The following is a 140,711-nucleotide window of genomic DNA, read 5'->3' as shown; positions in this document are numbered from 1 at the left end:
TGTGTCCACCTAAAACTAAACAAATAAATATATATGTATTTTTTAAATGTGTTTTTTTACTGACATACAAAAAAATAAACAAAAAATAACTCCCCAAATACAAATCAAATCCGATTTTATTTAAGAATTGCCTTAAAGTCTAAGAAAAGGAAAAACCCAGCAAAAACATATACCCCTCTAAAACTCAAAACACAACTGGCTTTTTCCCTATTCTAGAAATAATACAAATTCGTCATATTAAGAGGGAAAAACATAAGCAACAATAAAAGAGAAAGTGCTCAAAATTCTGTTCCCTTGAAACCCACTCTTAATGTCCTGGATGTGGCTTCTGGACCGAAAAGACAATCTACAGTCATGCCTTGCCATGCCCTGCCTGTCACCTCTGTGCCCTCACCTCCTCCCATGCCTCCTCTTGTTCCCTCTAATCCGACTCCTGAGTGTCCCCTGGATGAGACAGACATGGTCCTGCCTCAGGACCTTGGCACTTGCTGTTTCCTCTGCCTCTCCTGCTTCTTCCTTGATTCCTTCAAGTTCTACTCGGCGATCGCCTCCTCACCGCCCCCTCCCCTGACCATACTGTTTAAAAGGTCTCTTCTCCTCTCCACTTGATTCTCCACCATAATGTTTATCACTCCTTAATACATCTCTGTTATGCTTTTTGGCTCATTTTCTTTCTTCTGTCTCTTTCAGCACAGCGTCACCTACTCGGGGTGGGGTTTTGATTGTTCCGTTCACTGTTGAGCCTAACACAGTACCTGGCACACAGACGTGTGGAATGAAATGATTCATCATCTGGAAAGGGTTCAGAGCTGGCCTCTGTTGAACCTCCATCTCTTAACAGTGTGGAGTACACCTGGAGGGCTCCTTGGAGGCAGCTGCCTGGGAACCCAGGGCCTGTGGCTGCCAACTGACCCCAGGAGCAGCAGGAAGGGCTCCCGGCCGGCCGCGACCTGTGTCCGGAGCCCGCCTTCTCCAGCTGGGACAGTTCTGCCCCAGGAGCATTTGACCGTGGTCTGGAGACATTTTTGCTTGTCATGGTTTGAGGGAGGGGGTGTCCCTAGAGCCCAGGGAGCAGAGACCCAGGTGCTGCTAAACATTCAGCAGCGCACAGGGGACGGCGCCAGGAAGCCCACAGAGCTGAGGCTGAGAAGCTGCTCTGTAAAAGGGGACGACGGCGACGAGACTCATCTCCAAGGCTGACCTGGGGACCAAAGGAGCCCATGCACCAGACGTAGGAAGTCCCCCTAAGTGACAGCCATGCCTAGCAGAACCCCTGCCACAACCACGAGCCGGGCAGCTCCGGGCTGTGCAGTGCAGGGCTGCGTTCTCCAAACCGACCTGCGTCGCTGGCTGCTGGTGACTTCTGGGGCACCAGGAGCCGTGGGCTGATCACACTTTACCAAAACTTCCATTGTCACGGATTTGATTGAATGTGTGTCCCTATTGTGTGACTGTGAAGCCCAGCTCCTGCTGGAAGCCTGGCTGCCAGGGGTCTCTCCAGGTGTGGTGGGCTCCGAGACCACACGAGACTTGTGTGTCATCCACAAGGGACCAGGTAAAAGAGGACACTTCTAGGAAGTCGGGCGTGAACTCTCGGCTGGCTTCTGGTGTGTCCCCTGGGTGAAGTCTATCTGCTTTGGAATGTGCTGCATGATTTTTTTTTATTGTGTTTACAAATGACTTCCTTAAGTTGGACTGAGAAGAATTTTTTCAGCAAATACATATTAACTGCCTGCTTCATGCTGGGCCTGCTGGGCACAGAGTCAGTCTCCTCTCCTGAAGGAGGAGACCTGGGGACACACCTGGACATAGCCGGAGAGCTCTCTGGCCATTTGTTCTCTCAGCCATTCACTCATTAAGAAACATTTGGCTGGGAGCTGCAGTGCACGCCTGTAATCCCAGAGACCGGAGGCTGAGGCAGGAGGATCGCAAATACAAGGCCAGTCTGGGCAATTTAGGGAGGGAGAACTTGTCTCAGAATAAAAGTTAAAATGACGGTGGATGTCATCCAGCGGAGGACCACCCTGGCCTTAATCCCTAAAACAACAAAATAATGCTAAGTGCCAGTAGGTGAGAAACACTTTCCTAATAATGTCACCAAATTAAAGCCTTTGTCTTCACAATCCTCCTGCAAGGGAGGTCCCATGAGCCCCACTTGGCAGATGAAAAACTGGGGGTCAGAGGGTGGAGCCCCTGGTTCAAGATCACACTTTCAGGGACAGGTAGGGCCGGGCCCAAGCCCCCCACTTGCTCCTCCCTCTGCCAGCTCCTCGCTGTCCCCCACTGAACCCAGAAAGCTCTCAACCCTTCTCCAAGAGCCCACACGGGCGCCTGGCAGAGCCCGGCCCTGGGAGCTGCGAAACGGGTATTTCACTAAGCTCTTTAGACTTGTGCGGATCCACCCTTGAGAGATACCTAAACGCCAGCCTCCCATGACAGCAGGAAAGCCCAGCCGCTCGGGGCTCTGGGGACGCTGGCCCGGTGCCAGCTGTCCCCAGTCCCAGGCACAGCCTCCTGGTTGTGGGGTGGAGGGCTGGCAAAGACGGAAAGGCGAGGGAGGGGTCGGCAAAGCGTCAGGAGAGGAGGCTGGAAACCTGGGACAGGGGACACTTTTGCCTCAGCGGAGGGACTGTGTTCTTGGCTGGTCTCATGGGAAACGTGTGGCTTCGGTCACAGACCTACCCCAGCCCCTCCTCGCTGAGGGGCCTCGGGCCTCTCTGACCCTCAGTCTCTGGTTTCTAAGGTGAGGATGCTAAGCCCCACCTCTGCAGACGAAGTGTCCCCATGTCCCACCGGACTTGACACACGGCGGCCAGGATTGTGGAAAGTGTGGCACAGGTGACTCCCGAGCCCGGCTCTGTGTGTGGCAGATGTCACCAGGAGATCACAGAACCTCCCCAGCTTCTCACCCACCAAACCCAGTCACGCTTCTGACGCCTGCTGGGGACAGAGTCCCAGGCCGCTCCCCCAGTGGACCAGAGTTGACTGTGTCCAGGTGACCTAGTACAAAGCGGGTGACTTAAAGTGAGCATTTGATGACATCTCGTGATTCTGTGGGTCAGGAATTCAGGCAGCACCGGCTGGCCCATTCTTTGGCTCTGTGTGGCTTGGGCCGAGGCTGCTTGGTGGCAGGCGGCGGGCTGCTGGACGCGTCTAAATGGCCCACAGCTTCATTCGCAGGACGGACGTCTTGGGGCCAGCTGGGCCCCCTCCGTCCCCTTGAGGCCCACCAGCCAGGTAGCCGCTTCTCACACAGCGGCTCGAGCCTCCAAGGGACAGGAAGTGGAGCTGCCGTGTCTCCAAGCTGGAGCCAGGACCTGGCCTGTCACTTGTGCCATATTCCATGGGTCAAAGCCATCCCAGCTGCACCCCCTGGGGCTGATGGGGGCTCATCAAACTCTGAAGCCATCTTTAATCAGGCAAAGGAGGGGGAGCAAGTACACCCTTAAACAGCCACTGGACCCTGGGCATTGTCCCCTCTCCCTGGCACCCACGGTCCCCATCTGTGTTTATTCAGAACCTTCTTGGTGCCGTGCTCTGGGGGATACGGACCTAGGCAGAACCTGTCCCCCTCCAGGAGATCCTGGTGGCTCTGGGAAAACGAGACGCATTCTGCAGGGAGCTCATCCGCCGGCCAAGAGGCTGAGCCCAGGGAGAGATGGACTCCAGCCTTCCGCATGGGGACGGGCGGGGGCAGGTGACATCTGGCTGCAGAGGAGAGATGGACAATCAAGGGAGCTGGATCAGGCACCCCTGTGGTCTTCACCGGGTGCCCACTATGTGCCAGGCGCTGTCTTTGGCCCCAGGGAATGGCAGAGGGCTGGGCAGAGTCCCTGGCCTGGGAGGCTGGCCGCTGGGCCGGTGTGAGCAGGTGAGGGGTGAGCGACAAGGGCAGGTTCTGGATCTTGATAAACCCCGAGGACGACAGAGAGCCATAAAGGCACAGAGGGCCACCCAGGCCGGGCAGGACAGGGACGCAGGGGGACTCACTGAGGGGGGGTGGCTGGGGACCCAGGTGGGCATCCCCAAGGGCCAAGGTGTGAGGCGGCAGTGGTCACAGCTCTGTCTGAGGGGGGCCAGCGGGGGACAAGTGGAGCCTGCAGGGCCAGGGCAGGTGGAGCCCCAGGGAGGAGCGTGTGGAGTGACCTTCAGCAGACGCCTGCGGCCCAGCCCGGCTCCACGTCCCCGTCACTTCTGACCTGCTGTGCTGTCCACCCTTGCCCCCGCACGGTCCTTCTGCACTTGGCAGCCAGGGAGGCATTTGAAGAATGTGAATGGGACTGTAGGACCGCACCGGCCGGACCTTTCCACTGGCTCATGGTCACACCAGCAGTAAAAACAACTCTCCTCAGGGTGGCCTCAGGTCCCATCTGCTCCGGCCCCCGCCCGCCTCTCCTTCTCCATCAGGCCCCATGGCAGCCCTGCTCCTAGGCACCAGGCGCTGGGCCTCTGCATCACCCATCTCCTCTCCCGGGAATGCCCTCCCCCCGGAACTTCCCATGGCTCCCTCCTTCCCTTCATTCAGGTCTCGAATGTCCTCCTCGGGCCCTCTCTGACCACTTCTGTCAATCACCCCCTGTCCTTTTCCCGCTGTTGAAGAAGGTTTCTTGATAACATCTCATATTCTGAAATGATTGATTTCGTTTCAATCTTCCTCCTGTAGAATGCCAGCTCGCTGCCCTCCAGAATCGAGGCTCTCTCATTTGCCGCTGGGTCCTCAGCGCTGAGGACAGCGGCCACCCACCGCAGGTGCGCAGCACGATTTGTTCCCTGGGTTCATGACCCCCAGGGGGTCACCAAGAGCAAGTGCTGGCACACAGGCCCTCGTTAATGCCCATTTAAGCTGTTTCTGATTTTCCTCTTTGGTACCAGCGATTCTGTGGGATGGAGCTGCCTAGTGGAGATGCCTCAGATGCCCAGTGGGTCCCCCAGAAAATGCTCTCCTGGCAGTACACCAACAACGGAAATCTATCCCTCACGGTTCCAGAGACCCAGAAGTCCAAGACCAAGTTGCCGACAGACTCGGTGCCGGTGAGGGCTGCTTTCTGGTTCACAGGTGGCACCTTCTCCAGGCGCTCCCACGCGGTGCAAGGAGCCGGCACCTCTTTTCCAAAGGTACCTACCAATCCTAGTCATGAGGCTGGGACCTCGTGATCTAGTCACCTCCCCAAACTCCACCACCTAATATCTTCCTGTTGGTGGTCAGGTTGAGGACAGACTCTCTCGAATGGTTTCATCTGCCAACTACTCACTACCATCCACCAACCTCACCTCCTCCCCCCTCGCCACCTCCAGCACCTCCTCCAACACCATCACGACCTCCATCACGTTCTTCACTCACAAAAAGGGCAGTAAGCAGAGCGCTATCCATTTAAGAATAGCCCTGCCTAATAGAAAGGTACTATGAGCCACATGTATTTAAGAGTTTTTTTTGGGGGGAGGAGGTACCAGGAATTGAACTCAGGGGCACTCGACCACTGAGCCCCATCCCCAGCCCTATTTTGTATTTTATTTAGAGACAGGGTCCCACTGAGTTGCTTAGCACCTCACTGTTGCTGAGGCTGGCTTTGAACTCACGATCCTCCTGCCTCAGCCTCCCAAGTCACTGGGATTACAGGCGTGGGCCACCACCCCCAGCTTGATTCACTTTTAATACAATTATAAATCACTTAGATTGTCTGTGAATCTTATAAGGAAGTCCTAGGTCCTCATGCTGGGGACGGAACCCAGGGCCTCATACACGCCAGGGAAGTGCTGTACACTGAGCTGCTCCCAACCCAGGAGCTCTCTTAACGCATGATACAGCTGGTGGGGATGAAGCAGCGGCTCTGTGTGGTGTGGCTTGGCCAGTGTGAGCAGATCCAAGTTCTTATTGGGCAGCTGGCACAGGCTCGGAATATTGCTGCGTTCTAATTGGATGAACAGCTGGGGATCTGGACACTGACAGGTTCTGATTGGGTAACAGCTACAAAGTAGGAAATTGGAGAGCTCTGATTAGGTGACAAGCACAGATCCACCCAGTGCTGAGCTTTTATTGGATGGCCTGTACAGGAACAGCCCATGGCTAAATTCTGATTGGCTAACTGGACTTCTGTCCAGACATCCTAGAAGCAGTTCAGGAGGTGCCTGTGCAGAGCAGCCTGCTGCAGAGACCCATCTAACAGCCACCGGAAGCTCTTGCTGGGTATATTTCCTCATGATATGTTCCAGTTTTATTGGTCTGATGAATGATTTGCCATAGCTAGAAAAATTAATTTGAGAAACGACAAGTCCAAAACCCGTATTCCTAAAAAAAAGAAAAAAAAAAAGGTTGAAAATAACTGCCTGCCCCTTGCTGACAGGAGCTATCACTTGTGGGCCAATCAGTTACCACAGGACAGGTGTGGAACTTCACAGGCCTTACCTCACTTAATTCCCACAGCAATCCTGTGGGGTGAGCATCCTAGTTGTCCCCGTTTTACAGATGAGGAGACTGAAGTTCAGAGAGGGCCAGAGGCTTGCCCAGAGGCTAGAAAGCGTGTGTCTTGGAATCCTCGTTCAGATCGGCCTGATTTCTGATTTCTGAATCCGAGTTCTGATCTTTCCGCTAGGCCGATTTTCAGTTTGCAGATGAAACCAAAATGTGATCCTGGTCAGTCCCCAGCCCTCGGCTCCTCCACCCACACCCCCAGTGGGCAGAACAGATGTCATTGGGGGCTTATATTCAGCGCCCCTGCATCTAAAAGGCCAGCAAAATGCTCAAACCTCTACTCCTCGCTTGGTAAGAAGTTTGCATCCTAACCCCGCCCCCAGGGGCTCTCTCACCAACCTCCTTGACACCCAAGGTTCCAATCCCCAATTCTCAATTCTTCTAAGCTTCCCCAAAAGCCAGTGACTAAAGGGCAACACCTGGCCCTCTGGGGGACCTTGGCTGGTGCCATATGGCAGATTAGCTACTCTGTCACTCTGGGTGATGCAAGATCCATACTTGGCAGGCTGTGGAGAATCAGCTCCCCCACGGGACCTGGGCATCCTTCCTTCCTTCCCGTTTTAAGAATTTGCAGAGATCTGGCATGAAAGTCTGCTGTAGAACAAGCCCTCAATCCGTAGAAGTATGTGACGTTGTTTTAAGTCTAAGCTGGATCTGTCCTTTCCAGAATATTCTGTATCCCAGCATTTCTCAAAGATGCTCAATAGCACTCTATGAAAAAAAAAAAAGAGAAAGAAAGAAAGAAAACCTGAAGTCAAGTTCATCTGGGAAACTGCAAATGCTTGGATATCTACGATGTCCATTAACTCTTCAGGGATCCAGGAAGGTCTGCCACGAAGAAGTTGAATGAGCATCGGTGAAGCCCTAAATCCTGCGGTGCCAAAGCTCTTTGACCCCAGGGTTCCCTTGTGCTGGTGGGTCGGTTCTGGGCTGGGTAAACATGGATGGACGTCCTCCAAAAACATCTATTGCTAGCCAAATCCAAGACAGGGACATCAAGTAATGGTAGAGGCACGCACATGTGTGTGTGTGTGTGTGTGTGTGTGTGCGTGCACGCCTGTGTGAGGGTGTGTGTGTTTCACGTTTCACCTGCAAACTGGCTCCAGGGTGATTTCCAAGAGGGTCCCGAGCCCAGGGAGGAAGGGAGCTTCCGCTCTGCGTTTCCTGGGTGACTCTACCCGGCTTGGTCTCCCGCCCTCCCTTGAAAGGGGCTGGAAAGTGGTGACAGCCGCCGTGAGGGTGCGGTCAACCCGAGAAGGCTTCCTGGAGGGAGAGTGTGATGCCAGCTTAAGAGGAAGGTGGGGCCCGATGGCAACGCGGAGGTTGGGATGAAACGCCCCACCCGGGACACTTGGCACGGCCACCCCGTGCCTGTCAGTGCCAGCTGTTGGCTCTGCGCCCTGGCTTCTAGCTCCCCTGGCTCCCGGCTCCTCCCCCCCAGGTCTAGAACCATCTGCTGAGTCAGCCCAAAGCCTCCTGCTGAAAGGGAGAGGGTCGCCCTCTTGTGCAGGGCTGGCTTTAGGGTGGCTCCCTCCCTTGACAGCACTGGCCTCAAGGACACTGCGGCCCAGGGGGACCAGCCTGCAGCCCCGGGGACTTGGTTTGCTCAGTCCTGGGGCTGAAGCCGGGGCTCCGCGCTGCCTCCTACTACCTCAGGGAAGAGGCAGGAACCTGGCGCTCAGGGCGGAGGGGAGCCCCAGGCTGGGACCTGGCTGGGTTAGAGGCAGGACCCTCCTTTCTCGCCCCTACGAAGGCCCCAGAGCCAGGCCTGGGAGGGAGAGGGGAGCACAGCAGGTGAGTGGCAGGAGGTGGGAGAGGCCGGCCTGGCCGCTCCTCCACCCCGCCCAGGGGAGCGGCCAGGGTCCTCCCTCCCTCCCTGCCCCTCAGCTGACTGGGCAGGGCCCCAAGAGCACGCAGAGACCTGGAACCGAAACCGAGAGTGCTCACCTCCGGGACCCTCGCCTAGGCCAACCCCCAGCAAGCCCTGAACTACCCTGGAGCCTGCCCCGCCCAGGGCTGTGCCTCCCCGGAAGGGGGCCACTGTCCCCATCACAGAGCAATCAGTGGTAGAGGGAGAAGCCCATGGGCTAGGCCAGACAGGTTTACTGGGTACCTGTTCGTTTCTGGGCCTGAGTTTGGCTGGAGACACACAACAGAGACCCAAATCAGACTTGGCTTCGTACAGGCTGTGTGACCTTAGTCAAGTCACTCCACCTCTCTGAGCCTCAGCTGCCTCTTCTGTAACAGGGGTTCCTAACACTGGGGCCTGGGTTGCGTTGGGAGTTAACTCACCTAAGCCTTGTACTGTAGGGCTGTAGCACCCCGAAAAGAGTAAGTACATGATAAAGGGTGATTACTAAGGTGACAGACGCTGTGCTGGACAAAGGTCCTTTGGCAGAGGCCGGCTGGGCTCAGGTTTGCCCTCAGATGACTTCTAGATCTTCATCTCTGTGGCCCCAGGGGGACCTGCACCTTTTTGACCCGCAGTTCCCTCCCCTCTGCAAATGGGGAGTCAACTCTGGAGCCGGCTAATTCCCAGGATCAAATAAAAAGCAGACATCGGGCCCATGAGGCCGGGCCTCTCCCTGGGCGGGGTGTAGCTCAGGGGTCGAGCCTGTGCTTGGCGGGCGGGGGGCCGGCCCAGCCCCCCAAGGAAAGGACGGGGGAGTCTCCCGGGCACATTCAGGGAAGGCACCACCCTTCTGCTTCTCAAGCTTCAGGTCCCGACCCGTCACGAGTCTGAAAGCAAAGTAGTGGTCACAGCCGGCGTTTACAAAAATCAGCTAGAAAGGACGACAACATGGAGAGACAATCTCGGACCGGGGCTGGGGCTCAGCAGCAGAGCGCTGGCCTGGCCGAGTGAGGCCCGGGCTTCCATCCTCAGCACCACACAACAAGAAGTAAATAAAACAAGGGCCTCTGTCCAGCCATGAACACACCAGTAAATAGCACCCCGCAGTAGGACTTGTTTACTTCTTCTAATTTTTATTCCATTTAAATATCGGTGTGCATTTCCCTGGGTCACCATGCAAATGCACTCGCTGTGGACATGGGCACCTGGTGACAGGAGGAACACGGGCCTGCCACGGCTGGAGTGGGGTTAGAGTCCTGGTTCTGCCCCTCGCAGATGGACAGAGTCACGGCAAGTTATTGAGCACTCTGTGCCTGGGTTTCCTCATCTGTAAAAGGGGACAGAAATAACACCAACCTCATCAGGAGGATTAAATGACGTGCTTAGAACAGGGCCTGGCAGGGGTCCCCCGAGTGTTGGTCACAGCTGCCAGCCTCAGACTGAGGATGAAGGGAGGCCTCAGAGGAGGGAGGCTGCGATCCCCTCCCTGGTGGGCAGAGCTCTTCGACCTCCTCATTTTACAGATGAAAAAGACAAAGGCCCTGAACCAGGGTTGGCTTGTCCAGCCACCGAGGAAGACTGCGGCCTGGCGGTCAGTCACCCAGGTGAGGGGGCTGAAGTTCAGAGAGGGGGCAGGTTAGGGGGCTGCGGATGTAGCTCAGCGGCACGGAGCTTGCGATCGGCCGAGGTCCTGGGCTTGGTCCCCAGCTCTGCAGAAAAAGAATGTTCTGTGTGCCCCTCCCAAGGTGTCTCGGGATGGAGTCCAGGAGGCTGGTGACAGGCGCACCTTGGCTTCTTGTTTGTTATAATTATTCCACAGCTAACGTGTGTGGCTGTTTCGCGAAGGAAAAAAAGAGACGTTTCTATCAACATCAGAAAGAGCCACTGCCCACCTCGCCTGAGTCATGCGACATCTGCAGGCCAACCTGTGGGCTGACACCAGGCCACCTCCCCCCAAACCACCAGGGGTGTCACTGTGGTTTGGGGCACTGGGGCACCAGGAGGCTGCTTTTCATCTTCTTTTTCTTCTTTGTTCCCAGTGACAGTAGATGACCTGCTGGTGGCATTATTCTGTAAAACAAACATGCCAAGGATTGCAGATGTCACACACGGGAGGTTGGGCGGGCCTTAAGTCACGCTGGAGTTTACCAGGAGATAAGTCCTGGCGTCTCTCGTTGCCACAACCTGGGCTGAGAGTGGAGGCTGCCAAGGGCCGGGGAGAGGGTTCTCGAGGCTCTGGGTGGCAAACCAGGAGCGGGGTGAAGAGCAGGGTGCGCGGAAGGGGCCGTGGGAGACGGCAAGGAGGAGGCGTCCCCAGCTGAGTCCCCAGGTGACTGGCCCTCTGCCAGGGCTTTCCCTGGAAGAGAGAGAGATTGGGTCAAGGAAGGAATACCAAGGCTTAGAGGCCGAGGGAGCCCACGCTGAACCCTGGATGTGGAAGATGGACCCTTTTGAAAAGGCACAGGCTTCCTGGTGAGGCTGTGGACTCCCGGGACGCCCCAGAGGCCCAGAAGCCCATCTGCTGAGCCACCCTGGCCGCCTGTCCTCTCTCGTAGCACAGATAGAACCAACTAGGTCTCAGCGTGGGTGGCACTGCCTTCCCCCTCCCAAGGGAAGCTCCCTGAGGCCCAGCACGGAGTCCCCCTCCCTCTTGGTCTAGCCCAAGCCCAGTGCTGGGCTAGCCCAGTGCTGAGAACAGAAAGTGCGTAAGGAACATCAGTGGAGTGCCCGAGCCTGGAGCCCGGCGGGGTCTGATGGTGACAGGCCTGTGTCGGGGACCCGCATTTGGGTTTCCCTTTAGCTTGCCCGTGACCCCAGTGTGGGGGTCTACGGAACACGGACCTCTCTTTAGTTCTGTCCTCACAGCGGACAGCGAGTCACAGCCACCTCCAACTCCAGAGAGGAGGAATCGGGGGAAGACACCACTGAGTAGAGGAACAAGAGGCAGGACGCAGGGGCCAGCGTCCCAACAGGCACCACCTATTGAGGGAAGGTCGACCACACATGCCCGGTCACTGTGGGGAAACTGGCAGCAGCTGGCAGGATGGGGGGTCAGGTTGGCTGGATGCCTGGGGCCAGATCAGGTGGCTTGAGCTTATTAGCAGAAAGAGTGCAATCAAGAGCGGTGTCCAAGGACAGAGGGCCGAGACACTTGCTTGGGAGTCAGGGGTTCAGCTTATTGCACCAGGAAGGGGCCCAGAGGCTGCTACCAGGACACTCATCAGACACTGCGGCAGGAAAAACCGCCTCCCGCTCCCTGGATCTCAGCAGGCAATAGGGAAGTAAGGGCAACAGCACCTCCTGCTGGACACCCTCAGCATTACAATATCTATGTTGGAAAAGTCCAAAACAGCAAGGGAGATAAATTCTAGAATGTTCCATCTGGAATATCACGATTCAACAACTATTATTGCTGCTGTTGCTTTCTTTGATTAAACAATTAGAATATCCCCAGTGCTGTGCTAAGCACCTTTTTTGAATGATCTCATTTAATCTTTGCAACATCCCTATAACCATAATTCCTTTTTTTTTTAGATAAGGAAACTGAGACGGGGGGGGGGATTGTTTTTTGTCACGTCTCAAGTTGTTTGGTAGCAAAATTAGCTTTCTAGTCAATGTCTCTGACTCAAGATCCACAGTTTTAAGTACCTTCTTGGGCCTCCCTTTGGGTTACTTTCCTTCCTTGTGTGTCACTTTCTCAGGGCTAATGTCACAGCTGCCTAGTGGCCTTGTTACTTGTGCCCCTACCCTGACAGGCCCATCTCAGCCACAGTCATCCTTAGGCTTTCTCAGGATTTCAAAGCACTTTTGCCTAAGCTACTTACACACACACACACACACACACACACACACACACATACACACATATGTAAAGTGGGACAGAGGATTGTCACTCCCAGTTGTCAGATGATAAAATTGAGGCTCAGAAGAGTAATCGATTGACCACAGACACACAGCGTGGAGGCTGCAGCGCAGGCTGTCACCCCAGTGCTGCACATGCACTTCCTCTCCCCAACAAGTGCCTGATTCTCAGGCCCAGAGCTTCCTGTGGGCACATCCGAGGGTCCCCGGGAAAGCCTCAGGAGGTCAGGGCAGCAGAGAGCTGTCTTCTCTGCATTGGAGGGACCCCCAAAGCCGGATCGCCTGGTCCAACATCTCACAGCCTGGGTCACGTTCCTTCGGTGTGTGGCGCCCCCTGGCGTCCAGGCTTAGCAAATGCCGCTCGCTATCTAAGACTTCTTAGATGATGGGCGTTTCCAGTGATGGGGGCGGGGCGGGCTTTCTGACCACCTCTCCCAGGATCTCGCTGCCAGCCGGGCCCTTCAGCCCCTAGTGACCAGCGTGTGTCCAATAGGTAAGGACCACACTGCTCCTTTCAAAGCTTACCCATCCACCCCTTCTGGTGAAATTCAATTGGGTACAGACTTTCCGGACACAGTCCCCTTAAAAAATAAAATCAAGGCCTGTGGATGGGGCTATAGCTCAGTAGTTCAGCATCCCTGGGTTCAATCCTTAGTATCAAAAATCATATATATTTAGGGATGGTTTATGTCATTGTAACCATGGCCCCTTCACCTTCTGATGGTAGCTCTCATTGCTCTGAGGCTTATTTTTTTAAAAGAACACATGTTTTTTCTCTGTTCTCCCCTCTCCCCTCCCTAGCAAGTTAAGGGACACAGTGTTAATTTTCTCCCCTAGTTAATTGCCCTCAACACACCCACTACAGGAAGGAGCTGCCTGCTGAGGATCTGGGAAGTGAGTATCTCCCCAATCAATAAGTGAATCCTAACACACCATTGGAGTGTCCTAGGGCCCCCTGCCAGAGCCCACCTGGAATGTAACCCTTGAAGACTTCCTTTAAGCCCCCCATGTCCCTCCTGATGGGGAGAGTCACAGCCTCTGGGACAGGAGTCCCCTGTGTTTCTCCTTTGCTAGCAAAGCGATAAACCTTCTTTTCCCTTTTCCTCAAAACTGTGTCCTCGTTATTGGATTGGTACTGGTGACAAGGACCGAGTTTTTGGTTACAAATTTGGTGCCCAACGTGGGGCCCGAGAGCGCCAGAGCCCCTTTTTGTTCGGGGAGCTCCTGCCTGCCTCCCTGAGCAGTTCAGCTGCTCCACCCTGCTCTGCTTCGAGAAAAAGGAAACTGGACTCAGCAAAGTCGCAGCACCCTTGGCCACCTGGTAAGTCCCCCTGAGTGCGCACCGAGACCCTTGACTCCACACATCTTGTCCCTCTTCACAGGGACATCTCTGGGGCCACTGGGGTAAGAGCTCCGGTTCTGCAGGGGACTGGAGGACCCCAGGGCGTGACTCCCTTCGCTCTGCTCTAGGTTCTCATCTGTTTGTTGGCCTCGGGTTCAGGAATCCCCTCTGGTCCCCTGTCTCTGTGTATGTTTTGTATCTGTCACCGAGGTCCGCCCAGGGGCCCCTTGGGAAAAGTCCTGGCTGAATGGGCTACACATAGTTATGAGCCTGTGACTAAGAAAAAGAAGGTGTTTTATTGTGACACAGCCTGGCTGACGTCTGTGCTGGAGGGAAGGCGGCCCCTGTGTGGATCCTGCAGCTGGAGCTGTTTGTTGGGTCAGAGGTCGGATGTGCAGGCTGTCACGTGGCTACATAGCAAGGACTCTGAGGAAGGCACAGCCTCCTGTGCATGGGGACAGCAGAGAGTCCATGGAGAAAGCTGAGAAGATTTCATCAATCTACATAGAACGAACCCTTCCATCCTAATTGTCACTGCTGATTGCCCGGCCAGATGCCTGGCACCCCCTCTGGCCCCTACTGAGTGCCTCAGAGCCTCTCACTGGTGGCATCACAGGGCTATGACCTGGGGTCAGGGATGGTCTCACCCTCAAAAACCCGTCAGGGAAATTCTTTTGGCCCGAGAGCTCCTGTGGCTGGGGCAGGACAATTCCCACCAAGGCAAATACCCCTTTGGCATAAATCCATGGGGGTATCGCTGGGCATATAGTCCCTTCTCAACCTCCGACCTGATGAATTGAACCCAAATTCTTGGGAAGATTAGCAGAAAATGACTGAGTTGTTTACTACCATTTTTGCCACCTACCACCCACCCCACCTGGGCAAACGTACAGACCCTGCTTGGCTTATTCCTCACGGCTGATGAGCGCCAACTAGTGACGGATCAAACAAGGGAAGAAGCTCAAAGGCTTCCTGATGAGGATCCAAATCAGACTCCTGCCCCCACAGAAGCCATTCCTATTAGGGAACCCAACTGGGACCCAAGTGTGGCAGCAGACAACGCCATGATAAGTCATCACTGGAGATGTCTCTTGGTGGGACTCGGGATAGGAGTACCCCCAACAAGAAGCTTCAATAAGATTCAGGAGTTAGAACAAGCTCCGTAAAGACCCCTCTGAATTTCTAGAGCCGATTTCCCAAGCGTCCAGGAATGACAGATGCAGACCCAGAAGCCCCCGGAAGCCTCCGTATGGTGAATCTGACTTTCATTTGGCAAAGTGTCCCGGGCATGAGGAGAAGACGATGGGCGATGGGCATGAACCCCTCACAGCTGACTGATGTCGCTTTTAAGGCTGACAATTCCCAGGAGGAACAGAGACAGACGTCAGCGCGTTTGATTGGCAGCCCCTGCGAAGGCGCATTAGGGGGTCCACAGGAAAGCAAAAGGACCGGCGCCCTCCATGGAGGCAGATCAGTGTGCCTGCTGCGAGGAGGAAGGACACTGGGGACAACCTTGTCCATGGATGGCCTCCCGAATCCAAGGCTCAGATGACGAGTGACAGGGCCCAGGGCTCCAGGCCTTGTTGGAGGCCTCTGTACCAAGAGCCCCCGAGGAGCCCTTACTGGACTGGCCAGGGACCTCCCAGGGGGGATCCCTGACGGCAGTGAGTATTTTTCTGGCTACACTTTATTGCCCTGGTGGGGAATTGGGGCCCATCATTGGGTCCTCCGAAATCTGTCCAAAACTTTGATCACTCGGGCCAATGAGACAGCCTGGTCCCTTTCAAATTTACAAATCTCTCTGAACTCCTTGGCCAAAGTACTTTTAGATAACCAGGTGACTCTCTGTGAGCAGGGCGAGGGGGAGTCTGTGCTCTAGCTGAGCATCCTGCTGGGTTCATTTGGACACTCTTCACAAGTGGAGGCTGGTATCGAAAAGATCAGGCAAACAAGCAAATAACCCCGGTTATTTTGCTGCAACTTTTTTCCTGATAATCCTTCCTCCTCTGAACTTTCTTCTTTCTGACTAGAGTTCCTGGGCTTCCATCAACACATGCCCTAACTGCTCTTGGTTCCACTGGGGTGCCTTCTTCCCTTAGTAATTTACTTAACACCCCTTCCATATTTTCGTCACAAAGACAATACAACATTTCAAGACAAAACAAGACACAAACATACTGTATCAATCTTCTCCATTTTCTCGAAATGGCCATTTTTCCTCTCGCCCTATCTAGGGACAAGCAGATTTGCTCCCGTCCTATCTAGGGTCGGGCAGCTTTTTTTTTCGTCACTTACCCCCGAGTGTCCCGGGGCTCCCCGTACAGGCCACCATCTGCCGCAGTCCGGCTGCAGCAAAATAACCGGGGGGTGATGAACAACTTGTGTACATTGATACAGCAGGAGTGGGAGCCGTTTATTGTAGGACAGGAGGGGTATATATACATTCCACACAGCTTATCTTAATTCACATAAACTAGATACAGCAGTCAACCAATAAGGAATCTCCACACTTAATGGCTCGCTGGTGTTACTTCACAAACCACTCCCTCTGGCAAAATGCCAGGCGCCATCTTGACTTGTTTACAGACTGTAACACTTTTTTGTTCCTGATTCTCCCTTTGCAACTAAACAACCAACGACAGGAAGGAAGAAGGCAACCAGTGAAACCCTCCCATCATAAAGACCCCCTTCATGGCGCATTCTCAGCAGGAAACAGCTTGGAGATTTCATGGCCCACTTTTCCATAGAAAAAAGGTAGAAATCGACGGGGGGGGGGGGGGAAATATAACCATGGTCCCCTTCACCTTCTCATGGTAGCCCTCATTGCTCTGAGGCTTAGTTTTTAAAAGAATGTGTTTTTTCTCTGTTCTCCCCTCTCCCCTCCCTAGCAAGTTTAGGGACACAGTGTTAATTTTCTCCCCTAGTTAATTGCCCTCAACACACCCACTACAGGAAGGAGCTGCCTGCTGAGGATCTGGGAAGTGAGTATCTCCCCAATCAATAAGTGAATCCTAACACACCATTGGAGTGTCCTAGGGCCCCCTACCAGAGCCTACCTGGAATGTAACCCTTGAAGACTTCCTTTAAGCCCCCCATGTCCCTCCTGATGGGGAGAGTCACAGCCTCTGGGACAGGAGTCCCCTGTGTTTCGGGGACAAAGACCAAGCTTTCAGTTACATCACTACAAAAATCATTATTAGAAAGACAGCGATAAACTGGGCAGGTGGTGCACACCTGTAATCCCACAGGCTCCGGCGGCTGAGGCAGGAGAAGGGCAAATTCAAAGCCAGCCTCAGCAGCTTCGCAAGGCTGTAAGCAACTTAGTGAGACCCTGTTTCGAAATTTAAAAAAGGGGAGGGGGAGCTACGGATGCAGCTCAGTGGTTAAGCACCCTGGTTTAATCCCCAGGACGAGAGGAAGGAAGGAAGGAAGGAAGGAAGGAAGGAAGGAAGGAAGGAAGGAAGGAAGGGAGGGAGGGAGGGAGGGAAGGAAGGAGAAGAAGAGAAATACAAACTAAAGCGAAGCAAGCGAGGAGATTCCCCGGAGGATGCAGTCCCCGTAGGCCCACAAAGACCAGCTGTAGACCCGAGCCCCCACCCCCACCCCGTGCAGGCAGTGCCTGAGCTCAGGTCCCCGCTGCCAGTTCCCACAAGCCCCGCTTTCCCAGAAGGAGCCAGCAGGCCTCTGGGCCCTGGGCCATCTGGGCACCTGCGGTGTCTGCCCCTGCACGCCTGCCCACCGCTGGCCAGCACACCTGGGAGTGCCTGGGGCCTTCCCAGGCCTGGAAGGAGCAGATAAGGTGTGACAGTGCCTGGCTGTTCTTAGGGAGAGGGGTTTTCCGATGAGAACGGCCCTCCCCCTTCTCTCCCATCCCCTCTGCACCAGCCTGGAGCCTGGAGGGGTGTCCCCGCCACACACACACTGCACAGCGGGCTACGGCTGAGAACCAGGGAGGAAGAGGCTAGCCAAGGCCAGGGGCCAAGGTGGGAAATCTCTTTGACTCCTCCCCAGGCTGCCACGGCCCCGAGTTCAATCCCAGCTCCACTGTTCCCACACAGTGTGCCCATCACCACCCTCACCACCCCCACTTTTAATTGAGGTGTGATTCACATACCTAACATTCACCTTTTCAAGTATAGTTTAAATATATTCACTTAACTTCCTGATTTGAGGACATTGTCATCACTCGGGAAAGACGCTCTATACCCAGTGTCCGTCACGCCCTGCCTGCTGCCCGCCCCCAGCCCCGGGCAGCCCCTGCCTTTCCTAGGCTTGCCCATTCTGGAGATTTCATACAAATTAAATCAAATAATATGTGGCCTTTCGTGGGTTGGTTTTGTTGTTTTTTGTTTTGTTTTGTTTTTGAGGTACTATTACCGAAAACCTTGTCCTTGTCCCCAGTGCCAATCCAATCACAAGCCCATGGTTTTGAGAAAAAGGGAACAAGAAGATTTATTGCTTTGCTAGCAAAGGAGAAACACAGGGGACTCCTGTCCCAAAGACTGTGACTCTGCCCTTCAGCAGGAACAGAGGGCTTTTAAAGATTCAAAGACTATGTTCCACCCATCCTCCGTTGGAGTTGTGATTCCATTGTTAATTAATCAGAGAGAGTCATTTCTGAGGTCTTCGTGCCATCCCCAAAAGTCTGGATCACTTTGTTCCTGTGGTGGGTGTGTGCTCAAGGACAGAGAAATCTGCCCAGGAGGGGAAAAAGGTGATCCTGTTTCCTCTGAGATCAGGGATGGGGAGAGACAGGGGAAGAGAAAGAACCACGTTGTGAGGATGGCCTTGGACCTGAGCCTAGCAACTCCATTTTAAAACTCCAGTTTGAAACCTGCAGTCTCACCAGGCTCACCTAAGGGAACCCTCCAGTGTGGCCCTCAGGCCCAAACAAGTCCCTTCTCCCCACCCTCATAAACCCTGAGTGAAGCCTCTGGCAGGCTGTCCTCCCCCCAGATAAGGGGGAGAGGTGGGAAGATCAGGGTGGGGCCACCAGGCCAGATGTTTTAACCCCAGGGTAAATGAGGACACTGAGAGACTTGGTGGCAGCTGATAAGGACTGAAAGGGGGGGTCAAAGGCCCCCAAATTTGGTATAAATAGTGGAGCCAATGAACAGACACTCAGCCAGCCGACACTGGTGCCCTCATGCTGAGAGCCTGGTGAGGACCTGGGCTGACATCCCAGCTCTTCTCATCGTTTGCTGATCCTCTGCGTCTTCCTCACGGGTCTCAAACTTTCCAGCCACATCTTGACCCTGGTGACAGCCGCAACTTCCCCCTAGGACCCTCTCCTCAGCCAGCCATCAGCTCCGCCCCAGGAGAAGCCTGCCTTGGTTCCTGACCTGATCACGGGGTCTGAGTGAGTGTGCATCTGCTGGACTAGAGCCTAAGGCTTGAGACTTTAGATCTGACACTTGAGCTTAGCGGGCAGAGGAAATGTCTGTCAAGAGTCTGTCATGATTAAGAGTGTTTGCAGGGCTTAGAATTCATCTAGAATTGTTTGCTGTGGATTGATTATGTCTACTGCAGTGCCTAGCATTAAGGATGGTCGTTTCCTTGATTAAGAACCTAGAGAGTGAAATTGTATTGAGTGATTTGAGTGAATAAAGCATTGGAAGGGGCAGAAGCACGTGGACATTCTTTATTTCTTCCCCTCGACTGCAAAAGTCACACCTCTTGCCAACGTGACCCATGTCCATTTTAAAAATAAGTTCCGTGGTAGAGCAGCAAGGCTGTATTCAGAGCATAAATTGGGCACTGTCTCAGTACTGGGGGTTGAACACGGGGAACACAAACACTGAACTCCATCCCCAGCCTTTTTAAATTTTTGTTCTGAGATAGGGTCTCACTAAGTTACTGAGGTTGGCCTCAAACTTGCTGTCCTCCTGCCTCAGCCTCCTGAGTTGCTGGAGTGCAGACGCGCACCACTGCACCTAGAAAGACGTGGCCCTTTGTAGTTGGCTTTTTTTCAGTCAACATAGTGTGCTCCAGTTTATCCAGGAGGTGGGGTCTATTAGAACCCCATTCCTTTTATGGCTGAAGAGTAACCCATCGTCTGTACCACACTTGTTTATCCACTTGACAATTGTGGAAGTTGGGTGGCTTCTATTTTGGGGATACATGCTTAATTCTGTTATGAACATTCGTGTCGTTTTTGAGTGGATGTGTATTTTCAAATCTCTCAAGAATACCCCTAAAAGTGGAATTGGGCCATGTGATGATTTTGTTTTGCCCCCTTCGGGAACTGCCAAATGTTTTCTACAGCAACGGTACAATCTTATGTTTCCGCCAGGTGTATTTCCTAACCCCTCTGGACCTAAGCTTCCCGTTGGTGAAGCCTCATGTATCGGGTATCTACCGTATAGACGTATAGACGGGCCACAAGATTTAAATGAGATCCTATCAGAAAGGCAGCTAGGGCAGTAGGAGCTCAATAAATCAAGTCAGGATCTGTAACCCTCTGGGCTTGTTCCTTTGGTCTCCTTCCAATCCAAATGGGCAGCTGCTCTTTATCCTTCCCTCTTGTTTACCTAGTTCTTGAATCTCCCTTGATGGATTGGATTAAGCTCACCACATGTCTCTGGAGAGGGTCTGAGGAGTTCCCAGAGGAAAGGGGAGGTTTCAGAACCAGCAGGGCTCTTGGCATACATGAAAAGAATCTCCGCAGGAGCCAGACAAAGGCCCAGACAGGTTTATTTAAGGAGTAGATACACATTCCAGGGAGAAAGCCAGCTGACAGGGGCTGGGGCTCCGATATTTATAGAAGGGCAGGATCAGGGGCCGGACTGGAGGTGGATCCAGGGAGGGGCTGCACGATTTCATGCCGGTTTTCCTTGTGCATGTGTTTCCCTCCTGTTACAAGGGCCTGGGTCAAGGGCATGGGCCAAGGGTGAGGGTCAAGGGCCAAGGTCAAGGTTGACAACTGTGCTTTCTGCATCCCAATGGCTGTGGTGTTTCCTTTAAGAGTCATTATTTCCCTCTCTTTATCCTGAATCCCTGTCTCAGAACACAATGCCTGCTGCCTAGGCCCAGGTGCACCCACGTGCACACATACACACACAATTTAATAGGGGCCAAACTAAACAGGTGAAATTCCCCTCACCCCCCATCCTGCTTGGTACATTAGAGCTAAAATCAAATACTACAGTGATTCTCCAAGTGTGGAACCCAGACTGGCAGCACCATCACTGCTAGAATCACCCAGGAACTGGTTAAAATGAACCCTCAGTCCCTGTCCCAGAAAAAAAAAAAAAATTGGAATCAAGGACTCTGGTAATGAGCTCCGGCAAATGCGGGTTTCAACACGCCCTACAGGTGCTTGGAATGCAAACTAAAGTTCCAAATTACAGATGAGAAAACTGAGGCCCAGAGAAAGGATATAACTTGCTCAAGGCCACAAAGAACAAGAGCCAGGGAACTGTGCACAACTGTGTGACCTTGGACAAGGCCCTCCCCTTCCTTTACTTCACTATCCCCATCTGTAAAATGGGGACGGCCGCCTCCGCCTGCCACCACAGCTTTCCCCATCTGCCCCCACAGCTCTCGAGGCAGCTGAGGGCTGGAGCCTGAGTTTCCTGCTTCCCACTCTGGTTCTCTTACTTCTGGAAGTTGACTCTCTGCACCATCTATGAGAAGGTTCTGGAAACTGTCAACATCCGAAAGGTGGACAGGGAGAGGAGGGTTTTGTTTGATTCTGAGACCCCCCGAAGGAAGAACTAGCTGAGCAGGGGAAGTTTCAGAGGTAGGTCTGTGTAAGGATGCCATTCCCAAGAAGAACTGCTCCAAGAGCATCAGCAGCCCCGAGATGCAGAGCCATCTGTCCACGGGGAGAGTCCCGGCAGCATCGGAGCCTGTCTTTCCCGGGGGAGAGGAGAGACTGGGAGGAAGCTGGTGTGATCTCCTGGAGATCTGCTCCCCTGCCACTCCTCAGGGAGGTGAGAGCTGTTTGTCTTCACAGCTTCTCTGTCCCCTGAGAAGGGCAAGGGCAGCCGCCCATACCTCAGACCACACTATTGGCTCAGGCAATAGAATGTGACCCAAGCCAGGCCAATCAGAATATTTCTCCGCCAGAGCATCTCACAGCCACATCCACCCTTGAACTTCCCAATCTGGTGAGCACCTGGGTTCCTCTTTGCTGAAGACTGTTCGGGGTTTCTCTCTTTGCAACTGACAAATTCTTACCAACCCCACATGAAAATAGGCCTGTCTCCTTCCAGCATGCCCTTCAAATAAGAGCAAGAAAAGCAAGAGTCAAAACAATAGCTTAAAGCCTTATAAAATATATACTCTCTTGGGGGAAAAGTGCCCAAGGGATATTCAGTTTCAACTCAGAGCCTAATGTTTTGAAATCCAGTTCCTCCGTGTCTTTTCAAACATTCATACTCTCCAGGGCAACTAAACCCTAAACTTGCTCCTTTCTTCTCCAAAAGCCCTAAAATCTCTTTACAAACCTACTCCCAGTTAGCTGTTACCTTTTCCTCCTCTCCTGCCTGTTCCAAAGTCTGTCACCCTAACGTTGCTGGACACTTTGTGGCCCAGCCATAATTCACACTCTTGTTTTTTTTTTTTAATATTATTTTAGTTGTAGAGGGACACACCATATCTTTGTTTATTTATTTATTTTTTTATGTGGTATTGAGGATCGAACCAGTGCCTCACACATGCTAGGCAAGCATTCAGCCACTGAGCTAAGGCCCCAGCCCCCATAATCCACACTCTTAGCCCTACATTTTTTTGCTTTTGGGTATCGAGGATTGAACTCAGGGGCACTCAACCACTGAGCCACAACCCCAGCCCTATTTTGTATTTTATTTAGAGACAGGGTCTCACTGAGTTGCTTAGCGCCTCGCCATTGTTGAGGCTGACTTTGAACTCGAAATCCTCCTGCCTCAGCCTCCCCAGCCCCAGGGATTACAGGCGGGCGCCACTGCACTTGGATTTTTTTTGTTCGTTTTGATTAGTTTAGTTTTGTGGTGCCAATGATGAAACCCGGGACCTTGCTGTGAAGACTCTACCACTGAGCTACCCCCAACCATTGCATGATCCTCTCATTCTCTCTGGAGGCAGGAGAGACAGCTACTGAATCCTTACACGGTAATATGGTTCTATTACAGAAATCAGACAAGAATCAGCAAACGGCACTTGAGAGTGAGAGAACTCAAACCCCATTTTAGCAGGTGGGCTCAGAAGAGATCAGACTCCAAATTCTGAGTGCTTGTCACCAGTTTCTCACAAAATTTTTAGGCTATCTGGTGCCATAAAATTTTCCAGTCTACAGGATATGTGGTCATGCAGGGGGTCTCTGGCGGGAAGCATGTTAACAGAAGTAGAGTGGGATAAGGGGAAGAACTGGCCTTTGATAAATCTCTAGTCTTGGACCAGAAGCCTCTGCAGGGGTGTTTACACTCCAAAGAAGAGCAGTTAGTTCCCTAGGGGTAGTTACTTACAATCCAAAAGCCAGGGTGGGTGATACGAATCAGGTTTCCTGAAGAAAGGCTGACTGGCAAGGAGAGGGGACTCTCGCTTTCCCAGGCACTAATTCTCAGGATTGTGTTCTTACAATTTATTGTACACCCAGGCCTGGTTCTCTCGTCCATTAGAGTTCTATTTCTCCAATGACACTCCCCCCCCCCCCCCCCCCGCCAATAGGATTCTCCTCCTGATGGTAGCCCTCATTGCTCTAAGGCTTATTTTCTTTTTCCCCCTCTGGTCTCCCCTCTCCCCTCCCTAGCAAGTGTAGGGACACAGTGTTAATGTTCTCCCCTAGTTAATTGCCCTCAACACACCCACTAAAGGAAGGAGCTGCCTGCTGAGGATTGGAAGTGAGTATCTCCCCAATCAATAAGTGAATCCTAACACACCATCGGGGTGCCCTGGGGCCCCCTACCAGAGCCCACCTGGAATGTAACCCTTGAAGAGTTCCTCTAAAGCCCCCATGTCCCTCCTGATGGGGAGAGTCACACCTTTGGGACAGGAGTCCCCTGTGTTTCTTCTTTGCTAGCAAAGCAATAAACCTTCTTTTCCCTTTTTCTCAAAACCCTGTCTTCATTATTAAATTGGCATTCAATGGCATTGGGGACAGGGACCGAGCTTTTGGTTACAAATTTGCTGAGGATGGGAGGGAACTTTCTGAGACTGACTGCTGGAAAGTCAGGCGACAGGCGAGCGTGTCTCATGTCTCGGGTCGAACCAGAGGAGCTATTCCTGTGAGAGTCAAGGGAGGGACGGAGGGACTCCCCGCAGCTGCTGAAGCCCTCCCACCTTCCTTCCCTGCACTGTAAGGGTCGCTCCATCTTGGTCTATTTTGAAAAAAGGGAACCTGAATGCAGAATTTAGCCATTTGGTAAGCTCCCCCAGGGTGATTGATTCTACTTTTCTGGTTCCCTAGTGGGAACGGCTGGTCCCCTTATGGGGACATCTGTGGTGCCACTGGTGTGCAAGTCACAGTTAATTGGGAGTTGGGAACTTGGGGGGATTTCCCCCCTATCTGGTCTGTTTTAAAGGTTCCCCTCTGTTTGGGATCCTCTCTAGTTTCTGTCTCTATGCTTTTTGTTTGTGTCTCTTTCTGGCCCTTTAAGACATGGGCAAGACTGTGTTGATGGGTCCCATAGATTGTTTCTTGGGAAAGAACTTGGCTGAATGGGCCACCTACAGATGTAAGTGTGTCTAAGAAAAAAATGATATTTTACTGCAGCAATGTGGTCTTTGAATGGTTTTCTGAATTATTACACAATCTTGCAGTTGGGAGTTGGTCTGTCAGAGATAAAATAAGTGGAAGATTCTGTATGTACAGGCATGTATGCCACTACATAATAAGGAGTCGAACAGTCAAAAACTAAGTTGGATGCAAAAAGTTCCTCCCTCTAATGTGTGAGCATAGCAGGATACCCAAGAAAGATTGAAAAAAAATCTTTTTTTTTTTTTTCCTTTGAACCCAGTGCTTCTCAGCCTGGCCCCAGGCAGCTGCAAATCAACCTGCTGAGGGTCAGGAAAAAACTCAGGAAAGCTGCCTGGTCTCTAGAGAAATGGGCCAAGAGGACCTGGCCTCTACTCTGCTTCCCAGCCACTCTTTGCCCATAAGGATAGAACTGGAGCTTCAGAACAGGGCTCAGTTTGCCACTTCTGCAGACAAAGGAAATCCATGTGCACTGAGGCCTCACTGATTTTCTTTCTGGGCTCTTGTCTCATGGGTTCAAAGAATGAAATCCACGGATGATGGCAAAGACAAAAAAAATTTTAAAAAAATAAATTAGCTTTGAATGAGAGGAAAAAAAGATAAAACTTCCTGTGATATTAGGGGGAAACTGGTAGAAACTTTTCCACTTAAGTATACTAGCGTGGGGACTCAAAGGATAAAGCACTGATAGAGTCCATGCTGGGCAGACACCAAAAGCATTGGAACTAACTGTTGGAATCTGGGCCTCTGCGTTGCCCTGAGTATTCTCAGGGGTGCTGGACATGTTTTATGTTCTCTACTCTCTCACATTTCTATTAAGATATAATAAAGTAACTGAAGTTCCCGAAGGAGTGTACATTTTGTGACTTTTAAGTGGAGAAAGCAGGGTGGTGGCCTTGTTTTGGGTAACTCCAAGTCCGTGTTATTTCCATTGTTTTTACTGTTTCTGAAACAGGAGGAAATTGCCTGCCGCGACTGGACACCTGCCTCCAGGAACCCAGAGACTCTGCCAGGTGCTCTTGGTTAACGCCTTTGAGACTGACTAAGAATTGCTCACTGATACAAGGTAGGGTAATAAGGGAAGTAAGCCATCTGAAGCTGTCATTGAAGACATTTTTTTTTTCCCTGCTCATTTCCAAATCCCATGTGCCACCTCAAATCTGCTTTTTTTTTTTTTAATGCAATGTTACTGAATTTAACTGAATTTCTGCCAAAGTCCCATTTCACCCATAGCTTACGTCCAGATTTCTCTACAACATCACACGGTCCTATTTATTCTAAACAAAGATGTCTGGAATAGTTCCAGTGATGTCTTTCCTGTTTTTCTGTTTGTGTATGCCACTTTGATAGATTTAAGCTTGCCATCCATGTTTCTACAAACCTATCATCTATTAACTACTTTTAGATTCTAGAGAATCCACCTTTTCATAGGATACATGTTAAAAAAACAAAAAAGGTAAGATTAAAAACAGGAGGAGGTAGAAGAAGAGGAAGAGAATTACAATAAGCAGATATACAACCAAGTTCTTGGAAGAATTATTGCTGAAAACATAATTATTATGCATTAACAGCAAACAGCTAGCACGAGTCAAAGGAAGCTGTATTCTCTAAGTACTTCAGAAAATGTGGTATTCATTTATCAATTCTTTTTTTTAATATTTATTTTTTAGTCATAGGTGAACACAATGTCTTTATTTTACTTTATGTGGTGCTGAGGATCGAACCCAGTGCCTCATGCATGCTAGGTGAGCGCTCTCCTCTGAGCCACAACCCCAGCCCTTATTTATAAATTCTTGATAGCTCTTTGTATAAAGCATGTAAAATAATTGTACAGCAATCCATTATCTGACTGAATAATCCTTTTTAAATTATTTTTTTAGTCGTAGATGACACAATACCTTCATTTATTTATTTATTTATTTTTATGTGGTGCAGGGGATCAAATCCAGTGCCTCGCGCATGCTGGACAAGTGCTCTACCACTGAGCCACCACCTTAGTCCCTGACTGAATATTGTTTAATTGTAGTTATAATATGTTTGAAATAATTTTCCCAAACCCTCAACATACTTCCATTCAAATATATGATCCACATTTAATGTAGCATTAAAAAGATTAAAATGGGTATAAAAAAAGTGAATGAGGCCTTTTAGTCCAAAAGGACCCTGAGAAAAGCAATCAAAACTGTTATCTTGGACTGGGGCTGTAGCTCAGTGGTAGGTCACTTGCCTCACAACTGTAAGCCACTGGGTTCGATCCTTAGCACCACATAAAAATAAATACATAAAAAGATATTGTGTCCATTTACAACTTAAAAAAATTAAAAAAAAAAAAAACTTGTTATCTTAACCAAGATTTTGTTTTGGGAGGAAATAACTTGCGGGCCAGCGGGGAGATAACCCTTAAGAGAGAGACATTAAAGGGGATTTATGCTGTCTTCTGGGCAGTTGTCTAAAATGTGGATTGAGACAGCTTTGCCAGATATCCTACTTTGCCTATTCTGCCTGATAAAAAACCCTCACTGATGAGTCCCAAGTTGTGCAAGGCTTGAGAGCTATAAAATATTAAAGTGTGATATCCATTGCTTTCTTAGGATTTTTCTTTGTTAGAAAAACAGATGACTTGCAATTTTGACCAAACTTGATTTTTCATGAATAACCTGAATATGTGTGACTAGAGATATGTATACAGCTCAAACTAAATATGTTTGAGCCTTATCTAAATGTTATGTAAAAGTTTATAAAATGAAAATGCATATAGGTTTATACATTGCATCTGCCATAAAAGGGCCACACTGCCATTTGAGAAACTGGCTTATCTCTCTCTGCTTTGACTAAGCCTAGTTCTGATCATTAACACTGTTCCCTAAATGTATAAAAGATTTAAGGCTCTCCTTGATTTTTGCTAATACTGCTAAACTCTGCCAGCCTGTAATTATCTGTGGATTCTGAATTTTACTATAAAAATTAAATCTAGTTGATTTAAAGACATATGTGTAATGGTTATGCTAAATATTAGTTCTTTGTATATTAAGTATACTCATGTTCTTCTGATATACAAGTTTTAAAATATAAAGCTCAGAAGACACTTTACCAATCTGGTGTTCTCTAAACTAAAGTTGTCTCTAATGATAACTTTAGACTTATAAAAATAGCTAATTTAATTGGGGATCTACGTCATTTAATGTTCTATAACTGGACCTGTTATCAATAAGATGTATATAAAATTTTATGTTATGGGGTAGAAATTTAAATGTATTTTTAAAAGATAACAAGAGCCTGATCTGTTTAAAGGTGGACATTGTAAAACATGAAAACATTTTGCCACTTTCCCACAAAAAAGGGTTAAAAGCTCTCTTAGCTTTTCTTTGATTCATATTTCAGATGTAATAATGTATTGTGTTATTTGTGAAGAGCCTCATCTTATCTGAGATAAGGCTTTGCCTCCCACCTTACTCCACCTTAGAATGTCTCCCAAATAGGCTAGACTTAGCTCCTTTAAAGTTGTGTTCAAAAGATTGATTTTTGTTGTAAAGATTACTGTGATCTCAAACAGGGGATATAGTATATAACTAAGTAAAGGTTCAAGAGTATAAAAGTTATTTTTCTTGGTTCATAGCTATTACACAAACTGAATGTTTAGGCTCTGTTAATTTCATTTTGTATTTTCCTTGTAAACTTTATAACTGTTGCCTGTTAGTGTTTTGCAGAGGTACTATATCTAAAAGGAGAAAAAAAAATGTAGGTTAATTTGAGAGAATAAGCAATCACCTACAGATAAATAGTGTATAATGCTGACTTCCAGTACTAATACTAACCCCAATTAAATGAAAGAGGTAACTATAAAATTATAGATATTGAAATTACAACCTGTTACTCCCTCTTCAAGACTGGTGAAACTGGCTTGCTGGGTGTTTAAAACCAGATCTGGGAAATGAATACCTCCCAAATTAACAAGTGAATCCTAACACACCTGGGACACCACCTCCCCACCCCCCCACCCCCAGAGCACACCTGGAATGTAACCCTTGAAGAGTTCCTTAAATCAAAACTACCCCCCACCTCCCTCATCCCCCATCCCCTAATCCCCCCCACACACCCCTCCCTCCTGATGTAGAGAGTCACAGCTTTTGGGACAGGAGTCCCCTCTGTTTCTCCTTTGCTAACAAAGTAATAAAGCTTCTTTTTCCTTTTTCTCAAAACCATGTCCTCATTATTAAATTGGCATTCATTGGCATTGGGGACAGTGACCAAGCTTTTGTGACAAACCCAGGGGCATTTTACCACTGAGCCACAACACTAGCCCTTTTTATTTTTTTATTTTGAGACAGGGTCTCACTAAGCTACTGAGGCTGGCCTCTAACTTGTGATCCTCCTGCCTCAGCCTCCCCAGTCACTGGGATTACAGGTGTGCATTGCCATGCCTGGCTTTACACATCATTCTTAAACATATTATTCTTTAGGTTAGTGGAAGATGGAAAAATTCCAACTATGCTTTCAGAAGAGGTCCTGGGGTCTTGTAAGTATGAGTCATATGAGAAGTTTAACTCTACCTAGTAAACATTCAGTGGCTATTAGGGCCCTTCTAAGAGCTAGAAGTAGCAGGGCTGAGTCATTTGGGGGACTATGGGATTGTGTTTGAATGAGCCCCAGACATTGAAGTTTTGCTTATGCACTGTTCATTGAGATTTGTTGTTTGTTTATTTGTTTATGTGGTGCTGCAGATTGAGGTCAGGGCCTTGCACATACTAGCCAAGTGCTCTGCCACTGAGCTACCGCTCCAACCTTCACTGAGCAACTACTATGTGCCAGCCCTTAAGTCACTGAGGATATATCCAGGAAGAAGGATAATAAATGTACAAAACAACTTATTTCTATGAAATTGTGATTGCATACCACCAAAGAGACTGCTATGCTTAGAATGTGTCCCCTAAAATCATGTTGGAGACAAATCCTCAATGCATCATCACCATTGGGAGGTGGGCCCTAAAGGAGATGTGTAGATCACGAGGGCTGAGCCTCATACATGGATTAATCTGCTGTGGAAAACACTTCTGGAGTGGGCTATCTCTCTCCTGCTTGTTTCCATGTGAGGACAAGATGCTTCTTCCCTCCAGAGGATGCAGAGTTCAAGAGGCCATCTTGGAAACAGAGCAGGGGCCCTAATCTTTTGGCACATTGACCTTGGACTCTCCAGCCTCCAGAACTGTAAGAAATAAATTTAAAAAAAAAATTTTTTTTGGTACCAGGGATTGAATCCAGGGGCACTCAACCATTGAGAGCCACATCCCCGGCCCTATTTTGTATTTTATTTAGAGACAGGGTCTCACTGAGTTGCTCAGCAACTCACTCTTGCTGAGGCTGGCTTTGAACTTGCGGTCCTCCTGCCTCAGCCTCCTGAGCAGCTGGGATTACAGGCATGTGTCACCCTACCCAGCCGAGAAATAAATTTCTGTTGTTCATAAACTACTTAGTCTGTGGCGTTCCATGATAACAGCACAAAGGGGACTAAATCAGAAAGACACATGGGGATTGGAAGCAAACCAAAGCCAAGGTTAAGGAAGTAACAGACCTGAGGCTGAAGCAGTAGATTGTGATGGCCAAACCAGAGCCGGCTGTGAAATGAAATTATAAAAACGTTATGGTAAGAAACCAAGGCCTAGAAAGGGTCAGCTCCCCTCCCCTCCTCAGCCTTTCTCAGGAGGCCTAATGAACCATGGGTCCCAGCTTCTGCATGGTAAGTAACTGCCTAGGAGTCCGACTACTCCTTCTTGAAATGTAACCGACGCCTGGGGTGAGGGCCTGTCTTCCTCTCTCTGTCTGTGAGCACGCTTTGTGTTAGGGACCCTGCGCCAGGCCTGCGGCCCTGGAGATTACAATTTTTTTTTTAATTTTTTTTAAAGAGGAAAAAAGCCCCAGTGATAGGATGGTTCTAAGATGACCCCAAATAACCTATAAATGTTGTGAGAAACTGTGGATCAGCGCTCAGAATTTGGAGTTTGTTTCCCTCTGGGCCACCAAGGTAAAATAAAGGCTGGAGTTCTTCTCCTTTCCAAGAGCTGCTTCTCCAGCAGTCTCTTCCTGCAACAAGATGTCCGCTACAAGACCAGTGTCTGGAAAGGCCAGGAGGCAAGAAAGAGGGGGCCTGCTGACGCTGTGGCTGTGCCCAAGACCCAGAGGGGAGCTTCCATGGGCAGGTGAAAGAAAACCTTCGACTGCCTGGAAGAGACCTTGAGCCTGGTGGAACACCAGAGTCTCCGGCCCCAGGGCTTAGGGTGTGGTGTGCTCTCAATGGAAGAGCTTCAAGTATGGTGCCACCCATGTGGGCTCCTCTGACATCCACGGAAGGGGGCTTCTCCCACCCTGCGGCATGCTGGGGCTGGCACACAGGAGCCCACTTCCATTCAGGGCCTTGTGCTGCTAGACTCACAGTAGCTTCAGGATCCACACCTCCAAGTAGGGCTCCCATCAAACTGCTTCTACCTAATAGCCCAACCCAAAAGGGAGGCTGGCATTCTGGTGCCCACGGTGCCAACTGAAAAGGCACTGCCCATCGCTAATCAGGAACTGATCAGATGAGGGATTTCCTTCTCATTTGCCCTTAATCATCTGAGACTGAATAGCAGAAGTCTAAACCACAGCTTTCAGTACAGACAGACCAGGGTCTAAATGTCAGCTGTCACTGTAATTAGCCACGTGTCATAGGAAGCATCGTCACCTTTCTGAGTTTCATCTAATAAAAGACAATATGAGGGCTGGAGATAGAGCTCAGTGGGTAGAGTGCTTGCCTCCCACGCACAAGGCCCTGGGTTCAATCCCCAGCACCACAAAAACGAAACAGCAAAAAATACACAATATTAGCCTGGCACAGAAGAGCACGCCTGTAATCCCAGCAACTCGGGAGGTTGAGGCAGGAGAATCGCAAGTTTAAGGCCAGCCTCAGCAATTTAGCGAGGCCCTAAGCAACTTAGCAAGAACTCTGCCTCAAAAAATAAAAAGGGCAGGGATGCAGCTCAGTGATAAAATGCCCCTGGGTTCCATCATCCCCCCGCCCCGCCACAAATCCTATAAGTGCTTCAGTATACTGAGTGCCACTGTACATCAAGGACTCAATAAAAGTGTCCCTGGCCTTGCAAAGAAGTGATATTAGCCCAATTATATTGTCTTACACAAATATGTAACCAATCCTATCATTATGTTCAACTCTAATGCACCAATAAAAAATAGGAACAAAGTGCTACTGGTAGTTTCCAATAAAAAGATATCAATAGAGATATACCCACCAATGAATTTATTATCAGCACCTGGCATACCTGGAAAAAAGCTGAAGCAGCCCACTGAGGACCACGGTAGAGCTGAGGCTGTGGTAACTGGCTGCAATCCCCCACTTGTATCCATATGACATTTTTTAAAGGTTTTGTCAGAGCCAACTTGCCCAAGCCTGTGGTCACAAAATGTCCTTTCAAGGACCCAGGCAACCAGACACAGTTTGCTAACTTGAAATTCCAAGGTGGGGAAAGGTAGAGCACGTGGCATATTTTGTCCCAAAGAGTCAGATCCAGAGGCACAGCACGTGAGGTGGCCAAAGAGGACACCTGTGTCCCCACTGCCCTGCTGCTCTGGGCTCAGAGTCTGGCTCTGAGGGAAGAGTGCACTTTCTAGTTGGAAAATGAAGCCAAAATTTCCAAGGAGATCCCGAGACATCAAAGCCTTCTTCCACTTGAGGTCTCTTGTCTCTCCAGGCCTCAAAGACAGGGAACACATCTGAACACACCTCTGTGGTTCCCTGTGACAGACTGACTGAGCCAAAAGCATGATGCAAATTCCAGAACCTTCCTTAAACTTCCAAATATCTGCCACCGTGGCCAACCTCAGAGCAGCTTCTGGACTTACCAAGCTCTGGGACGATCCGTCTTCTCCCTACAGACTTGGGGGAGCCAAACTGGGAGCCGGCATTTGGCTTAAATATCAGCACAACTTTGTTTGGTTACACCTGACCGACGGTTGCTGATACCCAGAGAGAAAACAGAGCAATTACCCAGAGGCAGGGTGCCATAGAGTCCCACAAGCCTGAAAGTGGACCCAACCAAACTCCAGCACCTACCCAGGGCTCAAGCTCTCGGGGCTCTCAGACGACACTTCCCAAACCTGTGAAAAGGAGGCAATATATCTTTCAAGAATTGTGTAAGAGCCAGGTGCAGTAGCGCATGCCCGGAATCCCAGTGACTCAGGAAGCTGAAGCAGGAGGATCACAAGTTCAAAGCCAGCCTCAGCCACTTAGCAAAGCCCTAAGCAACTTAGCAAGACCCTGTCTCAAAATAAAAAAAAATAAAAAGGGCTGGGGATGTGGCTCAGTGGTTAGAGCCCCTGGGTTCAATCCCCAGCACCCCCCAAAAAAAAAAATTTGTGAAAGGACAGAATATATCATATTTCAAAAATAACAGCTGACAAAAGAAAAAATCTAGCTGGGGTTGTGGTTCAGTGATAGAGGGCTTACCTAGCATGTGTGAGCCCTAGGTTCCATCCCCAGCACTGCCAAAAAGAAAAAGTCTAAGATGTTCTAAATCTAATCACCAAGGTTCACAAGATGGAGGTGAAAGAGGTGAGGAAGTTTATCAGACAGCACCTTTGGGCAAACTAACCAAAGACTGTCTCACCTTCCAGAATGTCTGAGGATGACTGGGTCCTGTTTACATATGAACCTTCTGGACTGGTTTTTGTTGTATGTTTGTGGGTTTGATTTTGGTACCAGGAATAGAACCCAGGGATGCTTAACCACTGAGCCACATTCTCAGCCCTTCTTTATACTTTATTTAGAGACAGGGTCTTGCTAAGTTGCTAGTGTTGTAGGGACAAACGAGGCAAGGCACCGAAGATCGCAGGAAGCAGTTCTATTTGGCTGCAGCCAGGTTCAGAGGGTACAGCCTTTGCTGTAATCAATCAATCCCCTGAACCCCGAGTTCAGGAAATTTCAGAGTTTTATACCCAGCGTGTAAGGGGAGGGGCTCAGAAGTTCACAGTCTGCAGAAGTTCACATAAAAGCAGCTTTTCTTTCACTGTTCTGGGCAAGTTAACTCTTCAAGGACAACACCTGAGAAGGGGAGAGCTTCTTCTCCCCTTTCTTTCCTCCCCCTGCCAGCTGTTACCATGGAGCCCATTTGTAACTTATCTTAAAAATGTAGACATCTCTGTGAAGTTAAACTCAAGGCCAGAGGCCTTGTTTGCACATTTCTTCAAAGTACTATACTGGTTATGTTTGTGAAAAACTAGTAGGGGGGTGTCCAGCACCTGGAGTGCTGGTATCTTCTCGGCCAGTGGCCAAGTAAACAGGGTGACACAAAAATAGGAAGTTTATCTACAATGGACTCTTTTGCTGACAGTCCTAAAATCAGCCATGGTGTAGAAGGCTTTTCTGTGGAGAAAGGGGGTGCCACTTCACTAGGGCCTCACTAAGTTGCTGAGGCTGGCTTTGAAACTGTGATCCTCCTGCCTCAGCCTCCCAAGACACTGGGATTATAGGCATGTACCACCATGCCCAGCTGGACTGTTAACTCCAAATAATCCACATGCACCACATCTTCTAATGGACTTCCCTCCCATCTACAGCCCATGCGGGTTCAATGAAACAGTTTATGATTTCTCCCCCAAATATTCATTATAAAAATGTTTTTCCACCTGCTTTCTGACCTTACCGCTAGTGATTTCTGGAAACTTCTCAGGACCTGGGCCTTCCCTAACTAGCATCTATATAACTCCTTTTATTTCAGATACCCCTCAATCTTAACAGTTTTTTAATTAACACTGCCATAATTAATTTTAGAATAAAAATGAATTTTCTTGTTGGAAAAACAATACATATTATTGAAAAACCTGAAAACTACACATGATCAGAAAAAGAAAATTTTTTTTGGCACTTTTTATTTATTTTTTTAATTTGTTTTAATTAGTTACACATGACAGTACATGATCTTGACATATCATACATTTGAATAAGATGGGGTATAATTTCTCATTAGAAAAAGAAATCTTAAAAAGGAAATTGCAGCCCAGTGGTGACCCACATCTGTAATCCCTGTGACTGGAGGCTGAGGAAGGAGGCTTGTGAGTTTGATGCCAACCAGAGCAACTTAGCTAGATTCTGTTTCAAAATTTAAAAAATTTAAAAAGGGCTGGTAGTTTTGCTCAGTGATACAGCACCCCTGGGTTAAATCCCTAGGATCACAAAAAAACAAAAACAAACAAACAAAAATCTTATCAACTAGACCATCCAGAGGTAGAGATAACAACCATTAATTATTAATAAATTAGAAGGTATTTTATATTTGTATCTATGCATGTAGACACACACACATACACACACACACACACACACACACACACACCTTTAACAGGCTCAATTTTAGAACTTGTTTTTCTGCAAACATCTCACTACTGTTAAAAATTACAGGAAGCCGTGAACAGTGGCACACCCCTGTAATCCCAGCTGCTTGGGAGACTGAAGCAGGAAGATCCCAAGTTCAAAGCCAGCCTCAGCAAAAGCAAGGCACTAAGCAACTCAGTGAGACCCTGTCTCGAAGTGAAGTGGTTGAGTGCCCCTGAGTTTAATCCCCAGTACCAAAAAAAAAAAAAAAAAAATTACAGGAGGCCATTGTTGCACTGGACCTGATCAGACCAGACAAGAATAAAACTCTATTAGAGTCACCCATGCCAAAGTTTCAGTCACCAAACTGAAACTAAGTTGTTTATCTGACCTTCTCGGAAATCAAGAAAAGCGAGAGAAAATAGCCAGATTGCCAAACAGGCCAGTTTTAGTTGGCATGATAATAAAGTTCCCTCTGAATTATTCCTTACACACAAAAAAGTAACCTGAGTTATTTTTCTGTCTCCTTGTCTCCACCTGACAGGAAAAGTCACTTTGAAATGACAGATATGCTTTTAAAATTCTTTTTTTAAAATTCTGCTTTCTTCAGTTTTTCCCTGTCTACAAAACCCACTTGCTCTGCTTGGCTCATTGGAACACTGACTCTGTTTTATGGTACTATTCTATAATAAAAATAAAAATATAATAATAATAATAATCAGCCAATCAGGGTCTTTAAATTTGTTTAACAGTGTCTTGGGACATTGCACAGCTTTTAATGACTGCAGATCACCTGCGTGTGGCTTGTGTTTTTTGGAAGCTGTTCCTATGCTGGTGAAGGGCCCAGGCTTTGGTGGCATCAGGGCACCCTGCCCCGCCCCATTCCAGTCCAGGAAGTTCTGGAGTCCCACATCCCGGGAACCGAGCGTGCGGAGAAGAACCAGGCACCGACGACCCTTGCGGGCTTTCGGGAGAAAACGCGCGCGGAAGCTCGCGGCTCAGTTCCCCGCACGGAGCGCGCTTGGCCCCCGCCAGCGGTGTGTGCGCCGGGCTGCGCTGGCCCTGAACTCTGTCCCTAGTCCACGCTGGACTAACCCTAAGTGTGATTATTAATATAAACAGTTGACCGCCCCCCGCGACACGCCCCCGATTTACTGAAAAACGTCTGGTTTTCCACCCGGACGGTGCGCCACTGCCAGGAGAGGGCGGGGGCGCGGCGGGTCGCTCCCTCCCCGCGGGGCGTCCCCGGGGATCCCCGCCCGCCGCTCCGCCTCCGCTCGCGGCCGCCCGCGTCACCTGGCGGCCCTGGGCCCAAGGCGGGCGGCGGGGACCTGGGCCCGGGCCGGGCGGCCGAGATGTCCGCGCCCGGCCGGTGGGCGCCCCTGCTCCTGGGCCTGCTGCTGACCGCTCCAGGTAAGGGCGCGGGCGGCGGGGAGGGCGGGCGGCGGGTGTCCCCGGCCGGGCCGCGGCTCGAGGGAGGGCCAGTGGGCTGCAGTCGCCGCCGCCAAACCGGCTGGGGAACGGCCCTGCCCGCCCGCTCGCCCGCCGCGGGTTCGCGGCTTCCCGGGAATAAGCAGCCCAGGATCTTGGAAATGGCCCTGGAAATGCCCTTCCGGGAAGAAATGAGTTTCCCAATTCCAGCCCAGCTCCAGGTGAACTGGGAAGGAGACACAGTGGCAGCTGAAAAGGCATTTGTTGCATTTTTCAAGTTTCCTAACGCTCTGTTCCCCTGTGCTCAGGCCACTTTTGACCCACTTTTGAGCGGCTGCGGGACAGAGGTAGCCTTCCCTGCCCCTCCTTTGTGGGTGTCACGCACCCCCCTCCCCCGCTAGGAGGATGGAGCTCTGGCAGAGCCTGGGCCCTGCTGTGTGTCACCACCAGCTCCCCCATTGGTAATTAAGGTGGCAGGGTACAAAATACGAGGACTGGGACCCAGCCACCACTCCAACCAATCTAGGGAGGAGAAGGGCCAGAAATTTCTCCCCCCCCCCATGTCTTTCTAGTTTTAGACTCACAATTAAAAGAGCTGGAAGGGTCCTTGAACACAATCAATTACAAAAGCCAACCTATTTCGAGCAATGTCTTTGTGCTGGACACTGCATTATCTTATTTAAAAAGCATTTCAACCCATGAGCTGGATATTCTTCTTTATCATATGGGGAAATTGAGGCTTAGACCAGTGAAGGGAATCTCCCAAGAAGGCCAGCAGAGGGGAGGCACGCTGAACTGGGACTCCCGTGGGCAACTGGCACAGGGTGGTGCGTCCACTAGGTCACCTCCCAACTCTGCAGCAGTGTTTTTCCAGCTAAGGAGGGACAGTAAATGGGGGAGGTCTACGTTCCCCTCACAAACTGGTTGTGTAATCTTAGATTATTTAATATTTGTCTCTGAGCCTAGTGCCCATTCCAGAAGGGGAATGAATGACACCTACCTTTAGGGTGGTTTGTCATCTGAGGTGTTGTGTATGAAGTGCCAAACCAGGGCCTGGAGCCCTTGAAGTCTCAGTCCCATGTGGCTACTTTAGCTATGAGTTTTCCACTGTGGATGAGCTCAGCCTTTGGACCTGACCTGTCCACAAGTGACTTTATGAGTGACTTGCAGACAGACTGGCCTCCTGCTGGGCACCTGCCAGGCAGTGCTAGAGCTTTGCATAATGGTAGCACCAGTCTAACTATAATCAAGGTCCAGCTAGAGGACACAGGACGGGGTGGAAGCAGGCATCCACACTTGGATCAAAATGTCAGGGAGAGGCAGCCCAGGCTGGGAAGCTGAGTGAGCACCGTCAGGAGAATTGGGCCTTCCCTCCATGAATACCTAGAGGAGGAGGTAAGGTCAAGAGCTTAGACCTCGGAGTTGGCTAGGCCCAGATCTGAATCCTGATTCCACAACTCATTACCTGAGAGGGCCTTGGTTGTCCCACTTGTGATGTGAGGATCATGATTAGTACCTGCTCCCAAGGGTGTGGCAAAAGAAAATTTAGTTGAAGTGTTTAGCACAGCCTGTCTTGAAATGAAAATACAGTACGGGTCAGCCGCTATTATTATCTTCATCATCCTCATCATCAAAACCACTGCCTCTTGGAGATGTCAGGGAAAATCAGGGACAGTAAACCCAGGGGAGGAAACAGGATCGCGGATTTGTTACTCGTACATCCTGAGCAGGGAGGGCTTCCAACCAGGGGTACCCCACGCAGGAAACTAGACATGTTAATCACATGATGATAACAAATTTCCTACACAGGTCAGCTTTAATTAGCATCCTGGTCACATTGCCTCTGCGTTAATTTGAATCAAGTCTTTCAAAGGTTAGACGGTGAGCATTAGGCAATTCTAGACACCTGGGTCCAAAGATATTTAAAAGAAGGTGGTGGTTTGGGGACAGCAGGAAGGAAGATTTGCCGCAGCCTGGTGAGCTTGTGTTGGGGGGTGTCAGGGAGACATTTGCTGAATGGCCAAGCCAGGCCATGCTGGGCAGGGCCTCATATACCTCGATAAGGAACGTGGACTTTATTCCCAGGGCAAAAGAAACTCACGAAATTGGAGAGTGGTATCATCAGGTGTGTATTTCAGAAGAGAACGGTCAGCAGTGAGGAGGAGGCTGAGGAGGAGGAGTAGAGGCCAGTTAAAGGTGGCCAGAGAACTTGTCACTGACTGAGATAGGAACATGAAAGAGTGTGACAAAAGCCAGGTAAACGTTTGGGGGAGGATCATCGCATGGAAAAGGAACAGCACATGGAAAGGAACCAGAAGGGGATCCCAGAGGAGGGAGCAAGGGGGGAGGGGCGGGTCAGGTTGGGTAGTGCCCCAGAGGTAACAGTGCAAACTTGGGAGTTTATTTGGAGTGAAATGCACGGAAGTCTCGAGATGGTTTAAACAGAAGAGGGACATGGCCAGACCTTTTCTTTTCTTTATTTCATTCTTTTTTTCTCCCCATGGTGCTGGTAATCAAACCCAGGGCTTGAACAAGCAGTGCCCCTGGCTTTGATTTTTATTTGAACCCTTGCTGCTATACAGAGGGACAAGGTGTTTTGAGAGCCCCCAGATAAGTTGGGGTTCTACCATGAGAGCAGTAGCAGCCCTGTCCCCTCAGGAAATGCAGGACATCTGGTCATGGATGCTGCTCATGTGCTTTTTTTTGGTACCCAGATTAAACTCAGGGGCACTTAACCACTGAGCCATACCCCCAGCCCTTTTTATATTTTATTTAAAGACAGGGTTTCACTGAGTTGCTTAGGGCCTCGCTGAGGCTGGCTTTGAACTCACCATCCTCCTGCCTCCGCCTCCTGAGCTGCTGGGATTACAAGCTAGTGTATGCTTTTCATGGGAGACTTCTTGTGCCTGTCCACAATCTGAGGCCTGCTTGTCCAGCCCATGACCAGGGGTCCCTCATATGTGTTTATACTGGAAGATGTCCTGTGGGTCTTGCCTGAGCCAAGTTCATCTTATGCCTTCCTGATCTTTCCCTGGCACTGGGAGCCTCACCTGGTTTTTCAGATGAAGGCACAAGCCAACCCACTGCCACAGTAGGAAATAAGATCAAAGATTCATTACTTTCATATCCTGGTGCAGTGAATCGGGAGGGCAGTCCTCCGTCCCCAGGGGACGAGAGGCAGGAATGCAGAATCAGGCAGAGAGAGGCAACTGGCGGTGTGTCCAGGGGGGGACCATGTTGAGTCCATGGCAAATGGTGCAGTTAAAGGAATCGCAGGCCAGTGGAAGTGGGGATCCCCGTCTGCTTGGAGGAAAAGTCCTCCAAGTTCTTTCCCTGCCCGCCTCAGCACAGGCCATTTGGGTGTGTGGCTCTGCTTCTAAGGCCTGGGCAGTACCCTTTGCCGTTTCATTCCAGTTACATGGATGGGATGAGTCGAGTCATCATAAGATCCATCCACTCAGCGAGTACTCATCAGGCACCTGCCGGGGGCCGGGACCACCCCAGGCAGGCCCCGGGGACTGCTGAGAACAGCAGCCCCTGCTCCTGGAGAGCCCAGTTCCCGCTCCATGGAGCCCCGGGACACTTGGGTGCCAGAGTAGACAGAAGCCTCCTTTCATGGTACAGATGGGACGCTGAGGCCTGCGGGGTGTGGGCGGTGGCTTTTGGTTCCTCAAACTTGGTGAGCAGCTGACCACCTGTGGTGGCACTCTTCAGCCCTAAATGGCCCCTGTCCGACCAGCCCAGAGCTCCAGGACGCATGACCTCTTGTCTCCACAGGGGGCTCCCGTCTAGCCCCTCCTCGGAACGTGACGCTGCTCTCCCAGAACTTCAGCGTGTACCTGACGTGGCTCCCTGGGCTTGGCAACCCCCAGAACGTGACCTATTTTGTGGCCTATCAAAGGTGAAGTGAGTCTCCGGGCTGCTGGGTGGGAGACCAAGGAGGTGGGTAGGGGCCAGAGGGACTTCCCTGGGGTATCTTCTTGGGGTGTGGCTGATATTCGGTGGTTCTCTGGGTCCCCTGGGAGATAGCACGTGGCAGATGTTTGGGGAGGGGTTCTTGGTAAGGTCGCTGGTAGAAATGAGTTGAATAAACTGCGTGCAGGTGACAGGCGCATGGGATGGTGGTGGGTCTTGAGAAAAGTTGGAGCAAGCCTTGGGTGGAGCTTGAGGGCATGGGACAAGGCACTCCTGTACCCCTGGATGAGGTGCTTGGAGTTGTTCCAGCTGGTTAGTGAGGGCAAACATAAGGCCCAGGGACGAGACTCCCTCCTGTAGCCTGCAAAATGCTGCATTGTTAGGAATCAGTTTCCCCTGGTGCTGGATAGGGCCTGGAGTGCTTCTCAGTTTGGAAGCCCAGGCAGTCACCACCAACCCAGAAGAGCAGATGTGCCACCTTTGAACGTAGATATAGATTATATGGAGTTTTTTGTTTGTTGTTTGAAGGGCTGGGGGTTGACCTCTGGCCTTATGCATGCTACTAGGCAAAGATCTATCACTGAGCTATGACCCCAGCACTTTTTAGTTTTTATTCTGAAAAGGGGTCTCTTTAAGTTGCCCAGGCTGGCTTTGAACTTGCAGTCCTCCTGCCTCAGCCTCCCTAGTCGCTGGAATTACAGGCATGTGCCACTGTGCCCTGCTCCTATAGAGTTCTTTTTTTTTTTTTGAATACTGAGGATTGAACCCAGAGGTGCTTAACCACTGAGCCATATCCCTAGTTCTTTTTATGTGTTAGTTAGAGACAGGGTCTCGCCAAGTTGCTTAGGGCCTCAATAAGTTGCTGAGGCTGGCTTTGAACTTGTGATCCTGCTGCCTCAGCCTCCTGAGCCACTGGAATTACAGGCATGCGCCACCGCACTTCACCATGTCCAGCCTATAGAGTTTTTAGTAGGACAGTGAGATGATAGAAGCGGATATGTGGGAAGATTAATCTGGAACTGGTGGTGATGGGGTGAAGCAGGAAGGAGAAGGAGCTATACATCCTCAGGTCCCAACCTAGGCCAGTGCTACAGGTGTTCGGGGGAATCTTTCTCTCCCAGGACCCTCAGGCAGCACTGTGTCCCCTCACTTTAGAGGTAATAAGATCCATCACAGAGAATTGCTTTCCCTGGCTAGTGATTGAGCCAGAGGAGGAACCCAACCCATCTGACCACAAAATATGTGCTCTTCCTGTTCCATCATATTCTCTGCCTCTGAGAATCCAGATATGAAAGACAGGACCCTGGCTTGGGCATGCACAGACTGCAGGAGAGCTGGCAAAAGCAAGAACCCGCCCAGGAGGCAGGAGGCAGGAAGCTCTACCTTCCTGTGCTGCGCGGCAGGCAGCGTGTCAGCACCTAATTTTTTTTTTCTTGTTTTGTTTTTTTCTGATACCAGGGATGGAACTCAGGGCCTTGTGCATACTAAGCAAATGATCTACCTCTGAGCTGCACCCCCAGCCCTGTGTCAGTACATTAAATGTATTTAATTTCACAGTAGCCCTGGGAGGACGGGTCCCATTCCCCACTTTACAGAGGAGGAGACTGGGGTGCTGCTGCAGGTGTGTCTCGCTCAAAATCACGCAGTGGGATGCAGTGTATTCTAGTGGGTTCCATCTAGAATAACTTTATTAAGGACTTGCAAGCCTCTCCTCTGGACTTTTGCAATATTTTCCTCCTTTTTTAATGCTTTTCTAAATACCTGTGAGGATTGCAAAATGCTTATACTCTAATTGTTGTTTTTCCCATTTGATAATTGGAATTATTTTATAAAAAGCTCTTTCCCCTCATTTAGTATTTGAAACACAGGTTTTCAAATAGGCAAGACAGAATAATTGGTTCCCTATCTTTCCCCAAAGGTGACTAATTAACTTCTTTTACAATTTTTATGAACTTCTTTTATTATTGTTGTTGTTTAGTTGTTAAGCATATCTAACCACGTCACTTCATTTATTGTATTTATTTATTTGGTACCAGGGATTGAACCCAGGGGGAATTGAACCACTGAGCCACAAGACCACATCTCTTTTATTTTTTATGTTGAAACAGGGTCTTATTAAGTTGCATAGGTCCTCACTATGCAAGCCAGCTGGGGCTGGCTTTGAACTCATGATCCTCCTGCCCAAGTTGCTGGGATGACAGGTGTGCACCACCATGCCCAACTGATAATGTCAATTCAATTGTAATTTATTCTCTACTTTGAACCTTGAATTGTCCCATCTTTGGCCAATGCATTTCTTCGAGGTGATTTCTGAGTCTTTTTAACTTTAGCCAGGTACAGTGGCACATACCTGTAATCCCAACTATTCTGGAGGCTGAGGCAGGAGGATGGCAGACAGGTTCAAGGCCAACCCGGTAACTTAGCAAGACTCTGTCTTAAAAAAAAGCTGAGTCATTTTAACTTGACTCTGATAATCTTTGATATCTTTCTCACTGTTTGTTATGACAAGGTGTCCCAAGTTCATCTTGTGAGGTTCCTGACCTAAGATCTGCAGTGAGCCACTTCTCCATTTAATAGGAAAAGATTTTAAAGATCATAGCTTGGGGCTGGGATTGTGGTTCAGTGGTGGAGCGCTTGCTTAGCATGTGTAAGGCACTGGGTTCAATTCTCAGTGCTGCATATAAATAAATAAATAAATAAATAAATAAATAATCCATCAACAACTAATAAAAATGTTTTTAAAAAAGATCATAGTCTGGGCTGGAAATGTGGCTCAAGCGGTAGCGCGCTCGCCTGGCATGCGCAGGGCGCTGGGTTCGATCCTCAGCACCACATACAAATAAAATAAAGATGTTGTGTCCACCGAAAACTAAAAAATAAATATTAAAAAATTCTCTCTCTCTCTCTCTCTCTCTCTCTCTCTCTCTCTCTCAAAAAATTTTAAAAAAAGATCATAGTCTGTGTGCTGGCTATGTGATCTCTAGGTAGCTATGACTTCTAATCTTTTCAGGAACAGTGATATACATCATAGAGACACATTTGCCTCCCCTCTCCCTCTCTTTCTGCGCTGGGGATTGAACCCAGCAGGGCTCTACCACAGAGCTATATCCCCAGCACGGTCTGGTTTTTATTTGGAGGCAGGGTCTCGCTCTGCTGCCCATCTGGCCTTGAACTCTGCATCCTCCTGCTCCAGTCTCCCGAGGAGCTGGGGTTTCAGGTGTGAATCATCACGCCCAGCAGGACCGCACCTCTTAACACCGTCACCTTGGGGTTAAGTTCCAACCTGTGCACTTGGAAGGGACATCAACATTCAAACGTTAGCAGTGGCCCTGTCCAAGCCTCCCAGGGGCTCTCCATCACTCCCAGAGCAGACCCAGAGTCCTTAGCAAGACTGTGAGCGCCACCTGGCCTGCCCACCTCCCCTGCCACCCTGCTCTCTGGTCTGTCACGCCTGTCCCCCCTTGACCACTGGGATTTGACCCCACTGGCCTTCTTGCGGTTCTCTGACCAGGTCAGGCTCCCCCTTCCCATTGCAGGGCTTTAGTCCCTGCTGTTCCTTCCCCAGACCTTCAGCCGTGCCCTCCTTCTCCCTGTGGGGGGCTCCTGCTTCAACGCCATCTTTCTGGCCTTTTCTGAGCCACCTTTTAGAGCAGTCACTCTGTGTTACCCTGGTTTATCACTGCACTTACCAGCTTCTGTTGGTATGATTATTGTCCTTTGTACCCCTCCCATCAGATGTAAGTCGCCAGGCACAGAACTTCATGTGTCATGCGTTACCAGTTCACCCGTGCCGGGAACAATGCCCAGCGTGCGGGTCTCTTCCCAGACCTCAGTGTTTTCAGGAGGTTGGAGTCATGGACCTGCACGTGGCCCTCTGAAATCCACGTAGCACTGAGCATGGCATACGGCAGGTGGTTCATAAGTGCCAAAATAAATAAACATATGGAAAACATTGACCAGTACTGGCCGTAGCTGCGGCTACAACAGCCCTGTGAGAGAATCGTGGCAGATGAAGCGACTGAGGCTTAGGTCAGTGACCTGCCTAAGGTCCCAGAGCTAGTGAGAGGCAGGGCGAGGGTTCCAGCCACTCCTGTCTGCGCTCCCAAGCTGACCTCTCTTCCCCTGTCTCAGCCAGGGGCTGCCTGGCTAGAAGAGGGCTGGTGGGTCATCTGGCGATGGATGGATGAGCAATCTCGTGCTCTCTAAATTCCCTAACCAGAGGCTGAGTCCGCGTCTCACCTGCTCCTGTCTCCCCCTCAGCTCTCCCACCCCCAGGAAGTGGCAAAAAGTAAAAAAGTGTGCAGGAACCCGGGCACTGGTGTGTCCCCTCATGTGCCTGAAGAAACAGGACCTGTACAACAAGTTCAAGGCTCGTGTGCAGGCGGCTTCTGCCCGTGTCCGGTCCCCTTGGGTGGAGTCTGAGTCCCTGGATTACCTTTCTGAAGGTAGGTCTGCAGGGGAGGGATGTGGGGACTTCACTTAGTGGCACGGCCATCCTGATGGTCTGTGTTAGCCACAGTTTTCCAGAGAAAGGAACCAATAGAATCTATGCAGTGATAGGAGAGATTGACTCCAACTGGCTCCTGTCATGGCAGAGGCTGACAAGTCCCACAGTGGCCGCCTGCAGTGACTCAGTCCAAGAAACCAGAAGTCTCAGAAAGACAGACCAATCTGAGGCTGAAGACTCAAAAGCCTCCCTTCCCCAGCGGGTACAAGTCCCCCTTCAGCCACAGAAATGCACCTGCTCGAGAAGGGACAGCGAGAGCCAGAGAGGGAGTTTCCCCTTCTCTTCCCCTTTCCAGTTCCATTCTGGTCCCAGCCTGCTGGGTGGGTCCTCCAGACGCAGTTGGCTGACCTGCCTGCCAATCTTCTTTGAAACACCCACACAGACACGCCCATAAGTATGCTTCACCAGTTCTATAGGCATCCCCCCCATCCAGTCAAGGTGACACTCTATATGAGTGTCACATCACCTGCCTGCCGCTTCCCTGAAGCAGGAGACACCTGACTGGGGCAGCCCTCCGTGGCCCTGGCTCTGAAGCAAGCCTTGGTGAGAAAGGGCCACCAGGGGCCAGCACAGCTGGGGCCATAGCTGGCAGCCTGGCTTCATGTAGGGAGTTAGGGGACCGGCAGGGGGCGCCAGAACAGCCGCTGCACCCCCTACAGCGCGCGTTTCACGGGCCCTCCCTTGGTGCTGTACTTACTCCCATTTTTTTTGTTGTTGGCTTCAACTTCTCTAAGAGATCATTTTTTTTTAATCGATTTTTTTTCTGTACACTAGAAATTTGGGGGACAAAGAAGATAATTAGGTGGTGGTGGTGGGGAATCCCCCTACCATGCTTATCACCAGCAACCACAAGTGTTCACACTGGGTGAGGAGAGCACTTTTTTCCAATAGATTTTTATTTCTCATCCTCATAGCAAATCTATGAGGTTCATTTGCATGTTTTTTTAATATTCAAAGCAAGACTCAAAGAAGCTGGGTGCCTTGTCCGGATGCACTGCTAGTAATGGGTGGGTAGGATGGGAATCTGGATCTGGACCCTGGATAAGGTGGAGTGACAGGAGGGAGGTGCCCAGGGAGGGTGAACACTCGGACAGGAGCCCACGAAGCTTCGCTCTGTCCCCTGCCATCCAGGTTTTCCAAAATGAGAGCAGAATAGGGTTCCAAGCCAGGAGGATGGGGTTTGAATGGAGAATGGCAGGAAAGGTCAGTGGGGAAGGGAGAAGAGAGGATTGGGGTGTACTAGGCTGGGTGGGTGGTGGGTGGATAAAAGGAGGAACAGGTTTGGGTAAGAAGGAAGGATGCACAGGGTAGAGGAGGAGGGATGGGAAATGGGAAGGAAGGAAGGGAGTGAGGAGGGGAGGAAGGAGGCCGGATGAAGGCCAGATAATGATTAAGAAAGAAGCCAGCAGAGAAGGGGAGGCGGGCATGAAGGCGGGTGTCAGTCAAAGTTCCCCAGAGGACCCCACCACTAGGGCAGCTGTAGGTGTACTAGGAGACTTATGGTGAAGTGGTCCCCAGGAGATCCACGGAGCTCCTGAAAACTTTATATCCATAGCTGCCAGCTCAGACTCACAGGGACAGAGAAAGTCGGAAGTCACGATGGACTTTGCCATTTCTCCTGGGAGATGCAAACTGATAAAAACTGTTTGGGGGCCAGATACCTGCTGCCCTTAATGAAAAGGACGCGTGACTCAGAGGGCGGAGCCAGGAGCTCAGGACAGGGCTAGGAGCCAAGCAGAAGGGCTCCAGGCCTGGGCACGTCATGGAGTTCTTGTGGCTAGAATTCGAAGCCACTTTGGACCAATGACACATTCTATCTTTCCTGTCCCCCGTTTGAACGGGAAGGCCTGGGACTGCATCCTGGGCCTCTCCCATCATTCTGTCCTCAAGTTTCAGCAGCCCATAGAGAGGATTTGTGTCCCACTGATGGATCACACTGAGTCTCATCTGCATCTGGTTTCGATGCTGTCAATGAAATTTGGGGATTTGAACTGATGTTGTAATGAGATGAGAGCCTTGGGGCGGGGTGAATGTGTTATGCATTTAAAAGGGACATGATCTGGGGAGGCTGGAGGAAAGACCTTGGTAGGCTGACTGGCCCTCCAAGGACGTTCTGGCCTCATACCCGGGATCTGCAGGTATGATGGATGTGTGTACTCTGCGGCAAAAGGAATTTTGAGGTTATGGGTCTTGAACGAGTGAGATTATTCTGGATTGTCCAGATGGATCCACTATCATCCCAAAGCCCTTAAAGCAGAGAACTTTCTGCAGCTAAAGGCAGAAGTCACAGAGCAGCAGAGGAAGTCAGAGGGATTTGAAGGGTGAAGAGGGTTCAGTTGTGCCATTCCTGGTTTGGAGATGGGGGCAAGGTGAGAGGAAAGGCAGGTGCCTTTAGGAGCCGGGAGGCTCTCAGCTGACAAGCAGTGAGGTAACAGGGACCTCAGATGGACAAGCTGAGTGACCCTCAAGTGAACTTGTCCCAAAGGGTCCATGTGTGAGACCCAGGGCAAAGGTGTGGTCATTTGTTATAGCAGCCAACAGGAAACTAATACGTGTGGGCAGGATTCTGAGACCCCAGTGGCATGTAAAGGGCACCCAGGTGGAAGAGACCATGAGTAAGGGCAGGTCTCCCGAGAGCTCAGCTAGGGTATTTCACCCCTCCAAGCCTCAGTGTCCCTTCTGTAGAAAGGGAACGTGAACCTTCCCTCCAGGGTCAGTGCGAGGCTGTCAGGTGCATGGTGCATGGAGGTGCTTGGCAGGAGCTAGCACTGTTCCCCCTTCCCAGGGGGCTCTCGGGGCTGGGTGAGGGCTCTGACAGGTCCTGCTGTTTCTTCCAGTGGAACCAGCCCCGCCCATCCTGGTGTTCACCCAGACCAAGAAGATCCTGAGGGTCAACGCCACCTACCAGCTGCCCCCCTGCATGCCCCTTGTGGACCTGACGTACAAGGTGGAATTCTGGAAGGAGGGCACCACAAACAAGGTGGGCAGTCCCTCCCCCGCCCCCAGGCCAGGTTCCCGCTACCGCTCCACAGCCCAGGGTGCCTCAGGCTCCCGCTGCTCCCTGATCCCGGTGTGCTGACACCCCTGACTCCGGGGAGCCGGCCCCTCACCAGTGTAAGTGCCCTCGGCCTGTCCACAAGTCATGCCTCATCTTTTTTTTTTTTTTTTGACAAACGCTTCCTTTTTTTTTTTTTCCCAATAAAATCTAATGAAAGTGTGATGGGCTGCAGGAGGCTTACTTGTCAGGTCATTGCAGAAAGTACAGATAAGCTCTAAGAAACAATCCCAAAGAGCCCAGAGATAAATAACCCTGGATAACATACGTCCACAAATCACCCCTGGGTGTACGCCCAGCTTCAGACCTGACTTCAGTGCAGGCCTGGGAATATGTTTATTTATTTATGGCAAAGTTTGGCAAACTTCCTCTGCACAGGGTCGGGGTCTGTCCAGTGGGCTCTGGCCCAGTGACTGAACTCTGCAGCCAGAGCTCAAACGCAGCCACAGACAAGGTGGAAATGAACGGGCCCCGATGGGTTGCTGCAACTGTTTCCAAAATCAGGTGGCAGGAAAGGTGGCACCCAGCGCCTGGTTTGCTGACCCCTGCTCTGGTTCACTCTTTCTTCCACAAAACAAGAACTCACCCCCGGCCCCGTCATCCTAGGGATGTAGCTCTGGGTCCAGCGAGGTTCCCGTCTTCCAGAAGCTCCCAAGAATGTCAAAACATCACACACCGCCCACACCTGTACGATTTTTATGAATCGATTTCAAAATTGAAAAGTACCTTGTGAATATTCTAGACCAGCGCTGTTCAAAAGAAATATAATGTGAGCCACATATGTCATTTTATACAAAATATTTATTTTTTAGGTGGACACAATATCTTTATTTTTACATTTATGTGGTGCTGAGGATTGAACCCAGTGTCTCATGCATGCTAAGAGAGCGCTCCGAGCCACAACCCCAGCCCCCACATATGTCATTTTAAATATTCCACATTAATAAAATAAATAAACAGGATTAAATAAAAGGAAACAAGTGACTTTTTTTGTTTGCTTTGGGTGGTGCTGGGACGGAAGCCAGGACCTCATGTGTGCCAGGCCAGTGCTCTACCACAGAGCTGCACCCCCCACCCCCAAAAGACTTTAGTTTTACTGACAGATCTTATTTCATCTGATAGAATATTGTCATTTCAACATGAAATTAATATATAAAAATCATGGAGCTGTTTCACCTTTTTTATTCCCTAATTCTTTGGAAGCGGGTGTTTTGTACTTGGGCCAGTTGCTTCAACGGCTTGGTCACCTCGTGTGGCCACCACCTACTTTACTGGACAGAGTGGCTGGAGACTTTTCTGAGCCTGTAACTGCTGACTGGCCTTACCCGCAAGAGGTTGGGAGGCTCAAGCGAAGAAGGCCTGAGGAATCTGCTTCTCAAAGTGGGACCCACTGGCCCTGGTGGGGTACACCCAGGAGTGACCCCAAAGGACAGGCTGCTTTGGAACTGCAGACATCCCTAATTTGACACTCAGCCAAAAAGAAACAGTGTTGGGAAGTACACCCCCAGACCTGGCCCTCAGTGTAGGAAAAGAAAAGAAGGTTCGGGATCCGCATCCTAACCCGCTTGCCAATGCTCCCCAGCCCGACCGTATGGAACGGGGTCCCCTCAGAAGGTCCACTCGTCTCTGTTTCTTTCTCCAAACAGACAGTATATCCAGCCACCCCACATGGCCAGACAGTCCAGGTGCCCCTACCGCCAGCCACCAGCGGACGCTACTGTCTCAGCGCCAGAACCATCTACACCTTCATTTCCCCTAAATACAGCAACTTCTCCATGCCCATCTGCTTCTTCCTGGAGGCCCCAGGTAGGTACAACGTGGTGCTGTCCAGGGGACTTTCCTCTGGGGCCTTGAGAGTTTCATGTTGTAGTGGTTAACAGTCAGAATCTAGAGACAGACTGGCCCAGGTGAAAGTCCCAGCTCTGCCACACTCCCTGTGTGTCCTCGGGCCACTTACATAATCTCTCTGAGCCTTGGTTTCCACGTCTGTAGGATGGGGTTATTCTCATGAGGACTGAGTGGGAAGATGGACGGGAAGCACACTGATAGGGGAGCGCCATTGCACGTCTGAGGGTAGATGTCATTTTTCCTGCCTAGGACCCATCTGGACAGTCCTGGTGTTGCCGTCACTTCTGCCGCTGCTGCTGGTGGTGGCCTCGGTGGGTATGATCTGGAAGAGTCTTCAGGGAAACCCCTGGTTTCGGCAGTCCAAGATGCCACAGGCCCTGGTATGGCAAATCTGGGGGTGTGCGGCAGGTGGGGAGGGAGGGGGACTGAGAGGCAGGAGGTGGGGCTGGAGTTTGAGTAGCTGGGAGAGGCTGTCGAGGTGGCCCAGACGGAAACGTGTCAGATCCTGTGTCTAAGTTTCCACCATTAGTGATGCATTCCTTTGGCACTGAATAAAATACCCATCTGTCCCTGAGGGAGAAGTGACTTTAGATCCTTTTAGTTAAGACACTTTACTAAAGATTTTTTCGGGTGCAGAGAGCTGAGCCCTCAGCCCTGAGACTCTGGAACCGTGGCCAGAAGGGGTGGGGGAGACAGGAGCGCCCAAAGGGGGAGACTCAGCAGGCTCTCGGTGCGTAGTCCACAATTTAACCAAGGTCAAGACTTGCCCAGGCCGACCTTGGGGTACTAACCACTCCCTAAGGACCTGGCGGCCAGCGGGGACAGGGAGGAGCTGCAGGGGCCAGATGGGGTGCGCTGCTCAGACCAGGGCCTGGCCGTGGGCGAGGCCCAGGAGAAACTCGGGTGCGGTTAGGGACTTTAAGGATGGATTCTCAGTGTCCCCATATCAGCAGGGTGGCAAGGGAGTCTTTTCAAAGCCCCAACCTTCAGACCTGTGGGAAGTCCTGCTAACCACCAAATGCCTTGCCCCACGGCTCGGCCTGCCTGGACCCCAGCCCCTGCCCCCCGGCGGGTTTTCTCTGCCAGCACACCCATCAGGGAACAGGCACCCCCAGCAGCCCTTACGTCCCTCAGTGACATCTGAGGGTCCCATGGAGAAATACCCAGGTGCCTCCACCCTCAGAGGGGCCGCTCTGGGGTGCACATGCCCTGGCTCCCTGGGTTCCTGGCAGGATCAAGGTCCAGATGCAGTTTCCTGCCAACAATGTAACAACTCGAGCCCTGCCCCCGTCTGTTTCCGGGGGCCTCATCCTGTGGAAAGCCCTAATCACCTTCTCCTCTCTCCCCCTCCCCGTATCAGGACTTTTCTGGATGCAGACACTCTGTGCTAACCTTCCAGTCCAGTGGACCGGAGTCCCTAGATGACTTATTCCTCTGTCCCCAAAAGGAGCTCATCAGAAAGGTCAGGCCGGCCCCCCAGGTCAGGGCCTCAGACGCTCTGAAGGCAGGGTCAGAAGAGAAACTGACTGAGGACGAAGATGACAATGTCAGCTTCCAGCCCTACATTGAACACCCCACCTTCCTGGGTCAAGAGCTCCGGGTCTTGGGGCACTCTGAGGCAGATGGGTCCGGCGTGGACTCAGGAAGGCCCTGGACACTTGTGGTCCCTGGAGAAGGCTCCTCTGCTTGGGATTCTTCAGACGGGAGCTGGCCCAGCACCGTATATTCCTCACCCTGGGACGAGGCTGGGTCCTCCAGTTATTTGGCCAAGAAGCGGCCGGGTCAAGGGCTTAGCGGGGACCAGCATCCGGAGCTTCTTCCATACCCAGAATTCCCTGAGGACTTGGGCTCCCTGGAAGAGCCCCTGCAGGGTGACCTCTTCGGGTGGACCACCTGGGGCTCCTCCTCCCCAGGGAAGAATCTGCTCCCCGGGGAGCCCCAGGTTTCTCTTCGGACACTGACCTTCTGCTGGGACAGCAGCCCAGACGAGGAGGAGGAAGAGGAACAGCAGGAGGAAGAGGAGGGTGAGAGGGAGGCGGAGGTGGAGGGCCAGCTCAGTCCAGTGGACTGCAGCACCGACAGCTCGGGGGCCGGGGGCTGCCAGAGGACCGAGGTCAGGAGTGGGGTGCTGGGGCACTACATGGCCAGGTGAGCGGGCCCTGGTTTCCCCGCCAACCTCGCGCTGCAGCTTGGCTGCCCCGCTGCCCTGGAACCCGGACACCAGAGTCCTGAGAGCCTAGCCTCCCTCCCTGGCTGAAGCAGCAGAGGGTCTCCCAGCACTTCGGGGGTCCCTTCCAGAGGCTGGCTGGCATCTGGGCTGAGTGGTAGGATGCCACCTTTCCTAGGAGGCACCAGCGTTAGGCCCAGCTGCAGGAGGGATGGAGACAGGGTGGGCCGTGATGGGAGGTCTGTTGGGTGTCAGGTCAGAGCATTGCCCTGGGTGACAGGCAGGGTCAGGTCACTGTGGATGTCAAGGGCTGACACCATCAAGGGATCATCTGGGAGGGAAAGGGATAGTCACACTGGAGGGACATCTGGTGGGCCAGGGTCTCCTGCCTTTCCCAGCCTGGAGCTCCCTCGTCCTGCAAGTCTCATCCTCCTGATTGGCTGATTGGGGAGTCCCCTAGAGTGGGCCCCTGATCAAGATCCAATTGGCTGAGGGAGCTGCAGGGAAGGAAAGGGAAGCTGTCCTTCAGAGCCTGGTTTTCAGAGTCACACATTGCAGACTTTTTAATATCAGACAGATCTGGATTCGAATCCCTGCCCTGCTGTTTACCAGTTGGGTGGCTGCGTAAGTCCCCCTCATTATCTACCTCAGATTCTCCAGGGGCAGCCACCAACTAGGGGTGGTGAGGCTCAGGGGGATCTCTGATGTGTGTGGCATGGGGCCTGCCACATCACGGGTGCTGCCTCCATAGTGGCTGGCAGGCTCGTCCTTCTACACAGGTTCCAAGGAGACCCCAGACATCCTCATCCCAGTGACCAGGAATACCTGCCTTTTAGCCTGTGGCACCTCTGTGCTCCGCCCCCACACACACTTCCACCCTTGCTGGTCCTGCACGTCCAGGCCAGGGGACTGAGCTCACAGAAGCCAGAGTCCCGCCAAGGGCAGCCCCGGCCGCTCCTCTTCCCAGCAGTAGGAGCCCTGCTTCCCATGGCAGGAACCCCCATGACCTGCCTTGCAGGGGCCCCAAGCAGGGCCTGGACTCCAGGACCCGTGATCCCTGTTTTGGACGGCACTTGGGATACTGTTGCCTGCTGTGGCTGTAAAGGGGTCCCAGGTTCCTGCTCTACTGGGAGCAGGTGGCTGTCCTTTCCAGGGAGGGGGGTCGTCAATTCCCCTACCCCCACCAGGATGTGGCCAGGCAGAGCTGAGTGGCCACCCCCAGGATGGACATTTTTGAGTGTTTCCAGGCTGAGGATCTGGACAGCTGTGACTGGGCAGCCCAGGCCCTGCCACTGAACCTGCGAGGACCTCACTGGGAAGGAGGACCCTCCTGGGCAGCGTACCCAGGGAGCGGCATTGTGCTGGAGCAGCTGAGGACACAGTGGTGCTCAGGACTCGCAGTCTGCTGCCAGGTGTTCACCTGTCTCATTTCCGGGAAGCTGAGGTCCCGAGTGGCAAAGGCACTTGCCCAAGGTCACCCAGTAGCATTTCTCTGGTGACTTACACCATGTACTCCCAGTGGTGAAATCCATGGTCTCTGCCCAGCCAAGCCAACCCTTGACCCCTTGGCCATCTCAACAAGATATAGAGGTCTCTGCCAGAATTTCCAAAGGCCAGTAAGCTGGCAGGAGGCCCTCACCAGCGTCCACACGCACGCACACACACACGGGCACACACACATCTCCCTGGGAATTTGACCTTCAGTGAGACTTATCCACATGATTGTAACCATGGCACCGGGAAGGCCATGGCTAAGGGTCAGGTCCTGGAGACCCCCGACCCAAGACTGAGGTTCTATCTGGGCCTGCATTGAGATGCTTCATGAAGGTAATTTCAGAAAACTCCAGGTTGTCATGGCTACAGTGTTATCTCAGGCTTGAACAAAATACCCTTTTGATTTCTATTCTTCAATCTTGATGTTTTTAAAAGGGTTTTTTTCCCCCCAATGTTGAATTTCTGGGATTTTTCATGACTCTAAATTCCAACTCCTTTCCAGTCATTAACAACAACGACAAAAAACTCGGGAGGTGCAGGGGGATCGCCTCTGACATGAGGAAAGGGCACACTACGCAGGAAAGTGTGTGTGTGTGTGTGTGTGCGCGCGCGTGCGAGCATCTGACGGTTTACAAGGTTCTCTCACCTACACAGCAGCTGCGGGTGGGTGGCCCCCCCCTTGAAGGGCATCCGGGGAAATGTGTGTCACCTCAGGTTAAAGTGTTATATTGTTCTTTTGAGTGCTGAGAAGATTATATATTATCTTGATATATTTATATTTATGTCTAATTTTATTCTTTGTATTGTATTTAAATAATACCCTAATGGTCTATGACCCCAAACTGTTTAAATAAAGAGCTGTATTTTTATAGAGAATAACGTATAATGGAATGGAAATGGGGGTGCTCTATCTTTCCTCACCTCTCAACACTACAGGGGTCTTGGGTTGGGTCACAGGAGCAGACCTGAGACCTGGGTACAGAGCAGAACATGATTCCATGTGACCCCAGGGAAGTGGAGGAACGAGGTGGGGAGGGGAGGCTGCCACTCGGGTGTGCAATCACACAGGTCCCTCGGTGGGCACCTGGGGCTCCCCATCCTTGGGGAAGTCGGTGTCAGGCCCTCTTGCCATTCCTTGCTCTGCTGGGACAGGAGCTGGGGGATTGGTCACGGGTGCTGCGTGGAGGCTTCCCTGTCCCCCACCCCACCTGGGCAGAGCAGCGGGGTCTGGCAGTCTGGATTGTCATGCTGCTGAGGAAGGCACATGTCCCAGGGGGGGTAGGGGTCTCCGACAGCCTCTGCCGCAGTGAGGCCGAAGCTGTGCTTCCCGCCCCCACCCGCAGCTCAGCCATGGCAACTGTGGCCCGAGGGAGGACACGGAACAGCCTCTGCGTGGCCGTGCACACCCACTCATTCCACCTGCTCTCTGTTGGAAAGGGTCCTCCCACCTCCAGTAACTCTCCCAGAGTCACACTGTCCATGTCCAACATTGTGCCTGCCTTTGTCACCATTCACTGGTGGCAGGGTGGGCACCAGACCTAAGCTGAGCTGACCCAACAAGTCCCTGGCCCTGGGATTCCGAGTCTTCCTGGCTGGCTGGGCCTGAAACGTCACCTTCCTGCCTGCCATGGCCACGGCTTGCACTCAGGAACCGGAAGGCCCAGTCTGCAGAGGAGACAAGAACGAGGCCATCACATGAGCTTCCAGCATGATCAGTGGCAGACCGTGGGGCCGGTCTATCCCTGAGGTCCAAGGAGCCTTGGCCGTGGCGCCCCTGCATCCTCATTTTAAGACAGGGCCTTGTCACCCATAACCAAATGTCCTCACTGAGTCACAAACAGTCAGTAAACATCCCAACTTGTGGCCAGCTTCAGGTACCTGCCTCCTTGATCGAATGTACCGTGAAGGCTTTCCAGAAAAGCAGGCAGAGCTTCCTCTGCAGGTGACCCCAACCACCCCCCACCTGGTGCCCTCCTCTGCCAAGTCTCTTTTCAGGCATCTCTTGGCCTGAGTGCTGCCACCTTCTGGACAGCGGTGGGATGGCTTGAGTGTTCTAAGGCGGTGCTCAGGAACCTGGAGTGGGCGGGGGAGCCAATGTTATCTCCAGGGACCTCCATTAGGGGAGGGATTATTTTCCACCTGGCACAACACCTGGCAAAGGGTGGAATCTTGGCATTGGACAAATGAATGAAACAATAAATGAGCAAATTGATGCGTGAGTGGGGGTCAATAGGCAGCTACACATATGGGGTAGAGTCCTGCCTCCCCCCGCATCTGCTCTAAGTGGGCGACAAACCAGGACCTTAGTCCCCTGACTGTGACTTACCCTTCCTAACTTCCTGTTGCCCATGTGATCTAGGACTTGATTATGCTGCTTCAGTGACCGAGTCGACCATGAGCTCGTTCCTATGGGCACAAAGTGGGGCTAATGTCATGAAGGTTAAAGGTTAAAGCTTAAAAAGAAAAACAAACCATAAGTTCTGTCTATATCCGAATGACTGAGTCAGTTCCCTGAGTCAATTACTCAAAAGATACTGGTCGGCGCCAGGACCCACCCAGCCCAAGGGACCCCGCCCCTCGGGCTGCGGTGATGCAGGACAGGGAGGAGGTGATGCAGGACAGGGAGGAGGTGATGCAGGACAGGGAGGAGCAGTGGCTTCACAAGAGCCCCTCCTTTCCCTTCCCCCTTACTGCCTCTTTAGGTGGGTTAGGAGGAGAAGGTGGGGGTCCCCAGGAACCCTGTCCCCAGGGGCAAAGCCATCAGCAGGAGTTCTAGGGGGTCTCTGGGTATGGGGGCCTCTGGAATGAAGACAGTTCCACCCACTCTAAGCCTCGGTGTCTCTGGACACTCGATGGGCCAACTGCAAAGCCAGATTTCAAAAGGGTCTTGGAGCCCCTCTCCCGCTTAGCCACAGGCCCTTTCATGGACCTTCCTCCTCTAAACAACCCTAACTCCTGGGGGGCTCAGCTGCAGGTGCAGCTGGCACTTGCCATTCCTGGAATTTGGCCTCAGAAACTACTGCCAACCTGAGCGTCTGAGTCAACATGTGACCCTGTCCTCGTCGCCACCTCCCTCCATCCCTACACTCACACCCCCAGGTGACTTGGCAAAGCCTCACGTTGACCTCAGTTTCTCATTTTGTAAACAGAGGCCACCTGCCACAGGAGACCTCTTCATTAACTGTCCAGAGAGGGCAACCCAGCAGCACTGAGCAGTGGACACCATGACTTCCACTTCGTAGACAGGAAAGCTGAGGGCACAGGGTAAGGGACCCGCACACAAGGGACAGTGGCAGAGCTAGGACTTGGACCCAGTCTGTCCGCCCAAAGCTCATTTCCTTCTGCTTCCCCCGGCTCCCGGGAGACGTCCTGAGCTCTCCCCTCAATCCTGGCATGAGACGCAGGATGTTCGTATGTTCTTAATGTATTTGTGATGGAGCGCGTCCTCAGAAGCATCTAATGAGCAGCTGGGAGGCCAAACGGCTCCGGGAGAGCTGAAATTAGAAGCAGCATCAATAAATGCTCAGACGAATTTGTGCTGTCAGTGACAAGAGTCATGAAAGGAACTCTGGGATGTCGAGGAGATTTCCAACCCCAGAGTGGGAGAGAAGCAGAGCTCATTCACTCGAGTTCCCAGGGCCCGTGGAGGACTTCTAGACCACCAGCCTTTACACACAGAGAAACCGAGGCCTACAGAGGAGACAGGACCCCTCCACGGAATCAGAGGGATCATCCCCAGGATCCTAATCTGGGACATCTAGGTCAATGCCCCTGATTGACCCAGCTCATGCTTTGTGGTCAGATGTCCTTTGGGCCAGACTCCAAAGTATCTGATTCTCTAAGAGGCAGGGGGGAGGGAGGAGCCAAACCCTTATTCTTTGCTCCTTCTGTCCAGAGTGGTTGGGGACCCCCCCAGGATCTCCCCTGCTGAGCTGGTTGCCCGAAGACAGCACTCTGCACTCCCCCACAGACTTCAGGTAAACACCCGCTGCCTTTTTATTGGGGGGGGCCCCGGGAATTGAACTTAGGGGCCCTCAACCACTGAGCCCCATCCCCAGCCCTATTTTGTATTTTATTTAGAGACAGGGTCTCACTGAGTTGCTTAGGGCTTCACCATTGCTGAGGCTGGTTTTGAACTTGTGAACCTCCCGTCTCAGCCTCCTGAGCCCCTAGGATTGCAGGTGTGCACCACTGCGCCTGGCCACCTGCTGCCTTTTGAGGTTCTTGCTTCTGCATAAAAGCTCCCGGCATCCCTGGGTGTTGAGAGAAGGGACGGGAGCAGGTCACGGATCTGAGTAACTATCACTTCAGGATGTGCTTTTCCTACAGCTCCAGGGTGTTTCAGGTTGTGTTAAAGCCCTGGCCAGCGCCCCCACCCCAGCACACTCAGTCCATCAGCAAACGTGAGGAGAGTCTGCTCTGCGCCCACCCATGCCAGACACTGCCACACCAAGGAGAGCAAGGTAGAAGCCTTGTCCCCACTGCAACATGGGGACATGGAGGACACAGTGGACAGCACGTGGGATAGTCATGCTGCTTTCCACTTGACAATATTTGGAGAATGTTTACCAGGCCACACATTATATTTCTCCAACATTATTCTGAAGGCTGAATTTGTCTCACTTTGGGTGAACACACCGTTATCCATTCAACCACAACCCTGCTGTTGAACACGGCGGCTGAGCCCACCACCACCACCACACGATCCGGCTGTTCTCAAGTTCTTCAACCATCCAATAACTGTACACGGTCACCACTACGGGACAGCCAGTGGGCTGCAATTTGCACCCCAGGCAGCCAACTTGGTCCAGAACTGGCTCCTATCTCCATGGTCCCTTCCTGGCATTTTGTAACCTGTTCCTCTGGTGGCAGCCTCCCCGCTCCACCTCGCTCCTAAAGTTATCAAACACTGTTTCCATCCTGGTCCATCCAGGTGCACGGAAACCTCTCAAGTCTTTCCAAGCAACGGACTTTACTAAGGAGTTGGTTACCAGCTGATGGGAAAACTGGAGACCCAGGCAGGACCGAGAAGAAGTCAGAAGCTGCTCTATCCTGCCAGCCACAGGGTTAGATGCTGGGGGCAGCTACCTGAGCTCAAACCTGAGAGGACCAGGAAGAAGTGGAGCTGCCTGACGAGATGGGCTCCCCAGGGAGAGCTGGTGCCCCAGAGGAGACAAAGCCGAGAAATACCCTGACTTCTCCACTCTTCCAACCTGCGTGGCTCAGTCTATCAGAAAGCAGCTGACAAAGGAGCCTGGGAAATGTAGTTTTCTCCCATAACAGGAAATGATTGGCACAGGCCCTACCTTAAGTCCCCCAAAGAGCAGCTTAGATTTGATTGCTTGTTCAAACAAACTTTAGCAAAAGTTCAGAGCTGATAGCAAACACAGGAAAGAAAACTGAAACAGAGATCCCTGGATATCACCATCCATCAGGCCCAAAAGCCAAGGCCCAGGGCTGGGGTGCAGCTCAGGGGTAGAGCATTACCTGGGCCTGGCTTAGATCCCCAGCACCACATACAAAAATAAAATAAAGCCAAGCCCTCCCTGGACCCCCTTCGGGCCAATCTCCTGCTATAGTCCTGACATGTGCAACTGGGACCCAGCAAACCCCCCAGGGGCAGGTCCTTCTCTTGCCCCTTCTCCTTCTCTGGGGCCCAGCAAGAAGGGGAAAATCCTTTCCCAGGCACCTTCCTCACTAGGAAGTTCTCGTTCATTTCTGTAGATACTGCTCTTCATGGCAGAATGACAGCTTGGGAGCAGTCTCTATCTTCACTGCCCCAAACCAGAGGCCCATTCCTGCATTTCCCCCTCTCTCCAGCACAGCACAAAGAACCCCTGGGGTTTGAGATCCGTTTTTCTCTAACTTTTTGCAGAGACCAGCCCCAAAGCCTCAAGGTAAATGGCTGAGCTTCTCGCCCAGGATCCTTGCCAGGGGGAAAGCCATTCCCAAGCCCCCTGTCCAGCCTGGGGGGTCAAGATATGGGCACAAGGACAGGCATTAGACACCCATATCTTCACCTGCCAGAATGAAGCCAAGAAGCCAGGCTTCTCCTTTGCTGCAAGAAACATTCTGGATTTTTTTTCTTCTGTTTTGCCCCGTTATTTTCCTCAGGGTAGATCCCCTAGGAATAGAATTGCTGGGGCAAGAGATACCCACATGGTGTGAGATTTGATTCGTCGCCAGTTGTTCTCTGATAAGACTGTACATTGTGGGTCATTCTTGCCCTTTCTGCCTCTTAGCTCCCTAATCAACCACTACGGAGTCTTGGGATGAATCAGCTACCCAGACCAGATAAACAAGCCGGCCGGCCTGGTAGCTGCTCTCTGCAACTAGGAAGGGAACTCCCTTGGATCCCACCCAGGATCTGGAATTCCAGAGCACAGGGCCAGGCACCTTTGTACCCCTGCCCCCACTGGCCCAGGTCCTCCCCTGCCTCCTGACCCCTCCCCTCCCCTCCTTCCCCGCCCTGTGCCGGGTGGAGCCAGCTGCCCGGGCACCCAGGCTTCACAGCCTGCCCTCTGTGCAGGGCCCGGAGTGGGGGCCCAAAGGGGTCCCAAGCAGGGCTGATGAGGACGCTCCTGACCATCCTGGTGGTGGGATCCCTGGCCGGTGAGTGCCCCTGCTCTGGGTGAGGGCTGGCCCACCCCGGGGCCAGTGCGCGGGCTGTCTCCCTGCACCCATCCTGCAGTCCCATCCAGGCTGCTTTCAGTTTCTCCCCTGCTGGGGCTTGACTGGGTGCCGGCTTTTCCTGGAGACGCGGATGGCCAGCTCAGGTGGCTGGGGAGGATGAGAGGGTGCCCCAGCGCCCGGGTTCTCCCAGGGACTCAACTGACCTGTAAGTCCAGGGGCATGTGGCCAGCTGTCTCAACCTGGGTGCTGGATCCCCTCATCCCAGCGGGTAGGGGACTGGCCTGGGGAGCAGACCTCTTGCCCTCCCTCGGGGGGGGGGGGGGTTCCGGCAGAGTTGGCTTCTTTCCCTCTGCTGGCCCAAGAGGGGAGGTGGGACACCGTGGCCTCTCTCCATGTCCCTGTGGGGCCTCTTCTGGCCCCTCTGGCTGGACCTGAAAGAGCGTGTCCTCCCAGAGTGGCCAGGTGAGCTGCACTGCTGTCGAGTCCAAGGTCCCAATGGGATTCATCATCGTGCAGAACTTTACCTGAGACCTCAGGTTGTCCACTCTCCTGAGCTGAGTGTCGGGGATCTCTGTCAAGAAGTGAGAGCACAGTCCTGATGGAAGAGAGGGACATGTGACTTCTGCAGGCCCTCCTGGCTTCAGTGCAGGATGAGGCCCGTGAAGGGACAGTCCCTGGCCAGCGCTGACTGGTTCCTTTACTGCCTCCAGTCTGTGCTGCCCTGGCCTCAGCGGGGCATTCCCCACACTCTGAGTCTCTGATGGACGAGGGAGACTTCCTGCAGCCCCAGAGGCTCCAAAACATGTCCCTCAGGCCCCCTCCCATTCTGGCTGGAAGTCCTAGAGCTCGTGGCCCTTTAAGATGGGGACCCACAGGAAACAGCCCTGAGTAGATGGTGAAGGGTCAGTAGCGTCCTCTGCAGACCTGGCCCCTCGCCCTGGTGCGCCTAGCTGGTTCCTGAGCATGTGGGATCGTTGTTTGTGTAGTTTCTTAGCTTCCCCACCGGTTGACATATGGTTTTTCCACACAAATGTGAAAACTTGCTTTTTGTAAAGTCGGCCAGACAGTCGCTCCACACAGCGTATGTCTCCCGGCGTTCAGAATGTCCACTTCCAACCAGGAAGTGCAGAAATGACCCCGGCCGGGGAGGGCATGATGGATTTGGGGATGAAAAGGAGCGAGAGGTTGGGAGGAGAGGGAAGGCCTCATTAGTCCCTGATAGCCCCTTAGAGAGGGGGCCGGCCACGCCCCCCACCACTTCAGGAAGCCAGCTTCAGTTTCCTCTGGGCACAGTGACGCCCACCTGTAATCCCAGTGACTCAGGAGGCTAAGTCAGGAGGATCACAAGTTTTCAAGGCCAGCCTCAGCGATTCAGCAAGGCTCTAAGTGACTTAGCGAGATCCTGTCTCAAAATAAAAAATAAATAAATTAAAAGGCCTGGGGATGGAGTTCAGTGGTAAAGCACCCTGGGTTCAGTTCCCAGCACACACATCAAAAAGTGGTGGCCATCCCCACTCCACCCAGGACCCTTTTCCAGCTTCAGCCACCAGCCTCCCTAGCACAGGGAGCCTGCACAGGACACTGTCCCCAACCAGCAAGCTTTCCAGTGCAGCTTCTAACCCAGCACTGGGGGAGGCCAAGCCCACCCCAGACTGACTGTGGCTTCCTCTCAAATCTCAGCCTCTCTCTCCTGCCCTTGACCCCACCAGTGGCCACTGGACTCCCTTCCATGACTTTAGACCGAGCCCTGAGTCTAAGACCCCTCCCTGCAAACACCATTTCTGCCCAGACTGGGATCCAAGCCCAGGACACGAGCCACATCTGGGGCTCAGCAGCATAGCCATCACCTTGGGTGGGGGCAATAAGACCCCCTGTGCTACCCCTAAAGCCCCATTCTGGGGACTCTGGGAAGCTCCCAGACAAAGATGTCCACAGCTGCTGGGCCAGGTAGACCCAGATTCAGAGAGGGTGGTGGCCTTCCACGTAGGCAGGGGATGTGCCCCAGGATGGGACTGCCCTCATACGCTTCCCATCTCCCCAAGGACCTCCCAACCCTGGACTCCTCTTGCAGAAATACTGTTTATAACTTGGGAATAAATAACTATCCACCCCTTCGTGCCCTGGGCCTGCTGGTGGCCATGGTCATGTCCAGAGGAAGGGAGGGGCATGGCCATCAAAGAGGCCTTGGCACAGCTGGGTCTGCACCTGGGTATTTCCCACCCTGCCAGACAGGTCCTTCTGAGCATGCTCAGAGCCAGCATCCAACTCTGGCCACTTTCTTGTCCTTCTTCCCCTCCACAGGCTGCAGGGGGTTCTGCAAGTCAAGGGCTCTTCAGTTCCGGTGAAGATGCCGAGGCAGCATCCCCCCCCCAGCCCCCTTCTAGGGGTCCAGGCCTGGGCTCTCCTTTCCATGTCCTAAGCAGCAGTTGACGGGCTGGGAGACCAGAGTTCTCAGACAGCCCCCTCCATCCTGGGTGCAGGGAATGCCTTTGGGCGAGCTTTCTGGGGCATTTTAGCTGGCACTCTCTATAATAAGTGAAGACACCCACCTCAGGTGGCATTAAAAAGTGAGTAGTCGGCCCAGTGGAGCACACCTATAATCCCAGCCACTCGGGAGGCTGAGGCAGGAGGATCGTGAGTTCACAGCCAGCGCTTAGCAACCTGTGTCTAATAAAATACAAAAAGGGGCTGGGAATGTGGTCAGTGGTTAAGCACCCCTGAGTTCAGTTCCTGGTACCAAAAACAAAGTGAGCGAACAAGAGACAGCAAAAAGTGGGACTAGGGTAAGAAACAGGACCCCTCGGGTGCTGCTGGGGGTAGGAAAGTGCAGCCACTTTGGCAAACAGTTTGCCGATTCTTCACAAAGTTAAATGTAAGGGTTGGGGCTGTAGCTCAGTGATAGAGCACTGGCCTGTCCTGAGCCCCTGGGTTCCATACCAAGCATAGAGTGACCCGGCAATCCCACCCTAAATATCCACCCACGGCAACTGCAAACATATCCACTTAAATTTATTTGCACAAATGTTCGCAGCAGCATTACTCAAAATAGCCCCAAACTGGAAATAATTCAGATGTCAATGGACTGATGAATGGATACACAAAACGTGGTCTGTCCTTACCATGGACTATTACACAGGGAATAGAGGGATGGGGACTGGCCACTATGGGGGTGACGGAAGTGTTCTGGAATCAGGTAGTAGTGATGGTTGCACAGCGTGTGAGTCTTCCCAGTAGTCACTGGGTGAACCCGATGCCATGTGAATTACAGCCCAGTGGGAAGGAAGAGGGTGGCTGAGCGCAGAGGCGGTGGGGTAACAGGCTGCTGCGCTGGAGGGCTGGGGGCCCACCTGCTTACCCTGCTCCCACCTCCCGCAGCTCGCATTGCTGAGGATGCCTCTGATCTTCTTCAACACGTGAAATTCCAGTCCAACAACTTTGAAAACATCCTGACGTGGGACGGCGGGACAGACAGCACCCCTGGCACCGTCTACAGCGTGGAATATAAGAAGTAGGCTTCCTGCCCACACCCACCTCCTGTGACTCTGCAGCCAGCCCTCCCAGAATGTCCCCCACTCTACACATCCCTGGGCCCCCACTGAGCTGCTGCCCCCAGCCCTGCTGGACAACTCTTGCATTCCTTCTGCAGAGGGAAGGTTCAATCAGGACTGATACCACAGGGCTGGCGGCCGCCGGGCAGGGCTGCAGGGCCATCTCCCACCTGTGCGACCTCGGTCCACTGGGGAACCCCACCAAGCCTCAGTTCCCCATCTGTAGAGAGAGGACAGTGAGAGTCCCTTCCTCCTAGGTTGTCAGGTAGATTAGGTAAGACGAAGTCAACCTGCGCTTGACGTAATGAGGTCCTGGAGATTGTTTTTTGACTTTTGGCAAAACAAGGTCAACAGGAAGTCTGTTCCCACCCCACTCCAGCCTGTGCCCCCCGTTTAGTTCTTCTCTCCACCCAGGCAGGGGAGGAGGGTTGACATGGGCTCCAGGTCCACAAACCTGGGGTCCATTTCTGGTCCTGCCACTTCTTCCTGTGGCCTGTCATCTCCTCTCTGAACCTCAGATCCCTCGTCTGTCAAATGGGGATAACAGGCTTCGCCCACCGGGTCTCGGGGTAGTGAGATCAGAACGTAGACTAGACTAGCTGGGTTCAAGTCCAGGCCGTCACGGGCACGGCGGGGTGCATTTTCCTCCTTTGAACCTCGGCTTCCTTGTGTACACAGCCCAGGGGGGTCACCATGAGAACCAAGAGCATCCACATAAAGGGCCTGAGACACAGAACACGCTGTGTAAATAGGAGATACCGCTATCATTATTAAAACGCCACAGGCCTGGCACCTAGGCCTCATTAATGGTGTGCCCGGCCCCTCCCTCCTGCCCAGGTACGGGGAGATCGCATGGCTGGCAAAGGCAGGCTGCCAGAGGATCCCACGGAAATCCTGCAACCTGACCATGGAGACGGGCAACCACACTGAGTTCTACTATGCCAGGGTCACGGCCATCAGCCCTGGAGGCCGGTCGGCCACCAAGATGACCGACCGGTTCAGCTCTCTGCCACACAGTGAGTGGGAGTCCCTGCTTGGGCCAGGGGCAGTGAAGCGCCTGGGAGGCTCCTTCCCTCTAAGTGGGCAGAGGGCCAGGAGGGGTCTGCACCAGGGCCAGTCAGGGAAGGTGCCCCCCCACCAAAGCACATCCCCAGGGGGCCTGTTCCTCCCCCCCCCCACAGCCCCCAGTTCACACCACCCTCCTCTGCAGCCAGGGAAGTCAACTTTCCTGCCCTCCCCCTGCTCTCCTATCCCCAGGGCTCCTCCCAGACCCTTGTCAATACACAAATCCCACCTTCCCCTCCGCTGCTGAAAACTCTCCAGCAAATTCTCATGATTCTTAAATTAAGACCCAGCCCTTTGCTGTGAGCTCCGAGGCCCGGTCTATCCCAGCAGCTCTGTCTACTGATCCAGTCTGGCCTCTGGAAATCCCTCACTCATTGGTGGCTCTTCCCAGTCCTTACTGGGGCTCAGTTCAGCCCTAAGCGAGCGTCCCCACTCCTAGCCCTGACTACTTGATCTCAGCGGGTGGCCACCTGTTACCCTCCCTCCCAACCCAATCTGTCCTCAGTGCCTGCAGGACCCTTATCCACAGATCAAACCAAATGCAGGTGAAAAATATTTGGAACAAAACTTCATCTGTACTTGAACGAGGACTCGCTTTTTTTTTTTTGTCATTGTTCCCCAAACGATAAATTTATTCCTAGAAGGGAATGGATGTGGTGTCCCAGCGTCGATCCCAGTGGACACCGGGGGACCCCTGTCCACTGCACTTTGTCCTCATAGCTCATATCATAGTGGGCAGCTATCATGTTTGCTTACATGTACAGCATCAGCCTGGCTCATTAACATGTGAGTTCCAAAAATGGCCTCAGTGATCCTCTACGGGATCCTCTGTGTTCCCAGACCTTAGCAGAGAGCTCAGCAGAGAGAAGAGGCTCCACCCAGAAGGGTCGAGTAAATGAATGCGCACCAGCTGCCCGACTCCCACACGTTCACCAGCTCGCCTTACAGCCACACGTGACTTTTTAAGAAAACAAAAAATAAAATTAAGTCAGTTACTGATTTTCTTCCTGGCTTGTTTACTTCCAGAAATATAGAAATATGCAAAATATAGAAAAGTCCGTGATAATGTACTGAAAATCTGGAAAACACAGAAATATTCAAAGAAAAATAAAAATCACCCACCCCCACCCCCGATCATTCCAACAAGCAATCACTAGCACCTGGGTCTATTTTTTTTTTTAATCTAGCATTGTTTTCTTGTTTTTGAGCTTCTTCTCCCTCTGTATGATGGTATCATAAACTTTTGCCCACATTATTAAATGTGTTTCCACAATGTGATATTTCATAACTGCAAAAGGGCCCATTCTTGGGAGGCACTCTAATTTATTTATCTAATTCCCTTTATGAGGATATTCTGCTCGGTTTTTCAATTTTACAAACAAGCGTCCAAATGAGCATCCTTCTTCTGCCTCAGACACTAATGCCAATTCAAATGTTCTGAATTTCAGAGGTCAATGGACCCTTGAGGGATTTCTATGAGCTAGATTCAGGGTGAGTAGGGTGCATGAATCCCTGAAATCTTGCATGAATGCAAGATTTTTGTCGAGGTACATTTTGGGGGAGAGAAGATTCATATTCTCCAAGGGTCTGTATTCATTTAGTTACTTGGAAAATTCCATCTTGAGAGAGACTGAAGTCTTGGGCCTGGCCTTGGCACTAATGGGTGACCTCAGCCCCCCCTGGTGTTATTTAGGACATGTGGCTAATCACCATGTGGACATACCCAGAGCTGTCATTGCCTACAGACCTGGGGTCCTGTGTCCCAGGAAGACTCAAGGTGGGGGGGAGGAGCTGGGACACCTGGGAGCAGGGTCCAGGCTTGTCCAACCCCAGGGACGGTGACCCTCATCCTTGGTTCCTCCCGTCCACCTGGACATCCCTTTGTCAGCCCTACACCTGGCCGCCAGGCGAGTGCAGGATTGCTTTTCACGCAGGTTTAGCTGATGCATTTGGAAACATCCTGGACTCTGCGTGGGGTGGGTGGGAGAACCTGTCATTTCCCACCATCCATATTGACATATTGACACTAATGCCAATTCTGACTTTTTCTTCTTTTTTCTCCCCAGCTACCATCAAACCACCTGACGTGACCTGTATCCCCAAAGTGAGATCCATTCAGATGATTATCCATCCCACCCCCACGCCCATCCGTGCAGGAGATGGCCACCAGCAAACCCTGGAGGAGATGTTCCAAGACCTGTTCTACCGTGTGGAGCTCCACGTCAACCACACCTACAAAATGGTAAACATAGGTTGCATCCTGGTCCTTCCTCACCTGGGAAATGCCTTCCTTCTCGGTTAGATCTGTGCTGCTCTAAATAGAAAGAGAATATGTTGTATAAATAGAATTCCCCAAACATGTCCCTTGTGGGGTGAAGGGGGGCCTTGAATCCTAAGCACAACCTCCCTCTTGTAGACTCACGTACACAGTAACATGTTGAAGGCTCTGGCAAGTCCTGCAGAGGCAGAGATTCCCATTTCTATTTGCTTAATTCACCTTTTCTCAGATTTATTTGACCGCAAAACTTGTTTTTGTGCCAGATGTGGTGGCACGTGCCTGCAATCCCAGTGGCTCAGGAGGCTGAGGCAGGAGGCTCATGAGTTCAAAGACAGCCTCAGCAACAGCGAGGCGCTAAGCAACTCAGTGAGACCCTGTCTCTAAATAAAATACAAAATAGGGCTGGGGATGTGGCTCAAGAGTTCAATTCCTGGTGTCCCCCCAAAAAAAAACCCCTTGATTTGCATAATATAGATTTTGTTTGATGTCTGATTCTTTGTAACGTCCTAGAGAACAGCCAATTAACATCCTCGGGTGTTAACTTTCAAAAATGCTGGAGTCAGTTTCTACTGCTGTATTTCCTTAAACTGGTTCTCCACTCCATACAATTTCAGGAACTATATTCAGGGAGTGTCCTAAGATCAGTAATAATGAAATGTGAAAGGCAAGTGCATAAACTGCCAAATGGTATATGCAAATTATTTCCTTTTTTTCTTTTTTTGGAAAAGATGTGGTATTTCCCCCCAGCATGTGCCATGAACCCACAATCCAGCTGAATGAATGTTCATTTCCTACTCTAATTCTCACAATCAAGAGGCTTATACTTTAGCGAGTCGGGGGCTGGGGAAGTGGCTCAAGCGGTAGCGCTCTCGCCTGGCGTGCGTGCGGCCCAGGTTCGATCCTCAGCACCACATACAAACAAAGGTGCTGTGTCTGCCAAAAACTAAAAAATAAATATTAAAAATTTAAAAAAAAATACTTTAGCGAGTCGGGAAGAAGTTGAAATAATTCCAACAGCGACAGGTAGAGGAAAATAAGGATATTGCAAGGTGGATCTAAAAGACTTCCAGAAAAACTTGCGTTTGTCAGTGCCGGTTTCTGGGGTATCCCGGGTCATATATACCTATTAGGTCAATGAATCCCGAACAGCTCTGTGAGGCACAAGCCACTGTCTCCATTTTCCAGATGAGAAAACAGAGGCTCCGAGAGGTTCAGTCGCTTGCTCAAGATTGTTCGGCGAGTGAAAGCATAGAGTCCACGGGCCGACACTGCCCCACCATGATCAGAAAGAGAAGTAAAAAGAGGGCATTTTGGAAAAGCAGAAAACTGCCCACTTTGACTGGAGTAGTTTCTCAAAAGACGGTCCCAGACGGGTGGCATCAGAGTCACCTGTGGCCCTTTTGAGTGCAGGTCCCTGGGCCCCCTCTGTCCACTGCATCAAATGCTTGCAGTTACACCCTGGATCTGAACTGCAGAGAATACGGGTGCTTCTCCCTCACCTTGCAGTTGGAGAGCCCTGAGGTGGGGGCACGGGGAAGCCTGCGGGGACCTTGCAGGAGAGATGGAGGTGGCGGGTGGAGGGATCTTTGTTCATATCCATCGTCAAGGAGAGCAGCGAGAGCTTACTGAACAGGCAGAGTCTTTATCACAGCTATTTTGGGTAAATATTTGATGTTTGACTAAATATTTTATCATTATTGATTTCTAATTTAATTCATTTCATGGTCAGAGAACATACCCAGCCTGATTTGGGCCCTTTTAGATTTACTGAGATGGGTTTTATGGCGCAGCATATGGCCTGCCTATGCAACTGTTCCGTGTGTACACTTGAAAGGAACCTGTGTTGGCAGCTGTTTGGTGGCGTGCTCTATAAATGTCGATTAGGAGATGGCGGCTGACAGTGTTATTCAGGGCCTCTGTCTTTCCCGGTTTTAGTGGGGGGATCTGTTTTTTTTTTTTTTTTCTTTTAGTTGTGCCGTGTTCAGCTCTCAACTGCTCAACTGGGATGGTGGTGGGCTTGTTTATTTTTCCCTTGTTATAGCTTCCAGATAAATTGACCATTTTATGATTTGATGTGTCTCTTTCATCTCTAGTAATACTCTGAACTCTAATTTACCTGATTTTATCGTAGCTACTCCCAGCTCCTCACATCTACTTATTTATTTGTTTGTTTGGGAACCGGAAATTGAACCCAGAGATGCTTAACCCCTGAGCCACATCCCCAGTTCCTTTTTATTTCAAGACAGGGGTCTCACTAAGTTGCTTAGGGCCTCTCTAAATTGCTCAGGCTGGCTTTGAACTCTTGAACGATCCTCCTGCCTCAGCCTCCCGAGTCCCTGGGATTACCAGGCGTGTGCCACCATGCCTGGATTCAGGGACCTATCTTCAAGTTCTCGATTTCTTTTGGCATTTCCAATCTGTTGCTAAGATCATTTCATGCATTTTTTTTTTCATTCAAATATTGTATGGTTCAGTTCTAAGGCGTCCCATGTTTACAGTTAATGTATTCCATCAGGATTCCTTTATTCACTCATTGATTACAAACATATTTTCTTTCACTTCCTTGAGCAAGACTTTACAGCTGCTTTACAATCCTTGTCCGACAATTTGGTCACCTTGGGGTCAGACGAGATGAAGAGTCTTTTCTCCTGAATATGGGTCCCAGTTTTCTCTTTCTTTATATGTCTAACAATTTTGTAACCTGCCTTGGACATTATGGATGACAGTTGAAACGAGTCTGGATTCTGTTACATCCTGCAGAGGCTGTTGCTTTGGTTTTTTGTCATGTTTTAATGGACAGCTAACTTGGCTGAATTCCAGACTTTAGAATCTCAGATCACTTTTTTTTTCTTTCTTTCTTTTCTTTTTTTTTTTTTTTAACTTTATCTGTGCCATTTGGAGGCTGCCCGTCCAAGCACAATCTGGGGCCAGCCATGGCTTTGGGCAAAGTTCATACACAGAAGCTGGGCCTCCCTCTCTTTGGATCAGTCCTGTCTCATCAAATTCTATCCTCTGATTATTCAAGCCACAAAGATGACAGATAGGGGGCTGGGGTTGTGGCTCAGTGGTAGAGCACTCGCCTAGCACAGGTGGGACCCGGGTTCAATCCTCAGCACCACATAAAAATAAAGGCATTGTGTTGTGTCCATCTACACCTAAAAAATAAATATTAAAAAAAATATATGACAGACAGGGTCTCTATCTAGGTTTTAGTCACCCCACGAGGTGTAGACTGGGGTCTTCCTTCAGGATAAAAGATGTAAAAAAAAAAATTCACCCCATGCCAACCTTCTTCCTCTCTCCAATATCTACCTGCTTTATTTAATCTCCAGTGCTCTTATGGAGTTGTTTTTTTTTTTCATTTTAATCACAATTACAGTTGTTTGGGGGAGGGTTGGACTGATAGAAGGTATAAACCATTAGAACCAGAGTGAGAACATAGATAATGTGTTCAAAGATGGATAACTCTGCCTAGGATGAGGAAGAAAGGTAATTCTGTTTCCCCTGAGGTTAGGTAGAGGGCGAGATTAGGGAGGAGGAGGGGGAGTGGAAAAGAACTGAACATGTCTGTTTTTAAAAAAAAATTTATTTGTTCTAATTAGTTACACACAACGGCAGAATGCATTTCGACTCGGTGTACACAATTGGAGCACAACCTTTCATTTCTCTGGTTGTACACAATGTAGCGTCGCACCTCCCGTGCAATCACACCCGTACATAGAGTAATAATGTCCATCTCATTCCACCATCTTTTCCACCCCCATACTCCCCCCTTTCCCTCCCTCCTCTCGGCTCAATCCAAAGTTCCTCCATTCTTTCCTGGCTCCCACCCCCACTATGGATCAGCATCCACTTATCAGAGAAAATATTTGACCTGCAGTTTTTTGGGGATTGGCTTACTTTGCTTAGCATGATATTCTCCAGCTTCATCCATTTACCTGCAAATGCCGTAATTGCATTTTCCTTTAAGGCTGAGTAATATTCCATTGTGTATCTATTGAAGAGCATCTAGGTTGGTTCCACCGTTTAGCTGTTGTGAATTGAGCTGGTATAAACATGGATGTGGCCACGTCACTGTAGTATGCTGATTTTAAGTCCTTTGAGTATAGACTGAGAATTTAAATTAAATCCATTAAAAAAAAAAAAAAATAAGTCCCATTGGTAGAGCAGCAAGGGCTGTATTCAGAGCGTAAAGTGGACCCCTGTTACAAAAGCATTTGGAAAAAAGGAGCGTTGTCATTGCATTAATCTTTTAGAGAGATCATGGCAGCACTGAGATGAAGATGGGAAATGGACAGGGGCAAAACCAGAGAGAAGCAACTAGTACGGAAGCCACAGCAATTGTCCAGGCTGGAGGCTGGAGGCTGGAGGCTAGAGGCTGGAGGCCCAATCCAGACAGAAGCCAAGAGGAAGGCAGGGGAGGAGGGTGGGTATTCAAAGGCGTTGGATGTTTGATAAAGAAGAGAGAGGAGAGCTGGAAGGCGGTGGGGGAGGGGAGCAGGGACGAGGGGGATGTGGTCTCTTAGCAGCAGCTGGTATTTATAGGCTGCGGGCAAGTGCCAGACCCGGATCGAAGCACAAGGTATGCAGAGCTTGGCGACTGGTTGGATTTGAGAAGAAAGAAGTGGGAGAGAGGAATGAAGAGCTGCGGGCGGGTCCAGGGGTGTCTGGTCTGGGCAGCTGTCGGGAGGGCGCGGGCGGGGCTCCAGGGGGAGGCTGGCTGCAGGCGGGGTCACTGTGGGTCTCTGTTGGTCGCAGCACCTGGAAGGGCAGCAGAGAGAATACGAGTTCTCCGGCCTGACCCCGGACACGGAGTTCCTTGGGACCACCATGATTTTGATTCCAACCTGGTCCAAGGAGAGCGCCCCCTATGTGTGTCGCGTGAAGACGCTGCCGGGTGAGTAGGAGCCAGAGGAGGGGGATCCTGAATTCTCCTCTGAACCCACTCCTCCCTGCCTGCCACCAGGGCCGGGTTCGCAGAACTCTGAAAACCCTGGGGGTTCTTAGTGTACTGTCAAGGCCCATCTTGGCTCATTCATGGCTGAGTCCACGGGTGGATTTTCATAGCGAATGTTTGATCCCTCCCTCCAGCCTGTGTCTGGATCTCCTCTCTCCACCAGTTTGTGAGAACCTGGCAAGAAAGACTCCCCTTGATACCAACCCAGGTGACACTGGGGGAAAGTCTGCAGGGGGAGAAAAGGGAAGATAAAAGGATCCTCCAGTATCTCCCCAAACCAAAGAATAAGGATGACGATGGTGAAGGCTGGCTGGCATTTCTTCAGCCTTAACCAGGGACCAGGCACTAGTAAGTGCAGCCCTCCCAGCTGTCTGAGGCAGGTCCCGTAATCATTCTCATTTTACAGAAGAGGAAACTGAGGTTCAGAGTGGCTCGGTAACTTGCCCAACTGGTGGAGAGGGATGGTGAAGCCGGTGGAAACGTTGCTTTGAGCTGCAAGGTTAAACATGAAAGGGATGGACTGGGAAAAACCGCCCCCACCTGACCATCACCTTCAGATTCGTGTTCATAGGTGATTTCTGTTCCCACGGTGCCAACCTTCAGAGCAGAGTTCAGTTTGAGAGCTGGACAAAGTGCATGGCCCTAGGAGGCAGCTCTGTTTGGAAGCTCAATTCGTTCGTTTCCCTAGATCCCCCGGAGCCTGGTTCCTCCACCTGAATCCTTTGCAGAGGAGCGATCCTGGGGGGCGGGGGGGGGGGGGTCAGCCAGCTCTGGCCAGCACGGGGCATGTCCTTCTTTGGCAAGGGTCCCAGGGAGACCAGAATAGACCTTGGCAAGAAGAATCTAAAAAACGGAAACCAACTTTATGGGCACTGATCTGGGGGGGCACGTGTGACTGAGACGCTCCCCCCGACCATACTAGACACACCACGTCCACCCCGGGCCCACCCCTGCCCTGCCCTGCCCTGCCCTGGGTTTTCGGCAGACACAACATCTTTGTTTGTATGTGGTGCTGAGGATCGAACCTGGGCCGCACCCATGCCAGGCGAGCGCGCTACCGCTTGAGCCACATCCCCAGCCCTAATCTTATTTTTTTTTGGTGGGGTTCTTTTTTTTTTTTTTTTTTTGTCTTTTTTGGAACTGGGGGTCGAACCCAGGGCTTTGCGAATGCAAGGCAGACGCTTTGCCACTGAGCTACATCCCAGCCCCCCTGGGTTTTGAAAACAGGCAAACTCACCTTTCTTTGGCCTGTCCTTCCATGATCTCTCATGACATGACATCAATTTTTCTCTAACATTGTGGTGGGTTGGGGACATAGCTCAGTGACACTTATTCAGTACTGCTCTATTACCCCGGGTTGTGTCAAACGCTTTGCATATAGGATCGAATCTTTAAAATAATCCTCCAAGTTGGGCAGGACCACTCCCAGTTTATAGAGGAGGATCTCTGGCTCAGAGAGGTTCAGTGGCTGGTTCATGACCACACAGCTGCTTGGTGAGCCTAGATAGATTCATCAGAAGCCTGGGCTCTAACCACCACCTTGAACTTGGTTTATAACTAGTCCCCTCGACTGCACACCTATTCCTCTGACTTCCATTTCAAAGTCATACACCTTGCTCTTGACCCTGTATCCTAGAGTCTGCTTTACCCCAGAGCCCAGAATCGCCACTATATTTCTTCTCGGGATGTCTGTGGGGGGTCACAGAGCCTGATCCCAGCACCTTGGTGCTGGAAAGTGGTCTCAGGTTCATCTCACCGCAGATCTTAACTGTGCAGGTGAGGAAACCGAGGCATGATTGTGTAACGGATGTGAGGGTGAGCTATAGATATGTGTGAGTCACTCTTGGCTTCCCTACTGAGAAGCTGTGTGATCTGGGGCAAGTCACTTAATCTCTCTGAGATTCAGCATTGTTATCTGGAGGAAGAGGGTACCTGTATCCCTCTCTACAGGTACGATTGCTATACGATTTTCTGGCAGAACACAGGGTGAGTTCCCAGTGTAATGCATGGCCTATGGGACAGTTCAAGTGCCAGTGGCAACTGTGATTAGTAAATGGTAGACCAGAGAGGGTGGTATAGCAGAGAGGCAGCTCAGCATATCAGGGGCTGAGCCAGACTCTAATACCCCACATTCCTCACTCCCAGGCTGGTGTTGACTCCATCCTGCCTCCCCCCAGGTGAAATGGCACGTGGAAAATTTATCAGGCCAGGGAATGTTCCAAGGCCCTTTACTGTCCCGGGACACTAAGCAGGGGTTTCCAATGACATTAGGTATGTCACGTAGGGACATCCAGGTCCTGTCTTCTCCCTGGAGCAGCAATGGGGGTATCATGTGACAGGCGACAGGGCATCATTGCAGTGGGAAGCTGACCCAAGCCACACAGGCTGGGAGGAGCGAGGAGTGGGCTGGAAGTGAAGGTTCGGAAATTCCCAGGGGTCACTGTGACTGCTGGGCTCAGGGTGCCTGGTCATGAACTGCCCAAGCTGAGGCCACAGGGGTCAGGAAGAAAAGGGAAGGTGACTTGGAGGGTCAAGACCCTGGGGAGTGCAGATTTGGTTTGGAGAACCCCCCAACCTCCTCTTCTTCCCTCCGTCCTTCACAAGTCCCAGTAGGACTGCTGACAGGCAGTGTCACACCTAGAGCAGACTGAGCCTGTCCCAAAGATGCCAGGCCACAAAGAGAGCACCAGAGCCCCTTGCTGTCCCTCTCCTCCCCTTTTACAAGGGGTGATGCTCTCCCAGGGTCCCTTCCTGAGCACTCTTCCGGGCCTCCGCCCCTTGCTTTGGTAGGAGGCCGAGAGGACAGGCCCTCCCGCTGACCCTCCTTGCCTCCCTCCACTTCTGTTTCCTGCCAGGGAGGCAGGACGGCCCCTGGACCCAGGCAGGAGGGGCCCTGCACCCTGCCCTCTCAATGGCCCTGCTCTGGTGCCCACCCCCAGCCATGCCCCTGCCCACCAGAGAAAGAGGCCAGACAGCCCACAGGACAGGTCCTCTGCATCCTGTGGTCTCCCTTCTAGATCCCACCTGAGTACCTGGGACCCTGGACTTCCTGCCCACGTGGCCCGGGCCTGCATGCTGTCCCGCAGACCCCTCCCTTGGGTCCTTGTGAGGGCAGACACTTGCTCGTGTGCAGGCCTTTGGCCTAAAGGTGACTACTTGTGGGGACACGGATGAGCTTAGCCACCCACGTACATGTGCCCGAGGTCACTGGCAGTTGTGACGAGCTGGCCAGGCTGGGGGTTTGCGGGGGGAGGACTTTCACCTGTGCATTAGTCAGCATCCGCCGGAGGCCAAGAATCCTGACTTCAAACCTGGTTCGCTTCAAAAGCAACTGTATCGAGGTGGGAGACAGAACATCTTCAACTCACTGGGAGTGTGGCCTGTGGCCTTCCGCCTGGGATCTGGCCCCAGCCCTGTGGATAGGGGAGGTGGCAGGGGCCTTCCCGCCTGGCCCGGGGGCTGCAGTGCCCTTGCTGGGGCCTGGCCTGGCGGGATCCCAGCCTCACTCCCCCTCGGGCTGCTCTCTCCCCAGACCGGACGTGGGCCTACTCCTTCTCGGGGGCCATTCTCTTCTCCATGGGCTTCTTGGTGGCCATGCTCTGCTACCTGAGCTACAGATACGTCACCAAGCTGCCGGTGCCTCCCAACTCCCTGGTGAGTCATCCACCCGGGCCAGAGAGCAAGGGGAGGGCAGATCAGCAGAGGGCATGGGCACCCCTGGTTCTCCCCGAGGCGTCCCGGGGGGCTCCCCGCCCTGCTGACTGGTGGTAAGGATGGGGCAGCAGGTGACCAGGAACAGTGACACAGCCTAGAGAAGCCCTTGGGCTTGAGAGCCTCCAGGCCTGGGTAGGTGACGTAGGGACTGAGCAGCGGCCCCAGCCTGAGGGGGCTGTGGAGCTCTGGCCTCTCGAAATGGGCAGCCAAGTGCTGTCCCAGGGCGTCACAGGCTGGTAATGACCCCATCTTTACTTTTTTTTTAAGAGAAATCAGAATTTATAATATGATTATAAATTTATTTATTATATGATTATAATATGAAATCTCCTAATTTCCAAATATTGGCAACTAGTTTTTAAAAATGTACAGCTGTGTGTGAGTCAGACCACGAGTCCCACCTGCAGCCCCCCCCCACCAGGCAGCAGGGCCGCCCCTCAGCCCCATCAGCGAGGCCACTGCAGAGCCCGCGCAGAGCCATCTGGGGCTCTTGGAGGGACCGAGGCACTCTGAGGGCATTTTGCCAGATGGACCATGTCCATAAGACTCTCCTGGCCTCCTGTCTCCCATCCTGCCCACCTTGACCCTTGCCCACCTTGACCCTGCAGTCACAAGCTGCCAGGGGCCTCCGGCAGCTGGCACACCACATCCGGGTCCCGAGCTTCCTGGATTACCTCCCCCTGGAGAAGCCAGCGCCCAAGTCTGTCTCCAGGAGTTACCTGGACTTTAGACATGGCCCTCAACACAGGCTGGGAGCCCCCGTCCCTCCTTGGAGGCGCTGGGCCCCAGAACTCAGTGGGGTCTCCAGGAAGTGGGGGTGGGAGGGAGGTATATGCAGCTGGAAGGGTCCCCACGACTCCCCCGGGGGCCCCCCGCTGCCCAGGTCAGCATCAGGGGCTGAGGCCCCGCCCTAAGAGGTGGGCTGCTGTTGTCCCTGCACAGAACGTCCAGCGCGTCCTGACCTTCCAGCCGCTGCGGTTCATCCAGGAGCACGTGCTGGTCCCCGTCTTTGAGCTCAGCGGGCCCAGCGGCCTGTCCCAGCCCGTCCAGTACTCCCAGGTCGTGGTCTCGGGGCCCAGGGAGCCCCCAGGAGCCGCACAGCTGCACGGCCTCCCTGAGATCTCTTACTTAGGGCAGCCAGACATCTCCGTCCTCCAGCCCCCCAACGTGTCACCTCGCCAGACTGTCTCCCCACCGTCCTGCACCCCGAAGGCCACCCCTGAGGTCGGGCCCCCGGCCTACACACCTCAGGTGGCCTCTGAAGCTAAAGCCCCGTGCTACGCTCCGCAGGCCACCACCAAGGCCCAGCCGCTCCCCTACACCCCCCAGGCCACCCTGGACAGCTTGGCTGCTTCCTACGGGGTGTGCGTGAACAGCTCTGGAAAAGACTCCCCCTCGGGGACACTCTCGGGTCCCAAGCACCTCAGGCCGAAAGGGCAGCTCCAGAAAGAGGAGCCAGCCGGGAGCTGCCTTCCAGGTGACTTGTCTCTGCAGGGGATGGCCTCCATGTCCCTGGAGGAGTTCTGTGTGGACGGAGCACCCGGCCTGAACGGGGAGCCGGGGACACCGCAGTACCTGGGGGGCCAGCTCTCCCTCCTCTCCTCCGTCCAGATCGAAGGCCACCCCGGGTCCCTGTCTTTGCACACTCCTGCCCTCTCCTGCTCCCCCTCAGACCAGGAGCCAAGTCCCTGGGGCCTGCTGGAGTCCCTTGTGTGTCCCAAGGATGAGGGTCTGGTGTCCAAGGCTGAGGCCAAGAGCCCAGCCCCAGGGGCCTCAGAGCTCGAGCCGTCCACGGAGCTGGGCTCGCTGTTCAAGGAGCTGGCCCTGACCGTGCAGTGGGAGTCCTGAGGGGGCCAGCAGCCTGCGACTTCTCCCCCCCACCCCGTCACCTCCTGGGCTGTCAGCCCTCGCCCTGCCCCGCCGCACACTCTGCAGCCAGCCCAGGTGGGTGCCTGGAAAGAACCCGAGGAGGAGGCCAAGGGCCCCCACGGGAGCTGACGAGCGAGGGGAGGACTCCAGCCAGAGCATCTGAGGGTGCAGAGAGGCGTCTGTTCCCCTGTGATGCCTGAGGAGGGACAAGGACCTGCGGCCATTGGCTGGGCGGAACCAGAATAACTTATACTTCTGCCAAGACCAGAGGCAGAGGCAGTCTAGCTCAGTGGCAGACTACAGGGAAGGGCGCAGCCTGGGGCTCACTCCCCCGTGGGGCTCCCTCCCGCACCTTTCCAGCCTATTTCCTCTGCTGGAGGTTTTACCCCAGGGAACCCCCAGGTCCAACGGGGAGGAGCCACAAAAACCCTTCTTGCAGGCAGGAGTTTCATGCTGCAACCTGAGAACAGGGTTTGAAAGGAACTTGGGACCCTCTGGGCCCAGAAGAGGACACAAAGCAAATGGCACTCACTTCACAACTCTGGAGACTTGGACTCAGCCCATTTGGGCTCAAAGTCCAGCCTCGCCAAGTAGCAGGAGCGCGACTTCAAGCAGACGATCCATGGCTCAGAACCTCAGTTTCCTCATCTGTAAAATGGGGAGAGCACCACCTACCTCGCGGGGTTGTGGTGAGGAGGACATTAGTGTCCGTAGTAGTGCCTGGCATGGAGGCTGTGACCACTTCCTGTTGTGATTTTGTTAAATATCTGGTGGCCCCAGGAGTTGACTTCCTCAGTTCAAGTTGGCTTCAGATCACCTGGAATTGGATCAAGGGTTCAGAGGATCCAGATTGCCTCAGAGTTGCTTCAGGACAGGCCAGAGGGCTGGACTTTCCAGAATGGACCATGGAGGGACTGCAGGGCCTTCTGGAAACAGCCCAGAGACAAAAGATGCAGCGCTGTCTCCCTGCGGTCAGAGGGCCTCCCTGTGCCTGGCTCTCAACAGCGCCCCCCGGAGGCCACGCAGCGGGCACTGGGCCCTGGCCTCATCCGGGCTCCCAGGAAGGGAAGGCTCTGTGCTCAGGGAACTGCCACCGCCTCACGTCCTTCTCACCTGAGACGCCCCTTACAATGAGGAATCCGAGGTCCAGAGAGGGGAAGGACCCCCACTCAAGATCCCACTAAGGGGGCCGGGACAGGGTCAGTGTCAAAACGAGGGCTTTTTGCCTCATCAAGAGAAGGAACTTTCCAAACCTGTTTGGATTCTTGGAGGATGAAACTAGTGGGGCGTAAGGAGGGAAGGACCCCCTAAAGGGGTCCTGGAGGGACAAGCAACTCCCTGGTCACCCTCCTGCCCCAAACTTTAGAGAGACGGGCCTAAAGTCCCATTGCCCTGGTTTGACCCTTCCCAAGGGTGCACAATGTCTTTTCCCTTCACCCAGCTAGGTTTCTCTTCTCTTCGTGTCCCCCTCCCTCCCTGGGACATGGTGACGGACAGCGTGTTCTTATCTGTGTGAAATTAATATTTAACATCACTTCAGAGTCACTGGATCGATATCTCTGTAACAGAAGGTGGTGAACCGCCATCCCGAGGGAGCCCCGGGGCCCATACACTGCAAATAAGTCTACTTCCTGTCCCTCGGGGCACCCATGGCCAAAGGTTAACAGTCTTTACCTTGTTTACTAGTGAAAAACAGGCGAACAGCTGGATTGTTGTCTCCAGGTCAGGGGTGGGACTAGGGAGCTATGGAGGTGATTTTTGATGTGGTTGGAGTTGGGGGCTTGGTTTGGTTTTGCCGTCCTGGGGATGGAACCCAGGGTCTCGCACAGGCTGGGAAAGGCTCTACCACTGAGCCACACCCCTCTTCCCTACAGAGGCTTTTAAATCAAGAACCATGAACACCTCTCCTAACTCACAGGACCTGTGGGGTGGAGAAGTCCAGCTGTCTAGGCAAAGAGGGGATGTTTTGAGTCTGGGACCCTCCACAGGCTGGTGCGGTCCCCACCAAGGGGGCAAGTTCCAGGACCCCCTCCCTGAGGTTCCAGCCCCCTAGGCAGCTCAGGGCCATAGATAAGCTGGAACCACCTAGAAAATAGGGTGTTTGTGTACCCCAGCAACTGGCTGGGGCCCTGGCATTCCTGAGAGTCCTGGGCTCTGACCCCATTACCAGGAAGCTCCACAGCCCTGCCCTGCCCAGTTTCCAAGGTGTCACCTGCCTACAGTCATGGCAAAGCCAAGCCCAGGAATAAATGAGTAGTAATACAGAGTTTCTTCTAACCCCCAGGGGAACCACCCCAAGATCTCTAGAGTACCACAAATGGCACTGAACCCTAGAGATACTTTTCCCCCATATTACACACCCATGATAAAGTTTAATTTATAAGTTAGTCACAATAAGAGATTAAGAAAAACTAATAATAAAATACAATACTGTTAAGTAAAATAAGGTTTACTTGAACACAGGCACTGCCATGATGGTCAATGTGATAACTGACAGCTACTAAGTAACTAATGGGTAGGTAGCATATACCACACGGATACCTTGGTCAATGAAATGATTCACACTTGGGGTATGTGGAGCAGGATGGCATGAGATTTCATTACACTATTCAGAACAGCAAGCAACTTAAATTCTATGAATTGTTAAGCTGTGTGTGGTGGTATACACCTATAATCCCTCAGGAGACTGAGGCTGGAGAATTCCAAGTTTGAGCCCAGCCTGGAAAACATAGCAAGATACTGTCTCAAAAAAAATTAAAATAAAATAAAAATAAAAACTTGTGAATTGTCTATTTATGGAATTTTCCATTGAAGATTTTTGGACCACAATTGACTAGAGGTTACAGAAACCACAGAAAGTCAAACCACAGATAAGGGGAAATCACTGTAACCCCGTCACCTAGCAGTTTGCAATCTTGATCACATCCTCCTGCCAACCTCCCTTCCATGGTATTGGTGATGTTTTGCACAGGAGGAAAATGTGGCTCAGAGAGGTGATTTGCCCCTGCCAGTTTCCCAAACATGCTTCATCATGAAAATCCCCTGGGGAGCTACTAAAAATGCAAGCCCCAACCCCAGCCCAGCCCTGCCCCTGGAGAATCTAGATTTTCAACGAACTCTTCCAGACAGGCAAGCTGAGGGATCTGTACCCTCACACCAACAGTACCTCTATCAACTGCCTCCATTCACATCCCTAGAGACAGCCCGTCACCTCCTTGGATGGGGTGGGGAGCTGTGAGGCTGGGGTGCCTACAAACCCAGACCCCCACAAGCCCCAGCTCCAGGAACACACGGAGGCTGCCTGAGTTTCCACCAGAGAACAGCGATGAACTCCTCCAGGGCTCTATGTCCCTCCCACATCTGAGTGCCAGCCTGGGCAAGCAGCCTATGACCTGATGTCACACTGAGGCTTGTCCCCTGTTGCTATCCCCACTCTACACTCCAGATAGTGGGACAGAAACAGAAAGTGAGGCAGGCAGGGCCAGAGAAGAGAGACAGCCCCCGCCTGCCCGCTCACACTGATGCTGGGGGGCACAGCTCTGAGACCTCAGCCCTCTACTCGGCCCCTTGGCTATCTGAACCTGTTAGGTCGGTGGCAGCGACTTGGTGGTGACTTAGTGGCCACTTAGAACAAAGCAGCCCGAGCTGCTTTGAACATCAATCAGATGCCGGCGGAAACGCCTGTCAATCAGCCAGATCTCCTGACTAATGCCTGTCAATCAGCAGGACCCCCTGGCCAATCCTGGAGTTCAGCCAACTCCCCTGACCAACTCCAAGGGGAGCAAGGGACCCTAGAGACACCTTTTCCTGTCCCAAGCCCTTCCCTTCCTGCTGTAAGCCCCATAAATGTCCAGTCCGGTCGAGCTTCCACTCGGTTTCTCCTCAGACCCTTCCCCTGTCCCCTCTGTGGGTCTGATCGAGTTCCGCCCGGGAGTGATATCTCAATAAAGCCTGTTCAGCGGCCCTTTTAAACCTGCCTCCTTTGGCCGCTGCCTGCCTTGTCTGATCTGACAGAACCCACTTTCCCTTCCTCTGGTATGAAGAGAAAGGCCCGAGGAAGGCCAGCTCTGAGTTGTACAAAGGAGGAGAACCATAACTGGAATCAACTGGAGAGTGAGAGCCACAGGGATGTGCTCTTTATCTCCATGGGCGGGATGTAGTGGGAAGCCTCGGCCAGGCAGTTCTCCATTATGGCACCAGGTGGCGCCATCAGCCAAAGACAGTTTGGTTGCTCTGTGGAAAAAACTTGGAGGCTGAGTCGTTGGTAGGTGAAGCAGCATTTGAGTGGCTGTAGGTTGGGTCTTAAGTTCAGGGAAAGGAAGGAAGAAAGGAGGGAGGGAAGGAAGAAAGGAAAGAAGGGAGGGAGGGAGGGTAGGGGAAGAAGGAAAAAAGAGAACAAAGAAATATAAGCCAGGCACTATGCCAGTAATCTTACACATTTTTTTTACTGCATTTAAGTCTCACAACCATTTTGTAAGATAGGTGGCTATGGTCTGAATGTTGGTTCCCCCCAAATTCATATGTGGAAACCTAATCCCCAAATACAGTAACATTAGAGGCAGGCCTTTGGGAGATGATTGGCTCATGGGGGCTTCTTCCTTAACAGCAGGATGATTGCCCCCATAAAAGAGGTTCAGAGAACACACTAGTTTCTGCTTCTTCCATCCTGTGAGGACACAGAAGGGGCACCAGCTATGAAGCAGAGCCAGCCTTTTCCAGACACCAAGTCTGCTGGCACCTTGATCTTGGCCTTCCCAGGCTCCAGAACCGTGAGAAACATATTTATGTAATTTACAAACTACCCATTCTAAGGCATTTTGTTATAGCAACCTGAATGGAGTTAAGACAGTATTTGGTCATTCGTTCATTTCTACTTATTTTTAATTTTTTTGCTGTGCTGGGGATTGATCTCGGGGCCTTACACAGGCGAGGCAAGTGCTCTACCACTGAGCAACACCCCCATTCAAACATTTTTAAAGGAACCCAAATCAAAGGCCCACTTGAACACCAGGCACTATTATTGGGGCTGGAGATAAAGTAAAGAGGACAGGCAGGCAAGGTCCCCACCATCTTGGAACTTATCCTAACTTACAGATAAAGGAACTGAGGCCCAGAAAGCCAAGGCCCCCTCCTGATTAGTGGATGGAGGCTTAAGGTTGGGATTCAAACCAAAGTTTGTGCAACTCCAAGTCACCTTGTCTCAGCTACATGACCGAGGGTTGGCCGTATTTACAGAGGTCCCAGTGATGAGTGGGTGCATCACCGGTGTGTGGTCAGCCAAGGGGTACTGAGGAGCCCCACATGTTGGGCAGACGTCTGCTGGACACATGTAATGGAGGCTCTGAGTTCAGTCAGACGGTAAGTCGGGCTTAATTGTCTCCCCGTGCAGATCATCAAACCAGGATGGCTATGTGACTGCCCAGGGTCATCCAGCTAGCAAGAGGGGACAGATTGGGAGCAAGGCCAGTCAGACGGGGGGTGCCCCCGATGCTGGTGTCTACCCTGGTGGGTCCCAGCAGGACGCCTGGGAGGGGAGGGGGCTGAGGACCGGTGCCGATGGCCCTGTCCTGCAGGACGGAGCAGCCTTAGCTGTGCAGATTCCCACTCGGCCCTCAGAGCGGGTGTGAGCCTTAGGAACCCATCCTGGCCGGGACAGGAGAAGACGAGAGGGACACACCGAGTGTTCCCACGGTGGCCAGAGGGAGGGACAGAAGCAGGAAGTTTAGGAAGGGCTTTTCACCCTGGGCAGGAGGGAGGCCAAGACTTGGGCCGAAGAGCTCTATGGTGCTTGCTCCTCTCTCCAGGGAGTGGCCCTGGGCTCTAGAAGAGGACGGCGTAGGTGGCCACAGTGTAGGTGGAGGCCCCAGGAGGAGGCCAGTGGAGGCCATTGTGTTTGGACTGGAGCTGATGCGGTCTTCCCAGACCCACTCACCCTCTGGAGAGGGCCCGGCTCCCAACTCCTCTCCAGCTATGCCCCCCCACACACACATGACCATGACAGTGGGCGGGCGGGGGCTGTGCCAGGGGTGGTGGGGGTGGTGGAGGGTGGAGAAGCCAAGTACCTCACCATAGCCAGGATGACTCCTGAGCACCGCAGATGCATGTTTAGGTCGCCTTCCATCCTTCCCTCTACCGTCTTCGCAGCCTGGGTGCCTGGCAGCACCGGCTCATTTTCAGAAGGGGGATCTGATCAGATCAGAGAAGCTGAGCACATCCCCCAGGGCGCCCAGCCCGCCAGAGGTTGAGTTCAGATCAGGAATCCCACAGCCAGGAAAACCCGCCACAGCCACTTCCACACAACAGGCTGGAGCCTTGGCTCTTCCCACTGGAACAGGGGTAGAGCCAGGCAGCCCGGGAGGGGCGGCTCCACCTGTTGCTGCTGTCCTGCAGGGCACCAGGGCACGAGGGACAGGACCGCCCTCCCCCCTCCCCCAGCTCCCGCCCATTGTCACCCAGCCCTGCTATATTTAAGATCAGGCCGGCTCCAGATCACATTCTTCTCCCAGTTCTTGCTGAGCCGAGGGGAAGAAGAGACCAAAACCCCTCTCACCCTCACGAATTTTCTCCCCAGAGACTCCTAAGTGGACGCAGCTGCTTCTGTGAGTCACTTTCCAGGATCAGGGGTAAGGAGGGACAGCTCCGGAAAGTGAGACCCTCAGCTTTCCACTGGGGGGTGGGGGGGGGGGTGTGTGTGTGAAAGCAGTCGGGAGATTTGAGCTCAGGCAGCACCCCAAGTGAACAGGGGGAAGAGGGGACCCCAGGACCTTCCTGTGGCCGGGGTCATCTGAGCCGAGTCCTCTGCAACGTGAAGGCTCCACATAAAGACCCTTTGGGGATGCTCTGGGGACTGGAGTCTGCCGCGCCCCACTGCGGGCTGGCTGGCTGAGCCTTCTTGGCCGAGCCCATAGGCAGAGAAAGAGAGCAAGCCCTGGACCCCGGGGGTGGGGGTCTCAGAGCCGGGGGCACTGCATCCAGGGCCTGGGCTGACTGGCTGGAAGCTGGGGCCAGCTGGGCAAGGAGTGGCCGCAGCTCATCAGAGCCAGGCCATTCTAGCCTCCGGGAAGCCCATGGCCACAGCACGCCCCAGCCAACAGTCCCACAGGGCAGGATGTGTCCGCCTCTGCCCACCCTGGGCCGCTCCTCTGCGTTCAGCTGGGGGGGGGGGGCACCAGCCACATCTCACTCTCCCTCTTGAGGAAGGGGAGGGGTCTCCTGGGGCACCTGCCAGGACCCTGCCCCACGGGGCCACACTATATTCTGGGAAGAGGGCCCTCTGGCCCTGTGGGAAAAGGGCAGCAGAGGCCACCAACTTGTGCCGCTTAATCCCACGCATCAGTCAGAGCTTTAAAAAGCATCAATGGCTCATCTGCTAAAGTGGGGGTCTGGTTGCTGGAGGCCCCGGAGGTCAGGGCTGAGCGCCAGGCCCGGCCCCACCACGGTGCTAATCAGAACAGAGCATCCCGGGGAAGGCAGCCAGGGTGGAGGCCAGGGAAGGTTAACCCCTGGCTGCTGGGGCCAGGGCCACAGTGTCCCAGGAGAACAACGGGCGTCCAGCTCCACGCACGCAGGTTTCCAGCAGTCTCCTCCGGGGTTGGGAGGAAGAGAGGTGGACGAGCAGGGCTGGCGATTTCTCGGGTGCAGAGAGATCCTCTTCCATTGGGAGGAGCCAGACACGAAGCCGAAGGGGTAACCGTCAGCTGGTTCCGCTGAGAGCCTGGGCAGGAGCCAAGGGAACTTCAGGGACAGGTCTTGGTGGTGGCTCACTCTGCCTTTGTCCACCCTCCACCCCGAGGGCCTCGGCTTAGACCCGCAGAGGGAAAAAACATTTAGGAACTGGAAGGCACAGGGGCCCACTGAGGCTGACCCTCAGCAGCCTGAGCCCCCGACACCCCGCGGGCCCCTTTCACTGGACTCAAGTTCCCTGTCATGGACCCAGAGAAAGGTTCCCGGGTGCTTTGTTCACACCCAGGTCACAGGATTGTCTCCACACATGGTCACCTCCAGGGGCCTTTCTGGAAGGGTGGGGCTAGCACAGGAGGAAGGCGGGGGGGCAGTCTCTCCTTGACCACTCCCTTCCCCAAGTCCAGGCAGGGCCCTCCCAGGGGAGCCTGCCCACCAGAATCCCCACCTGGAGAGGGTGTGGGAGCATTCAGGGAGGCCACCAGGTGACCTGTGGTCATGGCTAAGTACCAGGCCTCCCCTGACCTTTGCAGCCACATGAGGAGTGGTAGACCCATTTTACAGGTGAAGAAACCAAGTCACAGGGTCCAAGGCCACATGCTTGTGAACTGGAGTAAGGGGTGAGGATCAGAGGGTCATGCCTACAGGCTGGCCCTAGAGTCCCTGCAACAAACCACTGTGTGGCCAGCATCTCAGGTTGGACCGGAGACCAGGAGGAGGAGAAGAGCTGTCCAGGGGAGGAAGCCGTGGGCAATGGCAGGACAGTGGGCACCTGCCGGCTCTGTGTCCTAGGTGGCCTTGCACAGCAGGGCCAGTGACTCCCCAGTGACAGCCTGCCTCTGCCATCACAAGCAGGTCCCTCTCCCTCACAAGCCTCGGGTCCCCTGTCACCCCGAGAGAGAGAGCCCCTGGCCCCTGGCCCTGGCAGAGATGCAGGCAGATGCCTGGTGGAATGACCGTGCACCTTGGCCTTGGCAGGTTGTCGCCCTCGCAGCCATGACTCTGCCCCACAGCCTGGAAAGCGCGGGGGGGACCCAGCCCCCCCAGGCCGTGCAGGTGCACAGGCTGGAACACCGGCAGGAGGAGGAGCACAGGGAGGAGCGACAGCACAGCCTGCACATGGGCTCCTCCGTGAGCAAGAGGACCTTCCGCAGCAGGTGGGGCAGCCACCTCCCCGGGGTCCCCAGGCAGAGGTGGGAGGCGTGGCCAGCCCTCCAGAGGTCCCAGTCTGAAGGGGAGGCACAGCCGTCCTTCCCGAGATCCCATCCTGAAGAGGGAGGCCCAGGCCGGCCCCCAGAGGTCCCTGTCTGAGGAGGGGCCTTGGCCTGCCGGCTGGCGCCCTAAGGTGCAGCCCTGGTCTCAGGGGCCCCTGAGCCAGTCCTCAGGAGTCACAGCCCTCCTCTCCTGGTGCAGTGAGGAAGAGCATCAGTTCAGCGCTGCCGACTACGCCCTGGCCGCTGCCCTGGCCCTGACGGCCTCCTCAGAGGTGTCCTGGTAAGTCGCACGACCTCCCTGGCCAAGGAGGGGCCATCCTGTCCAGTCCCCTGCCTCCCTGCAGGGCTCCCACAGGGAGCTTACAGAACCCGCCCAAACTTCCACATCAAGAAAAAGCCCAGAGCCATCTCGCCCCAAAGCCACTGCCCTGTGGAAGGGTCCCCACCAGGGGAGGGGCCGCCCCATCACCGACAGTGAGGGAGGGGCTGAGAGTGGAGGAGGAGCCAGTAACAGCCGCAGGTCACACACAGGTTGTCCACAGGTGGGGAAGGCCTCTGAGAGTGACACGTCACAGGCAGCATGTGGCTTTGGGCAGGGGCCTAGGCTGGGAGGTGACGGCCACCATCTTACTGGCCTGAAGCCAATCACTAACCTAAGGTCCTGTGAAGTGGGGCCACCAATGCCTGTCCACCCGCCGTGGAGAACACAGGCCGACAAGGTCTGCGCAGGCCCCTAACGTAGCCAAGGCCCTAACGTAGCCAAGCTTTTATTGAGCACCAGCTGCAAGCAGGGCCCCCTCAGGACGTTTGGAGGCAGGACCAGAAGCAAAGAGGTGCTTTTGCTCAAGAAGCGTGAGGTGCCACCAGCATTGCCGGCCTTGGGGACAGAACTGGCCAGGACAGCCGGGGCCCTGCCGGCCTTCTCACGGCAGGGAAGCCCAGCTGAGGCGCCAGACCTCGGCCGTGGAGCTGGAGGAGCGCGGGCAGAAGCGGGTGGGCTTCGGCAACGACTGGGAGCGCACGGAGCTGGCCTTCCTGCGGACCCGGCGGCTGCTGCGCCAGAGACGCGACTGGAAGGCGCTGAGGCTGCGGGTGAGAGTGTGGGCTGGGAGCCCCGCTGCCCCTGTGACCACCGCAAGGCCCCACCTGCACTGTGTCCCCTGTCGAGAGGCACGCGGGGGAAGACGGGCCCTGGGCTGGAGCCCTGGTGCCTCCACCCTCTCGCTGTGCGACCTGGGGCAAGTGGCTTGCTGTTCCTGAGCCTCAGTTTCTCAATTGAAGCACAGATGGGGTTCTAAGGGCTCCCAGGGCTGAGGTGGGGACAGTGAGTCACCTTCCCAACTGTAGAACCCAGAGAGCCCCAGGGAACGCCTCCCTGACACACCAGGCACTGAAGCCACTCCCCGGCCCCTCCCAGGGCACACCTCCAAGGGCTTTCTCACGTATGTCACATCTTCAGGGCTAAATCCCGTGGGGTGGAGCAAATAGGATCATCACCCCCATTTCTCAGGTAAGGAAACTGAGGCCCTGCCCGTGGTGCACAGCTAGTAAGGGGCAGAGTCAGGCCCCAACCCAGCCCAGCCCGCCCCCTGCCCACTGGGCAGCACTGCCCCTTGACTGGAGGGCCAGCCCCCAGGGTCTGACTCCAGAGTCTGGGCAGCAAGGAAGGGGGACGGGAGCAAAGGTGGGGAGACAGGTCACCAGGAGTCACGCATGCCCGCCCCCCTCCAGACAGAGGAGAAGGTCCGGGAGGCCCAGGAGCTGAGGGAGCTGTGCGCAGGCCGGGGACCCTGGTTCTGGATCCCGCTCCGCTCCCACGCCGTCTGGGAGCACACCACGGTGCTGCTGACCTGTACCGTCCAGGCCTCGCCGCCACCCCAGGTCACCTGGTAAGCGGCCCAGCCCCAGAGTGCCCCATAGCCCAACGCCTCCCCAGGGGCTCCCCCAAAGCCACACGCCACAGACCCTGAGCTCTGCCACCCCCAATAGCAACAGCTGGGGAGCCAAAGACCTGGGTTATTCTTAGCCTCCCTCCAGCGGGGGCTGGGAGACAGGCCACGGAGGGGCAGCCTTGTAAAAACATGATGCTGGTGGCGCTGGGAGGAGCTGCTCCGAGCCCCGGGTCTCAGGGGTGGGAGGATGATGGCAGGAGGCAGGACAGTGGCCGGGGCAGTGGGAGAGGCGGCGGGAAGGGACTCAGGCCTGGGCAGGAGCCCGTGCCCAGGCGCGGCCTTCTCTCTCTGCTGAGTTGATCTCAGGCATGTGTCTTGACCTTTCTGGTCCAGCCTCGCTGTCCGAGCTGTAGAATGGGCTGAGGGCCGTTCTGCTTGCCTGCAGCAGACATTCTCAACAACACAGAGGACCTCAGAACTTAAAGAGGGCCGGGGAAGCGGGGGGCGCCGTTGGTGGGAGCGTGGCCATAGCAAAACCCCGGAGCTAGGCCCAGCTGGGTTAGGTGGGCTGGCACAGCCAGGCCCTGGAGGGAGACATGTCATGCCACGGTGGAGCCACCGTGTACCCAGTTCCCCTGCGCCTGAGGCCCTTTGCCAGGCACCTGGGAGCGAGGAAGGGGTTTGACAAATTCGTACTAAGAGTGTCACCATCTCAGGCCCCGACTCAGGCCCTGGACGCAGGAAAGACCCAGAGTGTCACCCTCAGGGAGTGCTCAGGCCAGAGAGAACGGGGGTCACAGAGAAGTGCATTCGTGGGTCACATTCCAGATCACAGAGGAGGTGAAGGGCAGAAATGGCCGCCGCGGCAGGACGGCTCCTCCTTGGCATAGGAGCCCGATCTCCAGGGTGAACAGACTGTGGTCTAACAGGAGTGAGAAGACAAGCACACAGATAACCAGGAACACAAGACAAAAGCAGCATTTTGTACTTGGACTCACTTTACACTGACCCAGCGCTTTTCTCTCATTTGAGCCTCAGAGCTACTCAGAGAGGGAGACTGTTGCCCCTTTCTCAGGAGAGGCTATCAAGGCCCAGAGAGGTGAGGTGACTTACCTAAGGTCACACAGCCAGCATGAGCCAGGATTCAAACTCAGGGCTCCTGCCTCCAAGCTGAAACTCCTCCCACTGGCCTAGAGAGCCCGACAGTAGTCATTACGCTGTAATTTCTCTTAAATGCACAGAGTGCTCAGGAAGAGAACACACTTAGGCCAGGAGCAACCAAGAGAGGCGTCTCGAGGGAGTCAGCCTTGGGGCTCCTCACTGCCAACCAGCTCTTATTCAGAGAAGCACACTGGGCGCTGGGCCGGGAGCTGGGGTTCCACAGGGCCAGGAAGTCCCTACGTGTATATTGGTCCCATAGTAGGAGAGCTTCCAGCACCAGCGTGGGCTAAGTAGAGGTCAGAGCCTCAGCTGTCGGGCCCCGCAGCCAAGACCTGAGGCCCCCGTCTTGGCATTCTGCGGAAGCCTCTGGTGGGGAAATAGTTTCCACTCCTGCCAACAAGGTTGCCACCACAGAGAGCCAGACATTTCTTAAGAGGGTGGAAACCAGGCCCGGCCCCCTCCTGCCCCAGCGGCTCAGGTGGCCCCGCAGCTCCTGGCCCAGCGCATGGCTTTCCACGCGCCCCTCGGGCAGGGCCACTGACGTCCTGGGATTGGCCTCCAGAGGTTCCATTCAGGCCCTGGGAGAAACCCAGCCCTAGGTCAGAAGATCCTGGCTGGTCAGGCAAATCCATTCATTCAGCAATTAATGAGCACCTTCTGGATGCAGAGGCACCAAGGGGACCCAAACGCGCAGCCTCACTCTAGCGAGGCAAACACTTGGCTGAAGGGACTTGAAGTGGTGTCCCTGAGAAAGGACCCAGTTTGCCGTGGAGGAAGGGCAGGGATTTGTTCTCGAGGAGCCTGGGGGAGGACGACCCCAGGGGGCTCCCAGCATCTCTGCCTGGAGCTCCACGGGAGGAGACGGGAACCCAGGTCAGGGCATCCAGGGGGCCCCAACACCCTGGGGGTTCCAGGGACACAGGAAAGGAGAGGAGAGGGGAGGGAGGTAGTGTGGGCGGTGGGCTGGCGCACTCTGGGGACACCTGACTGCCCAGCCATGGACCCCTGGAGTGTGCAGAGCTGGGGGGCAGCACCCACCGTCCTCCACAACGGGACAGGTGAGGGGTCCACAGCGCGCCCAGAGAGGACCCCAGGGACCCATGCTGTTAAAGACCAGCATGTTAAAACCCAGGCTCTGGGGCTCTGGGGCTCTGGGGCTCTGGGGCTCTGGGGCTCTGGGGCTCTGGGGCTCTGGCCAGGTTATCTGAGGCCAGTTAGAAGCAGCCTCACAGTCGAAGCAGCCTTCAAAGTAAAATCCAACATCAAAATATGTGCAGAGGAGACTCAGATAAATGATAGAGACCTCACTCCTTCCCGAGGGCCTCTCTGAGCCAGGTTCTGGGCTCTCTCCTCACCTCAGTGGTCTCTGTTAATGTGGTTCTATTATGGGATGTCACTTTGCACTGTTCTCACAGCCCGGCCTTCGCCCGCCTGGCTGCACGGAGAGTGGGGACACAGCGGCCCAGGGGCAGGGCAGGCTGAGCATCTGTGTCCACAGCGGCAGCGGCTACAGAGCCCAGCTGGCCTGAGGTGTCTGGAATGTTCCTGACAGGTGTGGGGTGGGGTCTATTCCTGGCCCTGGGACCTGGGAGAGCCAGAGAGATTGGGTGCCCAGATTAGGCCCCTCCCCATAGGAGACTTAGTTGGGCCCCTTTCCTAAGAGGGCACTGTGTGGGTGTGGTGCTGTTTGGTTGCCATGGAGACAAACAGCGAGGCCAGATCAAGGAAAGCAGTGCCATGAGTCTGGGGCGCCCTCTGTTGGCAATGAGGAGCACCCTCCTCTTCAACCTTAATCACCAGCTCAGGGTCAGAGAGAAGCCTTCACATGGTCGCCCCATGAGACTGACCATACAATGGCCTCTGGGACACAGAGGCCCAGAGAGGGGCACTGAATTTCCCAATGCCACACAGCATACTGTGTCAAGAACCCAAGCCTCCTAACTTTTACTGACATTTACCCTCTTCCCAGCATTGACTCTTCAGGCCCCAGACCCCCAGGCCACCCCACTGTCCCACCCATATATCAGGGAGAATGATACCCTAGAGTTCACAGAAAACAGAGGCAGTGTCCAGGGCAGGTGATCTGTTTGACCACCTGGGGGAGCTTAAAAGATACGGATGCCCATGTCCCACCTCCTGAAGTTCAATTTCATCGATTTGGGATGTATCCTGGGCGTGGGCTGTTTTACGTCTTAAAGAAAGTAGGAGGTGATCTTTCTCCTTCCCCATCCGCTCACACGCAGCCCTGGTCTCCAGGGTGCTGAGGAGCAGCGACCCAGCCCTCTTCCTGCCACAGGCAGGAAGGACCGAGGACATGAAAGGGGGCAGAGTGTGTCACCAGAAGCGCCACATGCCATTCATCCTCACTTGCCGTCCACGACGGTCAGTCACGTGGCCACGCCTCGCAGAAGAGGGGCCAGGAGTCGTGCTGCCTGCGGGGTGGCCTGGGGGTAAATCCCGCTCCTTCAGGGCAGAGTGGCTACTGGACACCCGTGAGCAATGCCAGAGGCAGATTCCGCGGAGGCCGGCATTGGGGTGCTCACAGGCAGGAGGCGTTTGGTTTGGTTTTGGTGCCGGGGACAGAACCCAGACCACGGGGAGGCGAGCGCTCCACCGCGGAGCCCCACGCAGCGGAGATTTTTAAATCCCCAAGTGATTCAAATGACACCCCAAATTCAGAAGAGCTAACCTGAGGGGCCGGCAAGGGAGACAGAGATGGGGGCAGCGTCCCTGCAAGGCCCCTCCGAGAGGAGGGAAAAGCCAGACGGGGTCCCCAGGGTACCCCTGAGGTGCCTTGGGAGGAGGAGGAGCAGCTGCCCCCACTGTGGGCTCTTCTCTGTCCCTAGAAGGGGGATGGACTTCTCGGGATGTACAGCGCGTGAGGCTGGGGAAGCTTGCCACACCATTCACTTCGTCCTCAAGGTGGCCCTGAGAGGCCACTGCTGTTACACCCCCATTGCACAGGCCAGGACAACTGAGGCTGGGACAGTGACCGTGGCGCCCTGGGCAATACAGGTGTGCACGCAGCACACAGCTGAGGCTGGAACCCAGGTCCGAGAGGCTCAGAGCCTCCTGGCCTGCCGCAGCCACCGTGTCTCCACAGGTACAAAGATGACGTGTGCATCGACCCCCGACTGTTCCCCGCCGGAAAGTACCGGATCACCAACAACTACGGGCTGCTGACCCTGGAGATCAGGAGGTGAGGCTGAGAAGCCAGGAGAGACCCTGACCCCCGGGGCCCAATACCACTGAAGCCAGAGCAGGACCCTGAGCCCTTCCTCCAGCTGTTCCCCCAAATTTGCATGTTGGGTGCTATTAAAATAATGACCCCCAAGACGGAGCCCCCCCCTGCCCCCAGATGCAGCTTCAGTCGGTCTGAGTGGGGCCCAGGAATTAGACACACACACACACACACACACACACACACACTCACACACGGTGCCCATGTCTTGGAATGCAAGATGAGAAAATTGCACTCAGGTTCACGGGCCGAGTGCTGAGCCTGGCTGGGAAAGCTCCTTCCCAGGACAGAAACCCCCGTACACACACACACACACACACACACACCTGCACCCACACGTGCAAGGGAAGCAGTTGCACAGGAGAGAGGCCTTTCAGGAGATGCAAAGTCGTAAGCCTGATTCTGAAGGAAGAGGCGGGTGCTTGGAGGAAGCACATGGGACATGCAGGTGTGACTGTCCCAGATACGCACCCTTCACACAGCTGCCCCAGGTCTAGTTCCTCCCGGGACACAGCCCTGTACGAGGAGCTTTGCACCCATGATGCATAATGCCCACCACCAAAGCACTGCTGTCCCCACATCCCAGGTGGGAAACAGGCTCAAGTGTCCAGACTTGTGCAGTAGTGCAGGGCAGGGCCTGGGGCGGGGCCAGTCCCTCGGGTCTGGGTTTCCCTCTAACCCACGGAGCCCTTCACTCCAGCCAGCTCAGCCTCAGAGACGCGAAGACGGACAGGACGCCGGTCCTTCCTTCCGGAAGCAGAGGGGGACCCGGGCATAAATACCTGAGCACACCAGGCTACCACAGGGAGGGGTCCCGTGGCGTGGGCAGTCAGGGAACACAGGCAGGGCCAGGGACCTCGAGACTGGCATGAGACAGAGGGGTGCCCACCCTGCATGGTGGGGAGTGAGGGGAAACCAAGAAGCCTCACGGCTTGCTGAGGGGGCCAGATGTGCACATCCTACTGCCTGCTGTCTTCGTCACCAAAATGCCCAGGGAGAGAGCCAGCCCACACTTCCTCCGGGAACATGACAGGGTTGGCCTGGCTGCTGGTAAGATCCAAGCTTGAGACTGAGAACACCTGGGCGTCTGGCCCAGCTCTGGCACAGATGGGCATAGGCCTTGGGCACATCTGTCGGCTGCTGTTAAGAAGGGAGGAGGCCTGAGTAGCAGGCAGTGCCAGGAGAGGGCTTATCACCTTGAAGCTTGATAGAATTCCAGTGGCTGTGTGACTCTGGGCAAGTCAATTCACCTCTCTGGCCCTCCAGAGTCACTGATGACAACGCAATGCAGCACATGCTATTTTCAAAGCCCTTTTCCCCTGAGGTGGTGGAGGCTGGTGTGTGTGTCCCCAGTTTCTCAAAGCATAGAGAAGTGCCAAGGCCAAGCCCAAAACATAGAGTCTTGGCCACCCACAGAGGGGCACCTGCATTTCCCACGGAGCCCAGCAGTCTCGGGGACTTTTCCTTCTCTCTCCAGAGTCACCGCCGAGGACTCGGCCACCTACACTGTGATGGTGAAAAACGCCTTCGGCCGGGCTTCCTCCTTCGCCAAAGTCCTCGTCCGCAGTAAGTTTGCCGTCCCCAGTGGCCCAGGCTGAGCATGGCAGACCCACACCCACGACAGGCAGATGACAGTGGGCCTCTGGCACGGGTGTCCCCTGGGATTGGGGATCAGGCCAGCCATGGAGGCTTGCCTCCTGCTGGCCTCTGGAGCAAGTGGGAGCCTCCTCCCTCAGACTGCCACGGCAGCAGGGCCGGCGTGGTGGCTGATGGTGGAAGGCAGGTCCCCTGCCCGGGATCAGCGTCTGCCTTCCCGGAGCTGTGGCCCTGCACCAAGCACCCTGCACGGCGTCTCTCTCCACCCTGGGCTGCCTTCAGGGCCATCCCTGGCACGGATGGCACCTTCGTGTGGACTGGGAGATGAATTGGAAAAAAGGGAACCTTCCTCCAGGTGGATGCTGTCCCCACACCAGGCCACGTGACATGGCAGGAAAATTTCAGCCCCCGCCTGCCTTCGCAGTAGATGCCTTTGTGCGGGGCACAACCTATACAACTGTTCAGGATGACCTTCCCTGCCTGTCTCCAAAGAGCATGCTTGGACTCGGGTCCTGATCCAGCTGAGGGCCTGGTGGTCTGGCCCTGCCAACCCTGCTGAGGGGTCCTCAGGGGCCAAGACCAAGCCTCCCCACTTCCACCTGATCCCACTGGCCCTCTTGGCTTCTGGTGTACATTCCCAGTTGAACCTGGACCCCTGCTGGAGGTCACCCCATGGGCAACAGAAATCACAGCAGGGCACCCGGGAGTTCTCCAGACCTGAGTTCCCATCCCTGCTCTGCCCTCAACGCGCTGTGTGATCCTGGGCAGGGACCTTCGCCTCTCTGAGCTATAGGTGCTCACCTGTGCAAGGGGACCCTCTACCTGGCTTAGGTGCTCGTGTTGATTAGATGAGATGACGCAGATGGCGCTTGGAACACAGTAGGCCCTTGGGAAAGGATAGCTCCCCTGTCCCTCTGGGCCACCAGGGCAGGGCACTGTCCAGGGGTCTACCTACGGACCCTGCCCTCAGGGCCCCCGGGAGTGAGAAGCCTCTCCCCCTGACCCAGGGCAGCTGTCCTGGGCAGTGGACAGGCTGGGGCCAGCCCCGCCCTCCCCACAGCCACAGGCCTTGTTAAACTGTCCTTCGCAGCCTCCCCGCCCTCTGCCCTGTTCCTCAAATAGCTCTTGGAAGGCCGCTGTCCTGGCTGCCAGGCCAGGTTCTGAGTGGAAACTTGAGCTGCCCCGTAGGCCTTGGCCAGAGCCAAGTCCAAGGTCAGACAGCAGGACCCTGCCTCTCTGTCCACCCGCCCCCCACATCCCTGTCCTTCCCTCCGTCAGGGCCAACAGCTGCAGGTCCATGAGCTCAGACTCTCGCCAGCCCCTGCTCAGGACTCCCCTCGACCCCACCACCCCTCATCTGCATGGTGACTTCGGGGTCTGAGTGGAAGGCCCCAGGCTGGGAGGCAGGGCCCTGGTCTTCCTCATCTCCCCCCGCCCCGCCCCGAGTCTCCCACTGGCCTCTGTACCACTGGGGCAGCCTCCTGCCCTGCTGGACCTCACTCAGGGAGGACCTTTCCAGGGACGGGGGGGGGGGTCATCCTGGCCTCAGGACCCTGGGGTTCGCTGGGTGACTCTGCCCCAGGTTCCTCATCTGTACGAGGACAACGGCAGCAACAGACAGGGCCGGGTGAGGAGTAATCAAATTAGCATAAAGCGCTTGGTAAGCACTGTGGGCGCCATGGCGGCTCCTGCCCATCCCCGGGGGTCACGTGGATCGCACCCTTAAGCCTCTGATGGGCTGTCAGTGCTGATCCCACCAGAAAGCCCAGTGTCCCTGACCAGGCTCCACCTCTATGAAGACACTGTGTGTCCTGGAGCCAGTTGGGACAGAAGAGGGAAACCAGCATTTACTGAGCACCTACTGTGTGTCAGGCTCCCGCTGAAGGCTTGACTCTCGGGATCTCATTCATTCCTAACCCCACCCCCATCACCAGGTAGGAATTCCTGACCTGGTTCCACTGACAGAGAATCGGCCACAGGGGCCACTGACAGCCCAGGACCTGAACCCACATCAGGGCCATGCCCCCCAAACCTGTAGGAATGTGGGGTCTGAACGCTGTCCAACTCCGTCTGTGTTGATTTTCAGCTTACCTGGGGAAGGATGCTGGCTTCGATTCAGAGATCTTTAAAAGTAAGTGAGCTGGGGGCTACTTGGGAGGCCAAGGCAGGAGGATGGCATGTTCTAGGCCAGCCTCAGCAACTTAGCGAGACCCTGTCTCAAAAATAAAAAGGGCTGGGATGTGGCTCAGTGGGGGAGTGCCCCGGGGTGTAATCCCCAGTACTGAAAAAAAAATTTTTTTAAGTAAGTGGGCGGGGTGGGGGTGGGCCTTCACTGGGAGAGGGTGTCGGGGACTCCTTAGTTAGGCTTTGGTCTCCCTGTAGTCCTTGTCAGAACAGACCCATCCACTGTCCACAAAGCGCTGTCCACTAGGAACGACCCTCATGACCGACCCCGCAGCTGCGCCCAGAGTCTGAGCTGCCCTTTGACCAAAACTGGGTCACAAAGGCAAAAAACGAAGGAGACCGGCCTCGGCCCTGGGGTATTGCTCTTGGGGCTTATCTGCCCCCTACTCCCCCGCCCCCCCGGGGCCAGGCCCCTCTTGCCTTGTCAGTACTGTGCTGGGAGAGCTGAGTCCCAACCCACAGGCACAGGGACGCCCAGGGCCTCCCTCCCACCCAGGCCCCAGGTCGGGGTGGCATCTCAGACAACTTCTGCCCTGGATTTCTGTCCCTGTCCCAGAATCGCTGTTTGGGCCCAACGTGGAATTCACGTCGGTGCTGAGGCCCGTCTTCGCCCGTGAGAAGGAGCCTTTCTCCCTGTCCTGCTTGTTTTCGGAGGACATGTTAGACGCGGAGCAGAACATCCAGTGGTTCCGAGATGGTGAGGACCCCCGGCCTTCAGAGGCACCCCCCAGAGAGGCCAGAAGCCAGAAAAGGCCCAGAGGCTGAGACCCTCCCCCATGAGACTCAGACGTGCCCCTCCCCCACCCAGCACCAGCTGCCTTGTGGGTGCCAAGGAGGACAGGAGCAGAGTCAGGTGGGGGCCCCAAGCACCCACGGAGTGCTAGGCCTGAGCTGGGGCCTGGGCAGGCAGTGGGTATAGAGGAGCATGAGCTGGGGACCAGGAGGAAGCCCTGGGCACAGCCCAGGCCCCTGAGGCTGGGCACTGGCTCCTCCCTCCCCGTGCCCCATGACCACCCAGGGCATCTGAACAGCAGCAGGACCTTGCTCGGAGCAGCCTGCTGTGTCCAGGACTCCCCAGAGTCAGGGTGCCATGGGGGTGCCAGGCAAATGACTGTTAGGAGACCTCTGGGGATGTCCCAGGCCAGGACCGTGACAAGGACTCAGCTAAGCAGGAAGAGGTGACCCAGCAGGGGGGAGAAGGACAGCTGGGCTTCCTGCCCCATCCGTGACCAGCCTGCAGCCAAAGGTCGAGGAGCACAGCTTCCCCCACCCCAGCACCCTTGGCTCTCATCCCAGAGCTGCACCTGCTGGGGACACGGGGGAGGGGAGGTGTGGAAGTCACCCGAGCCCTGAGGAACAGCTGCGGTAACAAGGCTGGGATGTCCCCCAAACCTGTGGGTCATCTAGAATAGAGGCGCTGGCAGGAAGGAAGTGCCTCTCTGCTCAGAGCAAAGAGAGGGATGGCTCCCCAGGGGCCGGGCTGGCCACTCCCTGCACCCCCCAGAGTCCCTGAGAGTCCCTATCAACTCACTGACATCCCACCCATGGAGCCCCTCAACCGGCCCTCTGCCCTCCTCACTGAGAGACCCCAACTCTCTCCACGAGACCCTGGCCCCCATATGGAGCCCCAGCCCTCAACCCGGGGGCTCTGTAAAGGGGGCCTCCTTTATTAAGCTCCCAGGTCCTACCACTGAGCCCCCCTCACTTTCAATAAGCTCCCCTTCTTTGAACCCCTGATCGCATACAGAACCCTCTCTCCCTTCCTCATAGAACCCCCAGTTCCTCCCCTTGCCAGCCATTTCCCTGGACCTCCACTTTGGCCTTGAACCCACCCCCACCTTGCCCACCACCCCCACCATGCCCACCAAGCCCTGCCCCTCCCCCAGCTTTCTGCAGATTCCAACTACTACCTTGGCGGAGTCCTGAAGTCCCCACCCCTACCTGAGCTGGACCCCAGACTGTAGCCACACCAGGCTCTCTCTCTGCCCAGCCAGGCCTCCAGCCCTGCAGAGCTGCTAAAGCCAGGATCCCCCAAACTCATGCTGGACCCCCTGCTCCATCACAGGTAGGCTACTGAGGTCCTCGGGACGTCGGCAGATGCTCTACGCGGACCGTAAGGCATCCCTGAAGGTGTCCTGTGCCTATAAGGAGGACGAGGGACTCTACACAATCAGGGTGCCCTCACCCTTTGGTCCCAGGGAGCAGAGCGCCTACGTTTTCGTGAGAGGTGAGGCGTGGGGTGGGCAGGTGGGTTGCTAGGACCCAGAGGCCAAGGCTCCACCCTGGACTTGCTGGCCATCTGCCTCTCCTGGGGCCTCAGGTTAGATCCTGTCTAAGAATCCCTGTGGCCGCCTGTGACCCTCCAAAAAGGATACAGGCAGAGAGGCCGAGTGGGTGGGGACTGGGGAGGTGGGCTGCGGGTAGGCTGGGTCCTTCTGGTCACCTATTGAGTTCTGCCGCCTAAACCTTCCCATCTGGGTTTGACTCCTGGCTTGGCCACTTCTCTAGCTGGGTGACCTTGGGCACGTTACCTAAGTGGGAGGTCACTGTGGGGCTCGCTGACCGAGCCTCTGTGCTCCCTCTCGGTGTCAGATGCTGCAGCCGAGAACCCAGGGGCCCCAGGCTCCCCGTTGAACGTCCAGTGCCTGCACGTGAACAGAGACGGCCTCATCCTGACCTGGACCCCGCCCAGCGACACCCGGGGCAGCCCCATCACGGGCTACTCCATCGAGAGGTGAGCGGGTCTCTGGAGAGGCCGCGTCCCCAGGGTAGAATTCTGCCTGGTAGCGAGAACAAGAGTGGCGGCCACAAGAGAAAGGAGGCCCCGTGCCTGGCCTCCGGGAAGCCTCCCCTGCTTCTTGGCCCAGGGCAGGAGGTTGACCGAGTTGGATGATTTCGGGGCAGAAGAGGCGTCCATGCTTCAAACCTGTGTCAATCGGATGCCTAGAATTCTGGGCCAAAACAGAGGGTGCTGGAAACCCCAGCACATGAGAATGTGCTGGCCACTCCCCTGTGTCGGGTCCTGGAGGAGAGGGCACAGTAGGAAGGGGACCAAAGGCTAGGGACCGGAACCCGTGCCTCTTTCATATACTGTCAGTTCTGAGGTCCCCGCTGGAGAGAAACCTGCTAATCCTCCCCCTTCAGGACAGTGGACGGCCATGTGTCCCTGAGGCTGAGCCAGGACTGTGCCTTGCCTTGACAATGTCCTCTAAGAGGGAGGGGGAACTTTCTAATGTCTCCACACATGGAGGTGACGGTGCCCGGGTCACACTACTCATCAGTGGTGGAGGCAGGGCTTGAACCCACACATGAGCACTGCCCCGTCCAGCCTGTGACAGCCACATGTGCTGCCCCCACCCATAGGTGTAAGAGCCCGGGGCCTGGGGGTGCACCTAGAAGGCGCCAAATTAGGGAGTGGACAGTGTTCAGTGAAGTCTGCCTCTACTGCTCAGAGCAGGGGACCTGGGGTGGAGACAGTGCTCCTGTCTCTGAGGGCAATGCCCATTGGTGGCACGATCGTCCGAGCTGGCAGGACTGTGGTGAGCAGGGGTGAGGGTGGGCGGGAGGCACAGCCCCAGGCCCGGAGCACAGCCCAGGAGAGGCGCAAACCTGGAGGGCTTAAGGCGCCGGCTGGGGCTGAAGCCAGAGCCTGTCTCCCACAGGTGCCAGGGTGACTCCAGTGAATGGGTGCCCTGCCACGAGGCCCCCGGGGGGACCTGTCGGTGCCCAATCCAAGGCCTCGTGGAAGGCCAGAGCTATCGGTTCCGGGTGAGAGCCATCAGCAGGGCGGGCAGCAGCCTCCCCTCCAAGGCCTCGGAAGTGGTCGTCATGGACGACTATGACGCAGCTCGGAGGAAGATGGGTAAGGACAGAGGCCCTGAAGACGTTCTGGAGCATCAGTCAGGGCATGCTCAGGAGCGCCTCACCCGGGAGACACAGCCTCACTCTAAGGGGAAGACACACCCCAGGCCCCAGGGAGCCCTAGCCTGAGGGGGAAGGTGCAGCCAGTCTGCTGAACCCACCCACAGGAGGCACCAGTCCAGGGAGGACTACGGCTTCCTCAGGTCCTCAGCCTGATGGAGGAGAAGGGGCTGCCCTCAGGACCCCTGCCTGGGGGAGCGTGGGGACCCGGCCCTCTCAGCCTCGGGAGTCACTGCTCAGTCATGCCCAGGCCCATCATGCCTCCTGTCTGTCCCCACTTGCCTCGAGAGACAGAGCATCTCTCGGCCTGAGAGCAGCAGGGCTCCACTTTGGGCTCCAGAGAAATCTGGGCCCAGAGGGCACCCGCCTGAGGTCACAGAGTGAGGGCTGCCCAGCCAGGACCAGGCTGCATTCAGAACCCGGGGTGGGGCATGCCCTGGCTGCCTCCTGACCCACCCCACGTGCTCCATCCTCCTTCCTAGAGATCCCCTTTGACCTGGGCAGCAAGATCACGGTCAGCATGGATGACTTTGAAGGTATGAGTGCCCCTCGCAGGCCCAGGCCTCCAGTCAGCTCCTACGGTCCTGTCCCCCAGAGCAGGCACAGGCTGGCAAAGCACAGAAACCGTCAATGCTCAGGGTGCCGGGACGTAAGGGGAGAGGGTCAGTCAGAAGAGGCACAGGTGCCGGGGTCATTGTGTCCTGCCTGGCTCTGCCTCTCCTGGAGGAGGCGGTCCCTAAGGAAGAGCCCCGAGCAGGGCATCAGGAGACCAGGGTCTGGCATCAGCTCTGCCTGGCCTCGCTGTGTGGTCTGGAGCAAATTCCTGCCCCTCTCTGGGCTCCGGCTCGCTCCTCTGTGGAATGAGGGGCTGAGATGAGGGGTCTCTGAGCGCCCACCCGTCTCTGCCCCGGGTGACTCCAATTCCAGATGCTGTGACCATTCCTTCACCCCCGACCAACGTCCACGCCAGCGAGATCCGAGAGGCCTACGTGGTTCTGGGCTGGGATGAGCCGCGCCCCCGGGGCAAAGCCCCGCTGCAGTACTCCCTGGAGAAGGTGGGAGCCCCGAGGACCCAGCCTGGGAAGTGAACCCGGGGTGCTGGGAAGCACTGGGTACTCAGAAACCCCAGGCAGTGTCCCTGGGGGGGGGGGCTTCAGAGAACAAAAAAGACTTCCCTAACACAGAGGCAGGGGGATGGATTAAATGGCCTTTCCCACTAACCCTGAGAGATTAGTTACTTAATGACAGCAGTTCCTAAGGCTGTTCATGAAATACATAAAATCAAGAGGTGCAGACAACAATATCCACCGTTCCCTGAGCACCCCTGCCCCCAGTCACTGGTGTCAGGTCACATGCATCTTCTTGGCAGGGCCATGATGGGAGGGAAGCCAGGCTTTTGCCCACCAGCCAGTGACACAGGCTTTTGCCCACCTGCCAGTGTCCAGCACTCGAGGTCAGTCCTCACTGGACACAGAGAGGGGCAGGGCACACTGGGAGGGAGGTGGACCCATTCATCTGGGGTGGATTCAGAGCTGGGGAGGCGGCAGAATAGAACACCGCACGGGTGTTAAGATCTATTCGGATCCAGGTTTCCGCTGTGTGATCCTCAGCCAGTTTCCTAACTTATCTGAGCTTCCTCCCTCCCAAAGGGAAAAACCTGCCCTAGGAGGATGAAATAAGACACACAGTCAGAGGCCACAGCCCCTGGGCTGTGAATGCTTCCTGAGAAGTGTCCTTGACTCCTCTCCCTAAAGGCAGAGACTAAGTTTCTCTTCTCTTTACTCACTGTGCCCAGAACAGTGCCTGGTACACAGCAGGTAACAGTAAAGGCTTCCAGAATAAAAGAACCAGATATTTCCAGGGAGGAGTCCCTAGCCCTGGTTATCCAAAGGGACCATCTTCCCACTCCCAAGTTATTTAGTTCTTGCTGCCTCAGTTTCTTTTTGGGTAAAATCACACACAGCTCGCAGGGTTTGTGGGAGGACCAGACTTATTAAAACAAGCAGAGACAGCCAGGGCACCATGCTCAGAGGTGTTCCTTGAAGCTACTTTCTGGGCCTCGCTGGGTTCTAGGCCACTGGAAGCCTGGAGAGGAAAGACAGGGAGGCAGGGACAGTGGCTCCCCTGGTGCTCCTGGGCCCCAACACTTGGGTCCAGACTCGGCAGAAACGGTCTCCTCGGGCCTCACTTGCCCAAGTCACCCCTGGCCCTTCACCCTCCATCTGCCCAGAGGCTCAGGGTGGACAAGCCTGTTGGGTCCCCGAGGTCGTGGAGAGTGAGCAGGTTTAAAGGCCACATCTACCATAGGGACGAATTTCAGGCAAGTTCCCAAAAAGCCTCTGAACCCGTTTCCCCCACTGGTGGGGAAACTAACATCTATCTGGCAAGACGGTTGTGAGACCTCGTCCATTTATTCAACGATTCATCCCACGGGCCCGAACTATTGGCCCTGGCGATGCACGGGGTGGGAAAGCCGGATAAACGAGATAAATCAGAAAAACCAAAGCTCTTTAGGTCGAGAGCTGGGAGGGGCACTCTGGAAAGCTCTCCCTGGGAGGGCGAGTTTTCAATAAAGGAAGGAGAGAGACCAGGAAGTGCAAAGGCCCTGAGGCCAGACCTGGGCCACTGAGGAGCAGCAGGGAGGCCCAGGGCTGTGGCAGGTGGACAAAGTGGGGACTGGATCATGGCCAGACAGGCAGCCAAGCTCAGGTCGTGGGGAAGCATTTTTTCTGGGGTCAACGGGGGGCTTAGGAAGGTTCTGAGCAGACAGGGGCCTAATCTGACTTGTACCATAAAGGGTGCTTTTGACAGCCATGTGAGGAAAGACGGAAAGGAGTCGAAGGTAGAAACAGAGAGGCCAGATAAGGGGCTAGCTGAACAGCTAAGGTGACCAGTGATGCTGGCCTGGATCAAGGTTATGTAGCAAGTCATGGCTGAACTCTGGAGAGGTTTTGAAGGTGGAGCTGGTCAGATCTGTTGATGGAACGCATTTGGGTGTGAGGCCCGAGCCCAGGAGGGCTCCGAGGATTTGGGCCCAAGCCACCGGGAGTGTGGGTGCCTCTGGCACAAGGCAAACACACGGGTTGGGAAACCCCAGATTGAGCCCTGGACTTGCGGAAGTGGAGGGCTCAGTAGGCGTCCGGGTGGAGAGATGGAGGAGGCAGCGGAACAGAGCTCTGGGGTGCTCAGGCAGCCCCTGTGGGGGAGACAAGCTCCTGAGGACATGTGGCCCAGAGCCAGGCCCCTGCCATCCCTTCACCAACGCTGTTCCTCCTTCTCTTCAGTCGGTCATAGGGAGTGGCACCTGGGAGGCCATCAGGTCAGAAACCCCTGTCAAGTCCCCGAGGTTCGCCCTTCTCGACCTGGAGAAAGGCAAGTCCTATGTCTTCAGAGTGCGGGCGATGAACCAGTACGGCATGAGCGACCCCTCGGAGCCCAGCGAGCCCATCGCCCTGCGGGGCAAGCCAGGTACCGGGTGATGCAGCGAGGGGCGCGGGAGGCAGGCTGGGCCACCAGCATCTGGGGCAGAGGACCCAGCGGTGCAGGCTGGGAACCCCTCCTTGCCCCTGACCCCTTCAACCCGTCATGATCTCAGGCCTGTAAAGTTTCATGATGTCAGAGATCACATTCTCATCAGGTGCCGCAGCACACGCCTGTAATCCCAGCAGCTTGGGGAGGGGGGCTGAGGCAGGAGGATCGCAAGTTCAAAGCCAGCCTCAGCAACTCAGTGAGACCTTGTCTCCAAATAGAAAACAAAAAATGGCTGGGGGTGGATCTCAGTGGCTAAGCACCCTGGGTTTAATCCCCAAAAGAAAAAAAGGAAAGAAATCCCATTCTCTGGGCAGCAGGTTCAGGGAGGTGTGGACATTTTTCTCAGATCAACAATTTACAGGTGACAGGGGCCAGCTGGGTCCAGCACAGGAGCTTCTCAGATCTAAAGGTCTCTAGATCCTGCCTGCAGCCAGAGGCCTCCCAAGCAGGCCCCCTGTTCCCTCCTTGAGGGGGCCAAGCTGTCCCACCAGAGCCCTGACTCACCCAGCAGGACACCTGTCATCTGCAGCACAATGTGGGCCTGGGCAAGCCACGTCCCTGCTACAAACCTTGCCATCCTCACCTGCCAGATCCATTGCTCTGAAGGCCCTGGCTGCTCTCCCTCCAGCTCCTTCTGAAGCTCCCAGCTGCAGCCCCAGCCTGGCTTCGACTTCCCTAGGCCCCCCCCTTGGAGGCCCTCGGAGGCCTCTGGATTCTGGGGTTCTTTGCTCTTTCCTGAGTCAGATCAGAAGGGTCTCTGCAAGCAGCCACTGCCAACTAGATCTTTAAGGAACCAGCAGCCATCCCAAGAAGGCCCTGGGCCCATGTGGGGATGATTTCAAGTCCTGTATTTGCTCTGCTGTAATAGGGGTGTATGTGTGTGTGTGTGTGTGTGTGTGTTCACACATATGGCACCTATGAATGGGGTTCCTGAGTGACTCTCCCTCCACCCAGCTGCACCCCCCACCTCACTCCTCAATCTCAGAGGCTGAATGGGAGGCAGGACCTTCCTGCACGTGGGACCTTGAGTCTGCTTCTCAGTTTGTGCTCAGGGCCAGCGTGGTGGCTGGTGGGAAGCAGACTGACAGAAGCAGGAATCATGCTGGGCAGGTGCTAAGTTCAGACTTTTCCTGTTGCCTCCGAGGCTCCACCAGAGCACAAAGGAGATATCGGAAGGGAAAAGGTAGACAGGCTCTGAGGTCAGCGGAGGGCAGAGCTAGAGGTGAGGCCTACAGAGGCCAGGGCTGAAGCACTGGAGAGGCGGGAGCCTCCGGAACAAGAGGAGAAGAGAAAAATGGAGTAGGTTAAGAAAAAAAAGTTGGAGCAATCCCATTTGGGGGCAAAAGGAAGACAGAGAGCCGCCAATGGATGTGTAAGGACTTTAAGTGAAGAGAGAGCTAGGAAGACAGTACACCTGCTATTTGTCCATCCATCCATCCATCCAACCATCCATTCATCCATCCATCCATCCACCTATCCAACCATCCATCCATCCGTCTGTCCATCCAACCAACCATCCAACCATCCATCTGTCCATTCATTCATCCGTCCATCCATGCATCTGTCCATCCATCCATTCATCCAACCGTTTATCCATTCGTCCATCCATGCATCTGTATGTCCATCCATCAATTCATCCATCCAACTATCCATCCATCTGTCCATCCATGCATCCATCCATCCATCCATTTATATCTATCCATCTAACAAATCATAGCAGCCCCAACTTAAGGAGCTTAGTCTCCGAGAGTCTTGAAACTCAGTAGATAAATTTTAAGGAAAGAAAATCAAAGTTTCTTGAGATTGAAGATAAGGACTAAAGGAGTGATAGATTTGTCACTGTCAGATTTGATGACATCTGAGAGACCACAAGGATCAACGAATGAGGGTTTTAATGTTTAAGTGAAGAAGCGACACGCTCAGAAGTCAGAGGAGAAAGGACTTTAGGACAGGAGAGTCTCAGGCACACTTCAGGGACTGGGAAACTTTGAACCAAAGCCCCATCTGGGCCATAACTCAGTGTCTTCTCTCTGCCCCATTTCTGTTGTACAGCTACTCTCCCTCCCCCAGCTAAAGTTCAAGCTCTCCGAGACACGCAGACCTCTGTCTCCCTGGTCTGGGATCCTGTGGACGGGGGCACAGAGCTCCTGGGTTATTACATCTACTCCCGGGAGGTGGGGTCATCTGAGTGGCAAACAGTTAACAACAAACCCATCCAGGACAGCAGGTAAGTCCAGCTCCTGGTCAAGGGCATCCTCAAAGAGGGGCCATAGTAATACGGAAGCCCACCATTTCACAGGATGAACCCTGGACCCTGTTCCCGGCTCCTTCATATTTTAGGTCCTCGAGTCTAACTGTGACCCTGGGTTTATGACAATGATTCTTAGTGTCATTTTACTCCCACAGCTAGTAAGTGCAGGATCAGGGATACAGACCCAGATGGCCTGTTTTTGACAGTCACTTGCCAAGGTCATGCTGTTTGCAGGAGACCAGGGACAGAGGTGACCACTGACTTAGAGGAGTCCTTGCAGAACAAGATTCGCTACAGAAAAATGTGGCCAAAGAAAAGAGAGGTCTACAAAAAGAGGTTTTATTGAGAAGGGACAGAATGAGAAGGACAATTTTCTCTAAGCCTGGGTGGTCTTATTTGTCCCTGGATGACAGGTCTTTGGGGGGTGATCTTTAAGAGGACTCTGTGTTTTTGAATCACAGCATCAGTGCAGACAATAACAGACACGCTCTTTTTCAAGGCTAAGGCCCAAGTTCTGAAGATGCGCAGGTAGCGCTGGGTCAGATGCCGCCTTGGCCTTGGTCCCTTTTTCTGTGTATTTGCCCCTTCTTGGAGGTCCCTGGAGAAGTCCTTTACAACCTCGAGGACAACAGCCTCCGTGGTGCCTCTTCGGGCATCACTCTGGGATCAAGGGCATAGTTTTTAGAGAAGAACTGACCCAGAACCCTCAGCCCTATCACTCATTTATTGCACAAGGTTGTTCTAGAAAGTTCAGAAAGCCTCGGGGCCTTTAAGCCATCCCTGAAGGCCGCACCATTCTCGCCCAGGTTTACAGTTCCCGGGCTGAGGACGGGGAGGGAGTACGAGTTCTGCGTCAGGTCGGTCAGCGAGGCAGGCGTGGGCGAGAGCTCGGCCTCCACTGGACCCATCAGGGTGAAGCAGGCACTGGGTGAGTCCAGGGGCAGGTTCAGCCCACAAGCCTCTGGGGCAGCCTGAGCTGGCTGGGAGCGGGGCGTATAGGTCATATCCTGGAGGGTCTGACCCCAGCCACCAATGGAGCAGAAGCCCTGTGAGGGGCACAGGAGCCCTCTAACCACCCTCTCCTTTGGGGAGAAGTAACAGTGGCCTGGGGTCTTGGGATGAAGCCTGAGCCCGTTCATCTCTATGGGGTTGGGAGGCCCCCAGGTCTGGAAATCTGAGGCCCAGTGCCCCGGGGAGGAGGGGTAGATGCTGTGGGGCTCAGGGAGCAAGCCCTGGAGCAGGTGGGTGCCCCCAAGGGTGCTCAGAGCTCCCCCAGACTCCACCACCCAATCCAGCACCCTAAGGAGCAGCACCTCTCCTTCCTGCCTCCTGTAGCTACCCCGTCGGCCCCGTATGATTTTGCCCTCCTGAGTTGTGGGAAGAATGAGATGGTCATCGGGTGGAAACCCCCCAAGCGTCGCGGAGGCGGCAAGATCCTGGGCTACTTCCTGGACCAGCACGACTCAGAGGAGCTGGACTGGCACCCGGTCAACCAGCAGCCCCTCCCAGGCCGGGTCTGCAAGGTGAGGCTGCAGTGTGGGCCTCATCCCTCTGCGGGGCAGGGAGGGCCAAGCTGGAGGCTCCGAATCTGAAGAAGGCCTCCAGTTGCCCTGCCTCCCACTGCAGCCAAGTTCAAGAGCAGACCTCGCTGTTTAAAGCCCTGTTTAAAGCCCCCACGGACCTCCTGCTCTGGATCCCGCCCTCCTCCTCCCTTCCCCAGCCCTGCCTTTCACCTCTGTGTCTGCTCCTCCAGGTCAGTAATCTTCGAGAAGGTCACTTCTACGAGTTCCGTGGCCGGGCGGCCAACTGGGCAGGTGTTGGCGAGCTGTCGGCGCCCAGTAGCCTGTTCGAGTGCAAAGAGTGGACGATGCCCCAGCCAGGTGAGAAGACGGGGGGCTGAGGTCCAGCACCTGCCCTCCTGTCCTCCCCACAGGGACAACTGAGGAGAGTCGTCCCACTCCCCAGCCCCAGGTCTCCGGCCTGTGCTGTCAGTCCCAGACCCCAGACCCCCTCTACACAAACGAACCCTGAAACCCCTGACGCACACCAAATTAAACCTGCCTTAGGGGACCTCGACTGGCCCTGTACCCCAGCACATACTACCCCCCGATTCAGCACAGCATCCAAGCTCAATTCTGCCCACAGACCAAGGCCACACTTGCAGGGTGACCAACTCATCCCAGTTTATCCACGACCTTCTCGGTCAACCACGGAAAGTCAGGAATACCCTCCCTCCCGGACCAACGGGAACAGCTGGCCACGCTGTGCACTGCTCCCGTAACCCCCGCTAGCTTTCTCACAATGAGCCCCCCAGTGGCCCCCGAGGAAGGAACCATCGTGGCCTCTGTCACTGCTCAGTTTAGATCCATTTTCTACACAAAACCCTCCCCTGGTGGCAGGTAATTGCAATGCGTAGCACTTTTAGAGGTAACAGTTAATTACCTGGGTCCTCGCTGTGTCCCAGACACTGCAGCCTGAGAACAGCCATCACGGATCACCCCCATTTTACAGATGAGGAGATAGGAACGTGGAGGTTAAATCACTCACCCAGAGTCTCCACCGTGGCTCTGGAGGTCACAGCCTTTGCCTCTGTACTGGACATTAGAATGGCAATGACATTAGAAAGAATCACGCCGTCTGGGATGGGGACAGAGAAGGTCAGGGAGCTTCCTGAAGGGTTGATCTTGCATGAGGCCAAGGCCGCCCAGGTCCCCACTATACCCTTCCAGTCTTGGTTGTGACTGACAAACTGGCCACTCGGCTCACTGCCCATCTGGCTGCCCAACCCCACCTCTCTGCCCTGTTCCCCTTCTCCACAGGCCCCCCGTATGATGTGCGGGTGTCTGAGGTGCGGGCCTCCTCCCTCATGCTGCAGTGGGAGCCCCCGCTGTACACGGGGGCTGGGCCAGTCACAGGCTACCGCATCAGTGTCCAGGAAGAAGGCTTTGAGGAATGGATACCAGTCACTGCAGACCCCATCCCTGGCACCCACTTCAGGGTGAGTTCCTGCCCCTTCATAGAACCCAGGACCTCGAGGGTGCTGGGCAAGCCTCTACCACTGAGCCACACCCCCAGCCCCGCCCCTTCCAGCCAGCCCTGAGCCCTCTCTGCCCCTGGATATGTCCTGAACCACAGGACTTCCTCGCTGAACAACCATCAGAGAGCATGTCCCTCACTGAATGGCAGCAGAGGACCAGAGCGGGAAGGTGGGTTACCAGGGGTCACACAGCAAGCGACCTTGTAGTAGTAGGTCTGGGCTGGTGGCCTCACCCTGCTCCACACTGAATAGACTCCTCCTTAAAAACTCACTTGAAAGTCAGTGGTTATATCAGCATTTAGATGCGCTTAGCCCTTGACGGAGGAATGCTGCCTCTAGGACTGAATCCTAAAGAATGATGCAAGGACCTATCAGTAGGGGGGGTGCTGAGATACGCTGAGTGTGTCCTTCAAGTGGAACCCTGTGCCAGGTGGTAGAAAGAACAGGGAGTGTAAGGAGTGACAATAGTAGAAAGAGTGGAGCAGACAGCACGCGACATTGACATGAAATACAGGTCTCTGCTGCAGCCAGGACAAGCAAAGCAGGATCTAGCAGGGGATGTCTGTATGCTAAGATGGCACGTAATATATCCATCATGTTAGGTAGACTGACAGATAGATGATAGACAAATAGACACATACGTAACATACATAAATAATCATGTGCTTCTTCACGTGAGAAACAAGCTCTAAACTCTCTGGGTAAGTAAGAAATCCAACAAAACTCTTGGTTTTGTTCATTTTGTGGTTGTTTTAACTTCTACACGTGGAGGAGGGAAGGGAAGCCCAAGGTGGTTTCCCGGCACGACAAAGTCAAGGAAACGAAGGGGTCCCCGGGAGCCTCCACCGCACACAGTCACTGGGACCCTCAGCCAGAACTGTGGACTTTGGTCACTGGCAGCTACTTCTGCAGGCCGTAATGTCCATCCTGGGAAGCCCGTGGGTCTCGGGGGGCCTCCTCCATCAAAGTAGCATGTATCAGGACTGTTCTCTGATGTGGACCAGGTTCTGTGATGTGCAGCTTTAGGGAAGGACAGCCCGTGTCCCCACCCCTCTCTCCAGGCCCCGTTCCCCAGGACAGACAGGTGTTCAGTCACCAGGACCATTCCCTACCCCTCCAGAGAAAAGACAGCAGGGTCCAGAGGCCCGAAACTGTGTGGGACAGAAAAGATACCAACAAGCAGAACATGGCCACTGCAGGTTTCCAGGAAATCTAGAAGGACTTTACCAAGTTGTTCACCCTGGCCCTCTCCAGGGTGGGGCCGCTAGGAGGACATTCAGTCTTCCTTGACATTCTCCTCTATTGCTTTAGAAATTTCCCAGCCGGCATGCATTTCTTTTATAATCAGGAAACACTAAAAATGCTTTGATTTTATAAGGATGAGATTAAGGCCATGTTAGACAGCGTCAGGGAGGACAAGCCTCGCCCAGTGGGATCCTCTGAGGCTCTGCAGTCTCGCTGCCCGGGGGCCGTTCTCTGCAGCAGAGCTGGCCAGTCCTGGGTTGGCCCTGGCCAAGGCAGACAGCCTCAGGGACTTGGCCCAGTTTCCACGTGGGGATGCTTGGCTACCACCCACTCGCTCAATCATTCTCTAACCACTTCTTGGCACCTACTCCGTGCCAGGCCTGGACCAGTTCCTAGACATAAAAACCTGAACAAGTCACGGTCGCTGGGTAACAGGCCATTCCAATTCTGAGTGATGAATGCTCAGAGACAGAGATGGATCTGAGGACTCCCCGGAGCTCAGAGCAGGAATCTCACTGCTGCTTCCCAGGATCCTTGCGTGTGCCGGAGCTCAGTGGGGAAGCCTGAGCTCTATCTAGAAGGAGGGAGGGAAGACTCAGCAAGGACACCATGACTGTGGGGACCCTGGGGAGCCTTGGAGTGCAGGGGTCTATACAGGAGCAAGAGGACAGGAGTCTAAAGCAGAGTGCAAGCCTTTAGGTCCTGCCTGGCGAATTCCGAACTTGACCCTGAAGGCCACTGAAAGATTGGAGCTTGATCAGATTGGCAGAGGGAAAGACAGACTGGGGAAAAGGGGACAGAGCTGCCATTTAGGGCACTGTTGGGCTAATCCAGGTGACGGGAAATGACACCTCAGTCAAGACGTGGCCGGGCCACCTTCAAGGAACGTTAGGAAAATAAAATGGGTGGAACTTAGTGATTGTATGGGAAGGGCTCGAGGAAAGGACATCATGGATGTTCCCAGGCCTGTCCCTGGGCTGGTGGGTGGAAGGTGACATCTATGGAGAGACACGGAACATAGGAAGGAAGAGGGTTTTCTTGGCAGGAGGAGAATAACTCAGAAGAGGGACTGGCTCCTTGCCTGTCCCCAGGCCCCGGCAGCCTGTGTCCTCCTGAGGATTTTGCCAAGTAGTTCTGCACCCCTGGCCGGTGATCCAGGAGGTGCACCTTCACTGTCCTCAGTATTTGCTCTTGTCCCCAACCCCCAGGTGTGTGACTTGAAGCCAGGAAAGAGGTACATGTTCCAAGTACAGGCCATAAATTCAGCTGGCCTTGGGCAACCATCAATGCCTACTGACCCTGTCCTCCTCGAGGACAAGCCAGGTAGGGACAGCTGGAGGGTGCTGGTGCTCCGTGGCTGGGCTGTCACCGAGGCCGGGTGGAGGTTGGTGGGGTGGGAAGTCCCATGAGGATGGCAGCACAAGGACAGGGTCTGCTGGGCCTCTCCTCCCTTGGCCGCTGGGACATCTTCTAGATCTTTCTTTCCTTGCCCCTCCTCTCACCCTTCCCCTCCCCCATCTGTTTCTGTGGGACCCCAGATAGGAACGACCTTTCCACAAACTTGACCGTACCTTCCAGTTTTTCACAGGCCACATGCATAAACCCCTGCCACTCCTTGTACGTCTTTTAAATGACACCCAGCTCCATCTGAGTCCCCAGGAGTGCCCTTGCCTGTCACAGCCACAGTTCCTGAGGTCCCTCCTGTGACACAAGCCAAAGGCTGTTCTAGGTCCTTGCACTTTAGAACTGACTTTGTTACAGTTCAGGGAGATTGACAACCAGGGCACCCAGCTAGAAAACGCCAGAAGCCCTCGGCTCTCGTGACCATCAACCACATTCTCCTTCCAGGCTTTCAATTATTCACTCACCCAACAAATATTTAGGGATGCTGCCATGGTACCAGGGACCCAGAAGTTCACGAGAAAGCAGGTCCCTGCTCTGGGAGGGGGAGGAGCACTCAGGGAGCTGGGGGTCGGTAAACGAGGGAACTCCTCTACGAGGAAGGCAATTTAGGATAGTGTAGAGTGTCACAGAGGAAATAAAACATGGCGCTATGGGGGGTGGGGCCACAGTAGCCGGGGCAGTCAGGAAGGGCCTCTGTGAGGAGGTGACATTTGAGCTGAGAAGGAGCCAGACGGAGCCAGGAGGGCAAGCAAGGAAGTCTGGGCTCTTTATGGTGTTGGAGTGTGATGGCAGCCACTGGAGGGCTCAAGCAGCGAGGGGCATGACCTGATTCACCCTCCATAAGCACCCAGTGCCCACCACTGGATGTCACCTCAGATGCCCGGGAGATCGAGGTCGGCGTGGATGAAGAGGGCCAAATCTACTTGGCTTTCGAAGCCCCAGAGGCCCCCGACTCCTCGGAGTTTCAATGGTCCAAAGACTACAAGGGTCCACCAGACCCCCAGAGGGTGGAGATCAAGGATGAAGTCAACAGGCAAGTGACGGGAAGGGGAGTCGGCGGAAGGAGTGGCGGGGTAGCCCCCCGAAGGGCCGGAATGGTGACGATCTCTTGGAGTTTCTGCTTCACTAAGGAACGGCATGAGACTCTGCCTCGGAGACTCCACGGAGATGCCCAGGCCCCGGTTCCCAGCCTGAGTGCCAGCTTCCTGCTCTGGCACAGTCTCGGGCCTCAGCTTTCTCGTTGATAAATGCAGGTTGGATCAGATGACCACCAGGGCGTCTGTCAATGCCCCAGGTCTCCCTACTCCTCCCCCGGCTGCTCGTGGCCTTGGCCCTGTCCACCAGGAGATAAAGCTGGTGTCTTGGGCCCTGGAGGCAGACGGGGCAATGTGGCCATTAAAGGTGCCAGGCCAGAGGGGCCCCTGCGAAGGTGCAGAGAGGCAGCTGCCCTGCTTCCCAGATTGGTCGGGGTCTCCACTGCAGCACTGGCCACCAGAACCAAGATTCTCCAGCTCTCAGCCCCCAGTGCACAAGACCAAGGACCCCACCCCATAGTCTCTATTCTCCTGTCTGCCAGGTCCAAGGTCATCCTGAAAGAACCTGGCCTTGAGGATTTGGGCACCTACTCAGTGGTAGTCACTGATGCCGATGAAGACATCTCTGCAAGCCACACATTGACGGAGGAAGGTAATTCCCCTGCTCCCTACCGCCTCCCCGGAGACAGACCCTGATCGAGTCCAACACAAACACAACCAGAGTGTAGCAGCCCTCACCCCCACACACACTTCTTCAGTTAGCCAATCAATAATCACCTATGGAGCCTCCACCATACGGCAGGTGCAGTCCTAGGCCCTCAACTCAAAAACCCCTGCCGGAGAGAATTCACATTCTTCTTGTCTTTCATTTTCCCACTTTTGATAAGGGCAAATGTTCCAGGATTATTTTGCTTTTTTCAATAGCATAAGAAAATCAAGATTGCAAGGGTGAAAATGAACCGCAAATGGTAGTTGTTCTGTGGAGTGTGGAAGCCATGTGTCAAGGCTCAGCCACACCTGATGACTCAACTAATGCAACCAGTGCTCGTGGCTGATGGGACGCGCTGGCTGCTGTCTTTAGAGCAAGTGGAAGAGCCCGTGCCCACTGTCTGCTCTTGCACATCAAGGCCTTCAATTGTGCTAAGAAACAAGATCCAGAGGGACTGGGTTCCAATTCTAGTTCCTCAATTTGCTGACTATTTGGCCTTGAGCAAGTCATATCACCTCTCAGACCTCAGTTTCCTCGCCAGCAAAGGGGGATTATAACCCCTGCTGCCCCACAGAACGATCTCATTATGCAGATACAATTAGATGTTTCTGTGCAAACTAAAGCCATCCACCATAATGGGGTTTTTATTTTGTTGATGGGTTGCTTGCCAGAATCCCAACTCATCATGCCAAAGACCCTGGGGATTATAAGAGAAAATGCGGTGTGTGACTGACCCTGCCAATTCATCCCTGCAATACACATTTATTGAGCACTTACTATGTTCCAGACACTCATGTAGGTCCAGAGCTCAGCTCAATGCTAGAGACAAAGCTGACACAAAGAAGCAGTCAGTAAATATGCCAGTACTCTGCAGACCAGCTGTGGAGACATCTCAGTGCTCACTGCATGGTCCAGACCCTCAGGCACTAGGACGGCATGCTATGTGGGTTAACAATGAGGCTCAGGAGGCTGTGGGCCTGGAGAGGCCTGCAGGTGGACAGAGGCGCTCAGCCCACAGCATTGCATGAGAACTACTGAGGTCCAGCAGAGCCTGGCATGAGAAGGTGCTCCTCTAGGGAGGTGGGGCTTGGTCTAGGCCCTGAAGGACAGGAAACCCTGGGGCCTCCAGCAGCAGCCCTAGCAGCTCCCTCCGGGCCCCTGGGCCAAAGCCCACGGTGCTCATCCTCAGCCCCTGTGGAGCACAGGACCCCAAGTTACTCCTCGGATGAGGGCCTCTCTCAGGACTTCACCTGGCATGGGACACAAGGATGGCTCTGTTGGGCTCCTCTGGCCAGGACAGTTCACCCTCTCTGTTTTCTTCCCTGCCTCTCCCTACCCCAGAGCTGAACAGGCTGAAGAAGTTGAGTCATAAGATCAGAAACCCAGGTAAGCCTCCCAGGGACAGCCCCGCGCAGCTCCCAGGGTCCAGGGCAGCCCCTGAGCAGAGCTGGGTCCACCAGAGAGCCAGGAAGGGACCTGGATCACAGGATGGAGAGCCACAGCGCTGGAGGGTCAGAGACCAGGGGAGTCCCTGAAAGAGACCTTGGCCAGCTGATGCGAGGGAAGGAAATGGGATGGTCCCTTCTTATAATCGTTATTGGCTCTTCAGTCATTTGGGTTTGGGATCACCTAAACCTCCGCTTTTCCCCATCGGCAAGGGATAGTGCATTGCCATCCTATGGCCAGGGTCATGAACTTGGCTGCACACTGAAATCGCCCCCAGGAGCTTTTCGAAATCCAGATGCCACCAGGCACAGTGGCACACGCCTGTAATCCCAGCAGCTCAGGAAGCTGAGACAGGAGGATTTAGAGTTCAAAGCCAGCCTCAGCAAAAGTGAGGCACTGAGCAACTCAGTGAGACCCTGTCTCTAAATAAAATACAAAATAGGGCTGGGGATGTGGCTCAATGGTTGAGCGCCCCTGGGTTCAATCCCTGATACTCCCCCCAAAAAAATTCCAATGCCCGGGCAAATCAGAATCTCTGGAGGTGAAGTCCAGACACTAGTGTCTTTGAAAATCCCCCAGGATCTCATGCCCAACCAGGTGTGGACTATGACCCCAGAGCCCATGAAGGGGAAGAGCCAAGATGAGTGGAAAGAAAAGCTGCCCAGACCCACCCGAGTCCAGCCTCAGGCTCTCCAAACCCGTCACACTTCAAATGCCAACGGGGTCCAGGCAGGGCTGGTGGGGAGGGGGAGGAGAGGGCGCCCCACCCACACCCTTCCCAACTGTGCCCCCAGTGATCAGGCTGATCTCCGGCTGGAACATCGACATCCTGGAGAAGGGAGAGGTGCGCCTCTGGCTGGAGGTGGAAAAGCTGTCCCCGGCCGCTGAGCTGCACCTCATCTTCAACCAGAAGGAGATCTTCAGCTCACCGGTAATTGGCCCTCCGTCCCTCCAGGAAGCTCCCCCAGCTCAGCTGACCTTCTCTGGCTTTGGCTCTCCACAGGGTGGAACCTCCCCACAAGGGGCATTTCAGAGATGGCTCTGTGCTTTGGCTGTCACCAAGATGGAGTGGGGATGGGGACACCTGGCTTCTAGTACATGGGAGGTGGAAAGATGTGCAGGATGTGTCAGGAACATTTCTATAAAAGAATTTTCTAGACCCTCTACAACTTTCAAATGTCCCAGCAGACATCCTGAAGGTGGAACACCTTTTCATTCAGATAATTATCCAAGCCCAGACCCTAACCCTGTTTTAGGTAAAAATATAAAGTTCTTCTGCACAAGTTTCATGCACACTGAGTGGAGAGTTTCTGTTCTATTGGTCACTTGTGCTCATTTACTCATTTTCCTATTCTTTATGCAGTAGATCCTGATCTTCTTGCTTTTCTTCTCTTAAATTCAAACTCGTTCATCATAAATCAGTGCAGCATGAATGAGGTTGTGCCTCAGCGTCCACATATCAAAATACACGCTGGTTCATTTTAAATGATTTTTATTGCTTCTTCATATTACAGTGAAAGTGCTACATTGTTTTTATTTTAATTCATAGGTAGATAGGCTGAGTTAGAATGAGCCATATAAATTGCTGATATTCAACCTTATTGATCTGCAAACACGACAATTTCAGTGTCATGAAAGATTCAAGCTCATGATGCAATCTCATGTTATTTGTGAATTTCGTCTGCAGATGGCAAAGCTGCCATCAGAAAACAAGGATTGGGGCTGGTGGAATTGCTGTGTAGCCTGGGCTAGACGCTGAGTTAAATCCCCAGCAGAAAGGAAAGAAGGAAGGAAGAAAGAAGGAGAGAGGGAAGAAAGAAGGAAGAGGGAGAAAGAAGCAAAGCATGTGTTTGTTACAGAGAAGTGGATGCTGGTTTCTGACCAAAGGGAATGCGCTCAGGCAGGGGTGGATGTCAGAAAACTCACATCCAGTCCCATGGGCTGTCTGACCTAACCAGGGCAGGTCTCCACCTCTCTATGCCTCTGTGTTGCATCTGTTCAATGGACAAGTTGCCCCAGGATCAAGAGAAGCATATGAGGAACCCAACTGGAAAGCCCCAAGCACAGATCATACAGCATCTGGACAATCAAATCCCCCTCCAGAAAAACAAAATAAAGTTAGATGCAAATAAAGCCAAACAGAATAAGGACCTAAATATGGAAAATAAAACTTTTTAAACTGCTAGAATGTGGCAAAATGTAAAGAGGGGTTAATTATGGCTGGCTAGTAATGGGTGGTTTTTAATACCATCCTTTATGTACTTCTAGAAAGTTCTAGTAAATTGTAAACGAAGTTGAAAATATCCAAAAATGAGGCACAGGAGGGGTGAGGGACTTATTATTAAACTGTAATTAATTCAAGCATCCAGGGGTGTTCCCAGGCACTGGGTGCTGGGGGAGCCCCAATCTATACAAGCAGGAAAGGGTTGCCCGGGGCCCCTCCCAGTCTCTGAAGGCTGATAACTTTGCACTCATCACCCCCAAGTCCCACCACCCGCTGAGGTACGCCCCACAGCAAAATCCCCAGGATAGGAAAAGTGACTCTGGGGGTTGTTCTCCCCAGAACCGCAAAATCAACTTCGACCGAGAGAAGGGGCTGGTGGAGGTGATCATCCTTCACCTGTCGGAGGAGGATAAGGGGTCGTACACCGCTCAGCTCCAAGACGGAAAAGCTAAGAACCAGATCACCCTGGCCCTGGTGGACGACGGTCAGCCCCGCCCCCCCACCCTGCTGCCCCGCACCGGCCCTCCCTGCCCCGCAGGCTCTGGGCTCCCAGTTCTGGGGCCTGTCCACCCTGGAGTCCTGCGCTTCTCTGGGCTCATGCCAGTTCCTCCCTGTGTGTCCACAGATTTTGACAAACTTCTGAGGAAGGCAGAGGCTAAGAGAAGAGACTGGAAGAGAAAACAAGGTAGGAGGTGCTGGAGGGACGTCCACCTCGGCCACTGGTCCGCGCTGGAGACCAGCTAGACGGGGTGTTAACAGGAGCCCCATCCCCACCCCAGAGAGGCCCAGTGAGGTTCAGTCCAGTTCTGTCCCGGCACCAGAACAAAAAGCACTTCCCCAGCCCGAGTGAGTTCCTCCTTAGAGTTTGCACCCCAGGCCTCTCTCTTGCTTCACCCCAACCCGCCCTGTGCGGGCAGCATCTTAGGGGCCAGTGGTCTTCCGCTGCTTCCGCCCAGCTGCCTTCCCCCGTACGGCCACCAGGTGGCGCCCGGCCGAGCCCGTGTGGATGAGTGGGTGTGTCTCCTGTTCCTCTGGCAGGTCCCTATTTCCAGGATCCCTTGCAGTGGAAGATCACCGAGGACTGCCAAGTGCTGCTAACGTGCAAGGCAAGTTCCCACCTGCCAGTGGGGAGGGACCTGCAGCTTGTCCTCAAGTCCACTGGATGTCCCTCCCCACCCCACTACCATCCCCCATTCCATTCCCTGTGCTTGACTGACCCCATACCTGGGAAGTGGCCCCTGGGAGACCCCACTTAACCTAAAACAAGTCATCTTCCCAGAGAGTGCAGGCAGGAGGACGCATGTGAGGTGGGTCAGCCCGGAGCCAGCGCTCCCAGCACCTCCAGACAGGGTCCCATGGAGCCAGTAGGTCAGGGAGCCTGACTCTGCCCAAAGCATTGCCATACTATTTTATTTCACCCATGTCACAATCGTGGGTGCAATATGCATTATTATCCCCACCTCGCAGATGAGAAAACCTCGGGGAAATATCCCAAGACCGCAGGGTTAGCCGTGGAGTCCAGGTTCTAACTGACACTGCTTGACTCCAAAGCCGGAGGTCCTTCTCAGCACCCTGCAGCCTCTTCAATAACCAGAGAAGGACGGGGTGGGTGGGGGCTCCTCCAGGGGCATATTCATTCCGGGAACTTGAAGCACCTACTATGTGCCAAGTGCTCTGCAAGGTACTAGATGCACAAGGATGCAGTCTTGGTCCCTCAGGCCTCTGGGAGCCCTTGGTCCAGGACGGCTGGAAAGCAGTTTGCCTCGAGCTGGATCAGACCTGAGCCGGGAATGGATTGGTCACAATGGGGGTGTGCGGTGCTTCCAGGGAGATTTCCTGGAGGAAGCGACATCTAACTGAGCCTATGAAAAGTGTTGGGTTGGGGTGGAGCTCAGTGGAAGAGTGTTTGTGGATCATGTGTGAGGCCCTGAGTTCAATCCCCAGTATGCACATGCATGTGCACACACACATGCACACACACACGCATGCACACACAAAAAAAGCCTAGGAATTTACAAGGAGAATAGAGAAGGGAAGAGACCTAGAGGCAGAGGGAACGCTATTAGCAAAAGCTTTGGTTCCAGAGTCCTGCAGAGGAGACTCCTGGCGTCAGGAAGGGGCCCTGGGATCTGACCGAGTGTGGGGGGGATTGGACCCCAGGGAGGAAGCCATGTTTGTGGAACCACTCTGAAGGGCTGAGTTTTCCCTTGAGAAAGCTGATGGCGTCCCCTTGTGCTCCACCCTCCCCAGGTGACCAACACCAAGAAGGAGACTCGCTTCCAGTGGTTCTTCAAGAAAAGGGAGACGCCAGCCGGTCAGTACGACCCGCAGACAGGAGAAGGATGTATCCTCATTGAAGAGGTGGGTGCCGACTGGGCTCCAGCCTCACCCCGCCCTCAGCTGCAAGTGGGCAGCACTGAGGGCACCGGCCTGGGAGTCCCTGCAGGGCTGGGGCCAGGGCGAGCAAGGGAAGCCCTCGTCCTAGGTGCACATCTTAAGGGGCATCAAAACTCAATCACCAAAGTAAGTAACAATATCCCCAGCTCATCATGCAATATCATTAAAAAAATCAAAATTAACAACAACAAAAAAAGACCTTGAAGAAAAAAACTACCCAAATTTTCAATTCGGGCAGGACATGTGTTACTGATTTTCCTTGGCTTGGGCATGAGGCCTGGCCATGCTGCTGACTGTGAATCCTCAGGCTAGCAGCTGTCCTTCTCTGATCTCAGCTTTCATCAGGAAGATGAGCAGGTTGGAAGGGATGCTCTCTCAATGATCCTTCCTGCTCTGACAATCCAGGAAAGAGGTCTCCATGTGAGACAGGTCTGGGCAGAACAGAGTGGGCCTGGAGTTTGATTGTCCCACCCGTCCTTCCCCACGGTCTTTGCAGGAGTGTGCCTGGTTACGGGGCTTGTTCTTAACCCATCTGTATTTCTCTGCCCTGCTGCTGAGTCCCATGGTCTTGCTGAGGGCCACGTAGGACTGGGGAAATCACAGGCTGCCTACTAGAGAGGAAATAATGATCCCGGGGTCTTCTAAATCCTAGGCAGGACAATGCTATATCAGCCCTGGCCACGTTTTACCAAAGGGAAAACTGAGGCTCAGAGGGGTCAAGTTCAAGGATACAAGGCTGGGGCGTGGTTCATAAATCCCCCCAGTCCCTGCTCCCAGTTTGACTGGAACTTTAGAGCTGACAGTGCATGGAGGAAAGGAAGGGGGACGTAGGAAAGAATTGTTGGGGTTCAGTCTCTCAAACCCCAGGTTAAGGGCTGCTTCTGCCTTGGACCTTCGCCCCAAACCCACTATGTGGGGATGCTCTGGGTGCTGGGGACCTTTGAAGCTAATATTACCCCCCTGAAGGAAGTGTTGTATCATGAGAGGTCACTGATCTTGCCTGGAAAGCACCACCCCTGGACTGGAACCGGAGCTCAGTGGCAGAGTGCTTGCCTAGCATGGAAAGCCCTGGGTTCCATCCCAGCACCATCAAAAAAAAAAAAAAAAAGTGCTCCGGGTTCTTGCTTTGCTGAGCGTGGGTTCAGATTTTGTGTGGGGCTGACAGACATGTGCCAGAAAGGCCCCCTTGTCCCAGGCACAAGCAAGCACAACCGTGCTTCCTTCTGAAAGGTGCAGAATGGTCCCTCCATCCGGGGCCCCCAGGCCAGGGGCAGCTTGACAGGGGGTGTGCCATGCTCAGACAAGCTCTGCAAGGAGGGCTGTCTGTGCTGTCAACCCAACTGCAGGGGTCACCACAGCCACCCCGACCCTCCTCAGGCTCAGGCAGGCCCTGAGCAAGGAACCAGCGGTCACTGGAGCCACTTAGAAACCACCAGCCCAGACGAGTGAACCAGGTCCCAGAGAGAGGAGGTCTCGCCTGAGGTCCCGCAGAGTCAGGGCCAGGCCTGCAGCCCAGGCCTCCTCACTTGCCGTCCATCTCTCCCAAACCCCTGCTGACCCGGCCATCTCCTATCCTTCCAGTTGTCCAAAGAGGACCAGGGAATTTACAGAGCAGTGGTCTCTGATGAGCGAGGGGAAGACAACACCATGCTGGACCTCGAAGGTGAAGGTAGGAGCTGGTGACCTTAGAGATGGGCCAGGAGGGCTGTGGGGGTCACACGAGAGCAAGAGACTATGAAATGATCTGTGAGGTAAGATGAATGAGGTCCCCATGTCCCTAAAGCCCTTCACCCCCAAGTCATCCTGCAGATCTCCCTGTGTCCAGAGAACAGCTCATGAGCTCCACCAGCCTTTTCCAAGGACATCCCCATCCTGGGCATCCCTAGAGAGTCTCACACAGCTGACCGTTCTATCTCCCCGCAGCCCTGGATGCCATCTTCACTGAGCTGGGCAGGATCGGAGGTAAGCTAGCCCACCTCTTTGCCCAGCCCCATCCTGATGCCACAGAGCCTCCAAGGGGACTCCCACCAGCCTCAGCTGCCAGGGGTGGGTTAAGTGTCCAACCCAAAGACTGGGAGAGAAGCTGCTTCCTCCTCGCAGCACACGTTCCCCACCACACTGCCCTGCAGGGCAGGAGCAAGCAGGCTGGCCCCAAAACACGCTGCCCAGAGGTCCCTGGGGAAGACTTACCCTCCTCCTCTGTCTCCCCAGCCCTCTCTGCGACCCCACTGAAAATCCAGGGAACCGAGGAGGGGATCCGCATCTTCAGCAAGGTCAAGTACTTCAACGTGGACTACATGAAAACCACCTGGTTCCACAAGTAGGTTGGCCTTGCCCAGAGCTCTAGCCAGACTGCATGGGGCCCAGCACCTGCCCCTCAAGGGCTTCCCTCCTGCCCCCTGCCCAGTCCTCCCAGCAGAGCCCACTTCTAGGGGGTTGGAAGAGACATGGGTTTCATACCAGTTCTGCTGTCTTCAGATGGAGTTGGGGGTGAGGATCAGCAGTCAGAGGAGTAGGTTTTCCAGAGAAAAATGGAAATATAGTAATAGTAACTGTGTATCCGTGGCCACAAAGTGATCATGGTCTCCAGGCAGCATCTAGGAATTGGATGAGAGAGAAATATAGGAACAAGGAATTAATCAGATGGTCAGGTGGGTCACGGTGCCCTTGTGGATCTTTGCAGCCTAGCAGACTCAGGCAGCCAAGCTTAGGGGAAAGGTGCCGGCAGAGGGTCCTCTATAGCTAAAAACTAATTGAGGGTCAGGGCTTGACATGGTAGCCACAGAGATTCAGCCAAAATCTAAGTCACCCCAGATAGTTTGAGAGCAGAATTTTCCAGTGCTTCTTATCATGTGCGTGCCTCAGCCTTGTGCAGCAGACATTACTGCACCCATTGTGAAGGGAAGGCTAGACTGATGGGTTCACGATTGTCGAATGAAAACTGAGGCCAGAGAGAATTACAGAATAATGGGCTCCTTCTCTAGGCATAGAACATTGGGAACACAGGTCGGGTGTCTCCAGGAATGAAATTCAAGTAAAGAAAGGAAAAGAGGGTAACCTTCTATGGCTTCTAAGATTAGGGGAGAGTGATTGTGGGAAGAAACCCTTAAACTCATGGAGGGTTTAAGATGAGAACAAAGAGAAGAGGAACTGGCTCTTGAGGATGGGAGAAGTGGTGGTCAATACCCTGGAGCCACACTTCGCCAGCGTCCCAGCCTACAGGATTTATTACAGATTTGGACTCAGCACCTGCAACAGCTGATATGTCACGAGATTTGATGAATGAGTGAGTGAGTGAGTGGACAGTGGAATGATGATGGTTGGCTGGATGCAGAAGGCAAAGGATCAGTGAGTGGCTATGTGTCCACGTCTCCTGAAAACGACACCCAGGAAGGATTTGGGGCAGGGGTGCTTACAGCCATGTGGCCAGCCAGCCTTGACCATTTCCCTACGGTCACACTCAGAGACAAGCGCCTGGAGACTGGCGATCGGATACGGGCGGGCACCACTCTGGATGAGATCTGGCTCCACATCCTGGACCCCAAAGACTCGGACAAGGGCAAATACAGCCTGGAAATAGCCGCGGGAAAGGAAGTCCGGCAGCTCTCCGTGGACCTCTCGGGGCAAGGTGAGTCTGTCCGCTGAGAAACCTGTTGAGAAAACTCCACGGTCTTTGGGGGGAACTCCTGCCTGTGCACCCCACCCTGTCACTCCCTCAAGAGGATACTGGAATGGGGAGAAGAGTGGAGGACAGTCAGGACTAGGCCCTGTCCCTCAGGGTCCCTGGCAGAGGCCCTGATGCCCCCAACCTTTGTCCTTCTTGCAGCTTTTGACGACGCCTTGGCTGAACACCAGAGACTGAAGTAAGTCTCCTTCGTGGGCCCCTCTGGGGTGTGGCATGAACTGTGCTCAGGACCCCCTCCTGGGACCCCCGGGCCACCTCCACCTCCCCTCCTCACCCCTTCTCCCCCACCAGGCAGGGCTGCCCTTGACCCCACACCTTGTCCTGTTTCTGTTTTTCAGAGCCTTGGCCATCATCGAGAAGAGTAAGTCCCGGGCGTTTCTGGGGGTTTTGCCTCTGAGTCTGGGTGGCCTCCCCGGCAGGCGCTGGAGTCCCAGTTCCCCGGCCGGGTCAGTGGGGCTCTGCAGTCTCACAGGGAGACCTGGGCGGCAGCAGCGCCCACAGATAAGGGACGCAAGGATTCCTGAGACAGTGGGTGTGGACGTGTCCAGCCCGGGCCTGGTGCCCAGCAGGGCCACAGCAACGTTGGTGGCTGTGGTGTGAGGCCTTGCAGGGCCAGCCTCCTCCCGGGAGAGAGCACCGCTGAGAGCAGCCTCGGCCCACTCAGGCCAAGGGGACTCTCGCGCCACCAGCCTGTTTCTCCAGCTCGACCCTCCCTCCCATCCTGCATGCCATGTCTTGGACAAGTGCCCCAACTAGAACCCCAATAGATGCCCGTCAAACTCACCCACATGTGGCTGCTGGGGTTTGTGGCATTGCAGTCTGGGGAAGTGGATCATTTCACCCGGGGGCGCTGAAGATCCCTGCCCACGTGGTGTCCCTCGCTCGGGCCTTTTCTGCCCGAGGGTCCTGCTCCCTTTCCCTGATGCAGGGGCGAGGGCCAGGCTGACACCCCTTCTCTTCCAGCGGCCTCCCTGAAGCATGGGGAACGTATCTGTTTCTGCTTTGTCATTTACAGCCACTCTCTTCCTGCCCACCCACAACAGCCACCAGGTCCGTCCTTGGACCAGAATGAGGGTGTCCCAAAAGCTTCTATCCCACCTCCCCCGGCCAGCTCCTAGTCCACACCCCAGCTGGCTGTCACCACTGTGCAAATTTTACCGCCTGCGACTCAGAGACGCCTCACTGCCTTAAGGGCAGGGTGCTGCTCTCTCTCTCACGCACGCACGCGGTGCTGCCACTCCTCTGGTCAATGGCAGAAACACACCAAGTCCCACACCTCCTACTGGTGAAGACAAGGAAGTGCATCCCACGGTTTTAAAGGTTTCCATCCAACGTGAAGAAAACAGAAACAAGGAGCCTCCCTTAAAATAAGCCTCAGCCCTGGGAAGCGGCTCACCACTGCCGTCTTGTTTCCTTTCCAGATCGAGCCAAAGTGGTGAGGGGCCTGCCGGACGTGGCCACCATCATGGAAGATAAGGTACCCACCCTCCAGCCCACAGAGGGGTCCCAGTGGTGTTCCCTCAGGGAGCCATCCAGGACCGTGACCCTGTGTAGAATCAAGAGCCAGGGGGCAGCTGGCCAGCCAGACAGGCTGGATCTGCAGCAGTCAGCCAAGTGACCACATCTCACTGACCCTGTGTGTTCAGGGAGAGCCCTTCCGCCCTTCCTTCCTTCCTTCCTTCCTTCCTTCCTCCCTCCCTCCCTCCCTCCCTTCCTTCTTTCCTTCCCTCCTTCCACAGTACTGAGGATTCAAGCCAGGGGTACTCTATCAGTAACCTACATTCCCAGCTCCTTTTATTTTTTGAGACAGGATCTCACTGTGTTGCTCAGGGCCTCACTAAGTTGCTGAGTTTGGCCTTGAGCTTGTGATCCTCCTGCCTCAGCCTCCCAAGTGGCTGGGATTACAGGCATGCACACCGCACCTGGCTTCCCATCTCTCTCTGGTGTCACAGACTGCCATCTCTGGCTTCCATTTCCACAAGAGTTTGACTGGACGATCCCTTCTAGGGCTGGAATTATCCAAGACTAGTGTTTTCAAAAATCCTGGCTACCATTTTCTCACGGTGCTTTCTTTGTGCCAGGCTCAATTCCATGTGGGTGACCGGTTTTAACTGATTTCACCATAGAGGCAACCACATGAAATGGGGCATGATTACTAGCAACGCTTGATAGCTGAGGAAACTGAGACTCAGACTAGTCAAGAGACTTATCTAAGGTCACACAGCCTGAAGGAGTAGAGCTGAGATTCAAACTCAGACAGCTCCGGTCCAGAGCTGTTTAACCATTACATTCTGGGACTCTGCATTAGATCTGAATTTTCCAATTCAATTAATAAATCTTTGTGCTATTGTAATAAAATCTTACATGGTAAAGTCATGACACATATATGACAAAAAAGCAATCAAACAAACTGCAGGCCATTCTGGGGCAGGTAATTACTAGAGTGGAATAGTGGGAAATTCTAACTAGTAAGCGCTCCTAGAAAGGTGGATGATGGAGAACGTGGGGTGAAAATAAAATGTCTCTCACCTTTAGAGATCACAGTAAAACCCACACAATGAATTTATCCCAAGGAGCTACCTGTACTAGGAGCTCTCTGGGGACATGAAGGTGAATACCAAGTTCAAGTTACAAGGAGGTGAGACTCTTCTCTTCCTCTCTCTTGGAACAGACCCTGTGCCTGACCTGTGTCATCTCAGGAGACCCAGCTCCTGAAATCGCTTGGCTAAAGAATGACCAGCCTGTCGCCTTCCTCGACCGCTACCACATGGAGGTAAAGGGGACCGAGGTCACCATCACCATTGAGAAGGTCAACAGTGAGGACAGCGGGCGCTATGGCGTCTTTGTCAAGAACAAGTACGGCTCTGAGACAGGCCAGGTCACCATCAGCGTGTTCAAACACGGGGACGAGCCCAAGGAGCTCAAGAAGATGTGATGAGCATGTTCCGGGCACAGCCTGAGATCCAGCCTGCATGGACCAGCAGGGCCAACCAGTGGGTCACAGCCTGGCGCAGGCCACAGGAGCGGGCAGAGGGAAGGGTCAGGGTGGAACCAAGAACATGGGGATGGGGGTAGTGTGGACACACCAAAGGGGAGAAGCAAAGGTCTCAGTAGGGTTTTTGAGAGACCTCCAACATGGCAGGGCGAGCGCTGGACTGGGAATGGGAAATGTAGGTGCAAGACTCGGCTTCAGCTAAACTCTCCGTGAGCCTTTCTCGTCTATCAGTGGGCATTCCTACCCCTCCCCGGCACTGTTTGGGAGGACCCCTGATAAGCCACGTGCCAGTGATTTTCCACAGGAGGCAACTTTGCTCTGCAGGGGACATTTGGCAATGTCACTATTTTGAGCTGTCACAACTGGAGGTGTTTCCTGGAGAGGCTAGTGGGCTGCTAACACCACAGCTCGCCTGCACAGACTCACCAATCCCAGGTGTAAACAGTACAAACACTCACTTGAGATCCAGCCTGTGCCAGGCTGAGGATGGCACTGGGAGGTCAAAGACAAATGATAGACAGGCCCCGCCCATGAGGAGGTCTCTGTCTAGGTCACAGACCTGGGTGCGAATGACTCCAGGAGAAGGCAGGAGAGGGTAAAGATTAGAAAACGAGTCCAAATAAAGTGCCACCAGTGGTCAGAGGAAGGACACAGATGGTTACCTTGATTGGGGCAGGTAGGGTTTTTAATACATGCTCACAATTGGCAAAATCGTTATCGGACCCTGAAAAATTTGGAATGGGTCCATTTTTGCTGCGGGAAGAGAGAAGGTCGCTTCAGGAGTGGGCATGGTGGAAACAAAGGTGAGAAGGGAGGCTGCCTCGGAGACATTGGACGACCTTGGGTGTCAGGCTTGCAGGAGGGGCCTCTTCCCTGGTGTGACAGGTACTGGTTGGCCTTGCTGGATGGATCTCAGGACAGACCTGGGCGTGCCCCTGCCCTCCAGTTTCCTTGTTTTAAAAAAAATAAGACGGCAGGGGGAGGGAATTGCAAAGTTACAGATGTTTGTTATAAAATTTTAGAAAATCCTAGAAATTATAAAGGAGAAAATAAAAATCATCTGTACTCCCATCACCAGGAGGTGACACCTGTCTCCAATTTCTGAAACAACTGCCAGATTGAAGGGTGAAATGAATCCCTCCTACACCCGCTGGCTACATGTGCCAGGGCATGGTGGGAACCAGCAGACCCTGTGGCTCACACTCTGGGCCACACTTCTGGGGAGAGGAGGGCGCCAGCCAGGACCTGATGGGAATGTGGGGAACCATCAGGGTCTTAAAGGCAAACACCCCTAGGCTTGCAAACACCCGCTCGCCAACCACTCGCCATGTGATCTTGCACAGTATTTTCCCTTTTTCTGGACCTCAGTTTCTCATCTATATAATGAGACGTCTGAAAGATCATTTTGAGGACCCTTCCAGCTGACACTAAGATTCTTTATTACTTCCCACAACTTGATTCTCCTTTGCTTCTCCTTTCCTATGAAGAAAGAAAAGAAAAACTCCTTCCTAGCCCACCTCCCACTTGAAGTCTTGCAGTCTCTGAGGAGAATCTTGGCTTCTTTCCTGTGACAATGAAAAATGTTTCAATGACAATGAAAAAAAAAATGTTACACCAACATTGAAAAACCCATTGGCCACGATGGAACATGGTGTGAACGCCCCCTGTTGGCGAGGATTGTGTTTACACTCTAAGAAGACCAGCAGGAAGCTGCTCCCAGGAGGGGCTGGAGATACTGGAGGCTTCATGATGAGGTGGCAAACAAGTTTGGGAGCAGGATCTGGTCCCTGTCCTGCTGCATTTGAGCCTACAGCATATTGATCACAGTTCTTTTTAATTCCCCGACTGACATCTAACATACCTGGTGTACCTGAGTCTGGTACAGATGCTTGCTCTCTCTTCAAATTATGTTTTTACCTTTTAGTATGCCTTGTAGCTGATTGTTGAAAGGTCAACATGACATGTCAGGTCAAAGGAACTGTGATCAATGGGCCTAAATGCTGCAGTGGCAAGGTGTAAGGGAGGGGAAATGTTCTATAGCTGTGATTAGGTCTTAGGTTTTAGCAAAAAACCTGAACCATGAACTCAATGTTCAGAGTTTTCTTTTTCTATGCCCTAAGGTGGGACAGGATGACTATGGGGGGCAGGCTCAGGTGGTTTTCCTTTCCCCAGTAGGATTAAGCTCTAGAAAACCTTAGCAGATTAGGCTCTGGTGAAACAGTGTCCCTGGAGACCAGGCCTTCTTCTTAAGGAGACTAGATGCTCTGGTGGTTTCAAAATGGCTCATTTTTCTCCTCCCCCTGCTGATAGGCAGGGGGTATATTTCTCTGATCTTCGCTGTAAGCGACTGATAAGAGTCCTGGAGGTAGAACTCACAAAAGGGATGCGGGGGCGCTCCTGATGATGGATCCCAAGTCTCTCCCACTTGTCTGCACTGAGCCTTTGGCGATTCCCTACTCACAGCTCATGTTTCCTGACCTCTGCCCTGCACTGGTGTGGGCTTCTACTCCAGGAAGTTGTGATCCTCTGAACCCACCTGTCCCTCTGATTCTGGAGACAGCAGTGTGCCCTATGACCTCACTTCTCTCGGGATGTGTCTAAGAAGAGTTGTTGATTTCTCAGTTTGTTTAGCTCTTTCCTTGTTGGGACAGTGATGACTTCTGAGCTCCTTCCATTCCGACCAGAAACCAGAATTCCCTTCTCTGTAGGACAAGGACAGCTTCTCTTGGTGCAATTTCCTGGATACAGTCCCCCAGGGCACACCTGGAAGACCAGGAACGCAGCACTGGGTTTCCTCTGCTCTCTTTCCCTCGCCCCTGCCTCACGGTGCCCAGGACTGGCGGTTTACCAATAGGGGCCCATCTAGAAGGTCCTAGGAGACCAGGGTGATGGAGGTCCCTGAGATCTTTCACTGTTGTCTCTCTCGGCTCTTCCTACTTAATCCCAAGGAAATTTCAAGGACCAAGGGAGGAGGTGGGGCCGAGGGTGCAGCCTTGCTAAAGGACATGAATCAACAACCTCCCCGAGGATCTTTTCCATCTTCAGTTAGTCTATATTTCCTGAGCCCAAGGTAGGTGGCAGTGGAGTGGCAGGTCCGGTGAAGCCAGCCTCCCCAGCCTCCCCTTGTTTACACTGGCAGCCTGATATCCAGCCTTCACTTCACTCTCTCCTTCCCAACTTGTTCCCACGGGCCTCCAACGTGACCCCAGCCTGGTCCACTCTTCCCAGCATCCCACTTGCTGAAGCCACTCTGTTTCCTTCGTAGCTACAATTCTCACTTGCTGTTTTCTCCGGCTCATCCTGAGAAGCATCTCATTTAGGATCCAGCCTGGTGCCTAGTGCCCAGTGACACAGAAGTCAGAGAGTTCCCCTCTTCTCTGGCAGAACCCACTAGCAAACACACAATCCCAGCACTCTCCGTGGATCTCCCAGTTACAGAGAGCCCAGGACAGATGTGCAGGTTGGAGGAAGGCCAGTCAGCCAGTAAGGGTCCCCGTCTCCCATGCCACTGGCCACTCCACCTCCAAGCCTGCCATGCCAGTGCCATCCTAGGCCCAAGCACTCAAAGCCTTAAGAAGAGTAGAGGAAGCGGCAACCCGAATGGGAAATGTCTGGCCCACAGAGTAACTAGCTCCACCCCCCTGGCCTCCCCTGTGGCTCCAGTCAGATGCTTTCAGTGCTTAAAAAATTCCAAATAGCTCTTGAGTGACATTTCTCACACCAAAAATAGTTTCAGAAGCAACACACCCCAGATGTCTCTTTCGGGGGGGAAGCCAGATACTTGACTCTCAGCACTGGAGAAAAGTCTAACTGCGGAGGCTGGAGGCGGTTCCGTGGAGGAATGTCCCCAGCCCAGAGCAAAACAAACAGCGCAGCCCGAAGGAAGTGCCGCCCTGCCACCCCTACCCCATCCCCGGCCTCCCAGAAACCCACACGCCTGGGGCTGATTTTTAGATCCTTGCTTCCTGTACTAGCAGATCCAAAGGAAGAAACGCAGGGCCACACAAAGCCTTTCCGTTCCAATTATAGAAATGTTCAGGGGGGAAATGAGTCTTGGGGTTTGGGCTTTAAATTCTCCAGTTTTTTTGAAAAGAAAATGGCAGGAAGATAAGGTGGGAAAATTAACAAACAAGAAACCAACCGTTCTTAAAATGGGGTGATGGGCATATGGGGCTTCATGCCAACACTCCCCGTTTTGTAGATTCTTTTTTTTCATGATAAAAAAAATTGTAAGGAGCCATGAGACACAAAACGTTGGTTGTCACGTTCATTATTTTTATCTGAAGACTAGCAGGGTATTAGATACAGGCAAGTGAACACAGAATTCCCCCTCTGGCAGGCAATTCATAGGGTGTGTTATTTTTCAATTGTACTAATTAAAATTAATTAGTGCTTTATAAGAGATAATTATCAGCCAGTGCGGTGGCGCATGCCTGTTATCCCAGCAGCTCTGGAGGCTGAGGCAGGAGGATGGAGAGTTCAAAGCCAGCCTCAGCAAAAGCGAGGCGCTAAGCAACTCAGTGAGACCCTGTCTTTAAATAAAATACAAACTAGGGCTGGGGGTGTGGCTCAGTGGTTGAGTACCCCTGAGTCCCAACCCCGGTACCCAAAAAAAAGAAAAGAAATTATTATCAAGTATGACTGAAAACAAAACAACTCACACATTCAAATGATTCGTGGGCTCCACAATCCTTCAACACAATCTCCGTGGGAGCAAAACCTAGGAAACGAAGCCTAGACGTTGTGATCTGAGATCCACCCTTGTGTTAGCCTGAGTGACGTGATTAAGTCATTTAACCTGCCTGACTCGCAGAGAAAGGAAGTCCTCTCTCTGTGAGATTTCAATGTGATGGAGCTTGCCAGGTAACTAGTGCTGTGCCCCGAATGTGATAAACAGATGAGGCTGCCCTGCACCCATTTCCTGGGATGGGTCGTGCTTCCACAGAATTCAACAGTTCCTTCCTTTTGCACATTTTTTTAAAGTGGTAGATGGACACGATACCTTTATTTTATTTGTTTATATTTTTATGTGGTGCCGGGGGTTGAACCCAGTGCCTTGTGCATGCTAGGCGCTCTACCACTGAGCCACACCCCAGCCCTCTTTTGCACATTTTGGACTGATGACAGTTGGAAGGCTCCCAGAAATAGAAGCCCACAATCTCACTAGAAATTTTTAAAATAGTCTCTGTTTTTATGTTTTTTTAAAATAGAAATTATAAATGCTTGTGGACAAATTAGGCAGGATAGAGAAAACATAAGCCCACTGTAGCAAACATTTCATCACTGTAACACAATACCTGAGATTTACATACATGTAAAGACATACAAGAGAAAAAGGTTGCCGGCAAGGTGGTGCATGGCTGAAATCCCAGTGACTGTGGAGACGGAGGCAGGAGGATTGCAAGTTTGAGGCCATCCCCAGCAACTTAGCAAGACCCTGTCTCAAAATAAAAAATAAAAAGGGTTGGGGATATGGCTCCATAGTTAAACACCACTGAGTTCAATCCCTGGTACCAAAAAAACATATATATGTATATGAAAAGTCATATTATGGTTCATAAATTGGAAGGTTCCAGTCCGAGATGGAGCAGATCCATCATTCGGGGCCTGTGTCAGGTGTGCTGGGTGACGTGGTGAGAGGCAGGTGGCACAGCAACTGTTCACCCCATGGTCAGGAAGCGGAGGAGCAGTAAAAGAAGAATATGAACGAGTGGGCAAGCTTTTGTTTGGGATCTGTTTTCATTCTTTTTTGAGTAGGCATCTCAGGTCACAATGGAGTTATGAAACTAATTTTATTAAAAAATAAAACAATATAATTCCAAATAGCTAGAAGAGAGGATTTTTAATGTTTTCTTCACAAAGAATTGATAAATGTTCAAGATGATGGATAACTTAAATATTCTGATCCATATGCAATCTATAAATATACTAAAATATCACACTGTACCCCATATCGAAGTACAATCATTAACTGTCAACTAAAGAAAGAAAAAGAGGGGCTGGGGATGTGGCTCAAGCGGTAGCGCTCTCACCTGGCATGCGTGCAGCCCGGGTTTGATCCTCAGCACCACATACAAACATGTTGTGTCTGTCGAAAACTAAAAAATAAATATTAAAATTCTCTCTCTCTCTCTCTCTCTCTCTCTCTCAAAAAAAAAAAAAAAAAGATCTTATTAATGATTAAAACTTTAAAAAAAAAAAAAAAGAGTTGGGTGTGGAGGCACACGGCTGTACTCCCAGCAGCTTGGGAGGCTAAGGTGGAGGCTATGTTGTATGAAATGTAAATGAATTTCATGTTTTGACTTAGGTCCCACCCCTAAGATATCTCATTATATCCAGACAAAATATCTTAAAATTCCCAAATCTCCAAAACCCATCTGGTCCAAGCATTGGAAATAAGGGATATTCAATCTGTACTTGCTTTTCAAATATAATAATAGTCGAAGATTTTTCATGACAACTCTTCCTCCTTTTATACCATGTGCTAAATATCATGTAACCATTCATCCATCGATTTAGGCAGTTTCCTTTTCTTCATTGTTGCAAGCAATGATGGACCTTCCATATGGCCCCTTGCCGCAGTCTGGCTGGGCACAAATAACCGAGCCCCCACAAAGCCTTGTAGGTTCAAACAGCAACTCTTTATTCCCCAACTCTCACCGGCACTGCACACATACTACTCGGGAACACACTCCTTCCACCAGGCTCCCCACGCACCTAATCTCTCCAAACCCCTGAGAGAATTCCACCGGAACTCCAAAGTAGCAGGCGCCCGAGGCAGATTCACAGAGCCACCATATTCCGGAGCAGGGTCCATATACAACTCAATCAATCCAGCATCACAGCAATTATATACAGCTTAACTCAAATCATCATCTCAATGGTTCGATGGCATCACCTTTCAACCATTCCCTCTGGCAATATGCCAGGCGTCATTCTGACTCGGCTGTGGCTCTCAACAGCCCCTGTTCATATACCTTTAATCTCATGTAGAGTATTCCCAAGAAACAGAGTATTTCTGCAGGATGAAGTACTTCTGTGGGATGAGTAACTAAAAATGAAACTGCTGCTTTGAATGATCAGCACATTTAAACTTTTGATGGGTATCCCCAAGAAAGACTGCTAATTTAGACCTCCTCGGCAGTGCATAAAACACCTACATCCTTACCCCAATGACCAGCTGCAGTCTGTGTCCCTCCAGAATTCACATGTTGAATTCTGACCTCTGCCAGATGTAATGCACACCTGTGATCCCAGCAACCTGGGAGGCTGAGGCAGGAGGATGGCAAGTTTGAAGCCAGCCTCAGCAACTTAGCGAGGCCCCAGGCAAATTAGCAAAAGCCTATCTCAAATTAAAAGGGCTGGGAATGAACACCTCTGGGTTCATCACTGAAGAGAGAGAGGGGTGGGATGGAATCCTAACTAACCTCCAAGGTGAGGGTCTCAGAAAGTGGGGCCTTTCAAGGATTAAATCATGGTGGCAAAGCCCATGTACATAGGATAAGTGCCCTAAAGACAACCAGAGAACCCTCATTCCTTCCACCATGTGAGGATCCAGGGCAGGTGTCTATGTACCAGAAAGCAGGCCATGGCCGGCACCAAATCTTCCTTGACCTTGACCTGCCCAGATTCTTTCTTTAAAACCAATTCAGTTTGTGGTGTTTGGTGGTAGCAGCCTAAGAAGAGACTAAGGCACCAACCGTTGTTATTACCAAATGTGATAATAGCTTAACGATCTAATGAGCACCCATGACAACTCAATCGTCAACTAATTTGTCCTACAGATATTTTCCAGCTCCTTCTGTGTGCTGGTCTCGGGGCAGCTGTGATAGACAGGGAGAGGGAGAAAGGCAGTGACCAAAAGACATCAGAGTGGACAAGATCTGGGGCACAGAGCTGGGTAAGGACACAGCGTGTGGGGTCAGTGAAGAAACTGTGGCAGCTAAAATCCAGAACTGGTGGTGGCATTAGGAGAGGAGCCAGTGGGGAGCAGGGCTTAGGCTGTAAGGGTAAAAGAAATTGAAGTTAAAGTGTAAAAGTTAAAGTGTAAAAGACCGGGCATTGTAAAGTTTCTAAGCTGCAAGGCCTGAGTTAAAAAGTAAAGGACCAGGTATTGTTAAGTTCCTATGCTACACACAAAACCTGAAATTCCTGTAGCTGTTAGGACAATACTCGGAACTGCCCAGTAAATATTCCCCCTGACCATCTGGTTGTTTAATAACCTAGGACCCTGTGTGGCCTGGCTCGTAGGCCTCGCAGGATCTAAACCAATCAGTTTGAATGTGTACCCTGCTTTAGAACTGACCTATCACCCCCGCCCGACCTGTTCCAGCCAATGAATGTACTAATCATGTCTCAGAATTGTTGTTTGATTTTCCCGTGGTGTATGATGATTTGTTAAAGGAGACTGTGATATATGTAAAGTCCCCGCCCTCCCCAAAAAGTGCACTTAAGCGCTGCTCAACTCCTGCTCGGGGCTCTGGGCTGCTCTCCCTTCTTGAGTGAGCATGGAGCCCCAGCACGCTGGATTGGATCCTCAATAAACCCCTTTTGCTGTTGCATGAGCCTCGGTCTCTTGGTGGTCTCTTCCTCCGACATTCGCCGGACTCTTACATTTGGTGCATGGGCCGGGAATCCCGCAGTGCCGGACAAGGAGACCCCAACGGACTCCTCTGGGGGTAAGTAGGGCGCCTTTTTCCTTTTTATTGCGATCGCTCAAGTCAGGTCAGGTTCAGTTTAAGGGTTGGCAGAGTGGCTGCCGGTGGGGAGCGTAAGCTCCCCCTGGCGGTGGTGGACAGACGTGTCCTGAAGCCACAGGCCACGTCCCCAAGGGACGCCTTGGAGGACTCAGGAAACTGGGGGACGGAAGCGCCCTCAACTCGGAGGTGTATTCAGTGATTCTACTGCCAACCCATCAGGTTCTGCCGGCTACTTTAGTCTTGTTCATTGTCTCGTGTTGAGTTTACTGTCTGCCTTTAGGGTACTCGTGTTAAACGTTTACTGTTCACCGGACCCTTACAAGGCTTGTCAATGGACAGCAAGGGGTCAACTCAGCATCTTGTTCCTTATAGTCTGAATTCCCCCAGAGGCACGCTCTGAGATATGGATTTGGGTGCAAGCAGTTTATTTGGGAGGTGACCCCAGAAGTCACCTTGCAAGTAAGCAAGAAGGTAAGGAGCCAGTAAAGGGCACATTGATGAGCAGGTTATTGCTGGGGACACAGGACAACCTGTGGGGAGCCCTCTGAGAGACTGCATGGAACTCAATCCCATCTACAAGGTGAGGAAGCTGGAGGACTTGCCCCCAATCACAACCTTCACTGGGCAGGGGCACCAGGGACCATCAACTCCCCAACATTCCCAGTACCCCTGTACACAAGGCCAGAGAGCCCCCTGGACAGGGAGAAGCAGGAAGGCTTGGTCCTGCAAGGAGCAGACAGTGTCTGCAGGTGGCCTCCAGGAAGGGCCTGTGGAACATGAGCTGGACGCCAGCAGAGTCTGTGATAGGGTCTTAGCACAACCAGCTGGACTCAGAAGTACTTAGCACCAGGAGCACAGGTGGATCATGGGTAACGGCATGTCTGATGCAGAAGGAAACCGGCTAAGAATGCACCGTCGTCCACCTGGTCAGTGACTGCACATCCAAATTCTGTGCCTCAAACTAACCATAAACCATTGGTGAAGGCGATTCCCCTCTCACTGTCTTGTCAAGGTCACAGTGAGGATGAACGCGGGCAAAGCCTCACTGGTTGGTGGGAAACGAAAACCATGAGACCCTTTTTTATGTAATTGGGACTTTTCATTTTCATGCTCATGTCCCTGACAGGAGGCATGAGTATGTTAAATGCCAAACCAAATTAAATTTCAGATGGCCAGAACATAACAGGTAGTTCATGCCTTGAAGGCTCTTCTACTACCCCTCAGCATATCAAGGACAAAGTAGAAAGCTGCTCTCCTATCTCAGCACATTGAGGACAAAACTGATAATGGCCAACAATCATTCTCCGAAAGGTCACGAGAATTTTAGGCACCACGTTGATTATATCAACTGGAACCCAAGCCCATATTTCCAGCCTCTTAGAAAACCTAATCATTATGCTCATTGAACAAAACCCACCAAATGTAGTTTTATTCTTGATTAAGGAAAGTTATGTTATACACTTAGGAAAGTTAGGACATATAAGGATACATTCTTTTCATTTCTATAAACCCTCTTTTACTTCACATAGGGATTTTTGATGAGCATCTTAATATTGGCAGAAAGTGGACTGATGTTTAGAACTTACTTTTTATTGAGAAAGATTATAAAGATATAAGAACTAGTGCACCTTGACTGAGAAACAAAGAAACTCTTTGAGAAAGCAGCTCAACCAGTTATGAGAATAAATTTAGGAATTAATTAAAGTAGCTCTATAAAACATATCTTTAGAATAATGTTAGAAATATTATTCTATTTAGATTCTTGGGTTTAGAATTCTTAAGTTTTTAGTTGTACGGGTTTCTGATATGTTTTAAGAATGGTTTATAAACTTTAGGATATTTTAAGTATAAGATTTAAGGGGACTTTTTTTAGATGGGAATTTTAGACTAGAAATAAAAGTGCAGGTGTACTTTAAAACTTAAAGGTTAATGATAGGTTAGGAGACTTAGAGTCTGGTTACCTAGTTTGGCATTAGTTAATAAGAAAATAGCATATCTTGGGGAAAATAGTACATCTTGGGAAAATCTGGAAAAATGTAAATTAGTGACGCATTTTATTAATAATTGATAATTAAAGGTCACATCCTGGAAAAATGTAAATTGGTGTTACATTTTTCTATACCCCTAATTATGGTTAAGGAAACGTTATGTCTTGGCAAAGTTTTGAAATTGTATAATCAATGACGTATTCTGAATCTATAATGATGAGAAAAATTGCAATAAAAGATGAACCAGAGAAAGCTGCATTAGAGCTCTCTCTCTGGAGATTGCTCCAACGGAAAGACTCCTGTGTCATCTTTTCGCCGACGCCACTCATCCTTCAGGACTCCCTGGACCTCGCTGGGGCAGCACCCAGGCAAACCATGGGGGTTAGGACGGGACTAAGGGGGAGTATGTGAGGATTAAAAGTCAGGACTCCTAGGTCACATTGCTTACTTGGTACATGACCAAGAGGAAGTCACTTAGTTTATTTATCCATTATTTCATTCCCACATACAAAATTTATTTCTCTGGGCACCCACTCCATGCCAGGCCCCTCAAAGTAGCAGGTTTGGGGGAGAAGATCATATGATCATCTGAACAGATGCAGAAAATACAATTGATAAACATCTACATTCTTCCATAATTAAAAAAATTAGCAGACTATCAAGGAAGAACTTATTTAATCTGATCATAGTTTTTGTTTTGTTTTGTTTTTAGTTGTAGATGGACACAATATCTTTATTTTGTTTTGTTTTTTTTATGTGGTGCTGGGGATCAAACCCAGTGCCTCACACACGCTAGGCAAGGGCTCTACCACTGAATCACAACCCCAGACCCATAGTTTTTTATTTTTAAAAAATTAAAATTTGGGGGATCAAGGAAGGATGTAGCTTAGTGATAAAATGTCTCTGGGTTCAATTCCCAGTACTATAAGAAAAAAAAAAAAGAAGAAGGTGGGGTATGAGGCTATTGGTTGGCAAAAACAGAGTTCGTTCCAGAGTCACATGGGAAATGCTTGGTTGCCTGGACTACCCCTCTGACCAGAGTACAGGTGACTGTCCCTCAGTATCCTTGGTGGATTGGTTCCAGGACCCCCCTCAAATACTCAAGTCCACAGACACTCAAGTGTCTTACATAAAAGGTGTAGTATTTGCTTGGAACTGGAAGTTTCAGATTTCAGAGTTTTTTAGATTTTGGAATATTTGCATAGCCTTTATTGGTTAATCCAAAATGCTCCGAATCCTCCACTTCTTAAGCATCAATATGATTCAACCTGTATAACCCACACATATCCATCTGAATGTTTTAAATCATCTCTAGATTACTTTCAGTACCCAATACACTGTGTTATATAAATAACATTGTTTAGGGTTACTGACAAGGAAAAAAATTTTTACACAATTTTTTTCAATGTTTTCAGTCCATGGTTGGTTGAATCCACATGTAAAACCCACACATATGAAGGAGTGGCTATTATTCATAGCCTATCCTGCTTTTCTGCCTCCCACTTTACAGAGCTCCCCAAAAGTTCACAAGATGGACCTTAAGTTCACCAAGTCTGGGTCCTGCCTGTATCTTAAAAAAAAAAAAAAAATACTCATTTACCTTAAATCTCACTTTACAATTAATCTTGGCTCAGAACTAATAAAACACTAAATAGAAAACTCAAATAAATAATCCCAATGAAATCTTAAACCAACAACCATCCATTCAACTCTCTAACCATTCACTCATCCCAGGAGTATTTTTTGAACACTTACAAGGTGTCAGGCACCAGATTAAGGGCTTGAAATAGATCAGTGATCTAAACAGACAAACCCCTGCGTTATGGAGCTGGTGTCATGGGAGGCGGGGATGAAGTGAGCACAGATAACAAACAACACACAGAATTGTATCAGGAGCTATAGATGACACTAGAACTGTAACAGAGAGTTGAATATAAATAATGGTTAATGAGGTAGGAGGTTGTTCCTATGGGAAACAAAAGGGTGAGAGCAGATTGCCAGGGCCCGGGACGTGGCCCTGGGTTGGAACACTCATCTACCATGCACAAGGCCCTGGGTTCGATACCCAGCACTGCAAAACAGAAAGGAGGAGGAGGAGGAGGAGGAGGAGGAGGAGGAGGAGGAGGAGGAGGAGGAAATAAGAGAATGCTGAAGGTGTCACAGAGGAGCAACTGCAGGAAGCAGCCACCCCGACTAGGGCCAGGACACACAGGGAGAGGTTGGGATGTTAGACTTTAGAAGCTCAGTGCAGGGGGATTGGGGAGAACAGTCTAAAGAGGAGCCCCTGCTCATTGGTGCTGTGTCTCTGGGGGAAGCCCCGAAGCTGCCTCTCTAAGGTTAACTGCAGAGAGGATCAGCTGCTGTTCCAGGAAGGAACTGCCACTCTTGGGCCAGGAGCTGTGGCTGCGGTTGTGCCTGTGGGAGCAGGAAGCAAGTGGGAAGCAGCAAGTCCCTTCCCACTCTTCGCCATAAATAACTGATTGTGCACGCTTGGCTAGGCCATGGTACTCAGGAACACGGTCAAACACCAGTCTCCTGTCCCTGGGAAGGTCGCGTTTTAGATGAGATCAACATTTGAATCAGTAGATTCAGAGTAAAGCAGATTACGCTGCATAACATGGGTGGGTCTTGTCCAATCAGTTGAAGGTCTTTAGAGAAAAAGATCTCCCTGAAGGAAGAGGGAATTCTGCCCCCATAGGGACCTGGGACAGGAGCTGCAACATTGAGTCTTCCCTGGTCTCCAGCCTGTCACACTGTCCTGCAGACTGTGGACTTCCCTGCCCCCATAATGCCAAGAGTCAATTCCTTAAAATCGACCTCTCCCTGGAAACGCACACATCTTCTATTGGTTCTGTTTCCGAGAGGATGCTGACTCACACACACACACGCCTGCATCCTCACAGCTTCTTTTCTATGTCGCCCACCGGCGGAGTGGAACAGGGAACCAGCTGGTGACGAAGAAATATGGTTTTCAGAGTCTCAGCCCCAGCAAAGAAGGATTCCGCTGGGTGTGTTGGAGCTTAAAGACCATAATGTGTACAAAATAGATTATGCTGCAAGATGGGATGGGCTACAAGGAAACCTTTGAGCAAGGTACAAAAGGTCAAGAATGCGACAGTGTGTTCCAGTTTTGAATAGGGAGATGGGCCACACTGAGGTGCTTCTGAGCTGCAACTTAAAAGGAGCTGAGAAAGTTGGCCACGCAGCTATCTGGAAACTTACACACCCTCCATAACACCCCTTTCAGCTCAATGGGAGCAAGAGGTCGTCCTTTTTACCTTGACTGAGCTTTGCCTGTTTGGCAATACAGTTCATTCAACAAGTATTTATTGAGTACCTACTATGTGCCTGCCCATATTCTAGATGCTCAGAAAACAGAAGTTGACAGAGACCAAAATCCCTACACTCAGGGAGCTTAGAATTTAGTGGAGAGCAACAATTGAAGAACAATTATACACAGTTTGTCATAAATTGAAAAATAAAGGAGAGAAGGAAGACAGAGGGCACCAGAGTCAAATCCCTGCCATGCTCCTGTTCTGACAGAGGGACAGGCAGTGAACGGTGGGCACCTGTGGCTGGCTTACTCTCCAGAGAGGTATTCAGAACTGCAGGCTGGGGCACGTGGAGTCTGCCCCCAGAGGTCATTGAAGTCACCGGAGATGTCACACAATGGGGTTGGTCTAACGGTCTCAATTCAGTAACTGTGGCGAAGTTGTGAGTGTTGGGACAGTGGGTTTTGCAGGGATCCTGAAGGATTCTGAGCCCCCTCCATTCCCACCAACAATCATCTCGGGCAGCCAAGCCAGGGAACCCTCCTAGATCCCAGCTGGCTCGATTCAGCCACCCACCTGCATAGGAAATAAGCAAGTGATGTAAAAAGGAAAAATGAATTTAATGCAGTTTGATCAAACTGTGGAGATGCAGCGAGGCTGTTTCTCCGCCTGTCCTCTAGAAGCAGTTACAATCTGTAGAAACAAAGCCAGGAAACAGACATTGGTAGATGTAGCCAGGCTGTGCCAGCCAGGAAACATCTCAGTGTCCTTGGTGCCCACCCGGCCAGTTGGTGGTTTGTCTCCATTCAAAGCATAAAGAAACTCTGGATGCAGAAAAGCAGCCATCAGGAAGCTTCTTTTAATTTTA

At 53.1% G+C, this 140,711-nt stretch overlaps 3 protein-coding genes across 3 annotated transcripts; all 3 read left to right on the top strand.

Moving 5' to 3' along the window:
- Positions 1-35,894: 35,894 nt before the first annotated feature.
- Positions 35,895-51,464, top strand: Ifnlr1 (interferon lambda receptor 1). Its single transcript, XM_027937102.2, has 7 exons — positions 35,895-35,969; positions 39,765-39,888; positions 44,163-44,347; positions 47,247-47,389; positions 49,111-49,270; positions 49,562-49,692; positions 50,673-51,464. The coding sequence occupies exons 1-7, from the start codon at positions 35,912-35,914 to the stop codon at positions 51,462-51,464; spliced, it is 1,593 nt and encodes a 530-aa protein (XP_027792903.2). The 5' UTR covers positions 35,895-35,911.
- An 8,078-nt stretch (positions 51,465-59,542) lies between these two features.
- On the top strand, positions 59,543-77,016 carry Il22ra1 (interleukin 22 receptor subunit alpha 1). Its single transcript, XM_027936967.2, has 7 exons — positions 59,543-59,585; positions 62,982-63,114; positions 63,992-64,170; positions 66,286-66,461; positions 71,256-71,394; positions 74,987-75,108; positions 76,111-77,016. The coding sequence occupies exons 1-7, from the start codon at positions 59,543-59,545 to the stop codon at positions 77,014-77,016; spliced, it is 1,698 nt and encodes a 565-aa protein (XP_027792768.2).
- An 8,697-nt stretch (positions 77,017-85,713) lies between these two features.
- On the top strand, positions 85,714-125,883 carry Myom3 (myomesin 3). Its single transcript, XM_027937455.2, has 36 exons — positions 85,714-85,874; positions 86,131-86,211; positions 86,864-87,023; positions 87,663-87,820; positions 92,088-92,183; positions 93,703-93,791; positions 95,908-95,952; positions 96,562-96,702; positions 98,071-98,232; positions 98,598-98,739; positions 99,668-99,867; positions 100,409-100,462; positions 100,854-100,981; positions 103,211-103,394; positions 105,510-105,684; positions 106,515-106,636; positions 107,044-107,231; positions 107,462-107,588; positions 108,528-108,706; positions 111,199-111,313; positions 112,271-112,427; positions 112,971-113,080; positions 114,479-114,523; positions 115,378-115,514; positions 117,147-117,291; positions 117,433-117,492; positions 117,846-117,913; positions 119,058-119,168; positions 120,786-120,873; positions 121,128-121,166; positions 121,416-121,524; positions 122,669-122,832; positions 123,031-123,067; positions 123,228-123,250; positions 124,311-124,366; positions 125,561-125,883. Exons 1-36 carry the CDS (start codon positions 85,714-85,716, stop codon positions 125,822-125,824), a joined length of 4,320 nt encoding a protein of 1,439 aa, XP_027793256.2. The 3' UTR covers positions 125,825-125,883.
- The last annotated feature ends 14,828 nt before the right edge of the window (positions 125,884-140,711 follow it).

Source organism: Marmota flaviventris, chromosome 10 (genome assembly GCF_047511675.1).
Source record: "Marmota flaviventris isolate mMarFla1 chromosome 10, mMarFla1.hap1, whole genome shotgun sequence".
In the NCBI taxonomy this organism is placed as follows: Eukaryota; Metazoa; Chordata; class Mammalia; order Rodentia; family Sciuridae; genus Marmota; species Marmota flaviventris.
Note: the sequence above shows the minus strand (reverse complement) of the source record. Positions and strands in the feature narration are given on the sequence as shown.

Bases quoted from the DNA above. Each gene is read 5' to 3' on its own strand.
- Ifnlr1 (XM_027937102.2), top strand. From the start codon at position 35,912: ATGTCCGCGCCCGGCCGGTGGGCGCCCCTGCTCCTGGGCCTGCTGCTG. The intron at 47,390-49,110 runs GTGGGCAGTCCC...TTCTCCAAACAG, and splicing joins AGGAGGGCACCACAAACAAG to ACAGTATATCCAGCCACCCC. The intron at 49,693-50,672 runs GTATGGCAAATC...TCCCCGTATCAG, and splicing joins CCAAGATGCCACAGGCCCTG to GACTTTTCTGGATGCAGACA.
- Il22ra1 (XM_027936967.2), top strand. From the start codon at position 59,543: ATGAGGACGCTCCTGACCATCCTGGTGGTGGGATCCCTGGCCG. The intron at 64,171-66,285 runs GTGAGTGGGAGT...TTTTCTCCCCAG, and splicing joins GTTCAGCTCTCTGCCACACA to CTACCATCAAACCACCTGAC. The intron at 75,109-76,110 runs GTGAGTCATCCA...GTCCCTGCACAG, and splicing joins CGGTGCCTCCCAACTCCCTG to AACGTCCAGCGCGTCCTGAC.
- Myom3 (XM_027937455.2), top strand. From the start codon at position 85,714: ATGACTCTGCCCCACAGCCTGGAAAGCGCGGGGGGGACCCAGCCCCCC. The intron at 113,081-114,478 runs GTAATTCCCCTG...TCCCTACCCCAG, and splicing joins CCACACATTGACGGAGGAAG to AGCTGAACAGGCTGAAGAAG. The intron at 123,068-123,227 runs GTAAGTCTCCTT...TCTGTTTTTCAG, and splicing joins GCTGAACACCAGAGACTGAA to AGCCTTGGCCATCATCGAGA.